Source organism: Culex pipiens, chromosome 1 (genome assembly GCF_016801865.2).
Source record: "Culex pipiens pallens isolate TS chromosome 1, TS_CPP_V2, whole genome shotgun sequence".
NCBI lineage: Eukaryota > Metazoa > Arthropoda > Insecta > Diptera > Culicidae > Culex > Culex pipiens.
In genome coordinates, this window is record NC_068937.1 from 129,945,138 (window position 1) to 130,089,316 (window position 144,179).

The 144,179-nt window shown below is 35.1% G+C and overlaps 1 protein-coding gene and 1 long non-coding RNA gene across 3 annotated transcripts; one reads left to right on the plus strand and one right to left on the minus strand.

The window, feature by feature from the left end:
* Positions 1-2,888: 2,888 nt before the first annotated feature.
* On the plus strand, positions 2,889-61,656 carry LOC120421777 (protein pellino). Of its 2 annotated transcripts, none has more exons than XM_039585045.2 (8): positions 2,889-2,953; positions 28,720-28,809; positions 38,016-38,247; positions 49,465-49,659; positions 52,870-53,157; positions 53,225-53,378; positions 60,178-60,355; positions 60,430-61,656. In XM_039585045.2, the coding sequence occupies exons 1-8, from the start codon at positions 2,922-2,924 to the stop codon at positions 60,554-60,556; spliced, it is 1,296 nt and encodes a 431-aa protein (XP_039440979.1). In that variant the 5' UTR covers positions 2,889-2,921; the 3' UTR covers positions 60,557-61,656. The 2 variants fall into 2 exon arrangements, with proteins under 2 accessions (XP_039440979.1, XP_039440980.1); XM_039585046.2 differs by lacking the exon at positions 2,889-2,953 and adding an exon at positions 5,796-7,003.
* A 42,811-nt stretch (positions 61,657-104,467) lies between these two features.
* On the minus strand, positions 104,468-104,965 carry LOC120421788 (uncharacterized). Its single transcript, XR_005606021.2, has 2 exons — positions 104,673-104,965; positions 104,468-104,612 (listed from the first exon to the last, which is right to left on the minus strand). It is a non-coding gene; the product is annotated as an uncharacterized LOC120421788 (long non-coding RNA).
* Between the last annotated feature and the right edge of the window lie 39,214 nt (positions 104,966-144,179).

A 144,179-nucleotide genomic window follows, 5' to 3' on the forward strand; every position in this document is an offset into this window, starting at 1 on the left:
AAAATCTTTGACCGAGTTATGAATTTTTGAATCAATACCGATTTTTTCAAAAAATCGAAATACTGGTCTCAAAAATTTTTTAACTTCTTTTTTTATGTAAAATCAAATTTGCAATCAAAAAGTACTCTAGTGAAATTTTGATAAAGTTCACCGTTTTCAAGTTAATGCCATTTTTAGGCAGCTTTTTTGAAAATATTAGCAGTTTTTCAGATTTTTAAATAAGTGCCAATGTTTGCCCACTTTTGAAAAAAAAATATGTTTGAAGAGCTGAGAAATTTCTCTTTATTTTGCATTTTTGAACTTTGTTGATGCGACCCTTTGTTGCTGAGATATTGCCATGCAAAGATTTAAAAACAGGAAAATTTATGTTTTCTAAGTCTCACCCAAACAACCCACCATTTTCTAATGTCGATATCTCAGCAACTAATGGTCCGATTTTCAAAAATCGAAAAATTTTGTGATCTTTTCGAAAAAAAAAATATTTTTGATTTTTTTAAATCAAGACTAACATTTTAAAATGGCCTAACATTCAATATTACTTTTTTTCGTAAAATCGCGATAATTCGTGATGTTTATAAGCAAACCCCTTAAAACACGAAATTTTAAAAATGAAAAAATTTGTTCAAAATAAAAATTGACCCTTCTGGGTCAATGTAGATTCGAAAAGTACATTAAATTTCCCTTAAAATTACATGTTCCAAATTTTTTTACAGTCAAGTAACGGAAAATGGGAAAGTTTTTAAAACTTTTTTAGTGTGTTTTTTGGATGAAAAATAAGTTTTTTTTTGGAATTTTGAGTACGCCATTGAATCGGGCGTCTAATTTTACATAAAAGTCCCTTTGACACCAAATTTCTTTCTCATCACCGTTTCAGGCTGCAAATTATTGAAAAACACCTTTTTTTTCGCTTGTTCAAAAATGGAAGGGGTCGTACCGCCCCTCCGACACGAGATATCAAAAAACGGACCTCGGATTCGTGATCAGGGACAAAAGTTACCTCTTAGGACAAAGTTTCACGCAAATCGAAGAGGGGTCGGGGCAACTTTTCCCGATTTCGTGTGAGTTGTTACACAGTAAAAAATAATGTAAATTTGGAAGCTGTAATTTTGGAAGGTTGAATATTACCTCTTTTATGATGTAAGTTTACCTCAATTTAGACTGAAAAAGTGACATTACACCAGAAAAGTGGTAAAATTACACATTTCCAGAGGTAAAATTACACCTTTTTTCTGACATAAAAGATGTACCCCTTCCCAGATGTAATATTACCATGATTTTTTTTTCTGTGTAGAGAATTACCCATAACGCAGTATAAATAACATTTCTAGAGTTTTTTTGAATGGTCCAATAAACCATGTTTTCGTTTTTTTTCTACATTTTGGGTGTTTTTGAAACCGCCTAGCGTCAGGGTTATTCAAAAACACACAAAAAGCAAAAATATCAAAATTTTATTTATTGGACCCTTAAAAAATGTATACGAGGTAGTCAATATTTAAAGGACAACGCTGCCATTTATTTCTTGGTTAAAAAATTGTCTTTTAAGACGTTTTATCAAGATTTCAATTGAGTATTGCACACTTTTTACTACTTTTTAACGTGTAAAGATAACCATGCTTGACCATTATTGGAAATTTCCTTTAAATTAGATTTAACGGTGCACAGAAAAAAATTATGTAAATTTGGAAGCTTTAATTTTGGAAGGTTAAATATTACCTCTTTTATGATGTAATTTTACCTCAATTTAGACTGAAAAAGTGACATTACAACAGAAAATTGGTAAAATTACACATTTCCAGAGGTAAAATTACACCTTTTTTCTGACATAAAAGATGTACCCCTTCCCAGATGTAATATTACCATGATTTTTTTTTCTGTGTGGTAAAAACCAGAACCGATTACTTTTAAACTGCAGAGTTAGCCCATTTGATTTTTTTTTCATTGATTCGGATCAATATTTCTTTATCATTTCTGGACTTCTGAAAAAATGTAAACATTAAATGTATCCCTCACTCCTTATGTCAATATCCATCGGAGTAAGCGGTATACATCGAGTTTACATAATTGTAGGACATAATAATAAAATGTGTAGTTCTATTTTATCATAATGTTTAGTTTAATGTTTGAAATGAAATAAATAAGTGGATTAGTGCATTTTAACTAATATTGAACTTTTTTAAAATGATTGCCTTTTTGAAAAACCATAAAACCTTCCCTCCAAATTCGGCAACACTGCATTGCTCCGCAGCCAGTCTACTTTCAGGCGTTTCCAAAGATTTTACAACTTTTCCTCACTTTATCTTTCCCCATGGGAACAACGCAAACACCTAACTGCCCGATTGTTGAACGATGATGACGCGTCCGTTCGGCTCTATCGGTGGTGTTTTGAACATGTTTCAACAAGATTTCCTCCACAACCAACATTTGAACCATTTGGGTCGGCTGCTTTCCTGGGTGGATTTGTTTGAAACTGCAGCCATTCGCTTCAAGACTGCTCAACTTGGCGATGGTGCAGATCGTGTAGTCCGTTCTTGCCCATAACTGACTGACTTATTTTATAATTTTAGTAATTTATTCAATTTAATAAGTTATTCAAAGTATTATTCAAATATGTATACCCATTTCGTGATGTTGTGTAACGTGATCGGCCAGGCAGAACTTGCGTACAACATGAGACATAAACGATTCGGAAGTACGAGGAATTCCTCAGTTTGAAGTTAGTGGCAGTTTGGCTGATTCAAAATACCAAAGTGATCTCTCCTTGTCCCGGAAAGACTGCTCAACGTTTTTTATTTGATATTATTTATTTATTTAACAAAAAAAGTAATATAATCAATATGTTAAACTGTGTTAATAAGCTAAGTTATAGTAATCCTGGTGAATCTACCCAATTGGGTAGATTTATCAACGCACAACTGGATGACATGTTGCAGCCGATTAAGCGAAGGCGTATCAGGTGAGTGATAAAAGTATAGAATTAGTATTACTTGGAATTCGACAAATTGCCAGTTGATTCTTTTTTGTTGAGCAAAAAACATCAACCATTTTCTGATTCATTAAATGTTACAAAAAACTCGTAAGACATGTTCAGACATGTAAATTCATGATGAGTTGGTTGTATAATTCATTTTTAACTCACAGTTTATAAAACAACTTTGTTCTTGTTATAGTTATATGAAAACATGAAGTAGAAGAAGATTATTACTAAGCAAACAAGCAATTATTAATTGTGAACGTTATTTTTGTGAATTTTAATTTGAACAAAATTTCGAATACATAAGCTTTTTAGGAATCATCAAATCTTGCCATATAATTTTGCATATAAATAACCCGAGCAGACGGAAATAACTTGGGAATAACATTTTTCGATATTTGAAAATACTAGGCCAATAACATTTTATGTTATTCATAACAAGATTTGTTATTCGCCGTTATGATTTTTTTGTTATTGGATTGTTATTGTAATAACATATTAATAACATTTTAAGTTATTCTTCTAACAAATCTTTGTTATTATTTTTTGTTATTTTAACAACTAATCCGATCATCTCAATAACAGTTTGAGGTATTCTTCCATAACAAAAAATGTTATTCCAAAGTTGTTCTGGCTTTCAATCAATATCAGACCGATAACAAATTTTGTTATGATAACATAAACTGTTATTGAACTCTTATGCAAAAATGGGTTTTGCAAGAATATTCCATAACACTTTCTGTTATTTTAACAGTATTTGTTATTGAAATGGCATGCATTTAGTTATTACCGTCTGTTCGGGAAGTGTGATAGTCTAACAAAAATAATGTGTAAAGAGTTTGTTCAAATATTAAGTCCAGAGATTTTCTGGATTTCAGCAATGGCAACCCCGCAAAAAATGATTTGGGAAAACAGCAAATATACTTCAATTTTTATTTAAAGACTTAGTTGATCTGAACGCTGGTTGTTGTTGTTGAAAAATTGTAGAAACATATTTTTTCTCAGCGTCACCATATTAGACTCCATTTTTCAATTGGTTATATCTCAGAACTATTTGTTCGTTTTTCAATGCTTTAAAAAAAAGATACAAACAATTATTTTGGACTTTTTCAAATATTAGGCTTGATTTTAAAATTGTTAAATTAGTGTTATTGAAACGGGTAAACAACTGAACCACTACGAGAAATGGTCAGTTGAACAGTGAGGGTTAATAAGGTGACGCTGAGAAAAAACATATTTTCCACAATTTTTAATCTTCTTTAAGAAACTTCTTTTTCTTTATGCTTTGCATAGCAGCTTTTCCTTCATGAAATATTTTTAATTGCAAAAAAAATACTCTTTTCGAAAAATTATTATTATATGCTATATTTATTTTCAAAATCCCTATTTTTGAAAATTAAAAAAGCAAAAACAATAATGCTGTAAATTAAAATAAAAAAATACACTGAAAGAAAAATACATGCCACTTCTATGAGATTATTCAGTAAAAATATTTGCGAGACTGAAAAATCAAGTCTGTCATATCGAAATTGGCAAAATCTGTAAAAAAACCTATTTTTTACCTTTTTTAACCCGCCTTATATTCACAAGGATTGGACATAGGACAATGGTCAATATGGAGACTTTTATGTAAAATTGTCTGGAGAATATTCTTACTATCGGTTTTAGAAAATTTTGACGTTTAGACCACTTATCTAAAAAATAGTTTGAGTAAATGATTTTTGTACTCTTTTATGAGAGACATACCATCCTGAATTTTTCGTGAGACTTTTTGTAACATCTTAGGCTATTTCCTCAAAAATTTTGAACGAAAATAAATCGTTCTCCTTAATATTTAACTTTTAAACTTAAAAATTTAACTATCTAATAGAAGTGGTATGCATTTTTCTTTCAGTGTATTTTTTCCAGAAAGCCCGTCCGATTTCCTATAAGTTTCTACCACTTTTTGATACGATGTAACGGTTTCGGGATACGGGATAAATAACTTATGCCCTTCTCAAATGTCATTCTTGAGTACAACTGGCTCCATAAACTAAAAAATGGCCTACATACTCAGATTTTTATGCCGAACTTCGGCAGAATTCAGAACACTTATCGCACAACTTATCGCTCGGATAGTTGATTTGCCGAAGTTCGGCAATTTTCTGCCGAAAAAATCAGTTATTCTAAAAATCGAAAATGAGTGTAAAACATGTCTACAAAGTTTCTTTGATATTGGAAAGGGTCGGGTACAAAAGTTCCAGAAAAAATCCTGATTTGAGCTGGAATTGCTCTTTCATAAATCTTTGTTTTTTTTTTTGCGATTTGAGATATGAGAAATAAGGGATTTGTATTGATAAGCATGATGAAAATAGATATAATTATAAATTAAATAAAAATCAAGTAATGAGTGTAATCCAATATTTTATTTTTAAAATCAATAAAAAATCCTCGTTTATATTTTTTTTTTTCAAGGCAGTATTACATCAAGTACCTATCATTATCTCATGGCTCAGTTTGTTTAACAAAGCTTTATAAAAAAAACAGTGCCTGAAATTTATTTGCACCACTCCGTCAAATTCACACACCGCTTCCAACCCATTCACAGTCGAAAAATTACCCACAGCATGACGCCCACCGGGTGGGTGGCATTGCTGTCACCTGTCACTTATTTTTGACAGTTCTCCTTCATTCCAACTGTCATTCGATCACATTTTAGCCAGTGTTCGTGCAACTCAACACAAATCGCCACTGGAGTGAGCAAGAGCAACCGACCAAACGAGCGAAACGGGGCATATTTTTGTTCTTTCTTCTCCCATGCTGTGTGAGCCTCTCCGTTTTTATAGTCAGTTTCATTCCGAGCACGGTGAGGTCTACACGCAAAGCGGAAGACAGGCGTCGCGCGTCGCGTACGGATACACATTTTTCTCTCAGTGTGTGTTTTTTCACAAATTGTGCATTTTGCTTTGCAAAAATATTGTTGAGAACGTAAAATTACTTTGCAACTGCACTGGTTTGAACGTTTTCTATCGTGGCGGAATGTTATCGAATCGATGGATTAGGTGATAAACACGGAGAGAATTGTGCAGAGTTTTTTTTTCTCCGTCGCAAGAGTCGAGTTCTCCAGGTGCCTTCTACGCACCACGGAAGAAAGTCCGAAAGGAGGGGGAAAACTTGCCAAGTTGCCAAAAAATAGTTCTGGAAAATATAATTGCGGAAAGAACACGCTTGTAAAACAACGGCATACACTGGAAGAAAAAAAGAAAGGAAGTGAAAAAAGCGATTTTTCTCTCAAGTTTCTTTTGCGTTCGCTTTCGTTGTCTGTTTTATTTTTTTTTCTGTTCGCGATAATCTCGCGCGTGAGTGTGTGAGCGTGAAAGCGCACCGCCTGGAGCTGTCAGCTTTGTTTACCAACACTAGCGCACCATCTCTCGCGTCAGAAGTGCTGTTATTGTTGGTGTATACGTCAAGTGTCAGAGAGGCTGCTGGTGTGCTGCGATTGTATGCGTTCACGGTGCAGCAACAGAGAGAAAGGAATAAGGCGAAATCACTGTGCTCTGTTCTTCGGGAAGAAGGAAAATGTCGTCTTGTTTTGAAAAGTGATTCTGGCTCGATTTACGCGTTAAAGTGCACTGAAAGAAATTTTACAAAAAAAAGGTTGTTTAAAAGCAGTTAAAGTCCCCGAAAGTCCACAAAATCCATTTTGTTTTCAAAATCGATCGATTGAGTGTGTGTGAGTTTGAATTGTGGTCGTGCAAAAGTTGCAAGAAAATTGTGATTATTTTTGTATGTTTACGCAAAATAAATTTCAAAATACCATCAAAGTCGGGCAAGTTTCGCCGAGCAATCGAAGGAATCCTAAAAAGTCTAGTGGTCTGGTAGTTGTTGGGTGAGGGCGTTTGGGTCCATCAAAGCAACCCCCATCCGCCAGCCGACCCCGTAGTAGGCCAGGCCGACCAAAATAGGATCACTGGAGGAAAAAAACGTCGTCGTCATTACGGAGACCAACGGATCGGCGAACGTCGTCGTCGTCGTCGACAGTATGGTGAAACGGTGAGTTGGCCACCCCTTTTTCTGTCTGTTTGTTGATTTTTGTTTTTTTGGGGAAGGTGTGGGGGATCCCTTGGGTCCCCGGGAGATGTCAATAAATTTGGTCTGTTTTTTTCTGGTTGGGGAGAAATGCGATGGGATCTATTTTGGGCCTATTTTGGTGGCGTCGAAAGCGAATAAATAAAAATAACAATTTTGTTCACTTAAAATCTTTCAAATGAATAGAAAATATATGTTTTGTAAGAAAAAAGTTAGGAATCAATTGAAACCCTGTTGAAAACAACTGTATTTTCATTTTCCAATTCTCGGAACACTGCTGCCGCCCCGTTCGACAACTATGGGGAACTTATTTGGCTACGTCCGCAGGTTCCGCTTGTCGTTCCGGCGTGTATTACAACATTTGTTTTGTAGTTTACATCCATTACACGGCGTGTACGGACAAAACCGGCAAACGGGTTACCCTCCAATCGAGCTCGTGCACGGAGAGAAAAAAAACTAACATTTTTATTTCTTTGAGTTAATTTGTGTTGTATTTTGACGAATTCCAAATGTTTTTTGTTCGGTTCAACAATTTTAAAATTTTATTTTTTTTTAATGTTCGAATGTTTCACTGTAGCACCACCTTAATCTCTTAGTGACGAACCTTAAGCTGCGCGTATCGACGTGATAAAAAAAAGGCTGCTGCCGCCGATGTCGGTGCGATTGTTGTTTGCAGAGTTTCGTATTACCTACCTCAAGAGGAACAACATTTAAAGAAAGGTAAACTCAAAACATACAATCGGGGGTGCTTTGGGAAGGTCCAATAAACGTATATCGAAGCAGGCAAACAGTCTTCAGATTGACCTGCTAGGAATAAAATAATAAATTTTATCAAATTTTCATAATAATTTTATTTTATTCAAAAAATATAAAATTCAAAATAACATAAGCAAAAAAATCAATTAAAAAATGCTTTCCTCAAAAAATGCAAATGTAAAATCCAAATCAAGCTAATCCGAATTTAGTAAAAAAATCTCTAAAAAGAGGTCACTCTTTTTTGTTCCCTCAACATTGTAAATATCTTGCCCACGGGTAAAATATGACATTTGATATTTTCCTTCCTCGAGGTGTAACCTTTCTTTTTTGCTTTACTCCGTCTGGTCTTTATCCACCTTTCTCTATCCACTTGCTGGGCCTGTTTGTTCGGAATATATGTCTTGAACGTTAAACCAGCTGCATCTGTTCTGGCACTGTGTTTGTAAACTAAATGATTTTGTGTTGTTCGATGGCACTACAATCACAGGCGAACAAAAATTAGTTTTTGCAGAAAGTATACTAATATTTTTGAAGCGAAAAAGATATTTTCAAAGAAAACTACTGATTATACATTTTTTTTTTCATCAAAAACTGTCGCAAAACGTGAACAGAGTTCATGACATTGGGACTCAGGAAGAAATCTTTTCAACTTAAAGTGTGCAAAATTATATTCCGTCAAACGTAGCTAGGGGAAATATACCCTTTCTAATCAAACACCTATCTTCGTCATATGGAGAGTTTGATGCTCGATTAAAGCTCCAAAAATACTATTTAGGCTGTAAACTTACCAGCAACAGCACCGCCTCGAGTAAGCACGCAAATTTATGCCGTTTACTGGCCAAAAAGATCAAATTTAATGCACTTTTGATCATAATTTCTATTTTGCGAGACCATTTCTCATCATTTTGGTGGCACACACATCCACACGCAAGATTAGAGGTTAACTGCTTAACGAAAGTCGCCATCAATATCTTTTCACTTGCGCTAACGATTTCAAAGCGCTCAAGATATAAAATTGCTTCCAACTACCGGCAACACGTTCTTTTGACCGTTACTTAGTCACTCACTTGAAAAATAATCCCGAAACATGTAAATAATTAGCAAGCGCCATCAAAAAAACAAACGCGCTAAGTATTTTGACGTTCAATTTTGACCATCCATTCCAATCGAAGGCTGAAGAAAACCGAGCGAGAAGCGAAGGCAAATAAAGAACAAAGGGTGGCCACCAACACCACCAGCAGCGCTTGTGGTGTTGCCAGGAAACTTTCTCTATAAATGCTACTTTTCGTGAGTGTTCGCTCAAAATTTCATCAATTTTGGCAGCACGAAGCAGACCCAAACGAGCGTTGGAAGAAAAAAAGAACTAAGCTGAAAATAGAAAAATGGGCGTGGCCCAATGCACACGACTGATTAGAATGCGTTTTTGAAATATTTTTTTAAAATGCTTGTAAAAGGAATAGCATAACTTTTAATAAAAGTGAAAATAAACAAAAATGTTCACAAAAAGTTGCTCTACTCGTTGGTGTACTTGGTTTTAGTGATTTCAAGGAACACTCCAGATTATCCAGCATCATTCAAACAAGGGCTTAAAATGGGTTTATTTCCCCTAGTTTATCGCGTTGGTTTGTTTTGGTTCCACAGATCAAATTTTGAGATTTTTTCCGTTTAATATTAACTGAGCAGATTTTTAGAATTTCGCAGAGAAACTCTGTTTTTAATTTTCTGGATTTTAAAATTAGGATAAAACTTTTTTCTTCGATTAGATTAAAATAAGACAAATTAGCCATTTTGCATTATTAGTTTCTCCATGCCAGCCTTTTTTTTTTTTCAATTTTGGAGCTATGGAATTTTCGAAAATCTGTTTCTTGACAAGGGATTTTTGGTGACCGATTTGGTGTCTTCGGCGTGGGTTACTGTCAAGAATAAAACTGTCAAGAATACTCGGAAAAAGGTACACGGAAAAAATCGCCTATTTTTTGGATTTTCATCACAATTTTTTTTTCAAATTGACCCCACCTTCTTTTTTTTTAATTTTTTGATGTGTTTGTCAAAATTCATCAGAAAAGGCTTCCAAAAATCATCCATGATTTCAAGTTGAATTCGGAAACAATAAGTTATTTCGTGATTTTTGGATAAAATGCACCGTTCTCAAGTAAAAGCCAATGTAGGTCGTCTTACTCTGAAAAAATATATTTGAAAAACTTAGAAAATTCTCTACAATTTTCTTGTTTGGACATTGTTGATCCAACCTAGGGTTGCTGAGATATGTATTTAAAAAAAAAAATATTAATAATTAAATTACGAAGAATGAGTTATTTTTAGTTTTTCCTCAAATTTCAGTCTGTTGTATTTTCAAAATTGTTCCAATTTAATGTTAAAAAGATAAAAAAAAATATATAAAAGTTTAAAATTTGAAGGCAAAAAAAAATTGTAGTATTTTTGAGATATTTTTATTTCTAAACATAGTTTAGCCTTTCTTACTTAGGAAAGGCTAAACAATCACTCGAAAAATCAAACTTTTTTATGCTTTCTAGACCTACCTTCGCTCGTACATATCGTATACCAAACTGTCAAACTGTTTGCAAATGTTTGTGTGTGGGGATGAGTGTAAACAAAATATAACTCTAATGTCTCGGAACTGGCTGAACGAAATCAGGCCGGATGTGTTTCATTCAGTCCGATTTGAAGTGCCATGAGCCCTTTTCAGGGACGGAATAATATCAAAACAAAACTTTTTGCTTTTCTTCACCCGTGAAAGAGAGAGGAGGCGAAATACGCAAAAGAAAATTGCTCCCGAACTTTTCAAGGAAAATCATTCAGTCGAAGATATTTTGCTTATTTCACCATTTATTTCGTTTTGTTTACAAACACACGCCACACGTCGACACCTGCAAGTGTATTAGTGAAATCGGTATTCCGCCGTATAATCCAGGTGATGATTTTTTGAGTTTCTTTTCACCGATCTTTCGTGCGCAAGAGAGAAGAGCCATGCTCCCTGCCGAGTTTTTCTCTTGATGAGCGTCAACATATTTTATTTACCGTGCTCTTTTCGTAAAATCCAAGCAGGATGCTTTTGCAATCGATCACTGAGGTGATTTTTAAAAGGTTTTTAATTTTTAAATAGTTTTTATAGTGTTCATCTCTGAAATACTTTGAAAAATATGAGAATTTTCGCAACAATCCCATTTTTATTGAATTACTAAATTTTCACCGATACCGAAAATTTTCAGTCTGATTTGAAAAAAAAATCACTCAAAGTTCAACCAACATTTTGTAGAATATATACAAATCTGAGTAGAATTTTCCCCAACTTAATTTTTTTCCAATTTCATTCCTGAGTATAGTTTCAGTTTTTGGTACGTTTATTTGTTTTTATAAAATTATTAGAATTATTCTTTACAGTGCAATGAAAAACTTTGAATCATTTGTATTTTTTTCTCTTTGAAAAGTTCTAGATTCTTCTCACTCCATCTATAAAATGATGGAAACCATCTTTCTTGCACGTGAAACTCCTCTCTTGATGGGGAGAAAGAGAAGAAATTTTAATGCACTTTTCTTGCTCCCTCCAGCCACAGGTTGCCTAGAATCGGGAGTAACTGTCACGTGCTTCTTTGTTGTCTGCAGCGAGTAGTATAAATATTGATTGGGTTCTAAAATTGACAAATTTAAAAATTAAAGCAAAATGAAGAGTTGTTTAGTCAAATAATATGAGAAATTAAAAATATAGTAAAAACAAAATCTTCAATTTTCTGGTCAAAGAACCTGCCCAGAAATCGTACTGCCCATCGAGGTTCCAGATTGTTTGCTCAGCACCGAACAAAAAACCACAAACAAATCCATCAACTTCAAGATCAGCTCGGTTCAGTTTGCGAAAATCTCATTTTCCGTCCAGTATGTCACGTACCCGAAATCTAATCCCATCCCACACGTTCCAGACTAGGACGGGGTGTGGTGGACTCTCCGGCGTAGTAACTGTTACTAGCTAGTACGATGCACTTTGATTGTCGTCTGGCTTCGAGTGACGATGATGGTTAATAAACTTGGAAACAGGGAGCTCTTGCGTCCGCAGGGGTGGTGGCAGTGAACGAATCGTAGCAATGTGGCCTTGAACCTAAGGCAAGCAGTCTGGATTTCGCTATGGACTGTTGAACTCCCGGGTCAGCGTAGGTTGAAGGACACAAGTTGAGGGAGTTTGAACTTTTCAAACTTTCGTAACTTGCAAATATTACTTTTATCAGAATAGTGACAATCGTTCAACTCACCAACAGTTGGCCATATATCAGCCATAAAACGAGTGCCACACAGAGCTTTAGTGCTGTCAATCGATAGCACGTGCTCATATATTTGCTCTGCAGGATCAGTTCAGCAGCATATAGGTACAATGTATGGAGAGAGGGCAACACAGAAAGGACCATTTTTCTTTCTCCCCACGCCGTGGGTGGCGGCTCTTGGAAAGATCTGAACTGAAAACTGCTGCTGCTGGTGGAAAATTGTCGACTCATTGACGGTGTGCGATGCGATGACCTTTAAAGTTTTGCAAAGCTTCGAGGGTGGAATGTAATTAGGAGTCGATGCTGGAACGGTAATGTCGGGTTGGTTCCTGGAAGTACCCCATAGAGATAACCGAGCGAAGGTGGGGATTTGGGATTCTGTGAATTTAGAAGGTCATCAACACAATTAATTGTAGTGAATGAAACTCATTTATTGATTTTTAATGATTAAATCCAGTTTTTTGGTGAATTATTATGTAGTAGCTTGATAGTTTTTTTTAGTTCTAATCAGCTTTTTTTTACATCAAAGTTCATGTTATTTTAAATTTATTAGAAGACCAACACAGATTTAGCCTTTGTGTTATCATCTTTCCAAAACCCTAATTCGAATTTTCATCGAGTAAAATGCATTTTAGAACGTTTCGGACTCCATTTTTGAATCAAAAGAAGATTTTTAAGCCAAAAAATATTTCATTTTTTTTTGCAAGACTTCATACAATTTTAGCAACAAACTTTGTAACATACATTCAAAAATATGTAGTCTTTGCATTGTTTTATTACATTTCATGTAAAATTACATGCACAAATATGTAGTCCATCAGTATGTGGAACCAACTTATTAGCTTGAATCCTTTCCACTTTACAACTGTGTTTATGAGTGTTCTTTCTATAATAACAAGGAGGGCATTGTCATACAATTTTGGTAGCTATTCGTTCTATCAAGAAATTTTAATTCTTCTATTATTGGATATGTTTCAGATGTGAAATGGTTTAAATATACAACAAAATATCAGATGGCAAAATCGCATTCAAAAGCATGTACCGTAAACCGGGGTGACTTTGATAGGATTTCAATTTGTTTTTGGAATATTTTCCAGCGGGTAAGGTTTTTCTCAAGATTATTATTTTTAAAACATGTACTGGGGTAGGCCACCCATGCACTATTTTGCAAAAAAAGTTTTTTCAATAGTGTTTTGAAAAATAGTTACGTTAAAAATTATTAGTTTAAATTCCGGGGTGACATTGATACACAGAAAAAAAATCATGGTAATATTACATCTGGGAAGGGGTACATCTTTTATGTCAGAAAAAAGGTGTAATTTTACCTCTGGAAATGTGTAATTTTACCACTTTTCTGGTGTAATGGCACTTTTTCGGTCTAAATTGAGGTAAAATTACATCATAAAAGAGGTAATATTCAACCTTCCAAAATTACAGCTTCCAAATTTACATTATTTTTTTCTGTGTAGTCATAGTTTTTCTTGTTAGAATCATATTTAAGATGTTCAAACATTATTTGTACGTTAAATATACCATCAATAAAGTAGCTGATATAGTTTTTAAGAAAAAAAAACAATTTTTATATTTAGTTAACTAAAATTATAAGTTTTTAAACAAAATACATATTAATTTTAGGTAAAATTGTTAAAAAGTCGGAATTTGGCCTGAAATTTGTTACAACTAGTTTTGTTCATAAAATTATCGATTTATATTACATTTTATACTGAAATCGAAGCACGAATAACAAGTTTTCACATTTTACATGAAATTTGTTTAACTGAAATTGCCTATAAATTTGGAGATTTTTTCAAATTGTGTTTCAAAAACACATATTATTTATTATTTACAAACTTATTTAACCTTCTCCTAGTGGAAAATTGTCCTAAGAATCCGAAAATGCATTCCGTTTTCCGATTCAAAATCATGTTCATTGAGAAAATCATGACACTTTGAGAAGTTTAAAATAAAGAATGTCATCAACATTTTATTAACTATAGTTATCTAACTTTTTAAACTTATCAAAATTTTATGAAAGGTTCTTCTTGAGGTACTTTGAGCACTTCTCTACTACGTTCAGTATGATTCTAACTCATTTCCACCCCGGCTATCAAAGTCGCCCCGTTTTACGGTACATCAGGTAGGAATAGTGATTTTTCACGCTAAAAATAATGCAATTTTCACGGGGTAAACTATCCAAAAACACCAAGTTTCACGGGGTGTGAAATATACTAAAATAACTTAGAAAATCTCAGATTAAACAACCGGAAAGATTTCTGTATACATGTAAAGCATCCAAGTTAAGTGATTTTTCATGCTGAAAATTTCCAATTTTCACGGGAACCATCAAATCAAACTTTCAAAATTCGTGGGAATTTCACGGGACAAAGAAAAAACTTATATATTCCAGAAAAAGGCCGAATTTTACATTAATTGAGGTACACAGAAAAAAAGTGTGAATTTACTTGACACGGAAAAGATGAATCACATGTAAAAGCAGTTGAGGTAAACTTGAGATTCGATGTAAACGGTTGAATTTACGTGTTATCAAGTTTTTACGTATAATTTGTTGCAAATTTACATCAAATTGCATTTAAATTTAAATGTTTAAAGACGTGCAAAAGTGTTACATCATAAATGATGTAACATTCGGCAATTTTTTTTGTGTGTTTGGACCGATACGTAGAGTTTTGAAAACGATTTTAACGAAAATATTGAAATAAAATAACTACACAGAAAAAAATTAGGATCGGAGCGTTTAAAATTTGTTGGTTTATTTGTAACTCCGTTTATGTAATTTTACATACTTTAATGAAAAAAAAAAATACATGGGATGGGAAAAGACCAAAACTTCATTAAATTTCTGGTACAAAATTACACATTTTTTTCTGTCACAAGATCTTTCCGTGAAATTTTACATCAGATACTTGTAAAATTTTCGTTTAGTTTTCCAAACAAAATCCACCCCTCCTGCTTGATATGACAGCTGAAAGATCCACCTCACCTTGGAACTGCTAAGAAACTGTTCCACCATTTGGCACGATGATGGTACGGAAGTGGCTCAAGAACACACTGTCGATTCGATGCATTAGCTCTACTCTAGCAACACAATTATTGCAATATCCACACCGAACAAGAATATATCAAACGTAGAGGAAGAAAAGTAAGCCAAGTTGTGTAATGCATTGACAAACTTTTGAAAAATGGTTAAAATTGTCGATTTATTTACAGTGGGACCTTTTCGAAACATTGATCAACATCAAAGCAGCCTTCGCTTGCCGTATGAATGCATTCGGATAATTGAATTGTGATTACGCGGCTTTCTTGGACGGACGTCTTACGCTCTGGGCGATAAAATGTAGAGCACAGCCAGATAGTCTGTTTCACTCCTTCTGTGAATGCATTGCGGCGATGTGATCAATATATCCTTCATCAAATATTTACGAAAATGAAGACTGACAAGCGAAAACCAAGACGGTGGAAATGTGGTGAAAACAGTTGAAGGTTGGCAAATAATTTAGTTGCGACGTTGATAGCGTTAATATTTGATTTGAACTGTTTAAAAAAATCATGTGCTAAAAAAATTTATTTCGTAAACGCCATATAATCGTCCTCGGGCAGCATTATCGACCGCCGACTCGCGGCGCGGTTTGAATCCTTGAAAAGCTGGCTCCGTTGGCCGAATCGATATCTGCTGGCTTTTCCTTATTTTTTACGAGCTTTTCCTCCCCAGCTGGAAAAGGGACGGACGTCGGCGGGGTCGTCGGCGAGACTTGTTTTATGATGGGCAGTAAATTTTCCGTCTTTTTTCGAGTTGGGTTTTGTTTTGGACAGGTGGATTAACATGTTTGCTGTGACGTGTTTGAGCCCTTATGTACCATTAATTTTTTGTTAAAAAAAAATAATTTTTAACTTGGTTTTTCGTTTTTTTTTTGATTATTCTGATTACATTAAATTATTAAACCACAGACAAACAGACGTGAATCATTGCATTTCATTTCAAAAACCATTAAACACTCCTCACTAGAATCTAAAAGTGAACGAAATCATCTTTTTTAAACATTCAGGGAACTGTCAGATACTCGTAAATAAAATGTGGTGAGTTTAACATTTATGTGGTGAGTTTCCATTCATTCAAATTTGCCGTTAAACTGGTGATTGATGGATGTTGAATTAGATTTGAGCCTGTTTACATGTAGTTGAACGTTTTCAAAATTTAATTTAATTTTGCTTTTAGATGGTTTTACAGAGTACACTTTTACAATTTACGTAAAATGTATCAACTAAATCCCACCAAATTTACCACGCCATTGAAACCTTTAATTTACCCGCTCCTTTTCGCCTGCTCTAAACACAGCATATTAACTGGCTCATTAGCAAGGCTCGATTTCTTTCGGGACGCAGCAAAGCTAAAACATTTCAAAAGCGTAGAACGCACAACATATGGCATCCCCGATCGCAGAATAATCGCGCTCGGAAACAAAGTCGAGCTGGAATTATCTGCCGGCTTTAGTTTGGGCCTGGATCTCTTGAAGCGATGCTTACGAGCATTAGTTCGGCGAGCGTTTTATGTCGAAACAGCTGTGTGATGCCTGGAAATTGCGCCGTTTAGCTTTGGCTATGGGAAGCAGTTTTGTTTTAGTTTTTTTTTGTGATCGAAACATTGTAGTTGTTCTTTTTTGTGTTTTTCAGTACTATTTTTTCCATTTTTTTTTATTATTTGAGAATTATGCATGCTTTGGCAACCCTGATGCAGTATTGAGTACTTAAACAATATTTACTTAGATGAAATTATTTTCATGAAAAAAATAATGGAAAAGGTCAGTCTGTCAGTGTCTTAAAGTTGGAGATCTGGCGATACTGTAATGACGCTGTATAACCTTTTATTCTAGAGTTTGGTAAACTGAGTCGTAGTCTAATACCTCCTTAACATAAGACTAACCTGTCATTTTTTAACCTTTTTTAAATGTTCCCTTCGCTTTAAAAAAAGGATAATACAATCTCATTAATTAGTAATTGTTTGCCTTGGCGAAATGAATGATGAGTTTGGCAATCCTGTATTGAGATTGTGTTACCCTCTTTTAAAACATTTCAAAAAGGTAAAAAAAATGTCAGGCTAGTCTTATGTTAAGGAGGTATTAGACTATGACACAGTTTAGTAAACTGGCAAACTTGTTTGCGGCAAACTCGCAAACAAAGCAAAATGTATGCAGGCTGACGTTTCTGCAAATAGGTACATGCAGACAAAACAAAATAAGCAGGCAAACTGCCAAACAGTCAAAAAGTGCAAGTTTGTTTTTCATAGTCTAATACCTGCTTTAGAAATTCTGGCAATCACTTTAATTTGAAATTCTCGTATGTTTGCAGGTTAAGCATTCGGTGCTTTTTTCATGCAGTTTGTTAATTTTCACTATTGAATCTTATATTTTTACAAACCTTTTGTTAGAATCATAAAGCTATTTATTACTTGAAATCCAACGTCCAGGTACTCGATGGAATTACATGCCATATCCCTATCACATTTGGAGAGGTGAAATGTCAGACGAATCTGACAATTCCATTATGAGAAATTAAGGCTCGTTCACCCACAGTTGGGCAGCGCCATCCGAGAGAATAAAGAACACGATTTGGTAGTATAAAGGTACTGTGAACGGACGCAGAGGATAAAGTCCGAGTTTTACGAGAGCGTTATTCTTATGGGTTCATTTTCAAAACAGTTCATCAACTAAAAAAAGTGCCGATATCGAGACTCGAACCCAAAACCTTTGACATATCGAACTGCGCCTTTGCCGTATAGGCCCCCAAAGTTCGATGACTATGAGATGGTCATTTGCCAATATAAGGCACTCAATGGGATGAACTGTTTAAATGAACAAATGAACACATATTCGTGGTGGTTCACCCGCGAGAGGTTTATTCTTCCATTTAATTTTGGTAAAGCTATTCTCTCGGCTTTCTACTGTGGGTGTTCATTAACCACGTGGTCTTAAACAGAACCGCTTAGTTTATGGATTCTCCCTTTTAGTGGACCACGTGGTTTATGGATGACCTCTTTTCACTCTTTGTGAAATTTTGATATGTGTTAGAATTTTTTTTTCGAAATTTTTGAAAATAGTTGGCAGGGATGGAATAATCGCAAAAAAATCAATTTCGCTTGCGAACTTTTTTCAAAATTCCGCAAAAGAGAGAGGAGGCAAATCACGCAAAATAAAATCGCTCCCGAACTTCTCCAAGAAAATCAATCTGTTGATGATTTTTTGTGAATTTCCTTGTCAGCACCACTTGAAAATATTTATTCCACTTTGTTTACACACATTGACCATCTACAAAATGTGACAGGTCATATTTCGTCGTGTGACGTTACACTTGCAAGTGTAGTAGTGAAAAAGATGTTTCGCCGAATAATCAAGATGATGATTTTTTTAGATTCCTTTTACCGATCTTTCGTGCGCGAGAGAGGAGAGTCATGCTCCCTTCGGATTTTTTCTCTTGATGAACGTCCAATGATTTTCTTTTGAAGATGATTATTACATCGCTGATAGTTGGTATTTTTCACACCATGCTCTAAATTTTTAAGTCATTTGAAAAAGGTCATATTTCTAATAAATCTGGCAACCTTGTAATGAATTATGATAATTTTTTTTATTTTTCAATATTTTGACATTTTTTTTTCAAATTTATTGAATCGCGTGAGACACGGTTCTATAAAAAAAAGTTTGCGTCAAAATTTCTGTTCAGCCGTATGAGTTGCAATCTGGCAATAGTGTTATGAGATATTATCTTAAAAAAAGTTGTATCCTGTAAAAAATCTTAAATCAGACTAGGCTAGAGAAATGGCAACTTTGTGATTATCTGAATATTTTTTTTAAATTATTCAAAAAGGTTAAATGTCTCGAAAATGTTAAAAAATAGATATTCTGGCAACCCTGTAATTTTATTAATATAAGTTAATGTTTAGCTGATTTTAAAACGTAAAGTCTTGCCATGTTGATTTTATTTTTTGTGCTATACAAACTTAGATAAATAAATTCAAATTATTGACTGTTGTCAAATTTAAATGAATTGGCAAAACCGACGTATGCGTCATCATCGTAAAAGTTATTTCCAGGCGTAAATTTTCCCAGCTCAATCGCATTGTTGGAGCTGGGCTGAGATGATGACGCGATGAACTGAATTTTCCACACATCACCTCTAGACCACGCACGTGTGTTGAACACATCGAGGGGTTTTTTACTTTTGTTAAAAGCAACATTTTAATTTTTTTTAAAAGGGCAAGATAATTTCCACAAAATTCGTAAATGATATTTTGAAGAGCTGTTAGCTTATTGGCCATAAAATTTAGCAGTATTTTTAGGGTAAAGTACCCAGGAAGTGACCATTTGAAAAATAAACGAAAATTACTACTAGTTCTGACACACTTCTCACAGATTACTAAAACTTTAAATTTCTTATTACAAAGTCAAAAGCTGAAAATAGTACAAGGTCAATTTCTGCGCACTCTACCCTACATTTCCATGCACCAGAGGACACAGTATGGCTGGAGGAGCATCATCAGATTACGGCGACGATGACCGTGACATTTTCATGCGACAAAACTGCCCTTCCAGTTTCTAGGCCCCGGGGAGGACCCCCACCCAATTGTGGAAAATGTCTCGGACAAGGAGGCACTTCTTTTCTGTTTTAGAAAATGGCACTCGATGTCACAATAAGTGGGGTGTTGTTCTGATTTTGGGTCGGATCGTTGAACAAGTTGTTTGGTTTAAATGGAGCAGTTCTTACCTCCGAAGTAATCTTTGAAATTGTTTGGAAGAAAATCTTAAATAAAGAGTCTTCATTTATTTATTTTAAAATACAACAAATTCAAAAAACTCATGGGAACGAACCACTCAACAAACTGCAACTGTGTAAACAGTCGTGTTTCTCGCGAATCCCGACCCGGGGCATTCCGCGAATCCTGAAAGGGGCACCTCCGACATGACGTCCCGGGCAATTTGCGCAATTTTCGCCCACTTCTCCCAGTTACTTCTCCGATTGCCAGTTTACCCCGAGCCCTTTTCGAAAAAGGTAGGAGGTTCCACCGGTTGATTCGTGCGGTCTCTAAACCGCGCTCGCGGTGATACCATAATGTGCGGCTGGAACCACAGACAAGACGGACGAGAAACTCGATTTAGTTGGGTGACGCATCGCGTTTGACGTTTGTGGCGCCACCATCGCCAATTTTAAAAGCGCTTTTTGAGTTGAACTCAAAGTTTCAGTTCGATCTGCTTGTCTGTGCTCCTCCTGATACATATGTTGCAAAAATGTGGTCTGGTCTGAAGGCTGGTGGTTAATTCTAGCCTTGAAACGATTACGAGCGGGCTTCTCTCTTTTGATGGACGACCGTCCAAAATGTGCTTGCACCTAGTCACGACGACCACGAGGTACATGCACTCTTCCGTCCAATGTTTTTGAAGTTTTGCTGAGAGCTTTTAAGGTGAAGTGGAACTCTTCACGGGGGTAAAAGAGGGAAAATTTATTGATCAATTCGTGGGGTCGTTTTTTTTGGGGGAAATTTAGTCATGCCGTTAGCTCAAACGAGATTGGTTCAAATTAATCCGAAGTGAAATAAACCTGCTGGAACTAACCTGCACAGCTGGACAGTATTGATTTTTCAATCTAGTTCAGTAGCTTGTCGTGACAAAATTGATGAGGTTTTAGTGGCATTTATTCATTCAAATGCATGAAGATACACGTAAATCACAGACAAAAAGACGTAAATCTCTTAAATGTTTCATCAATTTCAATTTTAAGGCTGATTTGAATGACTAGAAACTCACCACGACAATTTTGAATACACCACAACTTTTGACAGCTGCTTATCAAAAATCCATTGCGCACTAAACGAGTTGTGGTGAATTCCAAACTGCTGTGGTGAGTTTGTCTCTGAATTGTTTCAGGTGATACTAAATGTTTTCCCCACTTTCCATTCTGCACAATTTTGCAGTTCAGCTCATTAACTACCTTTTCAAACTGTTCCTCCCTCGAACTTGACCAGCCGCGCTAGAATCTGGTAACGGGTTCGTCGTTGAACCGCCGCAACAGTAGTTCTGTAGTTCCGCGCGCGCCAAATCCGCGCTGAAACTTCAAAATCCCCCACACTCACCTTTCAAGACCTTGCGCAGACCCATCCATCACATTCCTAGACAGGGTTTGCACTTTACTCACGGCATAGGGGACGAACACTCGAGTCAGATGAAAATTGAGGAAAAACGCGAGTATTTTGCGAGCGAAGTTTGCACGGAAAAACAGAAAAACTAAAAATTAATATATCAAAATTAAATCAGTGGTGAATATAGAATCGCCATGGTGAGTTCAAATGACTCAATCTGTCCCTTAATTTGTTGTTGACTTTAAATGAAATGAAGACAATTTGATTGTGCAAAAACAGAAAAAACTGAAAATCTCAAGTAATTTTTTTCCGTGCATCTCACCATCATTATGCTCAAGTGATGAGTGCACTTTTCACCTACTTCTTTGATGTGGTATGTGTGTGACTGTATGTGCGAGGAAAAATTGTCGGAAAATCGCTCGTCACAGCATTCATCAACACCGTGGGCCGGTTCCCTCCGTGTCAAGTGTTTTCACAGACAAACAGATGTATCTTTTCTTAAATTTTAACGGTCATTTTGAATAATTGGAAATTAGACTCGGAGATTTTTCAGTACGAACATGGAATAGAATGGCTTTGTTTGTAGCTGATTGGTGGATTTTTAATAACCTAACTTTTCTTACCTCTAGAAAAACGTTCATGAATTTGACGTTTGCTAAGGGTAGAGTAAAGTGAGGTTAAGTCGCATCGTGCAATTATTTGTGCGAGTGAGGGTCTGTTTATTATGAAATGCTCTTGCATTTATTGCCGTGCAAAGAAAAGTGGTGCGATTACGCCACACGGACACAATGAAGAAGAAGGAAAAGAAAAAAAGAAGAAGGGGAGGTAGATCCAAGATAGGAAGGGCAGTACTGAGTGGTTGTTTGGTGCAAGCCGTTGATCTCTTTACCTATCATATTTTTAGTTCAAACTTTGTATATCTGAATTTAATTTTTCCAATTCCACAGTAGGAGAAACGTCCCTATTTTGAGTTTAAGTTTTCCCTAAAGTTGGTCGTGTTGTCAATAAAAGCTTAACATGACTTAACAAAAAAATTGATTACAAGTAGGGCATAACATCCGTTATGGATGTAATTTGGGCCTAAAAAGACCTATGACCTAATGACCTAAAAGTATTGAATGCTTAAAGTAATTCGTTGAAGTTATGGATCTAATTTGGTCTTAAAGCTTAGGTCGAAAATGGGTACTAGGTCCAATATAGGGACATTTGCGCTAATTACGATAGCGACGACCACCGCTTACAGTTCAAGGTTTGTCTAGACTCGAATGCGTGTACTCTTTGGCGCGCAGAGTGTCGATTGTTGATTCGGGCAGTACAAATAAGGGTTCCTTCACCACACCCTGCCTGTTTTGGGCGGTTTATTCATTTGCAAACATTGTTGATATTTTTTTTCTGTTCTTCTGTTTCTTCTCAACGGGAGATTCGGTTCTTTTTTTTTGAACTGTGAAAACACAAGTTTTTTTTTAGTTTCAGTTATTTTTATTTCATTATTAATTTAAAATTTTGAAAATTAAAAAAATGTAGACAAATTTATTTTTTAACTGTCCCAACCCCGCATACCCGACATCGAGGTGGTCCCAAAGAGTCCGCACCGCGTCGCCTGGTACTGTTTGTGCTTGCGTGTGTGTGTGTGTGTGTGTGTGTGTGTGTGTGTGTGTGTGTGCGGTCCGGATGTTGATGTTTTTCGTTTTTGTTGGTCGCTGTTTTGCGCGCCAAAACAAAACTCGTCGCCGCCGCCGCTAAACGACTGCGGAGACTGAACATCACGATTGTGGGGAGTGTGTAGTGGCGTGCCTTTTGAGATGGGACTGATAACCCTCTGTATGTTGGGAAGGGTTTTTTTTTTAAAATGTTTAAATGTTTCGTAGCCAGCCTACTACGTTGGAATGGTTAAAAAACTTTTACAAATAAAAAACAATATGGAGAGTGGCCGACATGGAGACTTGACATCTTGGAGACTTTTTGACTTAGAGACTCGACGACTTGAAGACCGGACGTCTTGAAGACTTGATGACTTGGAGACTTGATGACTTGCAAACTTGATTGGAGACTTTACGGCATGAAGACTTGACGTCTTGAAGACTTGACAACTTGGAGACTCGACGACTTGGAGACTTAACGACTTTAAGACTTAACGACTTGGAGACTTGACATTTTGGAGATTTGACGACTTGACGACTAGGAGACTTGACGACTTGAAGACTTGGCGACTTAGAGACTTATTGACTTGGAGACTTGATGACTTGATGACTTGAAGACTTGACTACTTGGAAACTTGACAGCTTGAAGTTTGTTCTTGGAGACTTGGTGACTTGAAGACTTAATGACTTGGAGACTTATTGACTTGAAGACTTGACGGCTAGTAAACTTGAGCAATTGAAGACTTGACAACTTGGAGACTTGATGACTTAAAGATTTGACGACTTGGAGACTTGACGACTTGGAGACTTGATGACTTGGAGACTTGACGACTTGGAGACTTGACAACATGGAGACTTGTTGACTTGGAGACTTGACGACTTGCAAACATGACCAATAGGAGACTTGACAACTTGGAGAGTTGACATCTTGGAGACTTGTTGACTTGGAGTTTTGACGACTTGAAGACTGGACATCTTGAAGACTTAACGACTTAGAGACTTATTGACTTGAAGACTTGACGACTTGTAAACTTGACAAATTGAAGACTTGACAACTTGGAGACTTGACGACTTGATGACTTGGAGATTTGACGACTTGGAGACTTGACGACTTGGAGACTTGATGACTTGAAAACTTGACGACTTGGAGACTTGACGACTTGGAGACCTAACGACTTAGAGGCTTGACGACTTGCAAACTTGACAAATTGAAGACTTGTCAACTTGGAGACTTGACATCTTGGAGACTTGACTACTCGGAGACTAGACGTCTTGAAGACTTGACGACATGGAGATTTGACATTTTGGAGATTTGACGACTTGACGACTAGGAGACTTGACGACTTGAAGACTTGGCGACTTAGAGACTTATTGACTTGGAGACTTGATGACTTGATGACTTGAAGACTTGACTACTTGGAAACTTGACAGCTTGAAGTTTGTTCTTGGAGACTTGGTGACTTGAAGACTTAATGACTTGGAGACTTATTGACTTGAAGACTTGACGGCTAGTAAACTTGAGCAATTGAAGACTTGACAACTTGGAGACTTGATGACTTAAAGATTTGACGACTTGGAGACTTGACGACTTGGAGACTTGATGACTTGGAGACTTGACGACTTGGAGACTGGACAACATGGAGACTTGTTGACTTGGAGACTTGACGACTTGCAAACATGACCAATAGGAGACTTGACAACTTGGAGAGTTGACATCTTGGAGACTTGTTGACTTGGAGTTTTGACGACTTGAAGACTGGACATCTTGAAGACTTAACGACTTGGAGACTTATTGACTTGAAGACTTGACAACTTGTAAACTTGACAAATTGAAGACTTGACAACTTGGAGACTTGACGACTTGATGACTTGGAGACTTGATGACTTGGAGACTTGACGACTTGGAGACTTGATGACTTGAAAACTTGACGACTTGGAGACTTGACGACTTGGAGACCTAACGACTTAGAGGCTTGACGACTTGCAAACTTGACAAATTGAAGACTTGTCAACTTGGAGACTTGACATCTTGGAGACTTGTTGACTTGAAAACTTAACGACTTGCAAACTTGACTCTTGTAGACTTGACTACTCGGAGACTAGACGTCTTGAAGACTTGACGACTTGGAGATTTGATGACTTGAAGCTTTGGAATACAGAATTTGGACACTAAGACATATTTAAAAAAAAATAAAATTTATGAGATCTGCAACATATTGTTCTACACAGGGTTAATTTATCGGATGCATTCCAAGGGGATCTTTTTTAAATATATTTATTTTTCTCTCAAACTTCCACTCTTTCATAATTAAACATTGCCCGCGACTTTGTTGAATCCATGATCCCGGCCCAACCTCTCATCCCAGCCCCATCCAATGAGCTCGAACCAAAACCAACAATTACTAATAACTGACTGCACGACGTTCGCTGGGCTGGGTTCTTCCGCTTGGTCACGCCAAAGCCGGATTGATAACGATCGCGTTCGTTGGTCATATCGTGGTATGAAGGAACGCCCTCCTTTAGGGATCACTGTAAAAAATCGTGCTTTAAAATGTAAAAAATCGTTTTTAAAATGTACAAACTTTTTCATTAAATTCAAACAATTTTTATCAGTGCATACCGTCTGGAAAAGCGATTCCATTAATTAAATCGGATGTAGAACCAACAATCGGCGCGATGGTGTTTGTGTGCTACAGCACAATAATAACAAATCTCCCCAACAGTCATACCGACTGACTGGTGGTCACTTTGTATGCAAATATCCGCGTACACTCCTCGGATAGATGCCGGCCGCTTCACGCGCCGACCGCTTCAGCTGTTTTGCATAAATCACTGCGCCGTAAACTTCTGTTTACACGCATTTGTTTTTCTTTCCGTGTGACACATCGGTCGGTCGTTGACTTTCGCCGAGTCAAAAGCGCTCAAAGGGCCCGCATCAAATCGATTATCAACGCACTAATGACTTTCCGGCTTTGCAAAGTTTGAAGTCGCTTCAAAAGGGTGGTTCATTCATAGAAGTCACAACGATCAGGTGCAAAGTCTGAGCGCGCGCACACACACACATTGCGACGAAATTAGCAACAGATTAGACAAGCCAGTCACGTCGTAGAACGCAAATTAACTTCCAGTTCGCGACGTTGTTGCATTTGACGCTTACAATTCAAGCTTGAGACGAACTTATCATCGCGGAATCGGGTTGCAACGCAGTTGACGAGGGGCAGTTCGGCGATGGTGTAGTCTTGACTTGTAAACTTGGCGACTTGTAGACTCGGCGACTTGTAGACTTGACGTCATGTTGATATGACGACTTGACAAATTGTAAACTTGACGACTTATAAAATTGACGACATATAGACTTAACGACTTGTTGACTTGACGATTTGTACTTGTAGACTTGACGACTTGTAGACTTGACGAATTGAAGACTTGACGACTTGTAGACTCAACGACTTGTAGACTTGACGATTGGTGACTTGACGACTTGTAGACTTGACGTCATGTTGATATGACGACTTGACAACTTGTATACTTGACGACTTATAAAATTGACGACTTGTAGACTTAACGACTTGTAGGCTTGACGACTTGTAGAATTGACGACTTGTAGACTTGACGACTTGTAGAATTGACGACTTGTAGACTTGACGACTTGTAGACTCAACGACTTGTAGACTTGACGATTGGTATACTTGACGACTTGTAGACTTGACGACTTGTAAAATTGACGACTTGTAGGCTTGACGACTTGTAGGTTTGACAATTTGGAGACTTGACGACTTGTAGACTCAACGACTTGTAGACTTGACGATTGGTATACTTGACGACTTGTAGACTTGACGACTTGTAGAATTGACGACTTGTAGACTTGACGACTTGTAGAATTGACGACTTGTAGACTTGACGACTTGTAGACTTGACGACTTGTAGAATTGACGACTTGTAGAATTGATGACTTGTAGAATTGACGACTTGTAGACTTGACGACTTGTAGACTTGATGACTTGTAGAATTGACGACTTGTAGAATTGACGACTTGTAGACTTGACGACTTGTAGAATTGACGACTTGTAGACTTGACGACTTGTAGACTCAACGACTTGTAGATTTGACGATTGGTATACTTGACGACTTGTAGACTTGACGACTTGTAAAATTGACGACTTGTAGGCTTGACGACTTGAAGACTTGACGACTTGTAGGTTTGACAATTTGGAGACTTGACGACTTGTAGACTCAACGACTTGTAGACTTGACGATTGGTATACTTGACGACTTGTAGACGACTTGTAGGTTTGACGACTTGGAGACTTGACGACTTGTAGACTCAACGACTTGTAGACTTGACGATTGGTATACTTGACGACTTGTAGACTTGACGACTTGTAAAATTGACGACTTGTAGGCTTGACGACTTGTAGGTTTGACAATTTGGAGACTTGACGATTTGTAGACTCAACGACTTGTAGACTTGACGATTGGTATACTTAACGACTTGTAGACTTGACGACTTGTAGAATTGACGACTTGTGAAATTGACGACTTGTAGGCTTGACGACTTGGAGACTTGACGACTTGTAGGCTTGACTACTTGGAGACTTGACCCCTTGATGGCTTGTACTTAACGACTTGGTAACTTAATGAATTGTAGACTTGACGAATAAGAGACTTTACGACACGGAGATTTGACTTACAGCTTTGTGGACAAGACAAAATAGAAATTTGTACAATTAGAAACTTGACTTGACTTGACGATTCAGAATTTTGACGACTTTGATACTTAAGGATTTGTAGACTACACGGCTCAGTCACTATAAGATTTCGTGATCAAGACTCAAAAGCTTGAAGATTTGGAGACTTCACGCCTTAGCAACCTATGGACATCCCCACCACCTAGAATGCTTAATTTTTCTTTGTTGCATCAGCCAACTTAGCGCGTTATTGCTCTTTGTGTGCTGCCTCCGCCATCACCGTCGTTACCACAAAGCATTTGGAAGCGTTTAAATGATAAATCTCTCTCGCGTGGAATCGTGACGGCCGCGCTAATGATTCGGGGCTGAAATGTGTGTTTTCCGAGTTGCGTCGGTTTCCAACGTAATGTGGTTGATTTATTAGAACAATAGTAACACCACAGACAATCAGACGTAACTCAATTTGAATGCTAGGAAATTCACCACGGCAGTTTAGAATTCACCACAGCTTGTTTTCGCTGATACGAGATTTCAAATTTTAACAATCATATTACCAACACCACAGACAATCACACATAGAACTTGTCTTATTTAAACTTTTACTTAAGTTAATCGTGAAATTAAATTTTTCTATTTTTTCATTTGACTGTGTATTTTAAAGTAATGCTACTACAAAACAACAACTATCATCAACTCCTCAGCCCCTTTCACTGATAAATTTCCCCAAAAACCATTCGATCAAGCACAGAATCGATGCCGTTATCGTTATCGAAACGAAATGGAAGAAATTCCATTGAATGGTTTACCAAAAGCCGTCGTAAATAATGATAAGTTAAATTCGTGGGGACTTTCATTGAACGGTTGGGGGCGGGAGTTGTAATTCGGTGGGACTGTTGCTTTCTCCTTTCCCCCCTCAAAGCGACGACGGCGATGGCTTATCTTTTTATTTATGTAACAGCCCAAACAACCAACCGTAATCCTTTGGACTGCAGTAGAAATAAATTCCTGGAGGGGAAAAGGGCGGTTGATTGCTTCTTTGCTTGGCTTTTCAACCTTTTTGGGAGGCAGTTTTTATTGTGATTGACACTTATTACAATTCTTGGGTAAACAGCGGACTTGGCAGTTTTTCTGAAATTATATATAGATTTTTTCTAATTTCTACTTTTTCTTCTAATTCCAGCACGGACGGCACCGAGTCGCCGATAATAGCGGAGGGCGATGCTGACACAGATAAACCCCGCGTGAAATATGGCGAATTAGTGATATTAGGGTGAGTAAAAGTTATTAGCATCGATTAGTGTAGCCGGGCTGGTTGTCGGGTAGGAATGCGTGCTAAATGAGCTGGATTGTATTAGCAAGAATAAGAAAAGTGTGTAAAGTTGGTCGAATATCAAGGAATTTATTTGCAGGAACATAATTAAAGTTGCTTTGAAAATAATAATAATAAAAAAAACTGGCATCCCTGTCCATATTATGAGTACTCAACTGAAATAACGTCAAGGTATTTAAGTTTATGGATGGGCCCGCACGCTAAACAGCTGGCAATACTGTCGTGAGATATTATTACTTCACCTAGATTTATGGAGATATGAAGGGGCTTGATAATGATAACAATAATATCGTCAACGTGTATTGACATTTTGATAGTTTTCCCCAAATTTCCCCAAAAATCAAGGGAAAGAAATAATGACCGAAAAATGAAATTTTTATTGGAAAAATTTTACAACCCAGATAAAAAATTACCATTTGATTACCATATTGGATCATACAATGACACTTTGAGAAATGGTAACTATTTGTGAAATCGTTTTTCAATTTCCCAAAATTAAAATTTAACTATATTAAACTATTTGTGAACTGTTTGATTTAAGGTTACTTTTTGCCAAATAGTACTTAAACCATTTATTTACCATACAACAAACAGTTTTTTGACGAAAATAGTACTGAGTTTTTTAAGGTTACCATTGCTAACCACCCTTATGCCAGATGGTTAAACCATTTGTGAGACAGTAAAAATTCATGCCAACCATATAAATACCATTTTTAAAATAGTAGTCAAACATTTTTGGAAATGGTAGTAACAATATAGTTTAAAGTTCAATTACCATATGAAAAAAAGTTTTTATATGGTACTTTTTTATGCGGGAATTGATTGTAAACTGTTTTAAATACATTGTCTAGCGTTTGTTTTATCAAATATGGGACTTTTTATTTATTTTGGGACCACACATCGGAAAAAATATAAATCTTCAGGGAAAAACATACATAAATTTATATCTTATCAAGATTTTTTAGGTTAAATTTACACATGCAACATAGAATTTTTTTTAAATATGCCGTTTTTTAATACACTCCAGACTCGATTATTCGAATGCCTTGCAAAAATTTCACTTCGGATAATCGAATCACGAAAAAAAATGTTCTTCGTTGTCTGCATTTTATTTTTTAATAGGCAATCAACAACTCAATTTTGACTAAAATGGGGTCGTAGAACTTCAATTTTATGTAAAAAACAAGAAAACGAAAACATTTTTTTTGTTCGTGATTCGATTATCCGTAGTCCCATACAAACCTTCGGATAATCGAACTTCGGATAATCGAAACTTCGGATAATCGGGGTTTCGGATAATCGAGTCTGGACTGTTTTCCAATTTTCATAATTTGCAACAAGCCAAATTATGAATGGATTTTTGAAATTTTATTTTTTTAGCGTATTACATTGGTGTGAAAATTTACCTACCTAACTGAACTGAAATCGTACCAAATATCACCATGTTATATATCCTTGGGGTTGGGTAGTTGAAAGACCTTTCCAATGAGTCCTTAACATTGAAGATCTGGCAACCCTGTCTCGAGTTATGACCACTTAAGTGATATTTATGCACTTTTTTGAAGCTGGATCTCACTTTTTGTATGTAAACTATGCCCGGATCCATCGTCCGACCCATCGTTGGTTAGGTAATCGGAAGACCTTTCCAACGAGTCTTGATTTTTTTTTTTAATCTATGAGAATCTTTTAGTAAGGAGTGAGGAAGGCACCAACCACATAGGTGGATTAAGTTAGTTTTTAATGTACAATCCTGACTCGATTATCCGAAGGGCTCGGGAAAAAATCACTTCGGATAATCAAATCTTCGGATGATCGAATCACGAAATTCGTTGTCTTGTTTTTACTCTCGAGCTTAATTGTGACTCCTAAACTGCCCATGTTCGCATAAATGTCCTATATGCAAAAACAGCAAGCTAAAATGGATTTCCTCCAGATATCCAAAGCTTTTGGTTTTTCTGAGGCGTAATATTGAATGTTTGGCCCTTTTAAAATGTTAGTCTTGGTTCCAAAATTTTCAAAATATTTATTTCGAAAAGATTGTAAAATTTCTCAAATGTTTCATTGGCATTAGAAAATTTGGGAATGGGTTGATGAGACTTTAAAAACCGTTTTTTCTCGATTTTTTCCTTTACTCGTTGTATTTTTGCAACGAAAGGGCCAATCTTTAATGTCTCTTAAGCAATTTTATTGGAAATTTTTTCAACTTTTCGTACAAAATATTTTAAGGAATGGACAATCATGGACACTATTTTAAAAAATCGAAAAAATCGAAAAACGGGATTTTATCAAGAAAAAATAAAAAGTTAGGCTATATCATGAAAACGGGGCACTTTATTAAAAAATCTGTAAACTACTTTTCGTTTATTTTAAAATCGGCGTTTTTCGTGAACTTATTTTTTCAATGGTCCTCATCAATACCTACAACTTTGCCGAAGACACCAAATCGATCAGAAAATGCTTTAAACAGTTACAGATTTTCGAACAAAAACCTCAAATATTGTTACATTACATTAGCATTATTATCCAAAAAAAAAAAAATGAACTAAGCAAAATAATTTAAAGTTTGAGTTCGGGTTGTTTTAATTGATAAGTTAAAATCTTTAAATTTGATGAAGGTGAGCAAGGCTACACCCAACGACACGTGAACCTTTAACATCCGACGACCTGTACAGCAGGCACCCAACTTCCGTAACCTTGACCGGCAAGCCGTGGTCTTTGCCGGACGCTTGATTTTATGGAACCTCGTTGATGAGCGCGCTCATGGTAACCGGCGTTCCGGATCGAACCTCCGACTAAGAGTCGGTGCGGGGTAATTAATTTGAAGCCCATTCTTCCGTTCCGTTGGCCCCTCCAATTACCCGCCTTGATTGCTTTGATTGGCTACTTAATCAATTTCAAGACGTTGCGCGTAATTCGATTCCGTGACCTTGAAGCGAGGGGGTTGTTACAAATCGCGCGCAATAATTTCGCGATGAAGCGTCCGGGGTGAAATCAGGACTTGAGTCACGAAACTTAAAATCGTGGTTGCAGCATCAACGGATGACGAATCGACTACTCATAACCTCACTCGATAGAGAGGACGACCTACTTTGGCTTAGCGCGCGCGGTTCTCACGTAGTTCACGGAACTCGGAAACCGGTTTGTCGTGCCTTCCAGAGAACATTTTCCCGCTCATTGAGCCCGAGGCTCATGAAGAACCTGCCCGGTTCAATTCTTCAACCCTTCTTTTTTTTCGAGCATGAACGCCCGACTGGACAGAGATTAGATACGCGAGATAGGCTGCGAAGACCTTGTCGTATACACGCACCACAGAACATCACCCAATCGGTGGATAAGGTGGTGTAACTTTGATGATGGGTCGTCGTCTTCAACCACCTAAAAATAAGACCCGCGGATGAAGAAGCTGCTGCTACGGCCCAGTCACTGGACCAACTCAAAGAACTTGGAACAGGGGGAAGCGATGTCGTAAATAAGACCACGTCAGGGCAGATGGGATGGGACGGACGCCGTTAGGTTTGGGATGAGGTGGCAGTGTTGCCAGACTCTTTCAACAGAAATGTAATTTTGGTTTAAAATTTACTGATTTTAGTCCAAAATACATGAACGAAAATTCCAACAGTCTGGCAACACTGCCACAGTTTCCAGAGATTTCACGGAACGCCGCAAGCGACCTCTGCCCGATCAAATCTCACTCTTGGTGCGTCGTACTCCGAGGTTCGTTCATGACCAAGCTGGTGGATCTATTCACGTTTCATTAACCTGCTTTGGAGTTTTTCGATTCAACACGATGATTTTCACTTCTTCGGCGAACATCCGAAAGGCACAAACAACAGAATGTCAGAATGTTTTGATTCTTGGAAACCATGCCATGCCGTGTGCCGGTGGAGACGGCGACCCCACAAAGTGTTAAAACATGTTCTGGTCTGAAAAGTTAGTCCAAGCCCCAGCAGAAATGGCTGTTTGCCAAAGTGGGACAACCTTGAAGGCGGCTTGGCGTTCTGCAAAACTGTGCAGAAATCAAACGGCGAAACCTTCAACCAAAACCTAGCAATTGTAAGTCGGTGCTGCTGAAGGTTAGCAGACGAAGATGCGCTGGATTTATTGGCAGTGAACCGTAAAAAAAAACCTAATAAAAAACCGACACCCTTCACCGAGAATCGATCCCTCAACCTTTGAATCGCGCACTTCACACCTCACCGCTGCGCCGCGCTGGCTCGCTCGCAATTCAACGATTTTTCACTGTGTCAATGCCTACCTGCGTGCATGATCCGATCCGCGATGACCTTATTGTTGTTTGGGTGCCAATTTGCCGTGATTTCTTATTTGCTGCCCCTCTTGTGGGTATGAATGTATACCGCGGGTAATTATAATCAAAATATATTAATGAAAACGAAATCGATTTTCCATTCCGTGGCCGTCGCGGACTTTTGCGCGCTTTTCGCGCGAGCTGAGGCTTTACAGCGGCGCTGGCTAATAGGCAAGGCCAAGAGGGGCCAGGGTTTATTGTTTGGCTTTAAATGAAAATATTATCTCATAAATAGTGATGGAAGGGGTTTTCGTTTTTTTTTTCGGAACGCTTGGCCGTGAGAGGGGTTTTGCATACCTTGTCGGGGGGGAAGTTGATAGGGCTTATGTCGAAACTTTATGAGGGGTTATCACAATTTGGAAGGATTTCTTTTATTTATATCTCGTGTTAGTTTTCAAAATGACCTATAGGTCACAAATCACATTATAAGTGCCATTCGTCAAAAATGTGATTTTTTATTCATTAATGTTGTTTGTGATTTTTAAATCGATTTTCAATAGCTTGGTTTCAAAATGTAATCAATTTAATATTTTCTAAACACAAAAAAATCAATTATCAAGCCAAGCTTTTGAAATTATTAAGCAAAACGTATCACAAAATGTTTTTTTGCATAATTGCAGTTTTGATACTACCAAAAAAAGTCTTAATGTGCCCTATTAGATCAAAAATACGAAAATAAACGTTACTAAGTCTAAAGTTTTTTTAAAGGACCAATAAAAAAACCATTTTTTGCTTTTTGAGTGTTTCTGAATACTCTTGACTCAAGTTTTAAAAACACCTAAGAAGCAAAATTTTTTTTTTACCTTTTAAAAAAACAAGCACTAGAAGTTTATTTTAAATAGAAAACAATAATTTTCACATGTTTATTTTTCAATAAAACTAAGAAGTGCTTGTTACTTTTCATTTTAATTAAACAAAAGCTCTTTATTTTTTCATGACTTTTAAAGCCTTTATTGAAATACATTTTTTGTGTTAATTTTGAAAGTTGATTTTAAAAATAAGAGTACTTATTTATTTTGGAGGATCGTACTACGTGAAACTATGTAAGAGTTGAGAAGGTATTAGACTATGACAAAAAAAAACACAAACAAATCAACTAGACAAGACACAAACCAAAAACGCTTCGCAAACAAAGATCAGTTTTAAAGTAACTTAACAATATTTTTTAAAGTAAAAAAAAAAGAAAATCTCCGAAAAAATATTTTTTATTTAAAAAATATCATGATATTTGTGATGAAATAATAAAATTGTACTATTTATTCCTTTTATTTATAAAATTAATACTCTATTCTTTCAAGGGAAAATGAACCTGTTTATTTACATTTAATTGTTTTTGCAATAAAATGTTGCTATTTCAACGTATTTTTTTGGATTTTTCCTTTGTATTTTTTCGATGCTTTTATTTGAAATTCAAACATTCTTTATGTTTGAGTTGAATTCTTATTATTACTTTATTGATGTTTTCAGAATCAATTATCAAACTGAGCAAGAAAACAAAATTATCCATTTTGTAAAAATGTAAAATATATATAAAAAAATTGATTGTTGTCTAAAAATTTAAAAAAGGCACTAAATAAAAAAATCTTACAGTTTTTACTAAGTTTACTTCGCATTGAAGTTTATCTTTTTTGAAGAACTTGATTCATTTTTTTTTAAATAAACTTTACAGTACAGTACAGTTTTGGTTAAAAATAAAAGCTTGAAAAAGCAAATTATTCAAACTGAAAATAAAAATCACTGCAAATGTTTTTAAAATATTAAAAAATGTCTCAAATGAGCCAACAATCAGGGAGTTAAAATATATTTTTACATAAACTCCAATAGTTAAAAAAAATTATGAATAACTCATTGAAAACTATTAAATACATATTTTTCCACAATTTTTAAATAAATTTAATAAATTTTGCAAAATATTTGAATTATGGTGCACAACAACACAACAAGTTTTTTTTTGTAAAGAAGATTTGGATGCATATTTTGTTTTAAGAAATTTTATCATGTCCCATTGATTTTTTTTTAAATATAATGGTGTGTTGAGGAAATTGAACTTACCTAATATTTACAATTTGAACTTAATTACTATTTACAATTTTGAACAAAAAAAATTAAAATAAAAAAATCAAATAAACAATTATTTTAGAGTTATCTATGTTTATCTTTCTTATAACCAAGATATATGAATCTAATTTGCAATACTTGTTTATTTATTTGTTTACTTTAAAAGAACTTGATAAAAATCGATTAAAGATTTTTTTTAAATTTTTTCAACTTTTATCAAACATTAGTTCCAGCTGCTTCAGAAACATCAGATCTGGCCCGCAAGGAAAAAAGATTGGGCACCCTTTCTCTAAAACATTTTATAAATCATAAAAATATTTCATGGCAGGGCAACTAAAAATTTACGGTGTAAAAGTGAGCATGAGCATGAGCATGAGAGATCACTCATGGTTGCCCCTCCGTTGCTGAACAGAACCGTAATATCCTTTCAGCACTACTGATCATAGGCTAAAAATTTACGGTGTAAAAGTTTGGACAAACAGTTTGTTTGCTAGCAATCTTGTTTGTCAAACTCGCAAACTGTTTGTCAACAAACTTTTCCAACAAACCAGGCAAATTGTCAAAGTCCAAAAAGGTGCGTGTCTTGTCTAGTGTTGTTTGTTTGTCGTCGTCTTAAACCTCCTTAATAACTTTAATTTAATAATAATAAAATTTTCACAATGCACTGTTTTTTTAAATAGTAAATATTTTTAAATTAACATTACGGAAACGACGCAATTTTGTTTAAAGATTTGGATTACATTTGATTTTTAGGTGTTAAAATAATACAAATTTTCACAACATGATATATTTTTAAAACCACTACATTTTTCTAAAGTTGCAAAATTTTCAGCAACTCTCCCTTGCATGAGAATTTTTAGTGTGAAATATTTTTTTATACAAAACACCTTATTTTCATACATTAAATTTTCATAATTTGAGTTTTAAGTTTAAAATACCTTCTAAAAATTTTTCATAATTTGAAATATGGGTATCAAATGACGCAAACTTTGATATAGAAATACAGTGGACTCTCTCGTTGTTGATATTGAAGGGACCGTCGAGAACGAGAGTTATCAAATTATAGAATGGAAAATCAAAGCAATATATGTTAAGGGACTGAACAATTTATTGACAGCTGGAGCAATATTGATATCGAGAAGATCGACAGCCAGAGAGTCCACTACTATACATCAGAGTTTTGATTGTAAAATACCAAAATATTGCCCAAAAAACCGTTTTTTTTTAAATACTAGAATTTTACCAATTTGTAAGATTGGTATCACACGACGCAAAGTTTTGTATAGATTCTAACAACATTAAACTAATATTTTCACTGAACCACTGTAAGGATAATGTTGAACCACTGTATGGATAATGTTGAATAATATTGAACCTTGCTAGATACGTATGAGAAATATAATTTTAGAGTTGTCAAACCGAATTTCAGTTTAATGGTAATAATTTTAAAAGTGATAGAGAACCAAAACTTTTGGAGAAATTATTTGTGAAATTTTAATTGCTCGTAGCAAATTTCCTAGTTTTATTTTCTATTTAAAACACACTGAGCACATAGCTAGAGCTTGAATTCAAAGGTCCCCATGGCTAGAACTAGAAAATTAGATCAACACAAATGTCTTAACTTAAAAAATGTTTTAAATTGAATTATATTCAAATTTCGTTTAATATATTTACAAAGAATTGAAAATGTCAAAAAAGCATTTGAAAATATCCATTTGCATTAAAAAAGAAGAGCTCAAGAGTTAAAAAAAAATGATTCCACGGAATTCAAAAATTCTTTAAAAAATGCTACGTCGTGTGTGGATGGAAAATGTTGAGATGATGATATTTTCATTTGTCTTCGGAAAAGTTGTAACTATTGATGAGAGGAATTCTGCCTAAATTGTATTGAGATCTGTATGAACAAAGTAATGATGCGATATGGCCTTTTTGGAGATTTTTTTGAATTGAAATTTTAAATAAAATCGTATTTGAAATCTTATGATCCAGAAATTTTGCAGATCTGGAAACCCTGCCATAGTATATCTGCTTATTGATTTTTATCAAATTTAATCCAGCCAGACTTTTTCATGTATAATTTAGATAGAATTTGATAAACATTTTCAAGTTTTGGGAACATTGCCTTCTTAAACGGTATAATTGTGTAAAAAATACCAGTTATTTTTTTCCAAAATTAAGAAGGCTAGTTTAGATCAATGCATGTAACTATTCTCTAACTTAAATCCTCAACAAAGTTTCTCCATCAGGGATAGCTACCAAGAGCGCGATTTCGTTTCGAACAAAACTTTGTCACTAAGATAACCTCACTTTCCCCGGTGTGATGCCATTACGGTCAAACCGTGCCGAGAAAAGACAAAAAGCAATCTAAAAATAAATCCCCCGTTTTCTTCTCTTGCGATTTGTCGGTTTGTGCACTTTAGTCATAGTTGCATAGTTCCTGGTCCAGATCTCCACCGGCGATGTAACCCACAACATCTGCGTCACCGCCACTTGAGCTGAATTGGCTTCGTCGCGGGATTTATGGTGTCTCTCTGTGTTTGTCGACGACGACGCCGCTCTAAGCCGTAGTAACACTGTGGTTGCTGGTGATCCAGATGTGGAACCAAAAATGGACCAACTTTGTTGATTGTTGAGTTGGTCTACAAATTTGGTAGATTTGTCTAATCTAATGATTGTGTGCCTCCAACTTTAATTAGAGCAGCTCAGTTTACATTTCCCAAACCCCTCCGAAATTAAATTCGGTTAAACTAATAAACTTCCCCCACTTCTTTTTCTCGCGCAGATATAATGGCTTTCTACCACAGGGCGACCGCGGCCGCCGCCGGTCCAAATTTGTGCTGTGCAAACGGGGCGACGCGAACGGCGTCAAGCGGTCCAAGCACTACATCGTCCAGTCCCCGCAGACGTCCCAGGCCATCCTGGACGCGAAGCAGCACTCGATCTCGTACACGCTGTCCCGCAACCAGGCCGTCATCGTCGAGTACAAAGAGGACCCCGACACGGACATGTTCCAGGTAGGTTTCAAGCTTCGATTTTCTAATTTTGTTCGTCGAGGTGCCTTCTGAGCTACGGTGTTACGAAGAAGGTTAAATACTTGGAATGTCAAATTGCGTTGAATATTTATCAGATATCGAAGTAACCTTTCCATGGTTAGAGGATCTACTCAATAAATTAACATAATAAGATGACAAGGACAAGAAACTCCTCTGTTTCCCATCGACAACAAAACATTCAATATGGAAGTATCGACGTTTCTGCTCCACTAGACTATTTTTATCTTGTATCCTATGAATCATTTTTATCATTCGATGGATGGATACAGGGTCAGGTTGTTGTCATTTGCCCGGGACAAACGCCCTTCCCCTTCTTTTGTCTGCTGATGTTGACTTCTCGATAAGGGGTTGGAAATAATCGTTATTGACCTTCGGAACGCAACCGTCATTATGACGATAAATGTGGAATAACCATCACGGAAACAATGCTTAAAAATTGATACACTTTAACAAAAATGTGATTTCCTGATCAGAAAACGAGTTTTTTGTTCAACTTCCGGTAGCCCCCGGGTCAAACCAATCAATTCCTCCCCTTCAAACTTTGTCCACTTCCTGTGCTTTGGTCACTATACTTTCACCGTCCTAAAAGCAGCAGCGAACCGTTTTGTGGTGGCTTCTGGTCGCATTAATAAATTATCAACAGAAGCAGCGAAAAAACAAAAGCAAAAAAAAAACAGAAGCTTAAGCCACCCGACGAAATGTTGGGAGTCCGGTAAAGTGACACACTTTGTTGGAACGAATGGATCTCTTCCTATTCCTCATGGTCGGTGCTGGCTAATAAAATGGGAACCAATTTCGGTGTCACTCAGTAGTGGCTTGCACTTGAGGTTATCTTTTTTTTCTGTTTGGCGTTGTTTATATTCACTTCCTGTTAAGGCTTTTATGGCGATTTGGAGAGAGTGGGTACTGAAACTGATAGATTGAAAGCTTTTAATTTTAAAGATTAATTTGAGAGTAGAGAATGGACATTCTAACGTGTTTTTGGAAAGGAATTTGAAAGACATTTTCAAAGAGAAAAGAAATTGATCGCTGAATAAACTGGTGTTTTTTTTTTTATTAAACTGACAAAGTCAAATGTTGTCAGTTCTAAAGATTTTTTAAAAGGTATTTGAAATACCTATTTAAAGAGTTTTTTTTTAATTCAGAATATCTGGCAAACCTTTAATGAGATATCACAACTAAAGTAAAATTTATCATTCGATTTTTTTTATTTTTTGTGGAAATTGCTAGCTTAATAGTTTGCACTAGAATGCACTACAATTTACAACACCGTTTCTATGTTTCATTTTAAAAATCTGGTAACCCTGCATCGAGATATTATGGACCAAATTGGCTCAAAATTTTGGTGAAGACTCACTAAACCAGTCCTGTGTGCATGACGAAGCCCGATCTTGAAATTTCGCATTTAAAAAAATACAAAAATCAAAAACTGGCGATTTTTTATATTAAAAAAAATAAAAATATGTTAATAATTTTTTTAAATAATCTTTTTTAAAAATCGGCTGGTTTTTAAAAATCGACTGGTTTAACGAAACGTCACCTAAACTTGGAGCTGATTTGGTCAAAGCAGTGTTGAGATATCATGGCACCCATTTTTTAGAACTGCTAACTTCAAGTAGCTATTTCTCGGTAACGATACAATCAAATTTCTTCAAATTTGTTTTATTAATAGATGAAAATGAATATTTTAATGCCCTGAAACCGATTTTAGAAGAAGTTTTAGTGTGTGTTCAAACCAACCTCTGACATTTTTGCCGATTTACATGTATGTAATCCTTTAATTAAAAGCTATGCCTAGCACGTTTTTGAACAAAATCATAAATTTTAATAAAAAAAAACATTCATAACTATTTATTTGTTAGATTCTTTTTAAATAATATCAATGAATTTATCCCGCTGCAAATATTTTTCAAAGTTTTTGTCGTCAACTGTACGGGTGAAAAACATATTGCATTTTCCAACATTTTTTTTTTCATTAAAATGTGAAAATTTTGGCATGTAATTTCTATAATAATGCAATTTGCCTTTTTATAAAAAATGGTAAAACATTTTTTGAACAAATCGTAAATTCATCATTTTAAATAACTGGCAACACTGCTAAACGTTTTTTGAAACTTGACCATCTTTTATTATAAATCAAAAATTGTTTTTTTTTGTAATCAAATTCTTCATGCAAGATTAGTCTTGAAAAAATTTTTTAAGCGCATTTTTTGTGGAGAAATTATATAAAAAAAATGTTTTATTTTACAATATTACAGTTTTTATCTCAAATTTACTGATCAATGCCTAAAACAGCTATACAAATTTCAGGCGTAAAATCAAATTCAAAATGAAATATCTTTCGAGTAGACAGGTTTACAAATTTTTTAAACAGACAAAATATTTTAAATGGATTAAATGCACATTTGAGCAATTTCTCTACGAAATCGATCGATTTCGACCATTTTTATTTTTTGTATTTTTTTTATTTGGCTCAAACTTTGTGGTCACCTTCCCTATCACCAAAATTCAGAAAAAAATAAGTACAGGAAAAAAGGTTTTTTTTATTATTTTTTTTTTACAAAAATTCCATTTTACAAAATCCGTATTTTTTTTATTTTTGAATTTACGAGTAATGTTTTTTCAAAAATGATTTTTTGACCTCATTTTTTAAATGTAAAACCGAATTTGCAATCGAAAAGTAATTTACAAATTTTTGATGAAGTGCCCCATTTTCAAAATATTTGTAATTTTTTTAATCAATACTAACATTTTAAAAGGGCATAATATTGAATGTTTGCCCCTTTTGAAATGTTAGTTTCGATTCAAAAAAAATAAATTTTTGTTTTCTAAAAATCGGAAAATTTCACAAATGTTTCATATTGTAACATTGAAAATCGGACCGTTAGTTGCTGAGATAGAGACATTAGAAAATTGAGGGTTGTTTGGGTGAGACTTAAAAAAATCAATTTTCCTGTTTCTTTTTCTTTTATCCGCTGTATCTCAGCAACCAGTGGTTCAATCTTCAATGTTTCTTAGGCGAAATTGTTGGACATTTTCTTTTTTTTCGAAAAAATATATTTCAGGAATGGACAATCATAGACACTATTTTTAGATATTTTTAAAAACGGAATTTTTACATAATTAAACTTTGGATGGCTATATTTTGAAAACGGCAAAAAAAATATGTTCCTTATGATTTTACATCTTTAAATCGAGTCTGAATTGTTTTCTGAACTTTTCTAAAAAAAATGACAATGGTACCAAATTTATTTTACCATGCTGTGTTTAGTTCAAAAGCTGCGATTTTTGGTCATGTAAAATATATCAGATTACGAGAAAGTAAAAAAAATGGTTTTTAATAGTTTGATGTTTGGATATGTAGTCTAAAAGTTTTGTAAAAAAATGTGTTTGTGCTAAAATTTGTGATAACCCGAGCAGACGGAAATAACGCCGGAATAAAATTTTTTGATATTGGAAAATACTAGGCCAATAACATTTTATGTTATTTATAACAAGATTTGTTATTCGCCGTTATGATTTTTTTGTTATTGAATTGTTATTGTAATAACAGACTAATAACATTTTAAGTTATTCTTCGAACAAATCTTTGTTATTATTTTTTGTTATTTTAACAACTAATCCGATCATCCTAATAACAATTGGAGTTATTCTTCCATAACAAAAAATGTTATTTCAAAGTTGTTTTGGCTTTCAACCAATATCAGACCAATAACAAATTTTGTTATGATAACATAAACTGTTATTGAACTCTTATGCAAAAATGGATTTTGCAAGAATATTCCATAACACTTTCTGTTATTTTAACAGTATTTGTTATTGAAATGGCATGAATTTAGTTATTACCGTCTGATCGGGAAGTGTACGGAATAAAATAATAAAAATATGTGAACTATAAATATGTTCGGATACCTCATTTTTTTTTTAAACCTAGACTTTGATCGATTATTCTGCCGGTTATTTGTGCAACACGTGGAGAAGGGATCTGTTATTGAATGTCTGTCCTTTTTGTTGTATTCTTGGTAAATCAACAACCACACTATTATGTACTCTCCAGTGCATCCGGAACCGTCATCGAACACCGTAAGTGTGCGCTCAATTTACGGAAAAAAATGGAAGGAAGCATTGCTCGATGGTGGTGACAATTCGAAAAGGCTTATGAAAAAAATGTTGATTCATATTGTGCAACCAATTTTCGAGTCGATTTTATGAATTCAGCGTATAGTCCCTTTCAAAATGTTTGCATCGAAAACTTGCCAGACAGCAATGTAACGTTCGTCTTTTTTTCCCTTTGTGGACAACCACAATACTCGATCGGCGCCATCCCGGAAGAAGACACACGTACGTCAGCATGGCTGTTTGTCTGCGTGTAACCGACTCTATTACAATCGAAGAGAGAGAGAGCGAGAATCTGTCGTATAATAGGGACACGAGTGTGGTGCAGTGCGCGACCTCGACTCCATGACGACACAACGAAACGGTGTTTCGTTGCACTTGTGGTTGAGCGGTACTCGAGTCTTCGAGCCACAGTCTACGGTAGCTTATCAATTTTCAAACATTACACTTTTGCTTTTGTTCTGAAATGTTATCAAACTTCAAATATTGCTTTTCCCGCAACAGTCTACGGCGAAGTTTGTTCCTGGTTACGTGGAACGAATGACTTCCAAAGCGTCGTAACTTTAATTCGATAATTTTCTGAAGAATCTTAATTGCATCTCATGCCTACCTACCTTGAGCGTACGTCCCACTTTTCACGATTGTACGGGCCCAACCCGAATAGTTCTCGTGAATCACCATTTGAGAACCATTTGGGCGCTAGCGAGAGAGGAGAACCGGTCACCGTTGGTCGTTCTGTAATAGGGTCATTTGCGTGGGACACTTGAGCGTCCGAAATCATAAAAAATGAGTTTTTTTTTCATTTAGTTAGAAAGATTAGACTTTTTGAAAAAGTACGCTAGAATTACATGTTTTGATTTTCCATGAATTGATATTCACTGAGTAATGTCAATGCAATCGCGCGTCATCCAGTAGCAAGGCTGTATATCATAGGTACTCGCGATCTTGCTTTGCATTAGTGTGAGTGCATGACTCCGTGCCACCAAAACCAAAACAATAACAAACGAACAATGGACCGTGCCAGGAAAACCAAAACATAAACAATGTCAGTGTCAGTGGAGTGAGAGAATCAGAGATAACGATTTTGACAACCGCACTACTACACACTCAATCGCGAGTACCTTAGGTAGAAAGCCATGATCCAGTAGTCCATGATTTGGGTGTCAGTTTGAAAGTTGTCAGTGCCAATCTTCAAAATTGACAGATCAAACGACTGAGGTGACTTTTCCCTCTCAAATTTTTGCTGCACGCCCTCGCAAGTGTCAGCCTCCCAGTCCGGTTGTTTCGGTTCGCTGACCTGCGTCTCCGATCTCCGGCGTGGCGCTGCCGATCCGGCTTCACGCGGAAGGTACAAAACATAGAGCCCTGGAACTACTACCAGTCCGGTCGTCGCGAGTCTAAACTAGCAGCTGATGGGGACGCTACAGTGGAACCCCGGTCGTTTGACACAAACGGAATCGAAACGTGATTAACTGTCACTTTGAAAACCAAAACAAACGACTTGTTTATGATTCTAAAAATGTCAAACTATCAAGGTTCTGCTGTAGCTGCAGATCGGACGGATCGAATCTATGCGCGCTTTCCGGATAAAATGCAACGCTGTTGGGCGTTTTGTGTGGTGTGGGCAATAACACAAATACAGTCACAACAAATGCATCAGCGCACCCACACACACACACACACACAAACATTCACGCACGCATCGATTTGTGGCGTGGTGCGGCGGTCCAAGTCGGCGTTGGACCAAGTTGGCGGAGATTCGACCACGCGATTGTTTGTTGTTTGGACCTTCATCTCTGAGAGGGGCTATCCCTTGAATGGCGGGGTTCGTTGTTTGAAGGAAACAGTATTTTAATAAAGTTGATGTTTGAAATATTTTTGTATAATTTCATAGGACTCCAAAAGTGAGACTTAAGAGTGAGTCCACGAACAGGGCATGCCCCTTTGTATGGGATTTGTTGGGCAAATCGGGACACAAAGTTAATTTACAAAAATTTACAACCAAAAAAATCACTAAAAGAAAAAGTGTCTATTTAATATGTTAAACTGCCTTACCCAAAGCGGTATCAGTCTCAGATGGTAGTTTTAGATGTCCCCTACAGGTCGGATCGAGTTGATATCTGGATGGAACACTTTTTTATTTGAGTTTGAAAAATGTGCTATTTTTTCACTAAAATGCCAATAACTCCCTTTAGATTCAACCAATTGGGATGCTTCACCCCGCATTTTGTTGAATTTTAAGCCCTTTTAGATGCATTTTGAATTTTGAAATTTAATTGAATTTTGCCCAAGCTACAGCCTTTTTTAAGATTTTTGACATTTTTTAACCTTCAAACTTTGTGTCCCGATTTGCCCCACTTCCCGTTGCCCTAGAGTGCTCATATTTTGGCCAGATGCTAGTTTTATATGTACAAAAAACCCCTGAAAATTTCAGGCAGAATAGTGAGGTCGATGTGAGATGGGTATTAGGGTGGGTACGGATTTTGAAAAGTTCTCAGATCAAGTTCTGGTGTGGTTCCCCTTGTAGGGCATACCCATAGGGACTCTCACGCCAAATTTCAGCTCATTTGGTTGAAAACTGGCTTGTCTCAAGCGGGTTCAAGTTTACATGGGATTTACTATGGGAAATTTTGAATTTTCGTTCATTCGCTCCTACAGGCCTGAGGAAAACATGTAGAAACTTCTAGGATGGCCAGAAATGAGCGGAATCGTGTGGAGAACAACTTTCCCTAAGAGACCAGGTCGATTCGTTCAACCCCCATCGAGCTCAACGGCAATATATCCGGGGTTTTCGGAACCAATGGTTTCCCCCAGAAAAGCATCAAATTTTCCTTAGCATGCTATGAATGCTTTATGAACACCGCGACACCACATGTCAAACAGCTACCACGTGATTGTAAAATTTGCACCATAACAGTTTTTTTATTACTTGGAGGTTTAGAATACAGCTAAATAGTATCTGGATCACCATAAATGATAATTCTATAGTTCAACAAGTAATGAAAAGTATTTTTTATAGGCGATACCAGTCCACGTGGTAGCTGTTTGACATGTGGCGTCGCGGTGTTCATGAAGCATTCATAGCATGCTAAGGAAAATTTGATGCTTTTCCGATGAAAACCGTTGGTTCCGAAAACCCCGGATGTATTGCCGTTGAGCTCGATGGGGGTTGAACGAATCGACCTGGTCTCTTAGGGAAAGTTGTTCTCCACACGATTCCGCTCATTTCTGGCCATCCTAGAAGTTTCTACATGTTTTCCTCAGGCCTGTAGGAGCGAATGAACGAAAATTCAAAATTTCCCATAGTAAATCGCATGTAAACTTGAACTCGCTTGAGACAAGCCAGTTTTTAACCAAATGAGCTGAAATTTGGCGTGAGAGTCCCTATGGGTATGCCCTACAAGGGGAACCACACCAGAACTTGATCTGAGAACTTTTCAAAATCCGTACCCACCCTAATGGGTATGCTTTGCTCGTGGACTCGCTTTTAAAATTGATCCCAAATGGAAAAATCCAGAATTAAAAAAACATAATTAAGATACTTGTGATCAGTAAACGCTTCAGTTTCGTCATGGTATGATAGAATTGGACTCCCTGAACATGCTCCAAGCGACAGAATTGAATTTCATTAAATTTCCTGCCAATAATTAATGTTGTAAATTTTGGGTATAAATGATATGGAAACAGCGACTTTGTCAAAAAGCGTTAAATTTGGTCATTTCTATCAAAAGTTGAAAAACTTTTCGAGAATAAAAAAACGATAATCATTCCTTGATGCATCAAGGGTTTGCTGTTTTTGCCCTGTGGTACTCATCTTTGGGTGCGCACGGCTTGAAAACCTTTCCGAAGGTTGCGATTGCGCTGCTGAAGAAACATGCTGCGTATTTTAAACGGATCTTTCGAGAAGTCACGAAATTGTTCTCTAGATTGAACTTCAAGTGCTGGTTATCAATTGAGTTGTATGATTTAGAGAGACTTTAATGTAGTTTTTTTTTATTGATATTATTAAAGCAAATGTTTTGTTTTCAATTTTTTTATTTTATTTTCTCAAATAACATTTTGCATTTTTTTTAAATTATAAATAAAGTTTATTTTTTGTATAAAAACCCCTGTTTACGCTAAATCTGCGTGTGAAATGCACTCCGTAAATGCAACAACGATAAAATCGCTAAAATGGGCATTGGTCGTTAGTCAAATACGACTATAAATAGCCGTAGAGGCTTGGCTTGGGGGTACAAAACGCGGGACTGGTTATTCACTATAAGTACAGGTACGCGGGCTTACAACCAATGCCGCTAACTCCCGTTGAACTCCGCACTCTTCTGACAACGTGTTTTATAAAGTAATCTTCAAGTCACTTTTTAGAGATTAAATTTAAAAAAAATCAAGTTGGACAAAAATAAAGAAAACTCAAAGATGAAATTTGAAAAAAAAAACTTTTCAAAATAGCCAAAATTAAATTAAGCTATCTAACTTAAGTTATCAAATGGGACAGCTCAAAGTATTACATCAGATTCGTAAAATCGCACAGTAAAGGTCATTCCATTTTAGCTTGGAGTAAAAAAACACACGAACCAAAGTGCAGTGTACCGTGGTTGACGGTGCCGTGCAATTTATGCATCTAACGGTGCCTGCTGTATTGTTTTCGGATGGTTTGTTCTATGGTAGAATTAATTTGTAGTTTGACCGTTTTGCCGCAAGCAACAACAACAAAAAGAGCTAAAAATAAACTCGTCAAAAGAGCTATGATTTGTTGTCATTTTGAGGTTATGACAACTAACAGCCATTGCAGAAGAAAGAGAAAGAGAGAGACTAAGCAATTGGATAATCGCAGTTTCACCTTAATCCATAATGGAACGGATCACGTTTCTCGTTAGACACACACACATACACGCTTTAGTTGCTCCTATTACCGGCTCATGATGATGATAGGAGGCTGCCGCACGATGATGCAATTCAGAAATGGATGGAAAGAGAAATGGATTGTTTTTGCAACTAACTCTTGAAGACCAATTAAATATGTTTTCAAGTAGAAGAATTTTTTTTACATTAATTTAGGATTTTTTTTACATTAAATTTGCTTTTTCAGTTTTTTTACCTCCTTTTTATGTAATCGAATTCTTATCAAATGCATGAAACACCTCATAATTGACAATCGAATATGCCATAACATTTTATCATAATTAATTATTACAAACATTATTTGGAATTTCTTAAATTACATGTAAATTTACACATTTTAAGATGTAATATTACAGGGTATTACTGACACAAAATCGGTCAACATTCACCGATGAAATATTCCTGTCATTTTTTATTGTGAATAATCTTGTCAAAAAAAGTAGAAAAAATTCCGAACAATTTCAAACAACCTTAAAAACCCCAAAGTATGCAACGACAAACAATTAACGCAGCGCCGGGTGTGACAATTCCGTTTCTAAACGTTTCTAATAACCCCCCGTGCTGAGAAACCGGCCACAACTATCCACCAAAAAGAGACAAGCCTTAAATCGCAATCGACGCGACTCTGTCAACGGCCTTCCGCCAGAAGTGGAATAGAAGACCAACAAAAGTGCGACTAATTGTTATAGCCAACAATGCAATCGAAGCCATGGAGTTTCTCATGGAGTTTTTCAGCTATCGGGTGACTCTTAATTGGAGGCTCTATGACCATGGGGGGCAAATTGTTCGCCGTCACGGATTTTTATCATGTGGCGTAACATGTCCACAAACGATTATGCTCTTGTTTTTCCACGGTGAATGAGCAATTATTAGAGGGGAAACGGCAAAACCGATAAACGGTTACATCCGTTGCATGTAACTTTACGTTCGGGATCAATCATGGCTAGGGATTAGCTTGATTGCAACCAAAAGTGCAGTGTTTAGTCAGAGTGGAGTCAGAATTGAGGGTTCATGGAAGGGTTGACCGCAAACCTTTTGGAACAGTAAAAAAAGTAAATTTACATGATGCTTTCTGTAACATGTAAATTTGAAAAATGGTTCTTTGTTTTTCAACTGTGCAAATTGCAAGCTTAAAACCACCGGGCACGATTCCCGGAAAGGTCTGTTTATCTTCAACCGCAGATTGCAGACTAATAATTTCGAGCTTTCCCCCCATCTTTCGGCTACAAAATCTTCCTCAAACGACCCCCCACACACACACCAGCTCCAACCCGTTGGTCGCTTGGTCAAAGTTCGATAAGAAGGCTTTCTACACTATTTTGCGGGGAACGAGTCACACTTTCGTAGAAAGTTTTTGGCGCTGAAAAGGGCAATTTTTCTTTCGTTTTACCTCTTTCTCTCTCTCTCTCTCTCTCTCTCTCTCTCTCTCTCTCGAGACGGAATCGAGAAATTGCCCTTGCAGAAGCGGAATTGGCAAAGCGATTGCCCTTTTGCCTTAACTGGGGTTACCTGTGCCGAGTCGGTTGATTATTTGGAGCTTATTTCTTCCTGCTTTATTCGTTTGAACTTTTGCTGGCGAACTTTCTCCTCGTCGTGGGTGATTTGAGAACGCGAAGGGTCACAAATTGTCAAATCATTGGACATTTCAAGAAAATTAAATTAAAACGCAAAGTTTACGAAAACAACAGAATAACATAAAAAATTGCTGAAACTGTGTTAGTTTTTTTTGTCTGTTGAAAAATCTGATAGTTGAATATTACCACTGTTTCGATGTAATTTTACTTCAATTTATGCGGAGTATGTAAAATTACACATAATAAGTTGTAAATTTACACATTTTTCGACACAAAATCTGTCAACATTCCCCGGTCTTGAGAAAGGGTTTTCTGATCGATTTGGTGTCTTCGGCAAAAATGTATGGCAACACTGACTGATGTTATAAGAACCTAGAAATTGTAGAAAAAAAACAACTCTCGAGTTTTTTTTGAAAAGGTCCTATAAACAAAATTTTTAATTTTTGCTTTTTGGGTGTTTTTAGAACCGCCTTGAGTCAGGGGTATTCAAAAACACCCAAAAAGCAAAAAGTGAAAATTTTGTTTATAGGACCTTTTCAAAAAAAACTCGAGAACTTACCTTTCATTTTCCCTCTCCTAATTCCAGGTTGGCCGCTCGTCCGAGTCGCCGATAGATTTCGTCGTGATGGACACCCTGCCCGGCGACAAGAAAGACGCCAAAGTCCTGCAGAGCACCATCTCGCGGTTCGCGTGCCGCATCCTGGTGGACCGGACGGACCCAACCCACAAGGCCCGCATCTACGCGGCCGGCTTCGACTCGAGCAGAAACATCTTCTTGGGGGTGAGTTTCAGGGGAAAATACAAAAATGACAAAAATGACAAAAATGACAAAAATGACAAAAATGACAAAAATGACAAAAATGACAAAAATGACAAAAATGACAAAAATGACAAAAATGACAAAAATATCAAAAATTACAAAAATTACAAAAATGACAAAAATATCAAAAATTACAAAAATGACAAAAATGACAAAAATGACAAAAATGACAAAAATGACAAAAATGACAAAAATGACAAAAATGACAAAAATGACAAAAAATGACAAAAATTACAAAAATTACAAAAATTACAAAAATTACAAAAATTACAAAAATTACAAAAATAACAAAAATGACAAAAATGACAAAAATGACAAAAAAAAAACGATGAAAACGATGAAAACGATGAAAACGATGAAAACGGTAAAACGATGAAAACGATGAAAACGATGAAAACGATGAAAACGATGAAAACGATGAAAACGACAAAAACTATAAAAATGACAAAAATGACTAAAATTACAAAAATGACAAAAATGATAAAAATGACAGAAATGACAAAAATGACAAAAATGACAAAAATGACAAAAATGACAAAAATGACAAAAATGACAAAAATGACAAAAATGACAAAAATAACAAAAATGACAAAAATGACAAAAATGACAAAAATGACAAAAATGACAAAAATGACAAAAATGACAAAAATGACAAAAATGACAAAAATGACAAAAATGACAGAAATGACAAAAATGACAAAAATGACAAAAATGAAAAAAATTACAAAAATGACAAAAATGACAAAAATGACAAAAATGACAAAAATAACAAAAATGACAAAAATGACAAAAAAAAAAAAACGATGAAAACGATGAAAACGATGAAAACGATGAAAACGATGAAAACGATGAAAACGATGAAAACGATGAAAACGACAAAAACGATTAAAACGACAAAAACGACAAAAACGACAAAAACGACAAAAACGAAAAAAATTACAAAAATGACAAAAATGATAAAAATTACAGAAATGACAAAAATGACAAAAATGACAAAAATGACAAAAATGACAAAAATGACAAAAATGACAAAAATGACAAAAATAACAAAAATAACAAAAATGACAAAAATGACAAAAATGACAAAAATGACAAAAATGACAAAAATGACAAAAATGACAAAAATGACAGAAATGACAAAAATGACAAAAATGACAAAAATGACATAAATGACAAAAATGACAAAAATGACAAAAATGACAAAAATGACAAAAATGACAAAAATGACAAAAATGACAAAAATGAAAAAAATTACAAAAATGACAAAAATGACAAAAATGACAAAAATGACAAAAATGACAAAAATGACAAAAATGACAAAAATGACAAAAATGACAAAAATGACAAAAATGACAAAAATGACAAAAATGACAAAAATGACAAAAATGACAAAAATGACAAAAATGACAAAAATGACAAAAATGACAAAAATGACAAAAATGACAAAAATGACAAAAATGACAAAAATGACAAAAATGACAAAAATGACAAAAATGACAAAAATGACAAAAATGACAAAAATGACAAAAATGACAAAAATGACAAAAATGACAAAAATGACAAAAATGACAAAAATGACAACAATGACAAAAATGACAACAATGACAAAAATGACAAAAATGACAAAAATGACAAAAATGACAACAATGACAAAAATGACAACAATGACAAATATGACAAAAATGACAAAAATTACAAAAATGACAAAAATGACAAAAATGACAAAAATGACAAAAATGACAAAAATGACAAAAATGACAAAAATGACAAAAATGACAAAAATGACAAAAATGACAAAAATGACAAAAATGACAAAAATGACAAAAATGACAAAAATGACAAAAATGACAAAAATGACAAAAATGACAAAAATGACAAAAATGACAAAAATTACAAAAATGACAAAAATGACAAAAATGACAAAAATGACAAAAATGACAAAAATGACAAAAATGACAAAAATGACAAAAATGACAAAAATGACAAAAATGACAAAAATGACAAAAATGACAAAAATGACAAAAATTACAAAAATGACAAAAATGACAAAAATGACAAAAATGACAAAAATGACAAAAATGACAAAAATGACAAAAATGACAAAAATGACAAAAATGACAAAAATGACAAAAATGACAAAAATGACAAAAATGACAAAAATGACAAAAATGACAAAAATGACAGAAATGACAGAAATGACAAAAACTGCAAGACATTTTGTTATTAACAATTACCACATAACATTACGCGTAACAAAATGTTGTGCAATTCATCCACATGTCATAATTCCGCGGAATAAGTCACCGATCCAAACCAGTGATTCCGTGATTGCGTCGTTACATTGCGCCAAATCTGGAATTCATACATTCATCTTATCCGTCAACCCTGTCAAGCCACTGACTGACGATGCAGCATTTTTGAAATACTGGAAGCTGAGTCGCGCACTCTCCTCTTCCGAGTTGGCGCGCTCCATCCAAGCAGCCAAGTCTTCGGTTTGGTCGCTTATGTCACTTGATGCGAAACTGTGGACGCGACTTTCCAAGTGCAAGAGTGCCCAATGCCATGGCATGCTTTGCAGAAAGCGAAAAAAAAACAAGCCAAGCAGGTGAAAAGCTGGTTGAAACTGAAAATGGTTCATTCATTCAGTTTTCTGCGCGGGTTTTTGCTGTTAATTGTACAACCACCCACTTTGGAGTAAGCGACTTGTGTTATTTTTTTTTTTTTGCGGTGATGAAAACGGGTTATGTGATGACGGTGGAGTCATTTGCCGACAACGAGCGTGTTTGGCTTGAGATGTTGGAAAAGCAGCTGACATTTTTTAAAGTTTTCAATAAATTGGACGTAACGTTGCTCTACAAGGTGAATTGATCGCGCAAGTTCCCTATCACTATAACCGCAAATGGCATAAGTGAGTGATAATAAGGAAAGGAAAAACATCTGTCCGTTTAATCACCATAAAGTAGCGTTCAAGTTTAAACCCATTTGCCTCCCCTTGTGGTGGTGGACCTGCTTATGGTCACTGTACCGGAACAGACCACAACACCAGGTGGAACACGCTCGTATTTTTTTTTTACGTGGGAAGCCTTGAACGCGATGAGGGTTAACGATGAAAATTGTGACTGTTTACGATTATTAATCATAAATTTCATTCATCTTTCTCCAATTCCGCAGGAAAAGGCCACCAAATGGCAGGACAACGTGGAGATCGACGGCCTCACGACGAACGGCGTCCTGATCATGCACCCGAAGGGTCAGTTCTGCGGCGGGGCGGCCGAGTGCGGCCTGTGGCGCGAAACGTCCGTCGGCGGGGACGTGTTCAGCCTGCGCGAGTGCCGATCGGCCCAGCAGAAGGGCCAGCCGGTGTACGACGAGACGAACATCCTGCAGGACGGCACGCTGATCGACCTGTGCGGCGCGACGCTGCTGTGGCGGTCCGCCGAGGGGTTGCGACATTCGCCGGTAAGCATTTTTCTAGAGCTCCCTTCATAACGATAGTAGATAACGACTCTTTGCCTTTCATTTTTAGACGAAAAAGGACCTAGAAAAATTGGTAGACGAAATCAACGCCGGACGTCCGCAGTGTCCGGTGGGCCTCAATACTTTAGTAATTCCTAGAAAAGTGTCATTGGGTGAGCACGTCAATCAGCCTTATGTGTATTTAAACTGCGGTCATGTACAAGGTGAGTTCACAAATTTATTTATAAGAAATTGTTCAATATTCTAGGGTATTTGTCCCTTTTTTGGGCCTACTAAAAACAGCACACTTTTAATTTGATGTAATCTCAAAAACTACTATATAGGAAGCCTAGCTTATTTTACATGAATAAGTTGGTTTTTTTTATGGCTCATGCTCGTATTTCATCACATTTCTGATAAAATTACATTATATCTCCCGAAAAACACCTTTTTTCTCTCTTTTCTGGGTCTGTTGTTCCTAGGATCCGACCTTCAATGTGCCTATTTTCGACCCACCTTCTTATTGGTTGAAATCTCGAAGCACGTGGCGAACTTTTTTGACGTACGGTTCAGCCCCAACCAGGGATGCCAGGTCTGGTGGAAGTCGAATCCGTAGACTTGTTAAAAAAAAAATCCAGGTGGTTGGTGTCTTGGGTATACTACTGGTATACTAGCCCGGAGAATGTGTCTTATAAACACAGGGAAATGCATTTTAATGTTGAGCTGATTGCACTCCTATTTTCAAGACAACTCTGATTTTTTTATTATAAAAAATGGTTTACCATAATTTGTTAGGTACCCTAGTAGAAGAAAAGGCAACATTAACATTGATTTTATGTGTATTACATAAAAAAATATGTCCACAGTCTTATTCCCATCATTGTTATATAATTTGATAAACCTTCATATTACATATAATATTACTTAAATGACATTTGCAACGTTTTCAAGTGGTTTGTAGATAGTCGAAAATTTTTATCTTGTGAATGAACTATCGGCTAGGATTTACATATTTTTAAGGCCGTTGCAAATATTTTTTTGAAATAGTGTTTTGAAATGCATTTTACACCTTCCCAGTTGTTTGCAATCATTAGTTTAAAAATATATAAATACTGACGATTTTTTTTTCGCAGAAAAAAACTTTTTGCAGTAATGTACAACGGAAATTTACTAAAAATCAAAATATGTTTTAATCGATCGCAGACATGCTAAATATGATTTTTAAGTCTAACAAAAAAAATACACATTTTTATAATTAACTTTTGAATTCTAAAAATTTGTGTTTATTTTTTTTCAAAAAAAACGTATGTTTGGCCGTGACTTATACAATTTTCACGCAAAACGTTTTAAACTGCATTTTTGAACGTAGAATCAAACTTGCAATCGAAAAGCAGTTTTTAGAAATTTTGATAAAGCTTTTACAAAGAAAAAAATTTCTTCATAATGTCCATTTCATTTATTTTTTTTTAGTTTTTATTTAAGTACAGATTTTTTATAAAATCATCTCATAAACATTGTAGATTTTTTCTTTTCGTTCTTGCGATATAGCCACTTAAATATTAAGAAGAAAAAAAATAGTTTTCATAATGTCACCCGAACAGCAAGATTGTTTTATTCAAGATAGCCCTTTCATTCATTAAATATTATTTAAATTCAGAAAATTTTAAATTTTCCGCAAATCCTAAGCCAGGGCTACCTAACATCCGGCAGCAAAGGCATTTTATCTGGCCTACGGCGGTTTTCGAAAATTGTTTGTGTAGACCGTTCATGAAATATTATATTTATGTCATAAATTCAAAAAAACAATTACATGATAAAATTTAAATATTTTTAACAAAACATTTTTTGAAACATTTATATGAATTTCGCTTTTATCTTTTTTTTTGTACAAAAAAAATCAGGGACGTGCTGGTATGGAGAAAAGTTACAAATTGTCTATATTTTTTAAATTTTTACATGGATTTCAGGTTTTGGGATATTACAGCGTTATTTTGCAAAAAATTACACATTTGAGCAATTCTCTACAAAATCGGTATTTTTTCTTTAATTTGAATTTTTGTAGTTTTAATCCAGCTGAAACTTTTTTAGTGCCTTCGGTATGCTTTAAGAAGCCATCTTGCATCACTAGTTTGTCCATATAATGTTCAATACAAATTTGGCAGCTGTCCATACAAAACAGATTTATGAAAATTCGAAAATCTGTATCTTAGGAAGGAATTTTTTGGTCGATTTGGTGTCTTCGGCAAAGTTGTATGTATAAGGCCTGCACTGAAAAAATATGATAAACGGTAAAAAAATTAGTGATTTGTTATTACACTTTTTGTCACTAAAACTTGATTTGCAAAAAAACATTATTTTTATTTTTTTTATTTTCTAATATGTTTTAGGAGATATGCAAAATATAGAGAATTTTCTCAGCTTTTCAAAAATAAGCTTTTCAAGAGTGGGCAAACGTGCGCACTAATTTAAAAAAAATTAATAACTGCTACTATTTAAAAAAAAAGTTACCTGAAAATTGCAATATTTTGAAAATGGTGCACTCTATCAAAGTGTCACTAAAGTTTTTTTTTATTGAAAATTTGATTTTATATCGAAAAATTAAGTTAACAAATTTTTGTGACCAATATTTCGATTTTTTGAAAAAAAACAGTATTGATTCAAAAATTTATTATTCACTCAAAGATTTTTTGCCTATTCTGAAAATTTCTGAAAATGTCCCCTAAAACATATCAGAAAATAATAAAAAACAAAATAGTGTTTTATGCAAGTCATGTTTTAATGACAAAAAGTGAAATAGGAAATCACTAAATTTTTTACCCCGACTACCATATTTTTTCAGTGTCGTCCTTATCCATACCTACAACTTTGCCGAAGACTCCAAATTGATCAAAAAATTCCTTCCAAAGATACAGATTTTCGAATTTTCATAAATCATTTTTGTATGGACAGCTGCCAAATTATGTATGGAAAATTATATGGACAAACTAATGATGCAAAATGGCTTCTTTAGGCTCCAAAAAAGTTTCAGCCGGTTTAAAAAATACAAAAAAATTCGAATGACTGAAATCTCAGAGAATTGCTCATTTACCATATTAGTTTTAGTAACTGTGAAAATGTTTTAGTAATTTAGAAATAATAATTGTGAACCATAAATGTTTTAGTAATTTAGAAATATAGAAATAAAAAAATTTATAAACAAAAAATATGTTTTATAGATGGTTTGAAAAATATTTTTCCTTAGTTTTGTTAAAAATCTTTGAATTTTAAATCAATTTGATTTCACAAATAAAAAATAATATAAAAAAAATAATGCTTAAAATAAATTAAAAAAAATCAGATTCAATGATAGATTTTTTAAAATTGTATTTTTAAATTTCATATCAATTTGAAGTAGAAAATAGAAAATAGAAATTAAATCATCGATATAAAAATACTGCAACAAGAAAACTGGGTTAGGGATTTTTTTATTACCCTGTTTAATAATCCAAATGCAATTTTTAAATCAGAATTCTTCAAAGCAATCGGTAAACATTTGAATTTAAAATCAATTCATTACAGTGGGGAAATACTAAGGAGGGGGCCAAATTGATGCTTCTCCAAGGGCCCCTTGGACCCAAGGTGCATCCCTGAAGAAAAGTAACATTTTTCGTAGAGCAAAAGTTACTAAAAATGACCTCATGAACACGGGAAAAAAATATGTGGAATATGCACTTGTAACCTCTTCTTAGAGAAAGTTACTCAAAACCCTATACAATATTCCAAAGCACTAGGAGTTGATTCCGAAAAGAAACAGGATGTTTTGTGATATATTTTTTGTTTCTTGGGCCCAATACACACCACATATTCTAATTTCAATCCAAATTTGCCTTTTAACTCAAGTTTAACTTATGTTACGATTTTGTTTTAAATTGAGCATGAGCATGAGCATGAGCATGAGAGACCACCCATGGTTGTCCTTCTCCGTTGCTGAACAGGACCGTAATATCCTATCAATACAACTGACCATACGCTTAAACGATCTAATGGTGTTTCCCTTATCAACAGCATGTATGAATGCGCTGAAAAGATAAAACATCAAGATCATTAAAACTAGATCTGGAGCAAATAGGTAACAGTCGTTGGCCACCAACGGCGCCCGCCATGTCAGTTTGTAGATCTCGGGGGATTGGGACGGAAACGTTAATTAGCACAGGTTGCTACAAAGGGTGGGTTCTATACGATATCCACACCCCCACGTGTGCCGGAAAACTACTTCTACTTGGGATTTTGTTAGTGGGAAAGGGTAATGGCCAGGATTCATCATAAAGGATGATGATGCGACCCAATAATCAATAAATTTTGTTTAATGATGTGATGTATTATGCATTCTCAAGGCAAACAGTCGGAAGATGCGGATGAGATTATTCCCGGTTATTTGGTGTTGAGTTTAGCATAAATGATTCAATCTTAGACAGCCGGCTGTGGAAAGATAAAACCAAATAAAATGCGAAAACGCGAAACCGCTCGGACCGAAAAACACACACAATCGGGGGGGAAACAAAGACGGAAACGGCAACGAAAATCCGGCTTGTTGACCGCGACGCGAACCGTTCAAATTCTCCAAAGCAACTCTGTTACGATTTTGTTTTAAATTATTTATTAATGTTTTATTTATACCAACATAATTATTTTTCAATCATCGACTTGACGTGACCTCAACCCACTAGATCGATTACTTATCTATAAGCTGCACTGAATTTAAGCCATCGCCTCATTTCCCCTAAACGACTTTTCAATTCAACGATCCTCAAAACTTCTTGTAAAACAGATTGTTCAAAAGGTTTTCATAAAACATTTTTATCACGCAAAAATATAATTTCACGTCCTTCATACAATTATCAACCGGTATAGAAATCCGTAGATTTTGGAGATCAATCCGTAGATCCGTAGAAATGGCCAAAATCCGTAGATCTACGGAGAAATCCGTAGATATGGCATCCCTGGCCCCAACTCGTAGAGTACAGCCGCACAAATTCGGTCGACAAATATGCTAAATCATTGTGATGTTTTAAGCCACAAATATACATTAGAATGATTGATTTCACTTGCATTACGTGCATAATTAGCTTGGACATGATTTATATCATTCTTTACGAGTTTTAAACATAATTAAACAACTGTAACTTGTGAAAAGCGCACACACACTGTCACAATTTGTAAGTGTCAAATGGACTGAAAAAAGAGCCATTCTCTTCTAGAGACTTTTAATCCGTTATTATATTGATTTGGTGGCAGTTCAGTGATTGTTTTTGCAGCGGGATTGTGCAACCCATCAATAAAAACACATTGCCGGTGGTTGGAGATTCGGGGGACGGCTATCATTCGTGTGCTGAGCGATGTACGCCTTGACGCTGAGTGCCAAGAAGCGGTAAGCAAAAGTGGTGAAAATTTTGGACCTAATGGGCAAGTTGCAATTTGCTAAGAAAAAAGTGAAGAGTGATATATTTATTGCTTTATTTCTAATTTAAGAGGAAAAAGTGAATTATTCTTGCCCACCAAAATGAAGATAATGACAGCACGAATCATTCTCAAGTGGCAGATCCCTGTCAGATTTGGTGAAATGCTCAATTTTGTTGAATTAAGTTTGGTAAACCCAAAATAGGTACTAGGCCCAAAATAGGGACAAATACCCTATTTTTCAATTTCATGAAGTTAGAAGTGCACGTTGGCCGTTCATCGGGTATCCGGGAACCGGTTTTAGGTTACCTGGAGCTGGCTAGTAACACTTTAGAGTGGTTCTGGCAATCGTGTATTGTGTTTTTTAAAGTTTGGGGTCGAAAAGGACCCCGATAACTTAAAAACATACTTTTTTATGGACGCACTCATAGGGGTCATCCTTGGTTTATTCGTTTTGTAAAATGTGTGTTTAGGAAGAGTGCTTTTATTACGAAACGCAAATTTTGGGATTTGCCGGGCAAACTTCTCAGGCTTTTTTTCCTTTTTAGAACGAAATTTTTTCTTCCAAAAATAAAATTTAGCTAAATTCGTTTTTCGGTCCAGTTTGGAACGCTAAAAAACCCTACACAAATAAAAAAAACCACTCTTAATTCACCGTAAGGTGGTTGGTGCCTTCCTCACATTCACATAACGTCATGATTCGAATTCCCGGACGCTTTGAAACCCCGACACCTCTTTTTGCTTTATTAATTATTTGGATATAAGTTCGCATAATAATTGTTAAAACTGTGTTATTTGATGAATTCAAACATCAACTTTCTTTTCAAATTTGTTTGGACGCTGTACCCAATTCCTAAACAATTAATTTAAATAAAAATATGAGTTTATCAAAACGGCGAAACATTTCACTGAAATATTTCATAGCCGTCCGAAGCACCGGGATGTCAAAGCAGAAATTTCTAGCAAATATTTTATGCAAAATATGGATTGTTTTGATGTTAACAGCTTATTTGATACCTAAATAATGCCATTGTCTAAAATTTCAGTCCAAATTTGTACGATTCATAAGCAAAAACAAGTGTCCCAAATTCGAAGCAAAAGTGTTAGGATTTCGAATCAGCTTCTAGCAGTGTCCGCTATTACAAGCATAACAAGTCATTTTAATTTTAAAATTCTGATGAAAAATGCTTAGAAAAGACATATTTTGTATGCATTCCTTTAAATTTTACTATTTATGCTACAACCTGAAGATATTTCAACTATTCAAATTCAATCAAAATGGGGTCGCAAAACTCAAATTTAACGTTTAACAATAAAAAAATAAAAAAAACGAAAGGCAGAAAAAAAAATTGTGGCTCGATTATCCGAAGTCCCATAACACCGACCAACAAAATCACTGCGCAGGCTAAACTCGAGTGGAAGCATGATATTTGGGGTCCCCAGAAACGTGTGCACTTTTTTTTCAAAAATATTTAAACTGGGCCTTTGGCTTTTCTCCAAACTTTGTATGGACAAACCTTTCACATACGATAAGCATTATCATTGAAAGCTGACTGCGAAACTAAACAAATCATTCTATCTTTTCAGGCCAGCACGGCTGGGGCCAGGACAAGGCCTCGAACGCGCGCCGATGTCCGATGTGTCTGGAGCTGGGTCCCGTCGTGACGCTGTGCATGGGCGTCGAGAACGCGTTCTACGTCGACTCGGGCCCCCCGACGTACTGCTTTAACCCGTGCGGCCACATGGCCACGGAGAAAACCGTCAAGTGAGTATTTGTTGTTTGTTTTTTTTTCTGTTTTGAAAATTTACTAAAAGGGGATATTTGTGACTCAATTTTAGATACTGGGCAAACGTCGACATACCTCACGGCACGAACGGATTCCAGGCGGTATGTCCCTTCTGCGCCACGCCACTGCAAGGATCTCCGGGCTACATCAAACTTATTTTCCAGGATAATCTAGATTAACTTGTGTCCTCTAATCCCGCTCCCCCGTAAGCCTCCGAACGCTCCTCCCAATTCCCAAATTGCTAATGATGATAAACCAAGCATAGTCCCGTTGTCCCGAAACCTCCCCGTTTAAACACTCTCACTATCTAAAATCGAATGATAAGCAAAAAATCAACTGATTCGCTGATAGTTTATAGTACGTAATTGTTAGAATATTTTTAATCTATTTTTTAAATTAATTATTATAAAACATTGAGGAAAAAAAATATTGCAAATTCAGCAACTCAACACAAAAGAAACAAAACAAACAACAATTATAATTTTATTTTGCCACGTTCAGCTGAATACAAAGGGCACGACTAACAGAGCAAGAGATCTATGTGAGTGAGCTAACAAAAAAAAAAAACGGATCGAAATCATACATCGTAATAGTCAGAAGTCGTCCGAGAGAAATGTGAACAAAAATCGCTTAAAAATCTGTAACACTCACCTTAAATATTACAAAACAAAAATGAAACCCGTTTCTTCTCTAAGCAAACGCAAATTGCAAAAATGTACACAAAGAAACAAACAAACAGAAAAAAAGCAGCTGCAACAACAAACGTTGATCGTTCCCGTTGGTTGAGTTTTTAGAATTTTCCGACCATCAGAAAGGCGAAAACTAAAAAGAAAAAAAAACAAACACTAAAATTTGAGAGGCGTCATTTGTTTCAGTTTACTCGTTTTTTTAGTGTGTCCGACTTCGCCCCCAAGATGTAGCGAGTTAAGGTTACGTTCAACTTCTTTCCGTGCTGCATTTTTACAACACAAAGCGACGAATAATTATTATAACGTTTAAGTTTTTTTTTACGTTTTTTTGCTTAAGACAAAAAGAAATGTATGTGCAGAAGCGTGGGCGATTGCGGATTATTTCTTTCTTTTTCGAGGCGAATTGTAAAAGTTTTAGATTTGAGGTGGCGATGTTTTTTTTTGTTGCGAGTAGCTTCGCGCGAGTAGGAGATCAAATCGAGTCTACGTTTGAAATTGCGCATCTTATTTAAACTTATATTGTGTAAAAAGTATATTAAGTATAATGAAGTCTTAGCAAAAAACAAGCGTGTGTGTGATGTAAGAAATAATTGTGACAGTTGTTTTGTTGTCTAATCTTATCCGAAACACTCCTTTTGACGAAGAACTTCGTCTTAGAGATAAAATTTGCCGAATCCACACTCCTTTCCCAAACACCGACGTGCATGTCAAGTACTTAGAAAGTATAGACTATTGTCTGTATTAAAATCTTGTTTATAGATACTGTGTAGCCTTATTTTATTATTTTCTACATAAAATCTATAATTAAAGATGCACATTGACTGAAATTGGAAACTCGTTTAAACGATCCACATAATCAACAAATTTCTCCCTTAACCAAACCGAAAATTTTGAAATCAATCCGGATCAACTTTGTTTAATTTTAGCCTAAGTTTTTTATTAACACCATCGAAACTAGAAGCCATTCAGTACCATTCAGTCTCGCTGAACAATGATGTTTGTATAAAACGAAATGAGCCGCACATGAAATGTGCCTTCTTTTTCTTATCAAGAGACTATCGTTTGCGTCGAAGTCGAAATTAACCTGTACGCCCAATCCATAAAAGAAGTATTCCCACAGAAAATTTCGACCGTTGAGAACAATCCCCCTTTTCTCGTTTTTCGTTTCTTTTTGGTGCAAACGAATCACGAATTTATCAAATTTTCACAATTAATTGCAATATTATTCTTTTGATTCACACTGTAAAGCACACCGTGCCCTTTTCGAAAGAAATTTCAACCCCAAAACAACGCTTTGAAATAAAAAAACTGGCTCAAAATTTACTCTTCAATTAGTCTTCACGGAACGTCAAAAATGCTACGCCTTTCACCAAAAGAATTTTCAAAAGAATAAAACAGCGCTAAATATCCCCACCGCCAATTGAAAAAAAAAAGTTTTCTATTGGAAAGAAGAAGGTGTTTAACCTCGTGTTTAACTTGTTGAAGATTGAAATCGGCGAGAGGACGACAGCTCAGCTCTCAATTCCTAACCTAACTCTCGATTGTTATAAGTACGCTGGCTGCTGGCAGACGCTGCAGAAAGGAGATCATTTTTATAGATTTGAGCACTTTCATATAATTCGATTAGTATTGCTTATTGCGAGATAAAATCACGTTTCTCTTTCGCTTCATTTGAAAGGAGGTTAAAGCCGCCGAAATTCCGCAGTGTAAAAATCAGCAAGTTGAACTGAAATTCAGCGTTGATTTGGCTGTCAACTTGGTTTATTTTGAATATTTTCCAACAGTCAAAAATTTGTTCTGCGGCTGTCATGCGGCCGTTCTATTGCGGTCATATCAGCGCCCGTGAACTCTAATTATTGGCGCCCGCGATAATACCTAATCTGATCATAATATTTACCTTCTTTGACAGTAGTGACAGTGTAACCACGTGTAACGATCCATTTGTTCACGGAAAAACCACTCCGCCTACTGTCAAGAAGGTGAAAGTGGTGACCAATAAGGCAAAGAACTTTGCACAAAGCTCTCAAATTAAAATCTTGACTTTTTTTTGATAAGGTCCTATAAACAAATGTAAACATTGAGTGTATCCCGCTTACTCCGATGGACTTTGACATAAGGTGTGAAAGGGATACACTCAATGTTTACATTTGTTTATAGGACCTTATCAAAAAAAAGTCAAGAAATCTTCTTCATTTTTCATTAAATGAAAATAGTTGTCAAACTGTGCCCTTTTCAAATGTTGCTTAAGCAATAAAAATTTTCATGATTGGGTTCGTGCAGACTACAATGTTTAAAGAACGGTACAACTGTTAATCTATAAATTCTAGATTAAATTTTCAAAGGGTCCTATCTGCATAGGAAACCCATGACTCATTAGTGTGTAATATTAAAATCGATTTTCCAGCACAGCAATTTTTCAGTTCATTTCCCAAAGTTTGAGAACGATTGGTTCAGTCCTCACTTTGCGCAAAGCTCACTAAATTTGAACTCTATTTTTTTCCATGCAATCATATTACACCCTAATGACTCATAGCTCGGATTAGTTTTCAAAAAGACGTAAGAGCCATTGGTAAACAAAGCCCTTTTTGAAACGGTACACGACCTACTTACAAAAAAAAAAAATACAATTTCAAAAATGCTTGAGATTGTTCATCTACACGTCCTTCAAATGCTCTAAATTAAAGATAAATGAAATTTTGTTTCAATTTGAAGAAAAAATAAAATTAGTGTCGCAGGTCACGTTGGCTCTAACGGCGTTTTGAAAACTCACCCGAGATAGGTTGTTTTGAATATTTGTTCTCTTTTCTAGATTAAATTGATATTTTTTGGTGAATACAGAACACAATTTTAATCGTTTTTTCTTACGTTTCGGCCTACTTTCCTCCATTCGGTCATCATCACAATCTATTTAGAACAAAATTACAAAAATATTACAAAGTTACACAAATTACTAAGTCATTTATCATCATTTGTAATATAAACACACAAGCTTCCTACTCCTGCTGCTGGGTTGTCTGAAATGGTACTGCTGACTGCGTCGCGTATCTTCTTGAGCAGGCAGTAGCATGGCAACTAGAGCGACGCCCACTCTCTCTGCAGGTTGACCACTCCACTGCCCCTCACCTTGATGTGTACACTTCAGTCTCTCGGTTTCGGTTTCGGAGTGCTGGGCAAAACAGGTGGTGTTAGTTCTGACCGCGTCTTTGTGTTGTTTCAGCCTCTTCTCGAGCTTCTGCGAGGTTTATAGGTAAAGAGGTTGTGGCCAATGCTGTCAAAATGGTCATTTTCATAAACAGTACCAAAAACCATGAATGTTGATACCCATTGATGGATTTCTGATTGACACTGAGGCTCTCAGAGTATATTTGTTAGCTTCTATAGTATCGCACGGCAGCTTCTCTGCTTGGGACGAAAGATTCAAGTACCTAGAAAATTTTGACTACGAGAAGAAGTTTTAAGAAGTGTCAAAATGTAAAGGTTGACAGTTGCTCAAAAATGGTTGAACTTGCCCAGTGTGAATTTCCATATTGCGATTGGCTATCCCTTTATTCTATAATTTCGGACTTCTGCGGATAAGTCGACAATCCAACCTCCTCCCAGAGTAGTCCCAGCGTGGTGAATAGGTGGTCTAGCTCGTCCGGCGACTTGGTTACGATTGGCTGATCGTCCGCGTAGCCAAGAATGACTAGAGCCAGTAGTCTTCGTGGCATTCAGGCTCACTCCCGGCTTTTTCTTCCTGAGAAGCAACCAGTGATAAACGAAAGTTAGAAATCATGCTATGTCATTTGAGGCAGTCCCTATCTTTCAGCGCCAAATTGATCACCCTGCTGATGAGAAACGCGAGCCTGTAGTGCGTCAATCGCTGAACTATGACTGACTGAGTCGAAAGCCTGCTTTAGGTCCAGCGCTAACGCAAACACCGTAACTTCATAGCTTCAATACTCCTCTCCAAACGTGTGATCCTCTACACACCGGTTTGCCATGAATGCCGGCAGGCAATTTTCAAGATGCATTCAAAATAAATAAATAATATCTTTTAAAAAAATACGGACCTGTAGATAAAGTTGCGGTCTCTGGCATTGCGTTTGCTTTGTCCTCTAAGTAATATCCACCAACTTCAAGTTGTTCGAGTTGATCCATAAGGCGTCATCCTCCGATTCCGTAACGGCGTGATTCGTCGGATATCGAAAACACTGCAGGTGGAGTGGCGGATGCGTTCTCGGTCCTAGTTGCTCTCCGTCTTTCTCACCCGACTGAAATAATGCTGGGTAGTTTACGTTTATCTTTCAAACGACCTTTAGCTTTCCTCTTACTTGAGCAAAGTCAAAATATTTTTTCAAGCTTCTACTTTTTTGAGCAGAAATGAAATAAACGTCATCTCACCAGCTTCAGCAGCAGCAGCACCAATAAAAGCATTATTGCTTCATAACTTCAAAATAACAAATTAAAGCGATCTCGGTGCTTGCCTTGGTGCTTAAAAGCAAAGAATGCGCCAAAAGTTACACTGCACAGAGGCCAAAACCGCCCAAAGTTAGACTACCAGTAAGACGCCGTGTTTCCATGACGCGCCAAGGGTTAGTGTCTCGACTACGACAAGAAACGCATTGTTGCTGTGAGCTCTCCAGAAAACGTTCTACTCACCGCGCTGTCACCGCTTTGAGATGCATTGTGTAAATATTTTAATAAATTTAAAATTATGACAATTCTTGTTCTGGATGCGGGAGACCATGAAAAAAAAGAAGAAAATGTCCACAAAGGAATGCGCTTCTGCTTTGCTTTGCTTTGAGAGTAAACGCGCGACTACACAATTTAAGCAATAAAAACGAGATCAGAAGACGACACGACACTTGAAATCATTCGCATTCGTTTGAGGAAATTAGTACAACGTTGCATCCATCAGCCATCTTCCGTGGCGCGAGAAGAGCCTTTTGAAATGGGCTCGTTCTGTTTGCGAAGCTAATTGCATTTTATTTAAATGAATTGTCCTTTTGCTGCGCGAGCTGTGTGTTTTTTTGTCTTGGTTTGAATCACGAATCTCGGTGCAATTATCTCTCGATTATTCCTTAGTTTTACTTCTTCTTATAAATACTTCTTTATTGTGTATTGTAAACCTTTTTAAATGCAACTTTTTTTACTCCTTGCTCCTTATTATCCTTTCCAAATATCTTTAAAAAAGTTTGAAACTAATAATTTAAAAAAAAATTAAGAAAGAAAAATACTTGTTTCTTTTCTGAAACTCTACTGCAAAGGCTCGTCGCATTCAAGCTTTCGCTCCGAAAGCTTTTCCAAAAGCTTCACCCCAATTGTGTGTAGACTTTCCCCTCGCCAACTTTAAATCTTAACGAGCTTTCAAGCGTTTTCGCTTCCCCTTATTGAGTGGTCCTGCGCAATAAAAGAGGTTTATTTGAAAATTTGCTGTTTTCGAGTTGATTGTGTATTTTTAAATTTTTTTAAACGCTTTTTCACACCATAAAGTGTGCCTTCAGGATTTTGTTGATGTTTTTGAAAAACTTTTAGCCGAAAATGCAACTAATTCAATACACTCAACCCCCGGTGGTTGGTCACTTTTTCGTTTGACACTTTTTTAGTTTGTACCCCGTTGGTTGGTCAAAGTCAAACTAAAAAGTGACGAACTGTCACTTTTTACACGGCGCTCACGCACACTATCAAAACAAACGTTTGGTAGTGTGTGTGAACTCAAACTAAAAAGTGACCCCGTTCGTTTGACAACAGTTGGTGTCAAACCATCGGGGTTTGAGTGTAGAGTGCTTATAGGCCTATAGCTCAATAAACAAGGCTAAGTTAGACAACTTCGAAAGATAAAGGACAAACGGGTGAACTCGTGGTACTTGGAAGAAACTCGCCGAAGTTATGTATGAAGTCATTCGAATCCATCGCGATGCACGTCATCAATTTCTTATCAAGCCGTTCGGCGGCTTGTTCTCAACTTGAATTTTTTTAACTTAAGCTGGTATTTGATTGCGGAAAAGTTGGTTTCGTAATGGAACAGACCTTTGCTAAATTTTAGAAAAATTTGCAGCGAAATCGGCCAATTTCGACCATTTTTATTTTTTGTGTTTTTTTATTTGGCTCAAACTTTGTGGGGTCCTGAGTGATTATTCACGCTGAAAAAAAAGGCAAAATAACCTTAAAAACTTATGCTTAACAACCGGAAAGCTCAGTGATTTTTCGAGCTGAAAAATTTCACATTTCGCGGGGACCATCAAATCAAATTATCAAATTTCGTGAGAATTTCACGGGACTAAAAAAACCTTAAATATTTCAGAAAAGGGCTGATTTTTAATATTGAAATAATATGTACATGCCCAGGTCATTCATTTTTGAATAAGCTGAGTTTGAATCTTCAATTTTCTTTTGGAATCCTACCATCAAAACTTAACTCTTAGCCGAACTGTACACTGAACTCATTTACATTCAAAATAATTTTAAACGTACCCATGCAATTAATTCATTCAAATGCGTTTGTTTTCAGTTGCACTTCTATCACAGACAACCAGACATGAAAGTCCAGGTCACCAGCTTGTCCCAAAAGTTTAACGGACTTTTTTTTTTCAAAAATCAGAAAGCATGGTTTCTACTTTTCGGATTCTCCGCTAGAGGCGCTCTTGTGCCGAGTAGCAATTGTGACAGCTTTCATATTCATCTTCAAAAAGCGCAATTCTGGGCCATCTCGTCTCGTTGTCTGTGCTTCTATTTTCACAAAACATTTCATAGAATTTAGAAAACATTGGGTCTGGGAGGTGAGATTGGGTCATACACAAATTCAGATGGTATTTAATATGAAGGCTATTTAATTTTTAATTTTACAGTAACATGCTATTGAAAAAACAATATAAAAAAAAAGCTGAAAATACCAATTTGAATTGAAAACGCTAAAATAAACAATACAATGTATTCAATTGATTGCTTGTACTCATTTGTATTTCAATGAAAATTTATATGTTTAGCATTCTTATTTTTGCCCGATAATAAATTATGTTTTTAATTTATTTGATTGTTTTTACTTTATTGCTTATTTCAGAAATTTTACAACAATCATGAAAGTTGAAAAAAGCTCTCCAACAAAGTGTACACCCCAAACTACAGCAGAAAAAAACTATCTAAGACACACACCCCTGTTTGAAACTGTTCTAAAGCGTTCGAAAGCATCAAAGCTCAGTCGAGACACGCACCACTATAGGCGAGCGAGGGGGAGAAAGGGAAGGGTTTCAAGTGTGCAAATATTTGGTGTGCAGATATTATTTGCAAGGTTGGAGAATTGGTGCAAAGTTTGCAATTATTTAGGAATTCATAACATTCATTTCTTATTAAATGATAAAAAAATATATTTCAATGTTTGTTTTCCTTTCAAATATTTATAACAGTTTAAAAAGTAAAGATGTCGTTTTTTAATTGAAAACTTATTTTGTGCATTGATATGTCAAAATCCTTGAATTTCACGGGATTTCGCGGAAATTGTGGAATTTCACGAATTTCACGCTGTCCGTGAAATCGTGAAAATTCACTAACACTACCTACACTGAAATAAAAAAAAAGTACCAAATTCCTGAATTCTAGGAATTTTGCCTCCTTTCCTTATTAAGTAATCCAAAAAAACCGATTACTAAATAAGGAAAAGTGGCAAAATTCCTAGAATTTAGGAATTTGGTACTTTTTTTTTATTTCAGTGTATGACCAAAAAAGCTATGTTGTGTCATTGACTCTGCAGTGGTAATTCTGGCTAAAAAGCTGCGGGGTTGTGTCCCCTAAAACATATAAAAAAATCTCAAAAATCATAAAAATACTGATTTTGGGAAATAAAGTTTTTATGAAAAAAAAGCTGATTGAAAAATCGGCAATTTTTTTTTCATATACCTATTTCTTCCGGCTTTATTTGCCGAAAACACCACTTGATCAGAAAATTCTTTCAAAAGTTACAGATTCTCGAATATTTACGCATCATTCTTGTACGGACAACTGTCAAAATTGTATCGAGACTTATATGGGTGAACCAATGGCACAAAATAGATTCTTTGGTCATAGGTAAGGTCCCCAGAATGTTTGATCCAAATCATAAAATCCAAATTAATGTCCAATAAAAAATTAATCAATTCCACAAAAAAAAATTCCACAATTCCACAAATTCTGTTTAAAAAACCCGATTTAATATCACCAGAGGTGAAATAGAGCCTTTCTTACAAAATGATGAAACTCCGAGAAATATATTGGTGCAATTATTTTTTCAGAAACATCCAGTGAGCACTTTACCTAAAGCTTCGAATCTTTTTAGGCTAAACCTCATATGCCATTTTTTTTTTATTTCAGAAGTACATTATTTGTTGCAAGATATTTAAATTTAATTAAGAAAAACATATTGGATTGACATTATTAGAAAAAAAATAAAGGGTACTCAGTCTTTATTGTTAGTCTATGATTAACTTAAAAAAATATGTATCGCTATTGCACTTTGTCGATCAATTATGAGAAGCCAGAAAGAACACTTTCACGCGCAAGCGTAAAAGCGCTGGCGTTGAAGCTTCGACTTGACGACTTGTCGAGCTTTCGAGCGAGAACGAGCCGGGACTTCGAATTTGATGTTCAGTATATGAATTTGTATAAATAGAAAAATTTAATAGGAAAAAGTAGGGTAAAAATAAGACAAAAAACACTAAAATCGCTATATCTCTGGAAATACATTTTGGAAAAGCTTCAAATTTTGGGCCCAAACAGTTTATGGCGCATGTTTTCGAATGGCTTTTTGTTTGAAACTGAATTCTTTAAATTTGATAGTGTTATCTGTAAAATAGTCCAAAAAATACCTCTAAAAATGGCTTTGACCACATTTACTGGTCGAAAATTGTGAATCGAAAAATAAAATGTTCGTCTCCGACCCCACGGCTACAGATCTGACTTATAAAAATTGTGGGTTTTACGAGCGGTTTTCCAGTGATGGAAGACACAAATTTTTAAGAGCGGATACAGACATCGCTCATGTATTTCAGAAAAAGAGCTCTCAAAAATCAGACTTTGAGTTCCGGGTTTCGGGCCAAAATTCAATCGAAAGAGCGCATCTCAACCTTCAATTAAGTAATAGGATTTTTTCCTGGGACGAATCCTCGCCGTGCACGAATTTTTTAAGATTTCTGAAAAAAGCGTTTTTCCAAAAGCAAACCTTAAACCTTTCTTTTGTAAGAAAGGCAAAAAAAAGTAAAATTTTGCTTTAAATTGCTATGATTAAACTCAAATGCACAGTCAAATTCGCATAGTTTTTGAAAAAATTGGAATCTGTCAAAAGCGTCAATGGGTTGAGTCCTGTCTAGTTTGCAAACAAAGTTTGTCGCAATGCAATATCAGCTTGAGTGCTCGGGGTTAGGAAGTTATAGGAAAATTATTGGAAGATCCTTCTCAGGGGGTGAAGGAAGAGGAAATCCGCTAGTCCTTTCTTTGTGTGAGTTATGCATTCATGTTAGCCCAGTTGGTCCTTTTGTTACTCTTGATTAATCCAATATTAATGTTGTGATTTTCTTCGTTTGATGTTGATAAATTCAAAGGTAAATGGACCCGGAACTGGGAAAAGCGGGATGGGTAGAGAGTACATTTGAAAATGTTGACCTTTATAGACTGTTTCAAACATTTCGGATGAAAAGATAACCTTTTTGTATTGTTATCACCGGTACAACACAACTTCAAGCTTCGAATGGAGACTAAGAATATTGCAAACAGCAACATTTTTGCTTGTCTCTTGCAAAGACTCGGTATAATTTCAGGCGTCTATTTGCTACTTGCAAGCAATTTGTCCATTTGCTGCATAACTCTAGGCGTTTGTTGACTTTCCAGCGCCATCTGCCGGGGCAATTCATCATGCTTGACCCTTTCGCCAGTGATCATCAGCACGATATCATCAAACTCACACACACTCCAGTGGACAGGCGCTTCATCAGCAGCGATGACCACAAGGCTTCGGCAAATATTTAGGCAATTTAATAAGATTTACCGTCATGTCATTTCCGCCCGTCAACGTCTTGGCCCGTCGTAGATATTTACCTTCTCACAGCCCAATTGGACCTTCTGGGGGAGGCCTTGTTTACAACCCACAAACGGCCCCCCTAACACACTCACCCATATTGATTTAATCCAAATAAAGCGAAAGCAATGCAAATCAGGTTAGGATCAACCCTTTTCCCGGTGTTTGCTTAGGCCCCCCCACTACGGGGACGCTTGGACCTTCGAGGATTAATTTCATCCAGCTGCTCCAATGAGCCGGCCAGCCTTAGGGGGGAAGGGAATCACGATGAGATTTGGGTCGGTTCCCAGAAGGAACAATCCGTGTGGGGTAACGTGACATTTAGTTTAAACCCGCAGGCAAATTAGTTTCTATAACGAAATTTAATTGAAACTTTCAAGTCGGGAAACATTTAATAACTAATCAATCTCTTGAACGATCGCAGCGCCACCAACTTGCATGCAAGATTGATACAAGTTTGGTTTTTTTAAATTCAAAATCCTATAAATTTCTACCACTTAGGCTGCGCATTTTCAAGATGAAAAAAGGGGAACCATTCAGGAAATCCGTTCCAACTGCAGCTTCGCTGCGAAGAAATGCTGCCGCAGAAATTCTGGCCCAACAGGTAAAACCGGTCGTGATTCTTAATTCTTTGTAATATTATTTGCCTTCGCGTTCGTTTCTTTTCCACCATCTCCCGGTTTTTCATGTTTACCAGGTTATGAAGGTTGAAATTTCCGGTAGAAGCCACATCCTTCCGTGACCCTTCCCTTCCCATAATTTTCCCTTTGCCACCCAAAAAAATAAAGCAAAGATTATCGTAAAGTCATGCCTTTCGACTACGAGCAGGAGCTCCAACATTTATGATTTACGGAACCAGCTGCTGCCGCTGCTTAAATTTAAGGGAAGACAACGGAGACTTTCTTCATCTTGGATGTGCGGAAGCCACATGGATCTTCCGGCGCGGGACGGGAGCTTGAGGGATTCGGAGTCGCTGCTTTGAATGGGATTTTCTTTTATCAGATATACGGTGAAAGAGGGAAGCTGGTTCGGATTTTACAACTCATTTTACCTTGAGCATTGGAGCCTGATTTAGTTCATTTGAATATGATTTAAATAAATGCTTTTCAATCATTATAAACTCATGGACATTAAAATAACTGTAAAAGTCAACAATTTCCTCAATTATTATATTCACTTTAAAACATTCCTCGGAGAAAGCAAGGTGCTGAATTGCTCCTGTAAAAATGATTCAAATGATTGGAATTCCCGGGCTTTTCCCGGTTTATTCTCAGATTTCCTTTTTTTTTCAAATCATTAAACATGAGTAGGGGAAATTCTCGTATGTTTGGCAGGTTAAGCACTCGCTCCTAACTCCATCCAATTTGCTGATTTTTACTATTTAAACAACTAATTTTGCAAAACTTTTGATAGAATCTTGCTTGCTCACTTCTTATTATGCTATTTATCACTCGATTTCAGTTGAAAACGCTTTTAATCAGCTTTAATTGAATGACAAAGTTCTGACCTGCCAACATTAGAGGCACGCTGGAATTAGATGCTGTTCCCCTAGTTCTCTACGATTTCGCAAATTCTTTCGCGATTTGTAAATTTCCACATTATGATTTAAATGAAACGTCGTCCATGCACTCCCTATATCAAAAGAAGCAGTTTTGCTTTATTAGTTTTTCCATACAAGTCTCCATACAATTTTGGGGCCTGGTCATACAAAATGGGTATGTAAATGCATGCATTTCTGTGTCTTGAGAAAGGATTTTTGGATCGATAAAAAAAAAAATATAAAAAATCACATTATATATTTAGTTATTTATGACTAAAATTTGAATACAATACGCAAATTTACAAGCATTTTGATAATTTGTTATTAATTTTCAATGATTGCTTCAATACGTGTTTTGATTTTATAATTGCAATTCGAGACCTTAATATGGTTAAATTCAGAAATATAGTTATTCTATGTTTTATTTTTCAAATAATATGAGATAGGTTGAATTGAAAATTTATTATAGCAGTTAAGTTGGCTGAATATTTTCTCAGATTTCATAAAATCGATAATGATAGCTGGTTTTTGTTTTTTTAAATTTATTTCCAGACAAATGCACAGAATTAAATGCTCAATCATGATTAATTTTGTTATAAATAACTTGTTAGCTAATTTGATATGTTCAAGCCTGCATAATTTAATCTGATCTAGTATTAAAGTTGTAGGTTATGATTAGAACTTTTCAGAAAAAGTGGGAACGCAGTATAAAAATTCACATTTTATTTTTTGATATGTATGACTAAAATTTGAATTCCATGCACTTTTTTTAAATTTTCGATTTTTTATATGATGCAAAATCTGGTTTACCCTCTACAACCTAACCCCGCCTTTAGACGGGCTTCGATCCAAAAAAATCGCCAAAAATCAATTTTCAAACCGATTTTTGATCTTTAAAAAGCATTGGAAAGAAGAACTCTTTAAATTTTAGAAAATTTCAGGGTTGGAAGTTTAACTTGTTTGATGTGACTTTGCCAATGTTTTTAAAAATGTCATTTTTTTAGGGGTCACTTTGGCTGTGTTTTTTACTAACATTTCCTATATTTTCAGTAAAGGAAGTATGCAGTAATTTTTGTATTATCCCAGACTATGGTTCTATGTATTTTTTTGCAATTTAAATGATGGTGGTGCCATTCTATAGGAGAAAATGTGAAAAACATGCAAAAAATTGAAAAAGCGACTGTAAAAACGGGAAAAAAATTGATAGGTAAAATGCAACTATATAAGGTGGTAGAGTAGTCCAAATACTACCAAAAACAAGCATATACTAAACAAGATAAATCCAAATTAAAATACTAAAAATTAAACAAGCAAAACATAAAACAAGAGAAGTAAAGTTTTTCGTAGAACAAAAGTTGCTCAAAATGACCTCCTGAACATGGGAAAAAAAAATTTTCGAAAAAAAATTTGGGCAGTAGAGGGTTAAGCTATGATTTTTTTTTTGATTTTTTGAAATATCGAAATTCAGGACACAAAAATTATTAAAAATCATCAAGTTTTAAAATATAATTATTGAAAGAAAAGCACACTGAAAACATATTTTTTTAAAGCTATGAAAATTTCCTACTTCCTCCTGAAATTCCTACTTCCTCCTGAAATGATTTTTATAAACATTGTATTATGTGGCGAAGTCGCTCGTCTTGAATGAGAAACGAGTGGTTGGCCATCAAGGTCGTCAATTTATAATAAAACACTTTCTTGAGAATTGAAAATAAATAATTTTTTAAGCGTTTTTCGATCCAGTCTTGCAAAAAAAAATCCGGTGAAATTTGCCCGTAAAATGGTAAAATTTTCACTTTTCTGAAAATCGCCCTATATAGGGGAAATATACCCATTCGACCAATCTCATCACTTTTGCCGTTTTCCGCTAGTAAATCAGCATTTTCAGATGTATCAGCATTGGAGAGTTGCTTGCTCACTTTTATTTGAGCTATTTATTGCTTTGGAACACTCAAAAACACTTTATGAAAGCTGTAACTCATGATCAAAGTGCTGATGTGCCGATAATAGAAATAGGCTGAAAAAGGGTATAGTTCCCCTATTCCGGTTTTCGTGCAAACTCTTTTTGACAGCTCGAAAACCCACATTAAAAAAAATTGCTAGCTATTTTTAAGTGAAAGTCAGAGTAAAGTATCTCTGTTCCAGATTTGATGGTTTTTTTTTATTTTTCATCCGATTTTTTTAAACATTATTCTTTTCAAAAACAATTAAATAAAGCACATAATTTATATTATTCAAACGAAAAATCACCCGTTTTCAGACTTCTCTGTCCAAAAATGTTAAATTTCAGACCAGATTGCACAAAATTTGAAATTTGATTATTCAAGTTGTGGTAAATCTTCCGGATTAATTTCGTGTTCATGTTTTTCGACACGGGGTATGAAAATTCAAATGTAGAGTAAATTGTCGTTTTAGTAACACTGCGAGTTTGGGCAGTTTTGGTAACGAAATTCATAACTAAGGGCTAGGTACAAAAAGTGACATTTCAACGGAATCAGCCACGTTTAAAATATACAGATTTTTAAACAACTTTTGCCATACTGGTAATGTTGGTAAGATAACCGCCTATACAATTTTTTTCGTTAGAGATTAGTGAAAGATAACACATATTATTTAAAATCAGGTTAAACTTAACTGCCCAAAAATATAAAAAATGGTCTAAAAGCATCATAATAAAAATACATCGATATCGGAGGGTTTCGGTTTGGAACACATATGGTTTCCAGCTTATTGAAGAGATTAAAATTAACCGAAGCATGAGGCCCATTTTGACTAGAGAGCCTGGATCTTAGGGGAAATCTACCCTTTCCAATCAAACACCTATCTTCGTCATATGGAGAGTTTGATGCTCGATTAAAGCTCCAAAAATACTATTTGGGCTATAAACTTACCAGCAACAGCACCGCCTCGAGTAAGCACGCAAATGTATGCCACTAACTGGCCAAAAAGATCACATTTAATGCACTTTTGATCATAATTTGTATTTTGCGAGACCACTTCTCATTATTTTGTTGGCACACACAGTGACACACACGAGAATCCCTCAAGCGCTTAATGAATATCGTCAAAATTAACTTTTCACTTTCGCTTACTTTTTCACGGCGCTTAAGATATGAAATTGCTTCCAACTACCGGCAACATGTTCTTTTGACCGTTACTTAGTCACTCACTTGAAGAATAATCCCGAAATATGTAATAAATTAGCAAGCGCCATCAAAAAAACAAACGCACCAAGTCGTTTGACGTTTCAATTTTCACATTGCATTCAAATCGAAGGCTGAAGAAAACCGAGCGAGAGACGAAGGCAAAAAAGAACAAAGGCTGGCCGTCAACACCACCAGCAACACAGCCAGCGATGCCAGGAAACTTTCCCTATAAATGCCACTTTTCGTGAGTGTTCGTTTGAACTGTCAGCGCAAATGGCAACACTCGACAGAGTGTTGGAAGAAAAAAGAACTAAGCCGATATTAGAAAAATGGGCGTGGCCCAATGCATTCGCCTCGATTAGAATACCCTTGGGAATTTTTTTTTGTTAAATGCTTGGTAAAGAAATAGAATAACTTTTAGTGAAAGTGAAAATAAACAGAAATGTTCACAAAAACTTGCTCTACTCGTTGGTGTACTTGGTTTTAGTAAAATTCAAGGGAGACTCTAGATTATCCAGCATCATTCAAACACGACCGCTTATTAGGATTAAAATGGGTAGATTTCCCCTATAAGAGAACGGACATCTCAAACCAAAAGTACCAATCGAAGCACGAGAACTGTCAAACGGAGGTACCAAACGAGCATAAGACAAAGGATTTTGCTCGATTGGTACCTCCGTTTGACAGTTCTCGTGCTTCGATTGGTACTTTTGGTTTGAGATGTCCGTTCTCTTATAAGATCCAGGCTCTCTAATTTTGACTACATCATAAAATACCGTACACCACAGACAAACAGACGTAAATATCTTTCAAAATCCTCCAATTATAGAGAATTTTCAGCAAAGCTAAAAGACACATGTCGCCACCTATGAACAAATAGCGTAAACCTATGATTTTTTGAAAAAATGTGTTTTTCCTTCATAATTAACATTTTTATAAAACTTATGCCGGATTCGGATGAGAAAAATTATTTCCAACAATTTGGTGTACAACTTTCCAATATTTGTTTGATTTTTCTATGAGAAAACTGTAAATTTATAAAAAGATGGTAATTTGGACTATTTGGCAAGAAAGTCTGCCAAAAATCAATAAAAATTGTTGAATATACGTTAACACATCTGTTATCAACTATATAACTGTTTATTTCATTGATATATACGGGGAAACTATTTTTTTCGTGTTCTAAAACAAGTTTTTTTTTTAAAAAAAAAGGTCACAAATTTTTGCGCGCCCAAAAATTGATGTTCATTATTTTAAAGCAAAAACATTTTCTCGTCTTTTGCAACCAGTTTCATTAAGATTGATGCAAGGAACCATGTTAAATAAGCGATTTTGTTCTTCAATCCTGCAGAAAAGTTACGATTTTAGGCAAGTAACCTCATTTTGGCGCCACCTACATTTGAAACACAGGCGCGCTGCAAAACCTCAATCAATTAACTCACCACTGTCATTTGAATTCACCACTGCTCGTTTACACGCATTTGACAGTTGGTTGAAACTGAGCAGTTGGCGTGCTCACAACTAGATGGCTCTAGTGACAAGTGATTGATGAAGTTTTGATAAATTTGTTAAATCATTTACGTCTGTTTGTCTGTGCGTACACCTTCTCGTCTCATTGATATAGTAATCTTGCACAAAATGCCAGATGATCTTTTGCAACAAAGTTACTGCACCCACACACACACTCAAAACTGCAGAGGTCCTGTGGAAAAGCAAGCAAGTCAGCATTAATTCTGCTTGACCGAGCTTATCCTTAAGAGGAAGGGGGAAACCCATCAGGGGGTCATCCCCACAAGCTCTCTCACAAAAGATTCGAATAATGTTGATCCACTTCACAGTAGTTAGTGTGTGTGTGTTTCTATGTTAAGGTGCTCTTTTATAAAGACTAAAATATATACACACACACACACACATACTTGGGGGCTGACGTATGAACCCACTTTTTGAATAAGAGGACGTAAAAAAAAAGAAGACGCAAGAAGAGCGATGCATCATAAAAGAAGCTATTCTTCACAATGCAACAATAATGAGATTCTATTTTTTGCATCTTTAGCAAAAGGCAGGCAACGCTCCGGCCCAGAAGGATATATGGGAATAAGATTTCCTCTTTTCGCAATGAATAGAGAGAGCCCGGGTGATCCTTCTCTGGTGCGGAAGGTGAGTCGCATTACGGTGGGGTTTTTGCTATTCAACGGTTTCCGGGAAGGTACAATTTGGTGAGTACACACACACGTGATTTGTGCGGGAAATGAGGTGACTTTGTACTTTTTCATAGCATCGCAGCTCGGAAGGCACGTCGGCGAGTGGTGTAACTCCTTCTGATTTGATTTTAATGTATCAAATCTGATAACAAGTCCAAACTGACGCAACTTGACGGTGCCAACCAAGCCAAAAGATCGTCGCTTGTGTGCGATGAAAGTTGCGTTTCACAAGAGTCGTTTTCATACCGTACCCCAAAGTACTTTCCCTGAAAAGGAAAACCCGTGTCTTCCCGGAGGCCCTTGCATGGCCCCAAAAAATTCCCCATTCACTCCGTTCGAACGAAGATAAATGCAGCAACTTTTGGACCCACTTTCCATCTTCATCATCGTCGTTGTCGTCGTCCATGTCCTGCGCCTGAATCCGAGAGGTGAATCCGTCCGCAGGGCAATCGAGCCAAGACTTCTGAAAGATCTGTTAGAAAGTAAAAACTAAAAAGGGTTTTTTCTTTGCTTCGGATATTCAGCAGCGTCCTTTCAAATATTGTGTTTACAGTTAAATGGTTCAGTTGTCTGCACTTAGGGGTTTTTGTTAGTTTGTGGAAGATCCCAGATTATTTTTTTTTTAATTCTACCTCTTTAAAAATATATTCTCCATGTCCCATAATATTGCTATTGGAATATAAAAATCATGCTTTTTAAAGAAATAGAGCAAAATACTGTTCTAAAATTCGAATTAATGAAATTGTAATATTCTCGTATGTTTGCAAAGGGTGTCCGGTGACGCTTGAACTGGCAAGTAATCAGAAATTATTTGAGCGACTCCGATTCTAACTCTGACCTAGAGCGTCCAATTTCCCGGGGTTACAAAAATCCCGGGAAACGGGAAATTTTCAACAAATTTCCCGGGAAATCCCGGGAATTCCCGGGAAATTTGAAATTTATCAAAAATTGTTCCGATCCTGGTTCTGATTAATATTTTGCAATAAAATTGTATAGAATAGCAACTTAAATGGTCAAATTAAGTGTGAGGATCAATTAATGCCTTGACTGCTTGTAAAAACAACAACTTCAAGAAAATATATAAATTTTCTAATTTCATAAGCTGTCTTTAAATTCGTACAAAATATCAAAAAGTAATCATTAGTATTTTTTGATAAAAAGTATTATTTTTCTAATCACAGTGTTTGGACAGTGAGCAAAATGAAGCATTGTTCCAAAACCATTAAATTGCTTTTAAATATGTCTCAGTTAATAGTTTAAGAAAAAAAATATAAAGAATAATAATGACACATTAAGTTGAAATGAAAAAAAATCCTGCAGAAAATATGTTTTGCTTGACAAATCTTTTTTCCAGAATAAATCTTACTGGTTTGAGCTCATGAATAAAAAGATAAGCATTTAATTTACTTTAAAAATCTGCTTTTTTAACTTAAAATACCATTTTTATGAAATCACAACTCAAGGTTTTCAAATAGTTCGAACGAGTTTTTAAAATATGTTTGCATTTTTTGAGCGCCTTTTATGTAATGTAGTTTTTTAAATGTTTTTTAATGATTCAGCTTAAAAAATTACTTCGGGTAAATGAATTTTCATAGCAATAAAAGTAGTTTAGATATTTTTATTCATCCTTCAACCACCTACGCCCTTGGAAGGTCTATAAATTTTCAACTTTAAACAATTTCTTGAACACTTTTAAACTAATTAACCTAATTCTTTTTGCACGACCCTCTGTGAGACATTTAATGATCCCAATTCAATTTTCATACAATGTGGTCATGGTTAATAAAAACGTAAAATAAACTCAAGTTTGCTCTCGGCGGAAAGGGGTACTGAATTTTCAAATGATATAACCACAATTTTCGTTTAAAAAACTTACCAGAATAATATTGGTTTATTTTAATTTCAAATAATATCGTAATTTTTGTTGCCCAACAAATAAACAAGATTCATTCCCAGTTGTGAATGCATCAGAAATTAATATTATCTGAAATAAACCTTCACATGAAATTTTCAGATGAACTGCTAAGTTCAATAAGAACAGTAAATTGAAATGAATGAAATAAAATCATTCATTTTTTTTTATGTATAAAAAATGTGCCAAAAAGTTATGAAACTGTATACTTTCGCTTGAATTTCGGGAATTCCCGGGAAATCAACAAATTTCCCGGGAAACGGGAAATATTTTTTTTCGGGAAATCCCGGGAATTCCCGGGAATTTTTTCCCGGGACGGGAAATTGGACGCTCTACTCTGACCCCAACTACGGCTAGATTTCTCAGAATTAAACATTCGGTTTTGGTCGTGTAACCTTTTCAAAATTTGTATTAGTTCAGGTGGTCTCCCATTTTCCGTTCGGATGCTGACATACCTAACCAATAAGTTCAATTCAAAATATGGCTGATAGAAAGTGTGATTTTGAATCTGTATTAGTTTGTATGGTCTACCGTTTATTGTTTGAACTTTGACCATATAAATAATTTATTTTCAAGATCAAAGTCAGGCTTGCAGCGTTTTGTGACGTATAGTTATTTTCTCGTTACACAACTCATTTCAAAATTTTAATTTGTTGGTTAGGTTTGTCAACGTCCGAACAGTAAATGGCAGACCACCTGAACTAATGAGAATTTAGAATTTGTATGGCATGAGAGTTTTTAGGCCAACATAATTAGACTCGTGTTTTTTTGGCTATTAGGGTGGTTCTATCCGAAAAGGGTGATCCAAAAATTGCGTTTTTAGGCGAATTTCGCAAAAAAGCACGTTTATGAAAAAAATCATATCTCTGGAATGACTGAACTAATTAGCTCACCGCGTTGCAAAAGAAAAGTGATTTGTTGGGTTTTCAATAGAAAAATTAAGAAATTTCTAAAAAAGTAGCTTAATACACTTATATGTAGATCAAATGGAAACTTTATTTGCTGATTTGAAGGTCTCGGGACCAAAGAGCTCACAGCTGGAAATATTTTTCGCGTAAAGGTACCATCCACAAACCACGTGGACACTTTTTTGGAAATCTCAACCCCCTCCCCCCCCCTAATCGTGGACAATTTCCATACAAATAAAATCTTTTTTGTATGGAGCGTGGATAACCCCCCCCCCCACTCCCCCCTAAGGTGTCCACGTGGTTTATGGATGGTCCCAAAATGGTGAATCTCCATCAATAGGATTCTCAATCGAACTTAGGGTACCATGCTTCTCCATAGAAATGAGTTTCCAGTACATTTTCTGGAGACGAATGGTGCTTTAAGTTCGATCAATATATCGAAATCCGACTAACTATTTGCCTTCCTCACTGAGGAGAGGCATAAAGCCTCTCTCGAAAAATGAACTTTTTTATTTGACCTCCTAGCTAGGACCCACCTTCATTTATACCATCGACTCGTAAGGGTTCGTTCAAAAATTACGTCCATGACTAGGGTGAGGAGGGGGGTCTGGGGTTTGTGACAGCCCATGTTAAAGGTATAGGAAAAGTGCGTGACAGGGGGGGGGGGGGTCTGAAATCCCGAAAATCTCTGGACGTAATATTTGAACAAACCCTTAATGACATCCTGAGCAAATTTCGTAAAAAAAATTGAAATAACAAGCCATACTTTCAACATTTACATGAAAAAAAAATAGTTTTCAAAAAATGTAAGTTCTGACGAAAACAAAAATTTTAGCGAAAAAAAAAACTTTTTCGATAATAAACGTCGAGAATATTCAAAAATTCAAGAGATTTTAAAATCAACCCAAACATGCTAAAAATGATTCGGAAATATCTTGGGAATAACATTATTTGATATGTGAAAATACTAGGCCAATAACATTTTATGTTATTTATAACAAGATTTGTTATTCGTCGTTATGATTTTTTTGTTATTGTATTGTTATTGTAATAACAGCCTAGTAACATTTTTAGTTATTCTTCGAACAAATCTTTGTTATTATTTTTTGTTATTTTAACAACTAATCCGATCATTCCGAGAAAAAAACTTTTTGCTGTATTCTTCCATAACAAAAAATGTTATTCCAAAGTTGTTTTGGCTTTCAACCAATATCAGACCAATAACAAATTTTGTTATGATAACATAAACTGTTAATAAACCCTTATGCAAAAACGAATTTTGCAAGAATATTCCATAACAATTTCTGTTATTTTAACAGTATTGGTTATAGAAATGGCATGAATTTTGTTATTACCGTCTACCCGGGTACTCACTTTTTTTTAATTATTCCAATTGTGTTTTAAATCATCGTTAAAAATTCAAAAGTTAATTGAACAACTTTAATTTTCTGTTACTTTGCGTCGGTTGCTACAGTTTTGAAAAATGTAATAGTAATTTATAAAAGATTTCTCTTTCGATTTAAAATTTCATTAGTTTATTAAACAATGCATATATTTTTGCAATAACAACATGTTTTTCGAATCGTCTAGTAATAACACCTTTAAAAAATAATTTTGAAAGTCACGGAAGATTGATGCTGTTGTATAAAGTTATTATTTGTCATAATACAATTAATAGCATGCAGCGTTTTTAATTTCCATAAATCTATTTTGTTTAACTTTTACCTTAAAATTTAATTTATCGTCATTGCCGAATTTAATTGACATGAAAGTAAAAAACAAAAATAAATAAAAATAATTTAAATTACAAGTCAGAATTTCAACATTTTAATGAAAAAGCCATTGGGAAATGCATTATACAGCTGTACAGTTGATAAACAATCATTAGTTTTCCAAAAATGTAAGATTCGACGAAAAATAAAAAAAATAAGGAGAAACAAACTTTTTGCTGTTTTGTATTCAACAACATTCAAAAGATTTTCGCTAAAAATGGTTCTTAACGCAGGGGAATCGAATTCAGTTGATTGCAATTAAATTTTCTCTTAAAAGAATAATAAGCCGAAAAAACAAGAATAATTGTGAAGGCAAAGAAAATATTAATAATCCCATCTAATCAGTTTGATCATCCATTCAATAACATTTTCTTGGCGGTGAAAAAAAACTTGCTGCGGAGTCAGGTCGCCTCGGCTCTGACCCCGGCACCAAATATGGCTTATGCAAACATTGCGCCTACGACTCTGGATTTTGAAGATTTAGTAACGTCGACTCTGAAAAAAAAAATGCTTATTTCTAAGGAACCACTTTGCCGAAGAGTGCGAAACGAATGTTTTCCACTCTGAAGAATGTGACAGAATTTATTACGTCACCCCTCAATACTCGCATGCTCTTCTGGGTCTCTTCTAGGGGATCGTGCCCTGTAATGCCTGCAAAAAAAAAAGATTCTGTTTTGGATTCTGTGACATCTTATTGTTTATATCTAAAGTCACAACTATACATCAACAAGATCCTGGTAGCGCAATGGTAAAAGAGATCGATAGACGCTCAGCGTGTCTTCTTCTGACAATTAGTAATTTCGATTTATTTTTTTGCATAATTTCAGGCTTATTTCCAGCAACATTTTTGTGGCCACTCTACTCCACCCTGGCTCTAAGCTCACCGTTTAGCCATGTTGCAGCGGGCTCCGGATGGCTTCCGGGGGAGTTACCCACACGACGACGATGCATGTAACTTGGAAGAGTGGAGAGCCAGCCCGGGATTTATGAGGGATGCCGATGCGAATGAACTTTGTAGCTCCCCCTCCCCTTTTCATGCACTGCACGGCTGCATCTCCCTTAAGGGGAAAGCCATTAATATTCTACGGGGGTAAACTTCTTCGCAACGTAAATTAAGCTGACAATTTGGCAAGGTAAGTGTGCACAATGTGTGACTTACGAGGGAGGGGAGGGGAGCACAATCTGGAAGAATGTCGTGGAATTTCAGGGGATTTAGAAAAGGGGGGAAGGCAAGCTCAAAGGCTTTTCAGCGTGGCCGGAGAGAGCTTTTGAGAGCTGGGATCGGATTTGGACCGATGCGACGGGGGCAAAGTTTATATTTTGCAAACGCTTTGAAAATGTTTTGAATAGACCGGTGCAAAACTCTTTTCCGGTATGGTGCTGGAAGGTGCGATGCAGCTTTTGGTGATGATGCTTTTATAGTGTGTAATGGTGCCACACCGTTGGGGGCAGTTGGGGGAAAAATCTGGTTGAAAATGCGAAAATTAAATCTTAACGAAAATAGCCTAAACCTATGCAACAAAGGAGATTAGAAAAACAGAGCAAGTCAATAAAACGTTTGGAAAGAAAAAGAGTTTCCTAAAATCATAGCTTAATTTTTCAAAATATTGACGTGCTCTGTTTTTTTAATCTCCTGTGTTGCATATGTTTAGGCTATTTCGCTGAGACTTAATTTTACATTACCCTCCCCTAGATGCCCCCTCCAGTAAATAAGCTTTTTTTCTGGAGGTGAACTCAATTTCGGAAGGGGTTGCCGCACAATATCTTATTTCGTGTACCAGCAGTTATCCCGTATAAAACGAGTTTATTCATTGCCCGGAATTGGTTCGCAAACTCCTCGTCCTCGTCGTCGCCATCATCATCATCGTCGTTGAGCTTCAAAGCTTCGAGCCGTGGTCAAAGGAGGGAAGGAAAAAGGGAACTTTTTTTTGCTGACTGAGCAGCTTATGTTGCACACAAAGAGTGCTGCTGAGGCCTGCTGCACCGAGCTCCTAATCCCAACCTAACCCCCTTTGCATGTGTGTGTGAGGGGTATAATTTCCAAAACTTTGTCCACATAACGACCAAAGGACACGACGCGTTGGGAGAACGAACGAACGAACGTTGGTCCTTTTTCTCCGTTTGTTGCAACACGAAACGTGTGAGATTGCATCAAAAATACTCCCAAATGGCTGCAACCAGCTCAGCTAGAGATGTGGAAAAAGGTGTTTTGCTTTTGGAATGGGATCCGAGCTTTTCAGATTGCAAAGCTCGTTTTGTGGAAGCGACTGTGAAATTTCGGAGTTATTAGCATACTAAGTAGTTGTTGGCAGGGTGGTTTTTGGCAGTGAAGGGGTTCCCCTTTTACAGCAGCAGCAGCACTCGGAGGAACGTTGACTGGGTTGGCTCACAAAATGGACCATTTACGGTTTACTTGATTATTTGGGGTTTGAAGTCGTTTGGAGCTTTATTTCTCTATTCGTTTTGAGGGAATTGGGATTTTTTATTCAAGCACAGACTTTCTAAATTTAGCAGATCACATCAATTGCAAGTTATTTTAGGATTCTGATTGCTTTTTGTGATTGAAATCAGGCGACCCCTCAAATCAAAGACCATTTGAATGCCATTTACTAGGGACCTATAATTTCAAACGGTAATTACATAATTCGTGCCATTTAAATAACCAATACTGTTAAAATAATAGAAAGTGTTATGGAATCTTCTTGAAAAATCATTTTTTGCATAAGAGTTTAAAAACAGTTATTTTTATCATGACAAAATTTGTTATTGGTCTGATATTGGTTGAAAGCAAAAACAACTTTGGAATAACATTTTTTGTTATGGAAGAATACCTCCAACTGTTATTGGGATGATCGGATTAGTTGTTAAAATAACAAAAAAATAATGACAAAGATTTGTTCGAAGAATAACTAAAAATATTATTAGTCTGTTATTACAATAACAATTCAATAACCAAAAAATCATAACGACGAATAACAAATATTATTATAAATAACATAGAATGTTATTGGCCTGGTAATTTCAAATATCAAAAATGTTTTTCCCAACCCGGGCAGACGGTGATAACAAAATTAATAATATTTTAATAACAAATCCTGTTTAAATAACAAAAAGTGTCATTATTTTACCGTCCCGAGCAGACGGAAATAACTTGGGAATAACATTTTTTGATATATGAAAATACTAGGCCAATAACATTTTATGTTATTTATAACAAGATTTGTTATTCGTCGCTACGATTTTTTTGTTATTGGATTGTTATTGTAATAACGGACTAATAACATTTTAAGTTATTCTTCGAACAAATCTTTGTTATTATTTATTGTTATTATAACAACTAATCCGATCATCCCAATAACAGTTTGAGTTATTCTTCCATAACAAAAAATGTTATTCCAAAGTTGTTTAGGCTTTTACCCAATATCAGACCAATAACAAGTTTTGTTATGATAACATAAACTGTTAATAAACCCTTATGCAAAAATGGATTTTTCAAGAAGATTCCATAACACTTTTTGTTATTTTAACAGAATTTGTTATTGAAATGGCATGAATTTTGTTATCCCGGGCAGACGGGTATAACAAAATTCATGCCATTTCAATAACAAATACTGTTAAAATAACAAAAAGCGTTATGGAATATTCTTGCAAAATCTATTTTTGCATAAGAGTTTAATAACAGTTTATGTTATCATAACAAAAATTATTATTGGTTTGATATTGGTTGAGAGCCAAAACAACTTTGGAATAACATTTTTTGTTATGGAAAAATAACTCCACCTGTTATTGGGGTGATCGGATTAGTTGTTAAAATAACAAAAAATAATAACAAAGATTTGTTCGAAGAATAACTCAAATTGTTATTGGTTTGTTAAAAAAAATCATAACGGCGAATAACAAATCTTGTTATAAATAACATAACATGTTATTGGCCTAGTATTTTCAAATATCAAAAAATGTTATTCCCACGTTATTTCCGTCTGCTCGGGATTATCGTCTGCCCGGGGTGATCTTCAACTTCAAGAAGAAAAAATAATAACAGTTTCTGATAAAATAACAAGATTTGGTATTGAACTGATATTATATTGAAAATGTTTAGTAACACGCTAATAAGAGAAAATGTTATACATTTCAAAAACTCTCCTAATAACAAGATTTGTTATTCTTTTGGTACTTAGAAATAAAATTACCATAAATCGCACAAATGGAAAAGTTTTTAAGTGTCCATAACACAATCTGTTATGGTTTTTTCTTTTGTTAAATAAATTGAGATCTTTGGGATAATTTTGACCAATTTCGTCGGGGTCCTTATTTTGGCCATGAAATGGGGTGCTTAAGCTAAAATTATTCTTAAAAGTTGAAATTTTGAGAGTTGAGGTTTTTTAATTATTTGATACCCGAACAGACGGTAATAACTAAATTCATGCCATTTTAATAACAAATACTGTTAAAATAACAAAAATTATTATGGATTTTTCTTGAAAAATCGATTTTTGCATGAGGGTTGAATAACAGTTTATGTTATCATAACAAAATTTGTTATTGGTCTGATATTAATTGAAAGCCAAAACAACTTTGGAATAACATTTTTTGTTATGGAAGAATACCTCTAACTGTTATTGGAAGGATCAGATTAGTTGTTAAAATAACAAAAAATAATAACAAAGATTTGTTCGAAGAATAACTTAAAATGTTATTAGTCTGTTATTACAATAACAATCCAATAACAAAAAAAATATAACGACGAATAACAATTCTTGTTTTAAATAACATAAAATGTTATTGGCCTAGTATTTTCAAATATCAAAAAATGTTATTCCCAAGTTATTTCCGTCTGCTCGGGTATACCCCCTAAGGGACTTTGTTTAAAATGGCTAAAACTATGGGATAATTTTGATCAATTTTGTCAGGGTCATTATTTTGGCCATGAAATGGGGGGTCTTTAAGCTAAAATTATTCTAAACAGTTGAAATTTTGAAAGTGTTTTTTTTATTATTTGATATACCCCCTAAGGGACTTTACTAAAATTGGCTAGAACTATGGAATAATTTTGACCAATTTAATCGTGGTCATTTATTTGACCATGAAATTGGGTGCCCAAGCTTAAATTAATCTGATAAAATTAACTTTTTATAGTTGTTTTTTTTTTAATTTTGTTATATTCCCTAATGGAATTGATTAATTTATCGAGAATTTTTGAAATGTGAATAACAAAAACTGTTATTATTTTCACAGAGCGAGGAAGTCGGAGCTGACGTTGAAGTTTGAGCTGGAGTGAGACCTCGGAGACGGCATCGGATTCAGCAAATTTTCAGCAACTTTTATTTGGAGTCGGAATCTGTGAAGTCGGGTATTTTTGGAGAGCTGAAGTCGGCGTTGACGTCATATCCTGCATCCAGAGTCGGAGTTGTCTTCAAAGTATGGATTCAAAGTCGCTTGAAGATAATCGACTCTGCAGCTCTGACTAGTACAGAAGAGTTATGGCAACTGCAGGTTTATTTGCAAATGGCAAATAAACCAAAACAATAACTTTTTTTTTGTTATGAAGACATACCAGTTCAATAACAATTTTTGTTATTATGCTGCTCCACCTCTCCGCACAAAATAACAAATCTTGTTATTCCTTCATGATTCCTTCTGTGTTATTGGTTTGTTATTGCAATAACAATATAATAACAGTTTAAGTTATTCTTCGAACAAATCTTTGTAATTGATTTTTGTTATTTGTATTTTTTTATTTTTTTTCTCCCAATATCAAAAACTGACCTTTCCAAGTTATTTCCGTCTGCTCGAGAAGTTACTACCGTCAAAACAACAGTATTTTTAATTTTCTCACAAGTTCCATTAATTCTAGTTCTGTGAGCAAAACAAGTTTTGGGTGGTTGACTAAGGGTTACATTACCAAATACATTTTTCTTTATTCCATCACAGCCATTTATGTTTGGTTTTGGTTATGCTTTTGGTTTTGATGTCAAAAGCTTTCACACAAACGTTGGCAAAGACGGGTAATTATTGCAAAAACAAGTTTTTTAAGATAAAGTTACGTAAAAGTTGAGAAAAAAGTATTATCATAAATTCATTGATATTTTTTAATTTTTTGACGGAAGCTACATAATACAGCATTTTGTGTTACTTGCGATACTGTTTATAATTTTGAAAATAGAGCCTGAAATTTTAAATTGTAAATTAATTTTTCCGTACTCTTTTCTTTTTTTTAAACAACTGCGATAAACATTTCTGAGAAATGATTATTCTGGCAAATGCAACTCTGGGGAATGGGTTGGATACAATTGGGTTATTAAATGTACCTATACTGCCCATGTTCGCATAAATGTCCCATATGCAAAAACAGCATGCTGAGAAAAACGCATTTGAAGTTTGTCCCATACATAAGGCTACGTGTTAAGTTTTCGCGAAAAAACTGGATTTCCTCCTGATTTCTAGAACAAAGTACTGGATGTTATAGGCTTTTCTGAAAGATCACACGATTTTGAACCAAACTGCATCAATAACTCAAAACCGATGAAAATGCATATGGGACATTTATGCGATCAGGGGCAGTATAGTCCAGTTAGTTACACAGTTAGTTACAATCTGCCAATAATATCAAACAATAATTTCATCTCGCAAAATCGTTATGCAAACAGGCAAATTCGACCACAAACTTCTGCCTGAACTCGCACCAAGGTCATCGCTGACCATCCCAATTTTGATTGGAGCAAGATCACACCAGATATGCAGAAACTTCCAAATTGGGATTATCTTTGCACAAAGTTTATCCTTTCGAAATCCGTCGAAACTCGTCCCTCTCCATGGTGTCAGGGGACATTAAATCCCGTCCAAGTAAAAAAAAAACAGGAACGTCCAGCTGTGCTGACAGTTCCGATCGCAAGAAGCAATAGTTTTTCCCCGAGCAAAAGAAAAAAAAACTTTTTATTTTCGGGCTGTGTGTGTGTTATTTTTCCATCGATGTCGAAACCATTATTTCACTCACTGCGAGGAATAACTTCGCTCCTTCCCACTCCAGCTGGGGGAACGAGGTCCGAAAGTTTTGCTCGTTTGCTCATAAAAATGGACCCTGGTCATTCGGGCGCAAGTCTTGGCAGAAACTTGCACACTGGCACCAGGCTAGGAAGTCGGTTGCTGCGCGTTTTCTGCGATTGTTACTGAATTTATTAAAAGAAGAAAAATCGAGGCAAAACTGCAAAAGATTGCACTGGATGCACTTTTGGAGGGGGCCACTGGAAGAGTGAGAGTGTTGTTTTTCGCTCAATGTTTTGAATTAAGTATTTTGTTTTTGAACTTTAATACAAGTCCAAACTTTGTTTCAAGACGAATTTATTTTGTAATTGTTATTTTTTAGATACGATAAAACAAAAATGTAAAGAAATCTTAAATGTTTATGAAAATTTATTAACCATTTCTTTTTTTAAGTGTAAAAACAGTGTATATTGATTCCATAAGTCGAATTAAGCCTTTTTGCAAAATTATTTTTAAGTTATGACTTTTTTTTAATGAAAATTTAAGAAAATTTGCAGTTTCAGTAGCGATTAGCTGGCCAACTCAATGTATTCTTCAAACTTGTCAGGACCATTCATTTATTAAAAAAAAAAACAGTTTTTCAGTTGTTTTAGACCTTGTATTGTTTTTTAAATCAAAAGTACACTTAAAAGAATTCAAATCCACGCGGTTTGTGGGAGCTCCTTACTAAATTTAAAATCGTATTTTTGATTTTTTATGCCATGCTTTTGAGAAAAATATTTTGCGACAGGAATTTCTTCACATTGTTTAAAAATATATCTAAGTATTTGCGAAATATTGAAAAATCTTTAAGTATCGCATCGTATTTCCAATCTGTGATTCGAATTTTATATTTTTTTAACTGCGCAGAATTTTCACATTTGAATTAAAATTGTAGCAACAATGAAAATTGTAATTTTTAGAAATAGTATCCATTTGCTTACAGATTTGTTAGGAAAGTTCAGATGGGTGGGATCAAAAACTATGAATACAATTTATCTGGGCCTTGAAAATATTGATATCAAATCAGTAAACTAATTTGAAAGAACTAATTTAAAATTTTAAAATGTTATTACTTTACAGTTAATAGTTTTCAAATTTTTCGATTTTCAATTAAACTCATTAATTTTAATCGAAAAAACCTTCGAAATTGGCAGAAAATTTAAATTTTGTCGAATTTTGCCACATGGAATGACATTTTTGCACACAAATCTTTTTTCTGGCTGACACTTGAATAATCTGGCATTCCAAGATTTATCTGGTAACCTGCATACCTGTTTTCAGCATCGATTTGAGTATTGAAAATTTCAACTTGTTGGCACTTTGAACCGTTTTTGGAGTTTGACGCGTATTTTGACGGCAAATTACATTCAACATTCATTCAAACGGTTTCAACTTAATTGAAAGGGTTTCAGCTCGTTGCGAAATTTGATTTTTTTTCCAGCAATTGTCGTATTTATCTGACCCTGGTAACCTCGTTGGATAATTGTACGACTAGTACTGAAAAAATCCTCTCTTTGCAACTTGTGGCATGAACTACTTTTTTGCACAAAATGGCAGTTGAGTGAAAATAAACTCTCTTTTGTCCATTTTTGTTCGAGCATTTTTATTTTTTCCTTTTTAAGGGGTATTTTGAGCATTTCACTTGCTTTGTTTATGTTTTTTTTTTCATTTATGTTTTTAATATTTTCATCTGCAGTTATCTTGTTTATTTCTTGTTTTAAATTCGTAGTGTAAGGCTAATTTTACCATTTCTTTTCGATTTTTTAATTGTATTTCATGCATTGATTTGTTGATGCTTTATTTAATTCAGATTTGATTTTATCCTTTTTTGCACCATTCAAACTTTGGACCAAACCATGAAACTTTTCCTAAACAAATTTTTGACTTAGAACTTAAATTGTTCTTGACAATTGTTGGTCACCAAAATGGGCGACATAACAACAACATTTTCGAGCCCATTTTTTCTCAGGTGTTAATAAGCATCTGTGTTAACCGGTTAAGGGTTAAGGAGGCGCTGTTGAGAGTTGAAGTTGGCATGTGCATAAATTTGTAAAAAAAGCATTTCGTAACTGTTTCCATGAAATATCTCCAAGATTTTTTTTGTCTAATTTTTTTATCACCCTGGTTATACATTCACGGAAATTTGGCATGTAGTTTCTGCCACAATTTGCGCACTTGACGCGTGCTTTGTGCTCCTGACCATTAAATAATGAGCAATCTCTACGATATCGGTCTTTTTTTGAATTTTAATTTTTGTATTTTTTAATCCGACTGAAACTTTTTTGGTGCCTTCAGTATGCCCAAAGAAGCCATTTTGCATTATTAGTTTGTCCATATAATTTTCCATACAAATTTGGCAGCTGGCCATACAAAAATGATGCATTAAAATTCAAAAATCTGTACTTCTGAAGGAATTTTTTAATCGATTTGGAGTCTTCGTCAAAGTTGTAGGTATGGATACGGACCACGGACGAACGGACATGACACCAGGAACAAATTTTCTTCAAATTTCTGAAGCAAACTATCACTTGCGCCATCTACATTCAAATTGTCGAAGTAGCATCGCGCAATTGCGCATGATTTCGCAAAATGTCTTATGCAATAATTAATTAAAACATTTAGCATTAGTATGGTGCTAGAAACAATTTTTTGGCATTAAGTTTGTCATTACCATACTATGTAATTTATCATGGATACTAAATTTGCCGAAAAATTTATAAAAATGTTATTTTTAATATAAATTGATTCGACCATATCAAAAAATGCCCATGAGATTGCGTCATCAGCTGGCTTTGTTTACGTTTTAAACCACGTGGCGCGAAGATTTTGACGTAAGCGATCTCGCTTGCGCAGGTTTTCGCTAAGAAGAAGTAAAAGAAAACCTGCTTCATTTTTACAAACCCCGTGTCTTGTCCGTTAGTCCGTGTACGGACTACACTGAAAAAATGGTACACGGTAATAAAAAGTGTGATTTTTAATTTAACTTTTTGTCACTAAAACTTGATTTGCCAAAAAACAATATTTTAAATTTTTTTATTTATTCATATGTTTTAGGGGACATCAAATACCAACTTTTCAGAAATTCTAGGTTGTGCAAAAAATCTTGGACCGAGTTATGAATTTTTAAATCATTCAGATTTTTTCAAAAAATCGAAATATTGTTCGCAAAAATTTGTCAACTTCATTATTCGATGTAAAATCAAATTTGCAATCAAAACGTACTTTAGTGAAATTCTGATAAAGTCCACCGTTTTCAAGTTAAAGCCATTTTTAGGTAACTTTTTTGAAAATAGTCGCAGTTTTTCATTTTTAAAAATTAGTGCCCATGTTTGCCCACCTTTGAAAAAAATATTTTTGAAAAGCTGAGAAAATTCTCTATATTTTGCTTATTCGGACTTTGTTGATACTATATTTAGTTGCTGAGATATTGCAATGCAAAGGTTTAAAAACAGGAAAATTGATGTTTTCTTAGTCTCACCCATACAACCCTTCATTTTCAAATGTCGATATCTCAGCAACTAATGGTCCGATTTACTATGTTAAAAAATGAAACATTAATGAAATTTTCCGATCTTTTCGAAAAAAATATTTTCAAAAATTTTAAATCAAGACTAACATTTCAAAAAGACCAAACATTCAATTTTACGCCCTTTTGATATGTTAGTCTTGATTTAAAATTTTGAAAATATTGTTTTCGAAAAAATCGGAAAATTTCACGAATGTTTCATATTTTAACATTGTAAATCGGACCGTTAGTTGCTGAGAAATCGACGTTAGAAAATGGTGGGTTGTATGGGTGAGACTAAGAAAACATCAATTTTCCTGTTTTTAAGCCTTTGCATGGCAATATCTCAGCAACTAAGGGTCGTATCAACAAAGTTCAAAAAAGAAAAATATAGAAAATTTTCTCAGCTTTTCAAAAATATTTCTTTCAAAAGTGCAAACATGTGCACTAATTAAAAAAAAAATGATAAACAGTGACTATTTTCAAAAAAGTTACTTAAAAATGGTTATAGCTTGAAAACGGTGCACTTTATCAAAATTTCACTAAAGTACTTTTTGATTGCAAATTGCATTTTACATCGAAAATTGAAGTTGAAAATTTTTTGCGGTTAGTATTTCGATTTTTTGAAAAAAATCAGTATTATTTCAAAAATTCATAACTCGGTTGAAGATTTTTTGCACAGCCTGGAAATTTCTAAAAAGTTGGCATTTGATGTCCCCTAAAACACATAAAAAAATGTGGTTTTTGCAAATCAAGTTAGGCCGCAAATATTTTTTGAAGTTTATGTCCCTCGACTCTGACCAAAATCGAGGGGGGGGGAGGGGGGCAAAAAAATAAAAAAGTATAAAAATTGGAATTAGGAGCTATCCAGGTTTTTAAGAGAAGATGGCGTTCGAATGGTGAACGTCCGAAATGTCAAAATCGCGCAGTAGCACCAACATTAGAAAAAAAATGTGGCTGTCATGCCATGGCACACTTTTTTCGTAATGTTGGTATCACTGCGTGATTTTGACATTTCAGGCGTTCATCATTCGAACGCCATTTTCGCTTAAAAATCAAGATAGTTTTAACATTTTAATGAAAAAAGTATTTTGAAATGCATTATACACCTGTCCAGTTGTTTTGCCATCATTAGTTTCCAAAATATCTAAGTATTGACGAAAATGTTATTTTTTGCGATTTTTATTTTTTTTGCGGTGCTGTACATTGGAATTTCATAAAAATTCCAAACATTTTGAAACAAGCCCAAACATGCTAAATATGATTATCATTGCAGAAAAAAACATTTTAGATTGTTCTCAGTTGATTAGACTTCTAATTTCATGGAAATTTTCAATTTTTTTTGGAAAAATATTTTTTTGCCCCCTGATTTTTCAGACCAATCTTAAGGGGGAGGGGGGGGGGGGGGCGACATAAACTTTTAAAAATATTTGCAACGGCCTTAGTGACAAAAAGTTAAATTAAAAATCACAAAAAAAAAAAATCAAATGAACGAAATCTCAGAGAATTGCTCTAATACAGCTTGTTCTTTCGCGGTAGATTTCTCATTCGGTTCCACTGCATTGCATACCTCTAAATGTAGTTCATTTTATTAGTATCCGACTTTCCGTAGCAAACTCTTCCGTCAGCTTTTCTAAGAGCGAGCGAATGATGGTGGCACGCGTGCGAAATCTTCCGGGGTTGCCAAACCCAAAGTTCATCCTTTCGCATGAGTTGGCATTTGTTTGTACATATTTTTCAAGTAACAGTTTTTTTTTCTTCTACTCCTTCCCTCTGGCAACACTCTGCCCTGTCCCGCGGGTGTGTTGGGCGAATTCGCGCATTTTCGCAAGTTGGAAAATTGTAAACAAGACACGTTCCAGCAGCTGCCGGTGATGACCAAGTGCTCAGTCAGCAAGAGGGGCAAAAGTGTGCGATGCAGTGTTGCCATCCTGCTGTTGCACAAGATTTTCTCTCGACAGCAAACTGGACAGTTGATTGCGACGAACAGAGAGAAAAAAAAGAAGTTTTAGCAAAGTTGCTGGTCTTCGTCGTCGTCGTGATTGAGATTTGCCCCGGGATGACAACTTGTGCTTGCGGACATGCGGGGATTTCGGAAAGTTCAGCAAGAGTTGGGTTGGAGGAAACGGTTTGAGCTTCCTAATTACTCTGCTGCACAAGTTTGTTCGGAACGTTTCGCGCGGGATTTCGCTGTTGACAGAACAAGTCGGAACGGTTTCATTGATGTCTCTTTGGATGTGACTTTTAATAGCTTTGTGTTACTTGGAGGGTGGGTGCCAGGTTAGTTTTAATTGTGGAAGTTTTATTTGTTGTAATTATTGGGAAATTACGTTGTCACGTTTACCTGTTATCGAGGAAGCTGCATTGTTGTTTTCGAATTACTTAGGATTTCACTTGTTATCTAATCGTATAGCAACTTCAATTATCCCTTTCATAGCACAATCAACACTGATGGCTGTGATTTCGCAAAACACTTCATCCGATTCACCCAAAAAAAATCGCACTCTGATTTATTGAAAAAGAGACAAAAAAACGCAAGAAATTTCCTACACCGAAAAACCAGACGTTTCCCATTTTTGCAGCCCACGTCATGGCAAATTGATTTCGTGCTGGTAGACTTTTCACCACCCTCGATTCCTCTACGATTTTTTTGGGTGATTATTTTTGGCTGCAGCAGCCTCTCAGAGTCGAACACAAGTTTAACGCAAGATCAACTCTCACAATTCGACGGGGAGCAGAAAAAAACCCAACTTTTCTCTTTTCGGCAACTTTTGAACTCGGCGACGACGGAAACACGAAAGCATAATGAAATTCTCAATCATTTTCCGGTGTGGGATTTTTTTTTTGCTGTTTTTGTGGTTCGAGTTTTGATTTAAAGTCTGAAAGCTGATTCAGAGGCTAGTTTTCAACACGTTTGCATGACAATATTCCACGTGAAATCAAAATTGAAGCTTCTACCCTAGTTTTGAGTTAAGCGAACTGCGTATCACGAGTTGAAACGTTGGAACATTTACTCGATTTCGTGAGTGGTGGGAAAATAATGGCAAGCAGGGCTATATTGGTTGAGCGTGCTGCACCTTTTGTTGATCGTTTGAAAAAGCAGTTTTCCACTAATTTTACTTGTATTGTTGCTTTTACGGAATCAGGAATGGCATCATAGTGTTTGATAATTTAAGGGATTTTTTTATTTTGGCCAAACATAATAAAAATTACTTACTTAGAAGTTCGTTCAAAAATAATTTGCAACCAAAATAACAACATTTATACATTAATAATTTCCAGACAAGCCGATAAGATGACCCGTGCCACCTGACAGAAAAAAAACTGACACGTTGTTTTTCTGCATACAATTTTGCGATTTTCCCCATACAAACTTCAACGATAGAAAGCGACACTTAAACCTTAACCGATTTGGCTCAAAATTGGCACAGTTACTTGTTAATCGAGCCTCTTGAGATTTTCCAAAATTTTAAATTTTTCTTGTCAGCCCTATTATACATTTTTTTTACGTTTATTTACTTTTAATGCATGTTTTTATACTTTTAGTGCAGTTAAACCTGCGCAGGCGTTACGCTTTGTAATTCTTCAATTGCTCCAAAATGACATAATATTTTTGCAATCTTTTTTAAGCTAGTTCTAGATTGCAAAAATAACGTCATGATTCGAATTCCCGGACGCTTCGAAACCCGGACACATCATCTTGTTTTATCAACTATTTGGATATAAGTTTGCATTTTGAATGTAAAAACTGTGTTATTTGATGAATTCTAACATCAACTTTCATTTAAAGTTAATGCCAAAACAATAAAATAAAATAATAAGTTTTCCAAAAAATTGGTTTTGTTTCCTTAAATTCTAGCAAATTTTTATATAAAATATCGATTGTTTTGATGTTAACAGCTTATTTGAGACCTAAAGAATGCGATTCACTAACATTTCCGTCCAAATTTGTGCGGTTCATAAGAAAAATCGAGTGTCCGGAAATCGAATCAGCTTTTATCAGTGTCCGGGATTCGAAGCACAACAAGTCATTTTAATTTTAAAATTCTGATGTAAAATTGTTAGAAAAGATTATTTGCATGCATTCTCATAATACTGACTGTTTATACTACACGCTGAAGATATTTATACATTTCCAACTTATTACATGATATTTTTGCCAGCTATAACAAACATAATATGCTTCTAAGTGTCCGGATTTCGAATCATGACGTTATTAAACCGTGTTTGAGACATCGACGAGATATAAAGCGTAACTCCTGCACACTATGCGAGCTTTGACTGTACTTTAAAGTTGCGGCAAGTATAAGCTAGTTCTAGATTGGAACAAGACGAACAAATTGCTTCAAAAAGATTGCAAAAATATCAAACGATGTATCTTCACAAGGATTAAACTTGATTTGTATGTAAAATTGTCTTTTAGACCACTTTTCACACAAACTGTTTTAATAAATGATTTTTGTGTGTGTGTTTTTTCTTTTTATTTATTTTTTTCAGGGGAGACATACCATCCAACACTTTTCGCGAAGCTTTTTGCAGCATCTGATGCTATTTCCACATTAAATTTCAGCAAAAAATATCGTTCTTTTTCGAATGTCCGGAGATTTCAGATAACCGAATCATGAAAAAAACTTTTTTTATTTTCTTAATTTTAACATTAAATTTGAGCTCTGTGCAACATTTTAGTAAAATTTGATTGGTTGATTGCCTATTAAGTTACCAAATACATTTTCTCAAAATTTCTTCCCGCCATTTTGGCCGCCATCTTGGATATTCAAGAAGCTCCAAATTACACCTCAAAACTGAAATAATTACTATTTCACTACTATTAGTTACCCTGCAACCAAAAAATTCTTAAAAATTGAATAACAAAACAAAATTGATGAAAAACAAACAACTAAGCGTTCTAACTAAACGATACATAGTTTGAACAATGAGTTCTGGAGGGGTTAGTTGGAGGGGTATTTTGGAGGGGTATTTTGGAGGGGTATTTTGGAGGGTTATTCGACGGTAAATAGTCAAGGTTTAGTTAAACAAATTTTAGTGTCATTTCATAAGGATCACTTATTGACTTTAGTTGAGCTCTTGTGATATTGATTGTATAAGGTCATCTGATCAATTGTTGTTAACTGTTTATAGGTGGTCAAAAATCAATGAAATTTAAGAACATGAGAAATTGATTAATTTGTACAAGTACATTAGAATGGCTCGAGATGGTCGATTTTTCAGAACATGTTTTATTCGGTTGCTTTTAGTCCCCTAAACAACTCCCCGAAATTTGGGAGCGATTGGTTGCGTTTACACTTTGCGCATTGCATTTCAATTTTGTATGGGAATTAGTATGGGAAAACCCTCTTTTTTACATTTTGATTCTTATCATTTTTATTTTCCACTAAAGTTTTCAAACCAATTCAATAGCGTTAAAATTGAGAAAATTCTCTAAAACTTTCTCGAAGAAAGTATTGTGCTATCTTGCTCCTGAGCAATTCTCTACGAAATCGGTCTTTTTCTTAAATTTTAATTTTTGTATTTTTTAATCCGACTGAATCTTTTTTGGTGCCTTCGGTATGCCCAAAGAAGCCATTTTGCATCATTAGTTTGTCCATATAATTTTCCATACAAATTTGGCAGCTGTCCATACAAAAATGATGAATGAAAATTCAAAAATCTGTATCTTTTGAAGGAATTTTTTGATCGATTTGGTGTCTTGGGCAAAGTTGTAGGTATGGATACGGACTACACTGGAAAAAAATGATACACGGTAAAAAAAAATTTGGTGATTTTTTATTTAACTTTTTGTCACTAAAACTTGATTTGCAAAAAAAAAACACTATTTTATTTTTTTTTAATTTTTTGTCATGTTTTAGATGACATCAAATGCCAACTTTTCAGAAATTTCCAGGTTGTGCAAAAAATCTTTGAGCGAGTTATGCATTTTTGAATCAATACTGATTTTTTTCAAAAAATCGAAAAATTGGTCGCAAAAATTTTTCAACTTCATTTTTCGATGTAAAGTCAAATTTGCAATCAAAAAGTACTTTAGTGAAATTTTGATAAAGTTCACCGTTTTCAAGTTAAGTCCATTTTTAGGTGACTTTTTTGAAAACTTTTTTGAAAACCAAAAAAGTTTCAGTCGGATTAAAAAATACAAAAAAAAAATCGAATGACCGAAATCTGGGAGAACTGCTCTCCTGTCAAAAAATACAGCGTCATCAAAACTCGTCTAAAACGTGATTTCCGAGTAAAAAACACGTGTTGGACGAGTTTTGAGGACGCTGTATCTTTTGACATGAGCAAGATAGCGCAATACTTTCTTCGAGAAAGTTTTAGAGAATTTTCTCAATTTTAACGCTATTGTATTGTTTTGAAAACTTTAGTGGAAAATAAAAATGATAAAAATCAAAATGTAAGACAGTTTTTCCATACTAAATCCCATACAAAATTGAAATGCAATGCCAATCGCTCCCAAATTTTTGGGGGTTTTTTTTTAGGCTCAAAAGGCATCAAAAAAACTTTGTTCTGGTTTGATTTGATCATTTTTGAATTTTTCCATATAACGACGAGCCAGTCTAATGTACATGCCGTTGCTTTAAAAAATACACTTTGTTGTTTTGCGGCAAGTTGCGTTACAGCTAAATCATCAATCCCAAGAACATCTAAAAAATTAAAAAAATCCTTTCAAATGCTTTTTGAAAATTTAAATAAGCATCAAATAGATCTTTGGGGATACAGTTAAACCTCGCATAGTGCGCAGGCGTTACGCTTTGTATTTCTTCGATTTCTCTAAAACGACATAATATTTTTTGCAACGTTTTTGAAGCAATTTGTTCGTCTTGTTCTAATCTACAATTAGCTTCAAAGAGATTGCAAAAATACTACAATGAAACCTCTTTTAACGCGGTTTGTTACGTTTTTTTTAATTGTCGATTTCTCTGGAACGACGCTAATTTTTTGCAATCTTTTAACCCTCTACTGCTCAATTTTTTTTTCGAAGAATTTTATTTTTCCCGTGTTCAGGAGGTCATTCTGAGCAAATTTTGTTCTACGAAAAACTTTACTTCTCTAGTTTTATGTTTTTCTTGTTTCATTTTTAGTATTTTAATTTGCATTTATCTTGTTTAGTTTATGTTTGTTTTTGGTAGTATTTGGCCTATTCTACCACCTCCTATCATTACATTTTGCCTATCTAATTTTTTCATGTTTTAACAGTTACTTAAAGTAAAGGAAATGCTAGTTAAAAACACAGCCAAAGTTGACCCCTAAAAAAAATACATTTTTAAAAACATTGGCAAAGTCACATAAAACAAGTCAAACTTCCAACCCATAAATTTTCTTAAATTTTAAAACTTCTTCTTTCCAATGCTTTTTAAAGATCAAAATTTGGTTTAAAAATTGATTTACGGCGATTTTTTTTAATCGAAGCCCGTCTAAAAGCGGGGTTGAGTTGTTGAGGGTTAAAAGCAATTTGTAGGTTTTGTTCAGATCTACAAAACGCTTTTTGAAGCTTGCCAAAAATATTGTATGGTTTTGGAGAAATCAACGAAATAAAAAGCGTAACGCCACCGCGTAAAAAGAGATTTCTCTGTATTTCGTTTTTAGAGTAAACGAAGAAATACAAAGCGTAACGCCTGCGCACTACCCAGGTAACATTTTAGGCTTTAACAAAGCTGCAAACCCAAAAGGACCTCCGCAAAAGGTTGTTACGGCCTATTTATGAAACCTACATAGGAGTTCAAGGCTTTACAATTGAATCCTAACAACTTCCTCAAAGCATTACCCGGGCAGACGGTAATAACAAAATCCATGCCATTTCAATAACAAATATTGTTAAAATAACAGAAAGTGTTACGGAATCTTCTTGAAAAATCCATTTTTGCATAAGAGTTTAATAACAGTTTTTGTTATCATAACAAAACTTGTTATTGGTCTGACATTTGTTGAAAGCCAAAACAACTTTGGAATAACATTTTTTGTTATGGAAGAATACCTCCAACTGTTATTGGGATGATCGGATTAGTTGTTAAAATAACAAAAAATAATAACAAAGATTTGTTCCAAGAATAACTTAAATTGTTATTAGTCTGTTATTACAATAACAATCCAATAACAAAAAAATCATAACGACGAATAACAAATATTGTTATAAATAACAGAAATTGTTATTTGCCTAGTATTTTCAAATATCAAAAAATGTTATTCCCAAGTTATTTCCGTCTGCTCGGGTAATAAAAACTCTGTTAAAACCCAGTCAGGAGTTATGGAAAAATGACATTTCATACGTCTTTAAACGTCTTATGTCAGACAGGTATTATTCTGGCAGACAATAAGTCTTGCCAAATGATATAATGTTGATGGTTTGCAAAGAATGGCGAAGGTGAAATATATTATATTGGAGGTAATTAAAATAATATGAAAGATTATTTCTCGCAGTTGGTGGCTTAATTTTAGCTGTGGTTAAAATTTTATCGCGTTTAGCGCCATATTTATGCATTGCTACTTGGCCGCATTACGTGCTTTTTATGAGCTTATGGTTTTAAGTAAGCTTTTTGCAATCCTAATGGCACTTGCCAGCTACAACACCCTTGGTTTTAAAGAGGCATGCAATAAAAACGATTGGCATGATATTTATGTCCGAGGTATAAAACCTTGTAAGAACCTATTAATTAGCTCTTGCTTATTGGTTGCTGTGAATGCCAACATAAAACTTATAAGCAATCAAGATGCTACCATAAAACCTCAATAAAACTAGGTGGTGGCTAGTTGGTTTAAAAATGTTACTTGAGTATGCGAGGTTTGACTGTATTTTTAAATCAAAGCTCTTCTTTGAGGGTTTACTCAATTTCATAAAATTTTCTCAAAATAGCTGTTCTAAACAAACGAAAATTGCATTGTTCTAAAAAACAATCCACTGATGACTTCCTTTCGAACCCTCTTATCCGATCATTTCACCGCAAAACGATTGTCCAAGCCCGAATGTCACTCGCCAAAAATCAATTTCCGCGAGTGGGAATCCACCGGGCCCGGAAATGGTGTGTCCACATCGAAATCCAATCCCACGACGACGGTCCAGCAGATTCAACAATGGCCAATTTCGCCCATCACCCGCGTGTGTAACCGACGAAAAGCGCCAAAGACCACGTGGTGCACTAGGTGAATTGGTTCCACTCGCTGCAAACTTGAAATATTGAATTTTATTGGCTTTCCGCCGAAAATCCTTCTTCTGTGGGGGAAAGAGCGAGCTGGGATTCCGTTCAACTTTTCCGTTCTATTATTTGATGCTATTTTATGTGATTGTGAGAATGTGTGTGTGTGTGTGTGCATTCTACTCGGTGCTTTCTCAATCACTGAAAACAAACTGTGTAGTTTTTCTCTCGCAACTTTCGTTGATGCAATTTGGGATGGGGTAATTGTGGCAATTTTGGTACTCTTAGATTTTTTTAGTAAATGCTTCAAGTTCTTTTGTGTTTTGTTTTCAGTCATGTTTTGCCTTCCTCACCTTACTGAGGAAAGGCTATAAAATCACTCGAAAAATGAACTTCTTAATTCGACCTCGTAGACCTACTTTCACGTATACCTATCGACTCAGAATCAAATTCTAAGCAAATGTCTGTGCGTGTGTATGTCTGTAAGTCCGTGCACCGAAAAAAATGCACTCGATTATCTCCGGACTGGCTGAACCGATTTGGGCCGTTCTGGTCTCATTCGATCCGTCTTAGGGTCCCACAAGACCTATATTAACTATTATGAAGTTTTGTTAAGTATTTCAAAAGTTATGCTAAAAAAAAACCATTCTGGCTAAAGTTTGAAAGATTGTAAAAAGGGTGGTTTTTGTAAGAAAACCCGTTTGATCATACATTTTTAGAAAGGTATTTAAAAGACCTTTCTAATGAGCCCAAAACATTGAAGATCTGATAACCCTATCAAAAGTTATGAACACTTAAGTGTCATTTGTACACATTTCAGAGGCCGGATCTCAAATATTTTGATGAAAAAGTTGTCCGGATCTATCATGCTCAGGGTTGCCAGGCTGCCAGATAAATCTGGGAATGCCAGATTTTTCAAATGTCAGCCAGAATAAAGATTCAACCTTCTCTGTGCCAGATATTGACAGATTTTGCCAGATTTTTCACTTAATGCCCATTTTGAACAACTTTCTGATAAAAATGAGCGAATTTAATTGAAAATCATAAAATTTAGAATGAGTTTTGCTTAAAGTAAATGTAAATTCAACATTTTTAGGCCATTTTAATTAGTTAAAACATCTGAATTCTACAAACTTTTGAATTAATTCATATTCTTCCTCATCTTCATCATTCAGAATTGTAAGATTTTTGTCTGCCAGATTTTTCCAGATTTTTAATCGATACTTTGCCAGATTTTTCAAATTTTGACCTGGTAACCCTGATCATGCTACCCATCGTTGGATAGGTAATCAAAAGACCTTTCCAACAAGCCCAAAAGATTGAAGATCTGATAACCCTATCAAAAGTTATGGGCAATTAAGTGTCATTTGAACACATTTTAGGGGCCGGATTTCAAATATTTCGATGAAAATGTTGGCCGGGTCCATTATGCGACTCGTTGCTAGTTGGATAATTGAAAGACCTTTCTAATGAGTCCAAAACATTGAAGATCTGACAACCCTTTCAAAAGTTATTAGCACTTAAGTGTTATTTATACACTTTTTGGAGGCCGGATCTCATATATTTTGATGAAAACGTTGTCCGGATCTATCATGCAACCCATCGTTAGATGGGTAATCAAAAGACCTTTCCAACGAGGCCAAAACATAGAAGATCTGACAACCCTATCAAAAGTTAGGAGCACTTAAGTGTTGTCTAAACATTTTTTCAAGGCCGGATCTCATATATTTCCATGAAAAAGAAGTCCGGGTCCATAATGCGACCCGTCGTTAGTTAGATAATTGAAAAACCTTCCAAATGAGCCTAAAACATCGATGATCTGATTACCCTATCAAAAGATATAAGCACTTAAGTGTTATTTATACACTTTTTGGAGGCCGGATCTCAAAAAAATTGATGAAAATGATGTCGGGGTCCATCATGCGACCCGCCGTTAGTCAGATAATTGAAAGACCATTCAAATGAGCATAAAACAAGATTTGATAATCCTATCAATAAGACGAAATAAGACGGTTAAGCACATTTTGTTTTATTCACAACATTACGTAGAAATGCAATACAAATGAAACATTGACTCTTTTTGTGGTGAAGAATAGTCCCGCATTACTGTGGGGAACCAGGATCCGGCTATGGGTGCCTCCAAGAGAGGTCATTCAAGGAGGCGATTGAAATTTTCTTCGTTTGAAAGGAGCCATACTATGAGGCGGTACTCATTTTTTGCCAGGGGGCAACTCGCGGCGGTTAAGTAGGCCACTTCCTGCAACTTAGAGCGGCCATCCTGGTGGTGGCTCAGCGACGATGTAGGTTTGACTCTAGGATCTGGCGTTGGACAGCAGCAAGTTTGTCCACCGGAAGTTCTACGCAGGCAGAACCTAAAAAGAAATAAAATTGTCAATTCGCGACAATATTATTTTGATAAAAGAAACACTTACTGTTATTGCTATCTTTGGCAACTTCATCTTACATATTTCGAGCCCGGTGCCTCCACCGGTGCCGAATCTTTTGGTGGTGACTTTAATCTGGCTTCGGAACTTGAACGGCTAAATATTACGTTGTCTTAGTCTGTCTTTTGACATCCACAAAAAATGTTTACAAATAGGTTGACAAAAAGAGCTTCGACGTTTGACGTTAGAAAAACTGTTATACGGATGCTGTTTTATCATTTGACTTCAACACACAGCTGTTATACGGGAGCAAGGTTTGGTAGGAAAGGTAAACAGAGCATCAATAGAGTCGTATCAAAAAACCCTTACCAAAAATCATGATTTTCTGAGTTCAATATCCCACTTTTCATACGATTTTTTCAGTTCAACCCATATAATCATTTTTTTGGTTGTAGTTCCTGAACTCAAAAAATCGTATGAAAAAGTGGGATATTGAACTCAGAAAATTATGATTTTTGGAAGGGTGTAGGGCTTAAGGATCCAATTATGAGGAAGGCACTAACCACCTAGAGGTGGATTAGGCAACGTTTTTTTAGTTTATGTTTTCAAGATTTTAATGTCTAGAAATTTGATTTATTTCTAACTGTTTTCCTTTTTTTGTTATTTTCCAATCCATATCTGATCATGAATTAGCAAACTACCCGTTCTTCTCAAAGGAAACGATCCCTTTGGTTCCCCAAATCCACAAGACACGGTTGGAGCAGTTCGATTGGCCAACCCCGAAGCAGCGTCAACTTCCGACCCTTTCTTATTCAAATAAAAAGTTCAACTGTTGTGAGACAGCGTTTCTTGGAGCGGGCGGACTCAACCTTGGCAGCATCAGGTATCAACCCCGGAATCCCGGAAAAGCTGGAAAAATCATTGAATTCAATCCTTTGGTTCCTGGTTTTCTTCTTTTTTTTTTTTGAAGAGGGTGAAGCAGCTTTTAGTGCACGTACTTTTGGAGCAAACTTTCCGGAAAGTCGTTGAAGGGGGCCAGGAGGATTGAAGAGGTTAGTCTTGGCGTGGATTTCGGTAGTTTTTGGCAATGAAACTGAATTGGGCAAACTTTGTCGACACTGGATGATGATGATTGCGATGTTGATGTCAGAAGTGGCCGCTTTAAAGTGATTGAGAAACAGTCGTTTATGAGGTGTTTGATGAGACGAGTTTTAAACGAGATTTCATACGGGTTCTGAGGACTGAATGTTTTATTTGCAAATTTAGTGTAAATTCACAAAAATTTCAAATTAATGTCTAAGCTAAGTTCAACTTGCAGCATTCTGTCTTCTCCTTCATAAAGGTCGACCCAGCAATCCTCCCGCTGCTAATATCCAAACACTTGTTCCACGTCCTACGAAATGTTCCCACTTTTTCGGGTCTAAATTGAATGTGATGACAGTGCGAAAGTACTGGTGACCAGAAGTGACTTCCAGAGGGGGCAAAAGAAAAAAAAAAAGAAAACCCTCAAAACTTTCGATTGCCAGAAGCACATTTTGCTCCCTCCTGGAACAAGGATAAAACGCAGAGTAACAGAAAAAGACATTTACAGTGCCGTCGGAAGTGGATGCAGTGAGCTGGAAGATTACGTCTAAACTTGAGCGCGACGCCAAAGTTTTTCAGGCGGGTTTTTTTCGTGCTGCTTCTTTCGGGCGTTGCGTCCTTTACTTCCGATTGTTGGAGAAAGTTGGGGGTGGTCATTATTGAAGTGAGAAAAATGAGAAATTTGTCATTTGAAGTGTGTTTTTTGTTATTATTATCACCAATCACCAATCACCAACAACGAACAATGAACAATGAACAATGAACAATGAACAATGAACAATGAACAATGAACAATGAACAATGAACAATGAACAATGAACAATGAACAATGAACAATGAACAATGAACAATGAACAATGAACAATGAACAATGAACAATGAACAATGAACAATGAACAATGAACAATGAACAATGAACAATGAACAATGAACAATGAACAATGAACAATGAACAATGAACAATGAACAATGAACAATGAACAATGAACAATGAACAATGAACAATGAACAATGAACAATGAACAATGAACAATGAACAATGAACAATGAACAATGATCAATGAAAAATGAACAATGAACAGAAAACAACAAGTTTTCAATTTTCAATTTTCAAGTTTCATCCCTAGTTTCCCCCCCGCAGCACTCTTTCATCGTGGCAGGAACCACCGGTTTCAACAAGGACATCAACAGACTGTGCTGTAACGGGCTCGACCAACCGGAACCGGAGCGAACGGAACGAACCCCGATGGTGGCAGCTGGTGTGACTCGTTGGAACCAGAACACCGAAGCGGACACGCTGGAGCAGCAATTTTTCTTCATAAATGGTTAAAACGAAAGAACTATGCGTTTGCGTTGTCGTTCGCTGGTTGTTCTTGAAGTGAAAAGTTACTTCGCAAACGTTCACCTCCGCGAATTGATAGCAGTTTTATGGGAGTTGAAAATTTCTTGCCAAGTCGTTTTTCCACATCAATGTCGCTGGCAATTATCGAGGTCAGGTAAAAGGTATTTTGATCTCACCTTAAAAAGATGGCTTCTGACGCCAAACTTTTGATACATTGTCAGATGTTCCCCGTCACTGAAATTGCCAGAAGGTCTTCCACACCATACCTCAATTTGACGGAAAATTCCCAAAATTAAATTACCCGGGGTTAGGGCACCGGGTGTCACACCGCAGACAAACCCACAAAGTGACAACGGTATCCATTACAAGCCCCCGAGGCAATTTACGCCATTTTCCCCAGCTGCCAATAAGTACCGGCAGCCGTGCCGTGCCCTCAAATGAATACTCATTTTCACTTTTTATTGCTTAAATTTAAAAAAAGAAACAAGTTTTCCCTCATTTCCACAGCGTCGTTAACTCCTCGCTCCGGATGACTTTTCGGCGAAAGTTTCCCGGGTCCCGGAAAACCGCTCCTCTTCATTTTCTGCCGAAAAGTGGAAAGTGATGGCGCGGGAAATTTCCTCAGGCGGCAACGAGCTGCGGCAGCTCATCGCGCGTTTTCTTCCGGTAGATGTCACTAGTTGGTCGCAGACAATTTGAAGAAAGCAATGCGTGTGTGTGCGTGTATCGTAATCATCATCAGCATCAGTTGAGGTGCAAAAGTGGTAAGAAAAAGCAAATTATGTTGTTTTTGAACGATGGACGCAAATTATGTTGTTTTTGAACGATGGACAATTTAGAATTCTCATTTTATTTAAAAAATTGTTAATTTGTTCATAACAAGGAGCAACATTAATCCCCATTAAGCAAGAAATTATTATTATTTTTAAGGGAGGTTCATTGTAACAGGAGTTTTTTAGAAGATTAAGCAAATCGATTCGAACCATTTGAAGAGTTTATGAATCTAGGTGGGCTTCGATTTGGGTAATTCTCCGCCAACTCACACAGCAGTTGCCCCGACCCCTCTTCGATTTGCGTGAAACTTTGTCCTAAGGGGTAACTTTTGTCCCTGATCACGAATCCGAGGTCCGTTTTTTGATATCTCGTGACGGAGGGGCGGTACGACCCCTTCCATTTTTGAACATGCGAAAAAAGAGGTGTTTTTCAATAATTTGCAGCCTGAAACGGTGATGAGATAGAAATTTGGTGTCAAAGGGACTTTTATGTAAAATTAGACGCCCGATTTGATGGCGTACTCAGAATTCCGAAAAAACGTATTTTTCATCGAAAAAAACACTAAAAAAGTTTTAAAAATTCTCCCATTTTCCGTTACTCGACTGTAAAAAATTTTGGAACATGTCATTTTATGGGAAATTTAATGTACTTTTCGAATCTACATTGTCCCAGAAGGGTCATTTTTTCATTTAGAACAAAATTTTTCATTTTAAAATTTCGTGTTTTTTCTAACTTTGCAGGGTTATTTTTTAGAGTGTAACAATGTTCTACAAAGTTGTAGAGCAGACAATTACAAAAATTTTGATATATAGACATAAGGGGTTTGCTTATAAACATCACGAGTTATCGCGATTTTACGAAAAAAAGTTTTGAAAAAGTTGGTCGTCATCGATCATGGCCGTTCATGGTCACCCGTGACAGACACGGACGACGAAACAAAGAGAAACGCAAAAAGTAACTTTTTCAAAACTTTTTTTCGTAAAATCGCGATAACTCGTGATGTTTATAAGCAAACCCCTTATGTCTATATATCAAAATTTTTGTAATTGTCTGCTCTACAACTTTGTAGAACATTGTTACACTCTAAAAAATAACCCTGCAAAGTTAGAAAAAACACGAAATTTTAAAATGAAAAATTTTGTTCTAAATGAAAAAATGACCCTTCTGGGACAATGTAGATTCGAAAAGTACATTAAATTTCCCATAAAATGACATGTTCCAAAATTTTTTACAGTCGAGTAACGGAAAATGGGAGAATTTTTAAAACTTTTTTAGTGTTTTTTTCGATGAAAAATACGTTTTTTCGGAATTCTGAGTACGCCATCAAATCGGGCGTCTAATTTTACATAAAAGTCCCTTTGACACCAAATTTCTATCTCATCACCGTTTCAGGCTGCAAATTATTGAAAAACACCTCTTTTTTCGCATGTTCAAAAATGGAAGGGGTCGTACCGCCCCTCCGTCACGAGATATCAAAAAACGGACCTCGGATTCGTGATCAGGGACAAAAGTTACCCCTTAGGACAAAGTTTCACGCAAATCGAAGAGGGGTCGGGGCAACTTTTCCCGATTTCGTGTGAGTTGGTAGAGAATTACCCATTTAAAAAATCGACAAAAACTATTTTTCAGATCATTGGAAAGATCAACTCTGAAGTTTTTAGGAAAGTGAAGGCTTGTTCATGTGGCTTGTTTTATCTGACACTTTGTCAAAAGTCGTACATTTCTCCAACGCGATTTTTAGAGTTACGATATAAGTGCTGAAAAGTTCAACATATCATGATTGCTGAAAATTTCAGCATTTAATGTTCTTTTTACTAGCTTTTGCACCCAGATTTTTGTTACAGACTTTTCAGTATCTTCAAAACTAAAAAAAAATTGAACCACTGATATATTTTTTTATTCATCCCTTCAAGTACTGGTTCGAAAATTTGACAGTTTTGGAAAAAGAAGACAACAACTTCATTGGTTGCTGTGCCCCCTTAACTCACTTTATGTATTTTGCAAACTAAGTCCAAATGCATTTTTTGCATATTTTTTAAAATTAAAACTGATGTAATATTGAAAAATAACCTTAAAAGAACGAATAACAATAAACGAAATAAAAAAAAAAACAAACAAAAATCATAAAAAAATAAGTAAGTCATTTTTGTTAAACAAAATTTCTACAAAAATGATCTCTTAAATACTGGAATTTTTTTTATACAAAATCTCAAAAAGTGTGCGAATAGTATCACAAAATGTTCAGATTATCACAGTCATGCAACTGTCTCAAATAAGCAAAATATCAATGAATATATGAAAACAAAATCTAGAGTTTCACGTCTTTTTTCCATTTTTCAAAAAAGCAAATAAAAGTTTCTTAATGGCTCGTTTTTATAAACATGTGCTGAAATTTTTTTGAAGAAAAACTTAAATGTTTAGCAATGATTATTTATTTTTTCCCGATTTTCTAAAAATAAAATGTACTGCATAAGTTTTTTCGAAGAAAATTTCAATTTTTGGCAATAATTATTTGTTTGCCTCTCCATTTGGAGAAATTTTAAAGGTTGGAGGGGGAGACAAAACATAAAACCAAATTGACCTGATGAAATTAAAAATAATTTATTGCCAATCTCAAAGAGTTGCTTATTTATTAATTCTAAATATATTTGGTCCATGTAGTTAACCTTAAACCAATCAAATCAATTAATTTTTGAAATTGTTAAGCTTCAAGTTATTAAATTTTTCTTCCTGGTAGCAAACAATCTGCACAGTAGTCCTTATGTCCTTTTTCAGACTGAAAATAGTTAAATCAGGCCTGCCCAACGTCCGGCCCGCGACGGTTTTTCAAAAAAGTTCTATGACAGGCCGTATACGCTGTTCATGAAATGCTCAATAAATAAATTGAGCGTCAAAGTTTAAAAAAATATCTTGTGATCAAATGTTCAGGTATTATAACAATACATTTATTTGTTTTTTTTGCTTTTGACATAAAATTCAAGGTTTTGTTTGGATTTTGCCTTTGTATTTTTTTTAAAATGATTTTATTTCACATTCAAACATTCTTTTTGCAATTCCGTCGTGAAACAACTTACTTTTCCTGTCATTCTTGAACGACGAAATAGCCTACTTTTCTGTACCAAAAATAACAGAATCGAATAGCAACAGTTTTCAAAATAAATGCTGAAAAGTTCTACTTTTCAGCACTGAAATGGGTGCTGAAAAGTTGAACTTTTCAGCACTTGTTTTGAAAAGTAACACTTTTCAACATTGTTTTGATTTAAACGATTTATTGACAAATACATGAAAATTTGACTTAAAATTTCACTCAATTGGTGTTTTTTGGAATTGCAAAAAATGTTGTATGGAACTCGTTGCAAAACTTGATTTTTTTCAGCACTCTTCGTATTTATCCAACTCGGTGAACCTCGTTGGATAAATGTACGACTCGTGCTGAAAAAATCCTCTTTTTGCAACTTGTTGCATAAACTACTATTATGGTTGAATTTAATTCTTATGATTACTATGTTGATATTTTCAGAATCAGTTATGAAACATGAGCAATGGTCAAAAAGATTGCAAAAAACACTCAAGTTTTGGCTGTTTTTACTTTTTATTGAATTTAGTTTCTATTTTGAGGATTTTGAATAAAATGGATTTTCATAAATGAGTAAGCAAAAATGTCTCTTTTCAGAGCAATTTTTCAATGATAAAGTTGTGCTGGAAAGCTTTGAAAAGCAAATTAATCATATTGAAAATAAAGATCGCTCAAATAAATTTCGTGCCTGTAAAATAATTTTGAAATAATGTGTAAAATATTTGAATAAAGGTGCAAAACAAAGCAAAAAATGTTTTTTTCGTGAAGAAGATTTGAATCCAAATTTCGTTTCAATAAATTTTATCTTGTCTCGTTGATGTTTCAAACTTGAAAATAAATGCAACGACGAAATTTGAATGTTTTTTTTTTAGGTAATGGTATCGCGGTATTTAAATTTCAATCGACAAAACAATTTTAACAAAAAAAATCTAGCAAACACAACTTTGAAAGTTATCTTTGTTTTTCTTTTGTTTAATCAAGATGTATGAACGAGTGTTTGAATCTTATTTCCAACGCTTGTTTATTTATTTTTTGACTTGAAACAACTTGTTAAATAAATTTCGTAAAATTACACGTTAACCTTCTTTACAGCAGGTTGATGTTAGCCCCCCTTTTCCATTTCCTGACCGTTGTATGCCCAACTAATTAGGCCCCCAGACGATGAAACGATTATACTCTGTATGATTTTAGACTGCTTTTGCTGTTGGGTTAATTTAATTTTTATGTTTAATGTTTTGTAGAATCCCTGAAGATGATGTCAAATACATGAAAACGTCGGAAGTAGAACGAAAACGGATCATTTTTGATTAATTATTTACGACTGTTAAGCCGAAAATAGGCATATTTTTTTTCAAGACTTTTTTTTAACTTTTACCAACATTAGTTCCGGCCCGCCACTGGTTTAGAAAATTCAGATCTGAGTTAAACCATTCTTACTAGAAATGTTGTTCATTAGAGGTGGGCAAAACCGCTCTTTTTTAGGAGCCGCTTATTTTCGTTTGCTCATTAAATAGAGCCGCTCTTTTGAACGGCTCTTTCGCTCTTTTTCAAAATTTGGAAGAAAAGGTTTTTATTAAGATTCGTATGATTTGGACCTTTAAAAATTTTTTGATAAAAAAATTAAAACTAAAAACAAGAAGATGCCCTTTAAAACCATAGGTCTTGGTGGTCGATGCAACTTTAAAGAAATATATTACCACTATTTCCAATGTGTGTTCATTAAACATTGTTAAAACAAATTAATATAAATTTATGTTTCCTGAAAAAAAAAATCCAACTGTTTTCATTTAATTATCTTTTAGTTTTAATTGAGCCAAGTCAATTTTTCTGTACATTCTGGATTGATATGCGAAAGACATTAAAGAATAATTTTATAGTTTCTTGAATCGGAAGTATTATAACCATCATCTGGGGCGAAACGGGACACATGGGGCACAATATTTGGACTCAGAATAACAAAAATAGTACATCGATTTCCAAATGTTGAGCTTTTAAGTGCTCTAAAAACTACTGTCCCTATTCAGACTGTAGTCCCGATTCGTCCCAGTTGGCGGTACTAGATATGAAGACTTAAAAAGAATTCATTGAGCTTTTGGAGCCTGGATTATTTAGTATTAAATTTAAACAAAAAACTTCCATGGTATGCATAAAATATCTCGTTGAAATTTAATTTGAAAGACTGTTCCGATGACTAATGAAGATGTATCATATTGAGGTATGATTTTTGTAAAATTCCCTTACTTTTCACAAAAAACACAAACTTTTTTTTAACTTCTAATAAATCTAGATGTTAAACTTAAACAATTTCTTTCTTCAATTTCCTCCATCACTCAATTGCCATCTTTTGCCAAATTTGATGTCTGTTCCTTTCCCCCCGCCAGCACCAAACTCGAAAAGTACTTCTACAGCTTGGTGTAAGGCCGAGAAATCAACGAGAGAAAGAAACAATTTCAAAAATTACATGCAAATTCGCGTAGTTAAACGTACAACGGCAGTAAAGTGGAAGATTGTCTCAATTCTAACCCCCGGAGGGGTGCCCTTTCATGGAGAGGAGAGGGAGCGGGAGGATAAGGAAATCTGCGAACGCAACTTAGGGTAGCTACAGCTGATTTTGACTTGGTTTGAAATTTCGTTCAAAAGGGGTGTTGAAAGAATAGCAATTTTGTCCCAAATCACCCCGAGATGCATTAAAAGCACTCTTTACGACAAACAGCTCTTGCTCGTGTGTGTGTTTTTGACACACGAAGATGTTTTTCCTCGCGAAAAAAAGAAGAAGACGTCGAGATGATGCGAAAATGTAATTTAAATAATGTAAAATGTATGCAATAAGTGTGACAAAATTGAAGACCAAACTGCCGGTTCCGGAAAAAAGCAGCCAAGAGGGTTGAGAGCCCGGATGACAACGAGAGGGCGTGCGGAAAATGACTTTCACCCCCGTCCTCCCAATTTCGCCGCGCTTTTCCTGGTAGTTGTTTTTACTTACAGTCATTTGGAAACTGAGCAGCGACGAAAAAAAAGAAGAGAGTATGCAAATGTGCGTATCAATAGATTAAGGGAAAGAGCAAAAACGAAGTCAGTTTTGTGGTGAATTTTCAGTTACAGTAATGACCATATGGTGGGTCCAAAAAGAGAGCAACAAAAAACTTTATGGACATTTTTTATACGGAACGAAAGCACATACGAGCACATAATTCACATTTATGAATTCATGCGAAATGGATATGGCGTGCAGCACACATTCACCACAAAAGAGAGAAGTCTCGAAAGCTTGGATGTGTATGTGTGTTTGTGAGGAAAAAGTCTGACGGGCTACGTGAACACGCATAATTGTGCAAAAGTAATCAAAAGTGTACAATTTTGACTTCCCCTGAGCTGGGTGATGGCCTCGGTGGACCAATGTCAGCCGAAAATAGCTTTTAATTGCATTTTTCATGCATTGTACACTTAAATATGCCAACCTGAGAGTGAAAATCCTATCAACCTTATAATGAAGAGTCTTGAAAGATGACTCTTTTTATGTGCATAATTATTTTGGACGGCATTTTGCAACATTTCTTTGAAGTCTTAGTCATTATTAAGTTTCAGTTACAATTATTAATTAAACATACAATTCAGCATGTCACTGTATCAAACTCATTCCAAAGTTAAATTAATAAAATAAGAATCATTTGAAGGCATTTGCGATAAGAGGTCGAATGCCGAAAAGAAAATTTAATTCTGCATGTAATATTACATATAATTTCACCAAAAGAGAGTGTCTAGGGCATTTGTGAAAAAAAATGTCCCGAAAAAGAAAAGAAAATTTAATTCTGCATGTAATATTACATATAATTTCACCAAAAGAGAGTGTCTAGGGCATTTGTGAAAAAAAATGTCCCGTCCCAGAGGGTGCCGGAGCACCAAAACTTCTTACCATGGTGGCTTCCAACGATTTATTGCTCTAACAATTAACAGGAATGTGAGCGGGAGATCCTCACGTTTCGTCTTCCACTGTAGTTTCAGAAATTTATTGCTGTTCGAATATTCGTTTATTTTAAAATTTCGTGTTTTTCTAACTTTGCAGAGTTATTTTTAAAGTGTAATAATGTTCTACAAAATTGTAGAGCAGACAATTACAAAACATTTTATATATAAACATAAGGGGTTTGCTTATAAGCATCAGGAATCATCGCAATTTTACGAAAAAAAAGTTTTGAAAAAGTTGATCGTCGTCGATCATGGCCGTTCATCGTCACCCGCGACAGACACGGACGACGAAACAAAGAGAAACGCAAAAAGTAACATATTCAAAACTTTTTTTTTCCTAAAATCGCGATAACTCCTGATGTTTATAAGCAAACCCCTTATGTTTATATATAAAATGTTTTGTAATTGTCTGCTCTACAATTTTGTAAAACCTTATTACACTCTTAAAAATAACCCTGCAAAGTTAGAAAAAAACACGAAATTTTAAAATGAAAATTTTTGTTCTAAATGAAAAAATCACCCTTCTGGGTCAATGTAGATTCGAAAAGTTCATTAAATTTCCCTAAAAATGACATGTTCCAAAAATGTGTAGAGTCGAGTAACGAAAAATGGGAGAGTTTTTAAACTTTTTAAGTATTTTTTCGATGAAAATACGTTTTTTTTCGGAATTCTGAGTACGCCATTAATCCGGGCGTCTAATTTTACATAAAAGTCCTTTTGACACCAAATTTCTAACTCATCATCGTTTCTGGCTGCAAATTATTGAAAAACACCACATTTTTCGCATGTTCAAAAATGAAAAGGGTCGTACCACCCCTCCGTCACGAGATATCAAAAAAACGGACCTCGGATTCGTGACCAGGGACAAAAGTTACCACTTAGGACAAAGTTTTACGCAAATCGAAGAGGGTTCGGGGCAACTTTTCCCGATTTCGTGTGAGTTGGTAGAGAATTGCCTACATAGAATGCCTACATATGAATGTTAGTACGAAATTTTTGGGATATACTGTATTTTTTGTCTAATAAATTTTTATAAGATTTTCCATTGTTTCAAAAAAACATAGTTTTAGAATACAACTTCATATTTTGGTAATTTTACTTATCCTTCAATTAAAAAAAAAAATTGTGAGTTTTTTTGTAAGTTTTCTATGTGCCTTTTTTTAAAATATGGACAGTTCTTAAAATAAAAACTAACTTAATCCACCTATGTGGTTGATGCCTTCCTCACTTTTTACCAACAATGGGTAATATGAGTGGTTTGAACACATACTTCAGCTATTTTTTTAGATCCAGAAAAATAAGTGCATAGATATAACTTAAGTGGTTATAACTCGATACAGGGTTGCCAGTTCTTCAATTTTTTAGACTCGTTGGAAAAGTATTTCAATTACCTAACCAACGATGGGTCGGATGATGGATCCGGACATCGTTTATATGCATATAAATGAGATCCGGATATATATGAAAACACATTTTTATACATAACTTTTGAACTAGTTATCGAAACTCCAAACAATTTAATAGCGATGTATGGGACCCTAAACCAAGTCGAATGCAACTGGTTTGGTCAAAATCGGTTCAGCCAGTGCTGAGAAAACTCAGTGAGAATTTTGGTCACATACATACATACACACACACATACACACACACATACACACACACATACAGACATTTGTTCAGTTTTCGATTCTGAGTCGATATGTATACATAAAAGTGGGTCTTTGAGCTTTTAATAAAAAGTTCATTTTTAGAGCAGGATTATAGCCTTACCTCAGTGAGGAAGGCAAAATAAAAAAAATATAGAAAGTTCGACTAACTTCATTTTGTTGGTAGTTTTTGCATTCTTTTACACAAATCTCGTAAACTGGGGTGACTTTGATAGCCCTGGGTGACTTTGATAGGTTTTTCAAATGCCTGTCAAATTAATATCGAAACATTTTTGAGAATTTTTAGTATATAAGCATTAAGGGATACACAGAAAAAAATAATGTAAATTTGGAAGCTTTAATTTTGGAAGGTTGAATATTACCTCTTTTATAATGTAATTTTACCTCAATTTAGACTGAAAAAGTGACATTACAACAGAAAAGTGGTAAAATTACACATTTCCAGAGGTAAAATTACACCTTTTTTCTGACATAAAAGATGTACCCCTTCCCAGATGTAATATTACCATGATTTTTTTTTCTGTGTAGCTAATTATCGAACATATATGCAAGAATGTGACTGTTACATTGGATGTATCAAAATTAGTGGCCAAATCAAATTTCTATCAATGTCACCCCGGGCTATCAAAGCCACCCCAGTTTACGGTCTATCTTTTTTCAGGGTTGTGCAGTTTTTTTATGTTTGTTGAGAGAATTTGTGACAAACAATATTTATAGGATACTGATTGCAATTTTTACACTTTAACAAGTTTAATTTTGTTTATATGTTGTTCAAGAAGCTATTAAAATGTAGACCCTTTGAGGCCACAATTTTGAAGAATATTGTAGTTTTTGGGTAAGGCTGTTGCAAATATTTTTAGAAGTTTATGTCAAATTTTTAAATTATTTTTTTCGAAAGGATCATAAAATTTTACAAATGTTCCCTTTTTCAACATTGAAAATTTTATCATTAGTTTTTTTTAATCTGTATTTAAATTGCACCATCAGTTTAAAAAAAGAAAACTTAAAATTTCTTATTTTTTTTCCTTATGATCGCTGTATTTCTGCAACCAAAGGTCCAATCGTCAATGTCTCTTAGGTAATTTGATGGAAATTTTCTAAAAACATATTTTTAGGATTGGACTATCATGGACACTATCATTGGACTATCACGGACATTTTTGGTTAAAGTTAAACTATAAGTGGCTTTATCTTGAAAACGGTACACTTTATCAAAACAATTTGAGGTACTTTTCGATTGCAAATTTGATTTTCCATTAAAAACTGAAGTCAAAAAATTTGTTTGACAGAAATTTTTATTTTATCAAAAAAACACTCAAAATTTGCGGTATTTTGTCTCAAAAAACATATGCTTGAAAAACAAAAATTAAAAAATACTGATTTTGGCAACTTGATTTTTTGTAAAAAAGGGTTTATTTAAAAATTTTGTTAGCTTTGTTTTTTCGGAAAGTCCTCATTAATACCTACAGTTTTGCCGGAGACACCAAATCGATCAGAAAATTCCTTCAAAAGATAAAGAGTTTCGAATATTAACGTGGCTTCCTTGGTAATAGGCAAGGTCCCCACAAAGTTTAAGCTAATTAAAAAGATACAAAAAATAAAAAAGTGTCGAAATCGGCCGTTTCGCAAAAAATTGCTCATCTAGTCAAAACTATTGCGCTTGAATAAAATTTGGTTTCAAATAAAAACTAGAACATAAATAAAGTTCATGGATTGAGTAACATTTTTGTTTCACGAATGTTTCATTCTTGCAAACGTGACATATTTAGAATCTTTAGAACAACAAGAGCAGCAGGGCTTTGATTCTAGCTGAGAGCTTAGTAAAAAAAAACATATTTTTGTTTTTATAAAATCTTTTACTTGTTAGTCATTATAGTCATTCCATGTGCTTTGATTAAAGATCTTTCAATTCATTTGATCTCCTCTCTTCTTTCCCAATCCAAACTCGATTAATGTTCACCTAACCGTGCACCAATTAGTTGCCTCATTGCACTCCTCGTAAACACGTAATCAAAGTTTGAAAAATTTCCAACATCAGGAATAATTAATATTCGTTCCATTTACAGCTTTGCGGAGCCTCAACAAAGTGTGCAAGGCGCATCAATTAGGTTCGTTAGCTCATCAAACCTCTTTTGATTGAAGAGATGGGTGCCCTGTGGCGAACATGGGCTCCACCTAGTCTTCATCGTAGCCGTAGTCATCATGCTGAAAAGAAACGGGACGATGACGCTGCGATGGAGCATTCTTTGTGCTCGAGCAACTCGTGTGCACTCATGTCAGAGGGTCAAACTAATTTTGACAGACTCTTAACCACTGTGGCGCGTGATGGCAGTAGCCTTTGATTTGGGTGCAGACTCGTCGGTTGACTGCAAGATGTTCGGAAGAGCCCTGGGAATCTTGATATGGTTTTGTGCCTTTGAAGAAAGGGTCGTACATTGTTTAATGGACAAGTAGTACCAGAGAAACGTAATACTTAAGAAGGTATGAATAAATAAATTCCAAAATTGACTCAATTCTTTGAAAAGGAGGACAATCGCAAAGAGAAATGGTCACTTTTCAAATTACGTAGTTTAAGGGTGCGTCCCGCTGCAGCTGTAGATATATTGTTGGATGGACTATAGGGAATATACTACTGCGGGAGAGCACTCATAATATTGCTCCAGGGAGATTTGTTTGCACATGAAGGATTCCGACTGGCTGCTACAGAGCAGTCAGTCAGTGGTACACACAGAGTAAAATGTAGTGCACCATTCATGCCAGTTGAAAGAGTAACATGCGCTCATATGCATGTGATATTGGAACGGAACTTGAAATCTTGAGGGTAGTTGGGGTGTGATGGGATGTTGGAGTTTATTTAGATTTAAACCATTGAAGCCCAAAGAAGAAGTCACAAAATTCCCACACAGTCACACAAAGTCACACAAAGTCACACAAAGTCACACAAAGTCACACAAAGTCACACAAAGTCCCACAAAGTCACACAAAGTCACACAAAGTCACACAAAGTCACACAAAGTCACACAAAGTCACACAAAGTCACACAAAGTCACACAAAGTCACACAAAGTCACACAAAGTCACACAAAGTCACACAAAGTCACACAAAGTCACACAAAGTCACACAAAGTCCCACAAAGTCACACACAGTCACACAAAGTCACACCAAGTCACACAAAGTTACACAAAGTCACACAAAGTCACACAAAGTCACACACAATCTCTATCTTTGTGTATTGTTAAATTTTAATATAATCGCTGTTCGTTTCTAGAGTTCACATTTCGTCAAAACTTTCAGATTTTACCTCGATGTTCCCACTCGTTCTTCTGTTGTCGTTACTGCGTTGAACCCACTGTATGCAAGGTTGTTGCTAAAGTTACTTTAAAATGAACTAATTTTTCACTTGAACAAATTGAAAAAAGATCCTCCCGGAAGCTGGCAGAGCATTTCCATTCTTCTCCATCATCTCTACCATGATAAAATTCTGCCTGGCAAGATAGTTTTCACGGAACGTGAAAAAAAGAAAATAGTTTACCATGATCAACAAGTTTAACCTCTTTCTTGAATATTAAATTGGTCGAGTACTGCTGGCGTTCAGCGAAAGTACCTTACTTTGTAAAAACAAAAACACCTGGAAACATATTCACACACACACACAAACCGAGGACAAAACTTCACTTTGTGTGAGTGAAATTGCTCGGAATAGTCCTGCGGCGACCACGCATCCCATCCCATGGTGTGGGGGTGGCGGCGAAAGTTTTAATGAAAAAGTTAACGGATAACTTTCATCAAATTTTCCACCCTGCCGGAAGCCACACAGCACAGCACAGCACAGAGGGGTTCACAGAGGCAATAGAACGAAACATTGACGGAAACACCTTGTCAACCGGGGTTTCAGGGTTGCCAGCAAAAAAAAAAAAAACAAAATTAAAGGTCTGTGAGAAATTTTAGAATTAATTTGCAAATTTGGAATTGGAACTGGCCAAACACAAAAAAAGGAAACGAAGATACCAAAAAATCTCACATTTACAAATCTATTTTTAAATCTGGCAACACTGAAGAAATAAATTTCCAAATTCTGGCAACACTGACTATGAATAAATTTTCCAAATTCCAAGTATATTTCGTACAACAAAATACACATTTTTTTTATATTCTGTTTTGATTTATTATTTAAAATATATTTTTATTTTTAAACATCTCAAGTTAAAAATTTTTGATCAATTAAAAATAAAAATACTAAAACTCACCATACGACTCTACCCTCAAGTTGAAAAGCCAACTTGCTGTCTTGCAAGATTGGAAAGGTGGGATAAGCAATTGCGAAATTCTTAACTCCTCCCTCCAGGACTCTTTATCCATTGGTTGGTTGTCTCTTTCCAGGGCTGCGGAGTCGGGTCATATTTCAAACGACTCCGACTCCGACTCCGACTCCGGCTTTCTCAGATTAGCCGACTCCGACTCCGACTCCGGCTCCGGCTTTCAACAAATGGTTGGCTCCGACTCCGACTCCGACTCCGGCCTACCAACTCTAGCCGACTCCGACTCCAACTCCGACTCCAGCTTTCAACAAATGGTTGGCTCCGACTCCGACTCCGACTCCACATATTGTTAAATGTTTCAAAAGTTAGTTAACTATTATTAGTTAATTATTTTTAAAACATTGATAAAAGGATTATTTAAATACTCTCTAAGCGTCATGTTTTTCTCAAGAAAAATAAGTTAAGTAAAAGTAAAGTAAAGAAAATAAACGGAAAAAAAGTTTCTAGGTTACAAGTTTTATACGTTATGGAAGCAGAAATCAAAAAATATCTTCAGTTTTAGAGGCATTTTGAGAAGAACAGTTTTGTAAGTAAATTTGGATTTATTTACTTAACCTCAAATTTGAAAATATTTTTGTTCAAGGCTAATAAATTTAAATATTAAATTGTTATTTTTAAATGAATCACTAAAAGAAACCTGGCCTTAATGATCTATTAAACATTAAAATTCAATTTGCTCACATTCAGGCTGACATTTGTAAGTAGCACAGTGACAGGCACCTTGTTTTTAAATGACAATTTTAAACGAAACATTTTTTTTTTGTTTTTTTTTAAGACGTACATGGACATCACGCCATAGCTGAAGGAGATTATTATTGCAAATCAATGTATCGAAACAATGTCCTTTTCAAATATCTGTGACAAGGAAAATATTTTACCCTGGAAATTTTTAATTTATTTTAATTTTAAAATTGTATGCTTTAAAAAGGAGGCGCACGATACTTCTAAAATCTTCACCTAAAACGAAGCTTTATGAATGATCTTGCGCCTCCATCAAACTATATGAAAAAACTTAAAATATAATAAAAAACAAATATCCACAAGTAAAATATTTTCTAGGTCACAAATATTTCATTTTTTTAGGGTACATTGATATGCAATGATTATCACCTTCCGTCATATTGGCGTGGGACAAACAGTATGAGAAAATTCGTACCAGTTGATAATATTTTGATTTTGTGTTTTTTTATAATATTTGAAAAAATAAATTAAAATCCTATATTTTGTTCTACAAATTTTTTTATTAGTTCATTTTTGTACTGAATTCTTGAGATTTGTTCAACGATAATTTGCAACGATATCAAAATAGTTTACCAAAAATCAACATCAACAATCAATGAATATTTAAAAATTTGTTGCAACATGTTTTGATATTTTTTGTTAGTTTCAATTATTTTAAATGCAACACTTTGATTTTCTTGTACTCAGTTATAAACAAAATGCGCATGTTGAGTTCCAAGTAAGAGATTGTTATTATCGTTGATTATTTGTTACAAAAGTTAAACTGTCAGTGACTTTTTTCGATTTGCAAAAACAGTGATTACTATTTTTAATCTTTTTATGTACCTCGTAATTTTTTCCTAAAAAATGATTTAACTTAAAACTTCCAAGACATATGCTATCGGGGTAAAAGATGACTGTGTGTGTACTTTTTTCAGAAATAACTGGATGAAATTTGGTCAAATTTGAATTGAAAAGGCACATAAAAATAGGAAAAAGGAAGCATTCAAGAATCAATGAGATATGTCTGACTACATAACCAATATTTTTTATTATTTTTTAAATTATGATACTACATACTTGGGTAAGAGGTTATCATTTAGTGATTATAGTGTAATAACACAATTAGAGCTTTTCAATCACAATAAAAAGTTTCAAAAACTGATCTGATAAATCAATTAAAAATATAAGATGTTTTGTAAATTAAGCTGTTCTATAGGAAATACTGAATAATAAAAAAACATATTTTTTGTTAAATTTAAGATAACTCCGGCTCCGACTCCGACTCCGGGTTATCAGAAATCTTCGGCTCCGACTCCGACTCCGACTCCAGCTCTTAAAATTTAGCCGACTCCGGCTCCGACTCCGACTCCAGCTGTTCGAGTTTTGACGACTCCGACTCCGACTCCGACTCCAGGTCCCCAAAAAGACCCGACTCCACCGACTCCGGCTCCGACTCCGACTCCACAGCCCTGTCTCTTTCTACCGTTTGTGCCCACGTAGGGAGCAAACTGGAGGAAGATGACACTTGTCGCGTAATGTTACGAGGAAAAATTTACCTTAGAAGACCAAGTTCAAACTTGCGCAGCAAGGAACTGAAAGGATGGAAATGTAACGTTTTTAAAAAGCAAAAAAGCAAAAAAACAAAAAAAGCAAAAAAGCAAAAAAGCAAAAAAGCAAAAAAGCAAAAAAGCAAAAAAGCAAAAAAGCAAAAAAGCAAAAAAGCAAAAAAGCAAAAAAGCAAAAAAGCAAAAAAGCAAAAAAGCAAAAAAGCAAAAAAGCAAAAAAGCAAAAAAGCAAAAAAGCAAAAAAGCAAAAAGCAAAAAAAGCAAAAAAGCAAAAAAGCAAAAAAGCAAAAAAGCAAAAAAGCAAAAAAGCAAAAAAGCAAAAAAGCAAAAAAACAAAAAAGCAAAAAAGCAAAAAAGCAAAAAAGCAAAAAAGCAAAAAACAAAAAAGCAAAAAAGCAAAAAAGCAAAAAAGCAAAAAAGCAAAAAAGCAAAAAAGCAAAAAAGCAAAAAAGCAAAAAAGCAAAAAAGCAAAAAAGCAAAAAGCAAAAAAGCAAAAAAGCAAAAAAGCAAAAAAGCAAAAAAAGCAAAAAAGCAAAAAAGCAAAAAAGCAAAAAGCAAAAAAGCAAAAAAGCAAAAAGCAAAAAAGCAAAAAAGCAAAAAAGCAAAAAAGCAAAAAAGCAAAAAAGCAAAAAAGCAAAAAAGCAAAAAAGCAAAAAAGCAAAAAAGCAAAAAAGCAAAAAAGCAAAAAAGCAAAAAAGCAAAAAAGCAAAAAAGCAAAAAAGCAAAAAAGAAAAAAGCAAAAAAGCAAAAAAGCAAAAAAGCAAAAAAGCAAAAAAGCAAAAAAGCAAAAAAGCAAAAAAGCAAAAAAGCAAAAAAGCAAAAAAAGCAAAAAAGCAAAAAAGCAAAAAAGCAAAAAAGCAAAAAAGCAAAAAAGCAAAAAAGCAAAAAGCAAAAAAGCAAAAAAGCAAAAAAGCAAAAAAGCAAAAAAGCAAAAAAGCAAAAAAGCAAAAAAGCAAAAAAGCAAAAAAGCAAAAAAGCAAAAAAGCAAAAAAGCAAAAAAGCAAAAAAGCAAAAAAAGCAAAAAGCAAAAAAGCAAAAAAGCAAAAAAGCAAAAAAGCAAAAAAGCAAAAAAGCAAAAAAGCAAAAAAGCAAAAAAGCAAAAAAGCAAAAAAGCAAAAAAGCAAAAAAGCAAAAAAGCAAAAAAGCAAAAAAAGCAAAAAAGCAAAAAAAGCAAAAAAGCAAAAAAGCAAAAAAGCAAAAAAGCAAAAAAGCAAAAAAGCAAAAAAGCAAAAAAGCAAAAAAGCAAAAAAGCAAAAACGCAATAAAAAAAAAGCAAAAATTGCAAAAAAGCAAACAAGCAAAAAAGCAAAAAAGCAAAAAAGCAAAAAAGCAAAAAAGCAAAAAAGCAAAAAAGCAAAAAAGCAAAAAAGCAAAAAAGCAAAAAAAGCAAAAAAAGCAAAATAGCAAAAAAAGCAAAAAAGCTAAAAAGCAAAAAAGCAAAAAAGCAAAAATTGCAAAAATTGCAAAAATTGCAAAAATTGCAAAAATTGCAAAAATTGCAAAAAATGCAAAAATTGCAAAAATTGCAAAAATTGCAAAAATTGCAAAAATTGCAAAAATTGCAAAAATTGCAAAAATTGCAAAAATTGCAAAAATTGCAAAAATTGCAAAAATTGCAAAAATTGCAAAAATTGCAAAAATTGCCAAAATTGCAAAAATTGCAAAAATTGCAAAAATTGCAAAAATTGCAAAAATTGCAAAAATTGCAAAAATTGCAAAAATTGCAAAAATTGCAAAAATTGCAAAAATTGCAAAAATTGCAAAAATTGCAAAAATTGCAAAAATTGCAAAAATTGCAAAAATTGCAAAAATTGCAAAAATTGCAAAAATTGCAAAAATTGCAAAAATTGCAAAAATTGCAAAAATTGCAAAAATTGCAAAAATTGCAAAAATTGCAAAAATTGCAAAAATTGCAAAAATTGCAAAAATTGCAAAAATTGCAAAAAATTGCAAAAATTGCAAAAATTGCAAAAATTGCAAAAATTGCAAAAATTGCAAAAATTGCAAAAATTGCAAAAATTGCAAAAATTGCAAAAATTGCAAAAATTGCAAAAATTGCAAAAAATGCAAAAAATGCAAAAATTGCAAAAATTGCAAAAAATGCAAAAAAAATCTTTTCGTTCAAATTTCCCATCTTTAGCAGAGGTTCCTTCCTGCCAACTAGAGGCAAGGAGGATTCTTCACAAAACTTTGCGCAAAGAGAAAGAGCGTCCTTACACGGACACGGTATATACAAATTGAAAAGTTTGTCAACCTTTGAATACCACTTGGCTACCTGACAAAGTGTGCTTCTGTGTGGGTGTTGGTGTGTGTGTGTGACGTAATTATTATTTGCGTACAAAGTTGCTCTGCCAACAGGGTGGGAGCAAGGTGGAGTTTGCACATTGATTAGGATGAAAGGAAAGCAAACTTTTCCTATTTTTTAATCCACGGGATGTATGAATTGGATTAGAAACACGAAATTGCGTGGTTTCCAGGGGGAAGTGTTTGCTTAATTTTCCTTTGTTTGAGTTTTTGAGCTAGGGTAATTGACTGGAAGGGATTCGATTGGTTTGTTTGGTTTTGCGGAAAGGCAAACAATAACTTTGAAAAACGGTCCACTTGAATAACGAGAAATTCACCACACTGCATAAAACACTTCGATCGTTCGCGCATTCACAACTAGATGGCTCTAGCAAGAAGTGATTGATAGATTTTGTGACAAACATGCTCGTCTGTTTGTCTGTGCTTTAATCAACTTGTAAATTTGAAAATGTCTTTCAAAACTAGTTCTGTTTCAAAATTTAAAGCTAAAAGTAATCTCACCTTCAACACATTTCTCAACCCTAGCGCGGTGAAATTCGCCTTCTGGACATTTCACGGCTGTTGCTTCCGTCCCACGTGGCCCTGCTATTATATTCCCACCTTTTGCAGCCGTAGTTCCAGCTCCTGGTGGACGGTCCGGAAAGTGCCATGCACGGTTTGTGTGGCATGGTGGCCAGGGGCGCTGAACGCTAGAACTATGCTCAAGTACGCGTACGTTGCACCACGTACCGCTCCGCTGTAGGGTTAAACTATTTAAATTAATAAGGGATGAAATTGAAACTTACGGTGGCGGATGCGGGGATTCAGGATACGTTTATGGAGAGCGTTGATTAAAGCGGGCAGACTCGTGAAAAATTCCAGGAATTTTCAGCATTTGAGATCGTTTGAAAACAATTACAAAATAATATTGTTGAAATTGATTCACATTCAGACTAATAACTTCTTTGAAATCTTTTGGATCGGACAATTTGAATGATCAGAAACTCACCAATTTTGAACTCACCACCGATAATTTACACTCGTTTGACAGTTCCTTAAATCTGAAAACAAATTAGTTGTGTAGAGTTTCTGACAATTTCAAAATGAAAGTTAATTCAAGAGTGTATACTGAATTAATTCTGAACATGTAAAAACATTTTTGTAGAAGACCTTTAAGCGCTCAAAGACTACTCCAGGTCAGGTAGTTTTCACGATCTCCAGGTCATCCTCCTCGTTCAGATTATCCCACGGCGATGCAGCGTAGCGTAGGTGTTAAGGGCCACGTGCAAAAGCTCACACATCCACACCTAATGGCAGCTGTAAATCGTAATTATGCTGTGGTTTTGTACCGTGATTTACCTGGTGGTCCACCGGCGTGTCTGTAACTTTGTAAGTGTGCCGCAAATTAACTCCTCCTCAAGCCAAAAGGGCTTCGACCTCAGAACTGAACCCACCAACATTGGCTGTGTTGAAAGTTGGTCGAATTAAGACACCACAAAAGGGGGTTATGTTTGGTCCAGTTACGAGAGACTCGTTCGGTTTGTCAATAAATCTTTAACACGCGTGGTGCACTGCGTACGCGTTACAACGCGGTTAACCCGGAAAATATCGCTGCGGACTTCGGATCCAAGTGGGCCACGTGATTTTCAGTGATTTGTGATTGAAGGAATTTAACCTGATTAAGGCACGAGTTTTCAGAGGCAGCCACCTAGTTGTGAACAGCAACTCGACGCCGTCGTGCTAACTTGTCGTACGTCGCTTTTTGACGTTCCGAGAAAAACGCGTTTTAATGTTTGACCTTGAATAAACAAAAACGAGAGCACGCAATGCAAACAATAACAAACACGTTTTGTGTTGTTGATCATTCGTACCTATGTCAAACGCGTTCTGACCTGAGATCCCTTTGGCCAATTATCGCACTTACATCAATTTTCAGGCTGTGTCAAGATAGCACGGCAAGATTGGAACTTCTTTCATATGAAAAGTGACAACAATGCACCGAGTTTTTTTTCCGGTTTTTATTGAATATCTCAGGATTGAAATCGAATTATGGGGATCTGTGAAGGTTAAATGAACGTACGACAAGTTAGCATGACGGCGACGAACTGTCAAACGGGAGCTGTGGTGAATTCCGAGTTTCCGTGGTGAGTTTTGTAACGTTCAAATTTACCGTTTGATTTTCGTTAATTTTTTTTTGTTTTGACACAAAAATTCCTCAAGACATAATGGACAGCTCTCTCGCATTACATTAAATTTAAGTACCCTTCTCTTAGTCAAAAATTCTTTTCCACAATTTAGCTGCCATCTATCGCACAATTCATGAAACTGGTTCATTATAGTGTTTCACCTGGCGCGCGCACACACACACACATACGGTCGCGTCAAAAGTGTCAGGTCGTGGTAAGGTACGCTGGGGAACTAGTAGGACGGTCTTGGGAAGGAAGGAATGTTGATTACAGAATACCAACCGACTTAAGGGTTTTCCATCCCCGCCGTTTGTTACCCGTAGACGATGAAGGTTTTAATACCTAGGCAGGGGAAAAAACAAGGGGAAAGTGAAACTTACTAGCTAAGCTAAGAATGTGCCGTCAAAGGGAGTGCATTTTAACCTTCAAACACTCGTTGATATTTAAACTTTTTTTTTATTTCTTTGGTTTAGATTAAAAAGTCTTTTTATTAACGATTTTTTAATTGGCCTCATAAATGTGTAATTTAACGATTAATTTGTTTTTTTTTTGTAAACTCACCACTGCAATTTTTTATTCACCACAGAGAACAGATGTACATCTAGGCTCTAACTTGTGTGTAAACCGTGTAAACTAAAAAAATGCGTTGCATACAATCTTGCATCAAAGAAATTAGAGTGTGCTGGATACACTTGGCGGCGCCACCGTTGTGGCTGAGAATACTTGACTTAACAATGAAAAAGGCTCAATAATTTCGAAAGGAAATAAATGTTAACCTCGTTTAAATATAAAATTCACTTCTGAGCAGTTCTCTACAAAATCGGTCTTTTTTCTTCAATTTTAATTTTTGTATTTTTTAATCCGGCTGAAACTTTTTTGGTGCCTTCGGTATGCCCAAAGAAGCCATTTTGCATCATTAGTTTGTCCATATAATTTTCCATACAAATTTGGCAGCTGTCCATACAAAAATGATGTATGAAAATTCAAAAATCTGTATCTTTTGAAGGAATTTTTTGATCGATTTGGTGTCTTCGGCAAAGTTGTAGGTATGGATACGGACTACACTGGAAAAAAATGGTATACGGTAAAAAAAATTTGGTGATTTTTTTATTTAACTTTTTATCACTAAAACTTGATTTGCAAAAAAACACTATTTTTATTTTTTTTTATTTTTTGATATGTTTTAGAGGACATAAAATGCCAACTTTTCAGAAATTTCCAGGTTGTGCAAAAAATCTTTGAGCGAGTTATGAATTTTTTTATCAATGCTGATTTTTTCAAAAAATCGAAATATTGGTCGCAGAAATTTTTCAACTTCATTTTTCGATGTAAAATCTAATTTGCAATCGAAAAGTACTTTAGTAAAATTTTGATAAAGTGCACCGTTTTCAAGTTAAATCCATATTTAAGTGACTTTTTTGAAAATAGTCGCAGTTTTTCATTTTTTTAAATTAGTGCACATGTTTGCCCACTTTTGAAAAAAATATTTTTGAAAAGCTGAGAAAATTCTCTATATTTTGCTTATTCGGACTTTGTTGATACTATATTTAGTTGCTGAGATATTGCTATGCAAAGGTTTAAAAATAGGAAAATTGATGTTTTCTAAGTCTCACACAAACAGCCCACCATTTTCCAAAGTCGATATCTTTAAACCTTTGCATAGCAATATATCAGCAACTATGGGTCGTATCAACAATGTGCAATAAAGCAAAATATAGAGAATTTTCTCAGTTTTTCAAAAATATTTTTTTCAAAAGTGGGCAAACATGTGCACGAATTTAAAAAAATGAAAAACTGCGACTATTTTCAAAAAAGTCACCTAAAAATGGCTATATTTTGAAAACGGTGCACTTTATCAAAATTTCACTAAAGTACTTTTTGATTGCAAATTCAATTTTACATCGAAAAATGAAGTTAAAAAATTTTTGCGACCAAAATTTTGATTTTTTGAAAAAAATAGTATTGATTAAAAAATTCATAACTCGGTCAATGATTTTTTGCACAACTTGGAAATTTCTGAAAAGTTGGCTTTTTATGTCCTCTAAAACATATCAAAAAATAAAAAAAATTAAAAATAGTGTTTTTTTGCAAATTAGTGATAAAAAGTTAAATAAAAAAATCACCAATTTTTTTTTACCGTGTACCATTTTTTTCCAGTGTAGTCCGTATCCATACCTACAACTTTGCCGAAGACACCAAATCGATCAAAAAATTCCTTCAAAAGATACAGATTTTTGAATTTTCATACATCATTTTTGTATGGACAGCTGCCAAATTTGTATGGAAAATTATATGGACAAACTAATGATGCAAAATGGCTTCTTTGGGCATACCGAAGGCACCAAAAAAGTTTCAGCCGGATTAAAAAATACAAAAAAAATCGAATGACCGAAATCCTAGAGAACTGCTCTTCTGTATAATTCCAGTAGACTAAAAATAATGCAAAAATGCATTAACATTAACGAAAACATAACAGAAAATTCATTCTAAAATTATTTTTCAAGCGACAACTTAAAATAGTCCCTTTACACATGTTATGTCCGATTTCGTTTTGTTTACTTTCTTTGGTGCGTAAAATTGCAACCCTCTGGTGAAGGGCAGTCAGACATTGGTCTGATGTCATTCGTACGGAATGCAGGCATGCCAGATTTTGAAGATTTTCGGGCACATCACAAAAACGCAAATTTGTTTAACTTGATGGCAAAATAATATTTTACAAATCTGTTTTTGGCAAAAGAAGCAAAACATTGCCATCTTTTTCGTGAGTAATTCATTTAAATAAAAATCATCGAATAACATGGCAAAACAATACGTTTGAGCATTGAGCCTGTGCTCGAAAATCTTCAAATGTGGCATTCCTGACGGAATGTTTTATGCAGTGATTAGATGGTCCAACGTTCTGCTACTGTAGGCCATCATGATTTTGGAAGTGGCGCTATCTAGGCGGATGGTGCACACTCTAGCTCTTTTCAACGTATTTTGGTTTGAATTTTTACACACGTTTTTCAATGCTGTTTGTTCAATGATATACATCTGTTCTCTGTGCTCATAAATCTCCTTTGAAATCCACCAACCAAATATTCAACGATCAATTTGAATGAATGAAAACTCACCACAGAATTTTTAAATTCACCACAGCTCCTTTGTGTTTGACAGTTGCAGGGCATCTCAAAAGGGTGGTTTTAAAGCGAAATACCCGACATTAATGATTCAGATTCCGACTCCAACAACAACTTCCATGCAAAATTGTTTAGCCGACTCAGACTCTGTTTATTTTTTAAAATGTTGTAGGGAAAATATACCCTTTCTAATCAAATACCTATCTTCGTCATATAGAGAGTTTGATGTTCGATTAAAGCTCCAAAAATACAATTTAGGCTATACACTTACCAGCAACAGCACCGCCTCAAGTAAGCACGTAAATGTATGCCATTTACTGGCCAACAAGATCAAATTAAATGCACTTTAGATCATAATTTCTATTTTTCGAGACCATTTCTCATCATTTTGGTGGCATACACATCCACACGCAAGATGAGAGGTTAACTGTTCAACGAAAGTCGCCATCAATATCTTTTCACTTGCGCTAACGTTTTCAAAGCGCTCAAGATATAAAACTGCTTCCAACTACCGGCAACATGTTCTTTTGCACATTAGTTAGTCACTCACTTGAAAAATAATCCCGAAACATGTAAATAATTAGCAAGCGCCATCAAAAAAACAAACGCGCTTAGTCTTTTGACGTTTCAATTTTGACTACCCATTCCAATCGAAGGCTGAAGAAAACTGAGCGATAAGACAAGGCTATTAAAGAACAAAGGGTGGCCACAAACACCACCAGCAGCGCCTATTCGAGTCAGCCAGTGATGCCAGGAAATTTTCTCTATAAATGCTACTTTTCGTGAGTGTTCGCTTAAAATTTCATCAATTTTGGCAGCACTAAGCAGACCCAAAAGAGCGAAAAAAAAATGTTAACAAATTGATTTAAACTGATTATTGGTTTTTGAAGTTTAATCAAAACTTTATACAAGTTTTTTACTTATAATCACAATTCTTTGAAATTTATATTGTCCTGATAGTTTACTTCAAATAATTTAATTTGACTAATTTTTCATTTGAAGATTATCGTTTTTCTATTATTTTTATTTTAATTTTAAATTTATATTGTTTGTACAATTGTTCAAAGTGCCTCCACTTTACAGCTTCAAAACCACCCGATCCAAAAGAATGCAGACTTTTGCCAAGAACCTCGCGTCGTGGTCGCTGTCTGTCTTCTGAGGTGGATCACGTGACCATGTGTGAGTATGTGAATATGTGAGTTTGTGTGTGGAGATTCCATTAGCGGGGGCGGGTCGCAGGATTAGTGGGTGGGTGGTGGTGCCCTTAGCACTCGTTTGTTTTCATTAGAAAAGGATGTGGCTCGGCGGCGGTGATGGTGCACGGGGCGGATGCTCTAGCGGATCCGGTGAAGACAGCTCGTAAGAATAACCGGTTTTTCCAGGACGGAACGCGGGGAAGGTTATTTCTAAACCCTTTGCCGAAGGAGAGAAGAGATTTGCTTTTAAGGTATGAGGTCTTGTCTTTAAAATAACACTTGAAATGTGTGTTAAGGTTCAGGTTCTCGTCTTTAAAATGAGATTTAACCTAAATTTTCTTAAACATTTTTAAGTTTTCCGAAATAAAGTTTGTGTATTTTTGTTTTCACGGTTTTACTTAAATTTACTTAATCTTTATGGTGGGGAAACCCTTCAGGTGAAAGAATTCCGTGAAAAATCACGATAGACCACTTTTCTCTTCTCAGTCAGTTCCCAGCGGACAGGACTGCGGCCGTTGGTTCTACGGCGAGAAAAGTCTTCGTGTCTACGATATTTTAACGGATAGACGGACGGACGGAGTTGATGGTTTCTTTTCCACAGGCAGCTTTCATGGGAATTACTTCAACCGGCGTCGTTTGCAGGGATGGACATTGTTTTTTTTTTTTAATTTTTTAAAAAGTGAAAAATTCAAACAAAATCTTTAAAAGGCTAACACACTTCTGATGGCTTGTTTGAAACCGTAAAAATATTGTCTAAACAAAATTACAATCTCATAAAAATGTCTTGAAATAATTAGATCAACTGTTCTCCACCCCTGCCCCGTGGGTATAGAAATGCCTCGATCGACGGGCGCGCATTTCCCAGGGCCTTGACGAGGAGTCGGTGAAATCGGGCACGGTTGTCTGTGGCCGTAGAGCTGGGTGTGATGGAAGGGTGGAAAAAATCCTCCCCTGGGTTGGAAGGCTCACTGAAAAGGGTGTTTTGCACTGCTGTAACTGGTGTCTTCTGAGGTAAGAAGCGGTGACTCCCTCAGGGAGTTGGGCGGAACGGTTATGACTGTACGTGGAATTATTCAAGAATTATTTTTTTACTGAGCTAAGATTCCAGCAATAATTAGGTCTTTAATGTTATTTTGGAGAATATTGTCTATCTTATTTTTACTTTATTAAAAACACATTTTATTTGAATATTGAAACTTACTCTTTTAAACGGAACTAAACAGCCAACTTGATTTTAACAATTTTAATGAAAAAAGGAAAATACACTGAAAATACATTCTACTGCAGTCCAGTTGTTTTGCATTCATCAGTTTTTAATACATCTCAGTACCGAAAAAATTGCTTTGCGTTTTTTTTGATTAATGGAAAATTTCACAAAAAGTCAAAATATTTTCAATCGAGCCCCAACATTCAGGGCTGCTCAAACTACGGCTCGCGAAGCCATTCCATCCAGCCTGCGACAGCTTTTGTAGATGTTTTAATTAACATCACAGTTGAGCTTCTGAATAAAAAAATGTGAAAGCAATATTTTTAACTTTTCTACAAAAAAAAAAAAACAAAAAAGCTAAAAAATTAAATTACAAGCCACAAGGTGTTTTAAATGCTTTATACACCTGTCCAGTTGATTTGCAATTAAAGCGTCCAATTTCCCGGGGTTACAAATTTCCCGGGAAACGGAAAAAATTTCAGCCAAATTCCCGGGAATTCCCGGGAAATTTTTTTATGTATTGAAAATTTTTCTGATCTTGGTTCTGATTAATATTTCGCAACGAAATTATATAGGATTGCAACTTTATTGGTTAAAATAAGTGTGAAGATCAATTAACAGCTACAACTACAAGAAAATGTTTATTTTTTTCTAATTTTATTAGCTCAATTGTACAAAAAATCAAAAAATATCTCAGTTATTTTTTGATGAAGAGTATTTTTTTATCAAGGAGTTTGGACAGTGAGTAAAATGAATCCACTCTCCACAATCATAAAATTTCTACTAAACTTGCCTGTGTGACCAGTTTGGTTTGACAAATAAAGTTGAAATATAACCATTCCGAAAATTTCGTTCTTCATGACAAATAACTATTTTGAAAAAAATCTTGAATACTTGGTATTAAACTAATTGAAGTAAATCTTCTTGCACAAAGCTATTTGAAATATTTACCCGTACCAATTTCATCCCATTCTACCATGGAAATAACAAACGTTAAAAAAATATCAATTATACTTTGATGGAAGGGGTTAAAATGTTTTTTTAAATTAAATAACACCAATTATTCTTTAAAAAAGCTTACCTAAATTGTAATCAGAAACTTACCAACCCATTCAAAGAATGTTTACATGGAAGCTGCGAGTTTGTTTGCATTAGATTTGCTATCTCTTTCTAGCAAAGGTTTTTTGTCATGCAAAAAATACGGGATGGGAAATATTTTTTTCAGGAAATCCCGGGGAATTGTACGCTCTATTTGCAATGATAAGCTTCCAAAATATCAAAGTTAAAAACGATTTTTTTTGCAAAAAAAAAGTTTTTGTGGTGCTGTACATTGGAATTTCATGAAAATTCTAAATATTTTTAAGCGAATCCAAACATGCTAAATATGATAATTAATGCAAAAAAAAACATCATTTCGAATTGTTTTCAGTTGATTAGACTTCTATTTTCTTTATTTTCAAATTTAATACTGTAAAATCTACTGTCCCAATTCAGACTTTGGTCTCGATTTGCAGTAGTTGGCAGTACTGACTTGAATTGTGTTAAATTATATTTAATTTTAAAATAACTTATTCTAAAATCTAATTCAATTTAATCTTGGTGATGATTCGTTTTTTTTAGTATTCTTAAAGACAAACGAGCAATTCTCTACCAATACCGGAAATGGATTTTATTTGTATTTTTTATTTAGCTCAAACTATTTTTCCAAAAAGATCGGAAAAATTTCACGAATGTTTCATGTTTTAACATTGAAGATCGGACCATTAGTTGCTGAGATATCGACATTAGAAAATGGTGGGACTTAGAAAACTTTAATTTTCGTGTTTCTTTTTCTTTAAGCCGCTGAATCTCAGCAACCAGAGGTCCAATCTTCAATGTCTCTTAGACATTTTTATAGTAAATTTTCTGATTTTTTTTTCTTTTTTTCCAAAAATCACTATTTTTGTGGGTTTGGTCACCTAAACATATCAAAAAATCTCGAAAATAAAAAAAATACATATTTCGGGAAATTGAGTTTTTGTGAAATTGGCATTTTTTTTTCCTTGTACCTTTTTTTTCTCAATAGTCCTCAACAATACCTCGAAAATTCTAGGTACAGCTGTTTGAATATTTACACTGAAATAAAAAAAAAGTACCAAATTCCTGAATTCTAGGAATTTTGCCACCTTTTCTTATTAAGCATTCCAAAAAACCCAATTACTTAATAAGAAAAAGAGCCAAAATTCCTAGAATTTAGGAATTCGGTATATTTTTTTTATTTCATTGTACGTACCATTTATGTATGGGCAGCAGCCAAAATTGTATGGAAACTTGTATGGGTGAACCAATGACACAAAATAGCTTATTTGGTTATAGGGAAGGCCCTCACACAGTTTGAGCCAAATCAAAAAATACAAAAAAAAAAAAATAGTCGAAATCGGCCGATTTTATAGAGAATTGCTTTTTAATGTTATTGCGTTTTTATTATTAATAATAATATAGTAAAAGATATTTAATTACATGAAACTCTTTTAATTTTAAATCACATTGAATGAAGAATGGTGTTTGATTCAAACTCCAAAGCCATAGAAAAAAATCAACACTTGTTATTTGATTATTTTATCTATCTTTCTTTAAATCAAAATATGTACATCATTTTTGCAACACTTCTTTATTCATATATTTTGCTTTGTTTTTTTTAACTACGGTCCAGACTCGATTATCCGAAGGCCTTGGATAAATTTCTATTCGGATTATCGAATTACGATTTTTTTTCACTGCCTTATTATTGATTGACAAGCTTAAGTATGACCCCTAAACTTCTCGAAAGTGATAAAGAATTATTAAATCCAAAATGGCGGTGAAAATGGTGGTGACAAAATATAAAAAAAATGCATTTTTGCATATATTTAATATTTTATGTTATTTAACAGATAAACATTCATTCAAATTAAACTAAAATATGGTTACAGAACTCGAATCTGGTGTCAAATTGGAAAAGTATACTGCCTGATAAATATCAAAATGCATATGTTAAATATTTCACAACCGCCATTTTGGCCGCCATCTTGAATTCAAAAAATCTAAACCACTTGAGCGTAGTATAGGAGTTATACTCAACCATGACAGTCAAAAATAAGACAATGATTTTCAAATCGTCAAAGACAAACTTTCCAAGGCCTTCGTATAATCGAGTCTGGACTGTACAGGCAAAAGTCACACCACACTGACAGCACGCTTATTCATGATTGCTTTCATCAACTTCCAGCACACAATTCACAGCAGCATACAAGACAAACTCAAAGTTTGCATATTTGATAACCTGTTAACCTCCATAAACCAGCGACCTAACCTTACAATGTATGAAAAAACAGATCCCTTAATCCGATCCGCGGTTCCACTCCTTGACGCAACACCGAAAATGGATCCGCGGGGGTTGTTGCTTCGCAGATGACTTTGTAAGTGGAAATCCCCCGGGCGATGAATACAAGCTCCAACAACAACAACAACTCTTTCTTCCCTGCTCCCCTTCCCCATGCTTCCTTTTTTAGTAGTTAAGGTAGAGTACTTCACTTACTCTGACACTGGCTGATGGTAGCGATTTCATTTTTCCTTGGATCTCGGATCGAATCTCATCCAGAAGCAGGGACGAAATAAAAAACGACCTGACTTGCGCGCGCCACCATCAGAAGTAGATTTCCCACATTGTTAGGCGGCTATCAATCAAACTGAGCCCCGGCGAACCCCCGCACCTTTGCCATCGCAATTGCGAACCGACTCAAGGTGAGGATTCCTGCCGTAGGCCATTCTGCTCCACCCCTGCTTGGAGGTGCCAGTCCTTAAGGAGTTGTCATTTTGATCCACAATTTGAAAATTTATTTTTGTAAGGACATCAATTTTAAATGATTTTTTCCGTTGATTTAAAAAAAATCATGTGAAAATTTAGGATTTCTCCAACACTGCCAATCTTTTTCACACCTGAGGTACCATACGTTAGAAAAGATGTATTTTTTGCCACTTCCACCAAGCAAAAAAAAAATCATCAAAATAACATCACCTGAAGGTGATTCAAGTTGACGGAACGATGCTACTGCCGTAAACTCACGCAACCTTTTTTTTCCCCCGTCCTCCTCCAGTAAGTGTTTTCCCTTAGGAGAACATTTCCCAATCGAAGAGGCAGAGGCACTGTACCAAGAGGAGTTTCTGAAGATAAATCGTGTATCATGCGCCACACGTGCGTGACTGTGTGATAATGTGCGTGTGTTCCTGTGTGTGTGTGTGGGAATGTAGATTTTGTGCCACCTTGAAGGAGCGTCCTGAAGTTCACTTTAACTGATGGCTTGAGTGGTGTATTGAAATTTTGTAAAAAAGAACTGTCGTGAATTTTTGTGGATGCTGACAATTCTTCGACAATTCAATCGATTTCTATTAATTTCCTCATTTATAACATCAAATTCCAGTTCTGCGACCAAATTTAAGCTAAATTTATACCCAAGGCCTTCGGATAACCGAGTCTTACCTGCATTCAGTTTTCGTCTGCACATTTTAATTTCACGTTATTGTTTCCTCCTCAAAATTGCACACAAAAAACAGGGGCCGAAAAAATAGTATAATTTTTACTAGAAATTTTCATAAAATAAGCTTGTTTGTACAATCGATTGTTAACTGTTCAAAATGTATGGTATTACGTTTATTTTTTACAAATCAGAAAAAGAAGTTAAATAAACCTATAAGTCAGGCTGAAATGCGGTCAAAATCAATGTTATGGAAAATTGGATGAGCAGTGCAGTCTGATAAAAATATTTTCAAGACTGCAAAATCAAGATTTTCTTATGAAAGGAACCAACTACACGGAGAAAAAAGAGTTCCCAAAATCGTGAACAAGCGTTCATGAAAATGGGAACCACGAACAAAGTGTTCAAATGCCATGGTACGTTTTTCAAAACCGTACCATGGGATTTGAACAATTTGTTCGTGGTTTCCATTTTCATGAACGCTTGTTCACGATTTTGGGAACTCTTTTTTTTCGTGTAACAATGAAAAAAAAAGTCACACCACAATATTCCTCTAATTGGTCGCAGTGGTATCAAAGCTCAAAAAAAAAAAGCTAACAATGATCAAAACCAAGTTTCTTTCTTAACAGATATTTTTTAATTTGCTGTATTTTTGGAAGGATAGGTGGTCAATTTTTAGACTTTTGTAAAAAATTGTCTGAAATATCGATTTCCTTGGTCAATTTTTGAAAATTTCGACGTTTAGACCACTTAAAAAAGTGGTTTCATCACAATTTTTTTTAGAGTTTCTCCATCTTGCATTATTTGAAAGATTTTTTTTTGAACATGTTCGGCTATTTCCACAGAAAAAAAAATAATAAAAGATACTCATATTAAAAGGTTGTGTTTTATTTCAACGTTTTTATTTTAGAGGGCTCGTAATTTTTTTTTTCATAAAATTATAAATATTAATATTTGAAGAAAAAAAATTCTCATGTTAAACTTTTAACGTTAAAATTCGAATCATAGGTTTCTAAATAATTGTCAATTGACACCTCTTGCAGAGATTTTTTTTCAGTTTTTCGAAATTATTTTTTTTCAAGCGATAGAGGATTGCAGACAAACTTCATTAGTTCGACGCTAAAAATCCAGTTTTCAATCATTTTGGCCTTCCTCATTGAGATAAGGCTATAATCCTGAAGTCCCACTTTCATGTATACCTATCGACACAGAATTGAAAACCGAACAAATGTCTTTGAATGTATGTGACCAAAATTCTTGCCATGTTTTCTCAGCACTGGCTGATTCGATTTTGAACAACCCGGTCTCATTTGAGAGTCGGTTTAGGAAACCATACTGCGCTGCTTTATTTTATGAAGTTTCGATACGTAGTTCAAAAGTTACCCGAGCATACGGAAATAAATTGGGAAGGTCAGTTTTTGATATTGTGAGAAGTTCGAAATATGTTATTGGGATGATCGGATTAGTTGTTAAAATAACAAAAATCAATAACAAAGATTTGTTCGAAGAATAACTTAAACTGTTATTATGTTGTTATTGCAATAACAAACCAATAACACAGAAGGAATCATGAAGGAATAACAAGATTTGTTATTTTGTGCGGAGAGGAGGAGCAGCATAATAACAAAAATTGTTATTGAACTTGTATGTCTCCATAACAAAAAAAGTTATTGTTTTGGTTTATTTGCCATTTGCCAATAAACCTGCAGTTGCCATAACTCTTCTGTACTAGTCAGGGCTGCAGAGTTGGGTACCTTCAAGCGACTTTGAATCCATACTTTGAAGACAACTCCTACTCTGGATGCAGGATATGACGTATACGACGACTTCAGCTCTCCAAAAATACCCGACTTCACAGATTCCGACTCCAAGTAAAAGTTGCTGAAAATTAGCTGAATCCGATGCCGTCTCCGAGGTCTCACTCCAGCTCGAACTTCAACGTCAGCTCCGACTTCCTCGCTCTGTGAAAATAATAACAGTTTTTGTTATTCACATTTCAAAAAATTTCAATAAATAAATCAATTCCATAAGGGAATACAACACAAATTAAAAAAACAACTTTCAAATAAATGACCACGATTAAATTGGTCAAAATTATTCCATAGTTCTAGCCTATCAAATAATAAAAAAAAATCAACTTTCAAAATTTCAACTTTTTAGAATAATTTTAGCTTAAGGACCCCATTTCATGGCCAAAATAATGACCCCGACGAAAATGGTCAAAATTATCCCATAGTTCTAGCCAATTTTAGCAAAGTCCCTTAGGGGGTATATCAAATAATTAAAAAAAATCAACTTTCAAAATTTCAACTTTTTAGAATAATTTTAGCTTAAGGACCCCATTTCATGGCCAAAATAATGACCCCGACGAAAATGGTCAAAATTATCCCATAGTTCTAGCCAATTTTAGCAAAGTCCCTTAGGGGGTATATCAAATAAATAAAAAAAAAACAACTCTCAAAATTTCAACTTTTTAGAACAATTTTAAGCTTAAGGACCCCATTTCATGGCCAAAATAATGACCCCGACGAAATTGGACAAAATTATCCCAAAGATCTAAACATATTTAACAAAAGAAAAAATAATAACAGATTGTGTTATGGACAAAACTTTTCCATTTGTGCGATTTATGGTAATTTTATTTCTAAGTCAGAATACCATACGAATAACAAATCTTGTTTTCAGGAGAATTTATGAAATGTCATTCTGGTCATTCGGAAATTAAAGGATTACTTGATAATTTACGAGCAATTATGATAATTTTAGGTGATTCAGTCGTGATTGGAGTAATTTCTTATTATTTAAAATAATTAATAATAGAGACTTCAATTTAAAGTTGATCAAAATTTGTTGAATCCTACTTCGACTTCTGAGGAACGAGCGACCGTTACTCTTAACTTTGATTCAAACTACGACTAGTTTTCTTAGAATTTGCCGACCTGATAGTCTTGGATTGAAATTTTTTGCTTATTTTAAGTTACTTAAATCATATTATGCCAAACCAAAGGTGTTTTGACCGTGGAACAGTTTCGAAATGTGTATTAGTTAAGGTGGTATTCAATTTACTGTTCTGGCGCTGACAAACCTAACCAACAAATCGTATTCGTATTGGTTTGTGTGGTCTAACAATTTACTAGCTGGACTTGAAAATTCAAACTCAGACTTACAGCGATTTGTTTCACATTTGTGATGTGGTCATTTTCTCATTACACAACTCATTTCAAAAATCCCATTTTGGCCTAGCCAAAATTTGAATTGAATTTATTGGTTAGGTATGCCAGCGTCCAAACAGTATATGGTAGACCACCTGAACTAATAACAATAAGGCCGTTGCAAATATTTTTCAAAGTTTTTGTCGCCCCCCCTTCAAAATCGGCCCGAAAAATCAGGGGGCAAAAAAAATATTTTTTCAAAAAACTTAAAAATTTTAATGAAAGTATAGGTGTAATCGACTCAAAACAATTAAAAATGCATTTTCCTGGGTTTAAAATCATATTAAGCGTGTTTGGGATCAAATGAAAAAATTTAGAATTTTTGTGAAATTCCGATGTACAGTACCGCGAAAAGTTTTTTTTCGAACAAAAAATTTTTTTTCGTTAATACTTAGATATTTTGGAAACTAATGATTGCAAAACAACTGAAGTAGTGTAAAATACATTTTAAAACACTTTTTCCATGCAAATGTAGAAACTATGGCTTGTTATTTCAATTTTAATATTTTTTTATTTTTTTGCCCCCCCCTCGACCTTGGCCAGAGCCGAGGGACATAAACTTCGAAAAATATTTGCAACGGCCTAACGTATAATTAAAATAATGCTATTCATTAAAAATTTAAATTAAAAACTAGTCAAACTCTTTTAAACCTTTAAACCTTTAAAAAATGCAAAACAAAATATCAGAAGCTTGTCTTTCCCAAAATTGATTCACTCTTCAACGGAATCAATGTGCCAAAAGAAAAATTCATCACTTCTCAGCCCGTAAGGCGCAACAGCTCCTTCAATCTTCAGCAACAACATCGCAACGAACCTTCTGATATCGTCATCCCCCATCGCCCAAAAAAAAAAGAGAACATCACACCATCATCGGGAGGCAACTCTTTCACCTGATGCTACCTCCTGAAAACGCGCCCAGAGTGAAACGCGGAGTCTGTGTGAAAAGTGATACCGCATTGGTGGAATTTGCACATCAAATAGAATAGGGGTAGCACACATCCCATCACGCAATACAAATCAACCTTCCCCTCGTCCACCTTTACCGACATGTTCCGCGTGTATTTCGGGAGAAAGGGCGAATTTTCACTGTTTTACTGCGCCAATTTGTAATACATTTTTATTTTCGCGAAATATTGAAATTGGAACTTTTCTGTGCACAACAAAACAAAATTTTCGCAAAATTACCTAAATTTTAAAGTTACAAATTTACCTAACCTTACTGTAAGTCGAATCGACTAAGTCGGTAGTGTACCCAAGGAAAATGCTGGGGAAAACGATCCATCTTCTTCGTCATCTTAGAAGGTTTTTCTATCTGCGTTGCTTCAAGGTGTTCCATTTGGTGCATACATTTCAGTGCCAACCGACCACCCCTTTTTCGCTTTCGTTAACTTGTTGTGTACATCGTACTGGGAAGAGATTCGCCCAGAATATCCACTTCTTTTGCAGGAAATTTGATAGGGTTCATATTTTGTTATAAAGTTGCTTAAATTAAAAAAAAACCAAAATGAACTTTTGAAAATTATTGGAAATTTTCTTCAGTAATTTTTTTACGATGAAATTAAAATGTAGCCCAGAACCACCCAGTAAAAAGCAGTAAATTCCACGTGGAGGTGGCTGCTGGCGACCATCGCCATCATCGCCATCACGGAACGAACCCCACGTTCGTTCCAAGTCCACGAAGCGGGTGGTTGCAAATCATGCCACCGGTGCTGCTGCTGCTGGCTGCCATCATGATTTACATTGATAAGAAATATTGCGAAAAGTGTAACGAAATGGGAGAGCCGGCAAACACGAAACAGTCAGCAGCAGTTGCTTCATCAGAGTATGACGTTTTTTTTTGTGCGAGTTGAGGGGTGGTGGGAAAGCATGTGTGGAATTGCATACAATGTTACACTGCTGCTCAGTAACGTTACTTTGAAATGTCAGGGTGGGGGAAAAAATCTTGATTGAAAGCATTCGCAGGATTTTGTTTCTCCGCGGTGACAGAAGTGGAAGGGAAAGCTCTTGAAATGTGAAATTGAATTAGGTTGAACATGTCTGATTTCTAAGTGAACATTTTCGTGATCTTGAGATTATTTTTGTATGCAGAGTAAGTTTTTGAGACTTGTTTTTTGTTGTATTTTTTAAATTCGGATGAAATTTAATACGTGCAATTTCTATGATCAAAGAAGACATTTTGCATTATTAGTCCATACAAAGCTTCATACAATGTTGGCAGCTGCCCTTACAAAAAGGCAATTTAAAATTAAAAAAATGTATTGCTTAGGTTTTTTTCAGAAAAAAGTTACACTCTTATAAATAAAATTTATCAACAAAAAATTTTGGCTTTAAAATTTACATCCCGAGCAGGGGTAAATAACACAGGAATACCAAATTTTGGTATTACTTGGACATATAACAACGACCAAAATGTGCTTTTGATTGCCCAGTAATAGATGGTAAAATACCATGCAATCATACCAAAATCATGTATCTAAAAGACCACAACAATACCAAAACGTATTATTCCAAGGGTAACATATTACCACAAAATAACACCATTTCAATAACAAGTTGAGGTATTTTGGATTTTGGAACATTGCTTTTATACCAAAACTTGGTATTGCCATGGTTTTATTTTTTGGTATTTCCACGCCCTTGGAATATCAAATTTAGGTAGTCCTGTGATCCTATACATACATGATTTTGGTATTATTTCATGGTATTTTACCGTCTATTACAAGGCAACCAAGGGCACATTTTGGTCGCTGGTATTTGCAAAAGTAATACCAAAATTTGGTTTTTTCATGTCATTTGAAAAAAAAAAAACGAAAATGATAAGAATTCATTCAAACTATCAATTGACTCCTTAATCAAAGTATTTGGATATCCCAATATAGACAAATTTCATAATTTTACAGGTTTTCTTAGTGGGTATGTCAATAATTTAAAAAAATAAACATTAACATGTTAGGTTCTCAAGCCATTTTAGCGCAAAATTTAGCGCCTTGTCAAAATTGGTCAAAATTTGCCCATAGTTTCGGAGGAATTTGATAAAACACAGTAATATCAATATAATACCAAAATGTGGTGTCCTGACTTAGATTTCATTTCTTTAGGGGGCATATCAGAAATTTTTAAAATCATTAGGTTTTCAACGAAAGCATTCACATACCTTATCAAAATTGTTCAAAAATTGTCCATAGTTTCTGAGGAATTGGATAAAATACTGTAATACCAAAAAATACCAACATGTGGTGCCCGATCTTTGATAAATTCTGCAATTTCGCAATATCAAAACAATACCTTAAATTGGTATAATACCACATTTTGCTCTTGCAAAATCCTTAAGACAAATTTTAAAG

Coding starts and splice junctions, on each gene's coding strand:
- LOC120421777 (XM_039585045.2), top strand. CDS start 2,922: ATGTTGCAGCCGATTAAGCGAAGGCGTATCAG. Junction 49,660..52,869: donor GCAGAAACATCTTCTTGGGG/GTGAGTTTCAGG, acceptor CCAATTCCGCAG/GAAAAGGCCACCAAATGGCA. Junction 53,379..60,177: donor AAACTGCGGTCATGTACAAG/GTGAGTTCACAA, acceptor CTATCTTTTCAG/GCCAGCACGGCTGGGGCCAG.